Source organism: Eubalaena glacialis, chromosome 4 (genome assembly GCF_028564815.1).
Source record: "Eubalaena glacialis isolate mEubGla1 chromosome 4, mEubGla1.1.hap2.+ XY, whole genome shotgun sequence".
NCBI classification, from domain to species: domain Eukaryota; kingdom Metazoa; phylum Chordata; class Mammalia; order Artiodactyla; family Balaenidae; genus Eubalaena; species Eubalaena glacialis.
The window spans coordinates 55,563,439-55,671,280 of record NC_083719.1 but is presented as its reverse complement, the minus strand read 5'-3'; the positions used below and the strand labels follow the sequence as shown (position 1 = coordinate 55,671,280).

The following is a 107,842-nucleotide window of genomic DNA, read 5'->3' as shown; positions in this document are numbered from 1 at the left end:
TTCTATCTGCAACCAGAAGGCTATGGAGGGTTTTAGGCATTTTATAGTGATGAATTTATGTTTTGAATTTCGTGGGATTTTGTGTCAACCTCAGCATTTTCCTGTTCTTTTAAAATAATTTTTGGTAACTCTTGAGTATTTATCTTTAAAGTTTGTAGCTTCTAAGTAGAAAGGATTAAACCTGAGAAAGGGAGCCAGGGTGATCTGAAACCCAATTGATACTATCTTTGAGAAATGTAAACCACTCCTATTCATCTTCCTACATGAATCTTAATTAGAAAGGTTGGCCTCTGTGCCTAAGAGGTACCAGATGCAGAGGGACTAGAAAAGGAGAGGGTAAGAGAAGCTCTACCATAATCACATAATTATTTATTTTTCTTGCTTTTTCTATATTTTTCTAAAATTTCTCATTGAACAAGCCTGTATTATTTTTTAAAATTAGGAAAAAGATATTTAATTTTCCCCTAATTTACTATGTTGGAAAATTTAAACCTGTAGGATAGTTGAGAAAATAGCACAATGAATTATGTTCTTCACTTAAATTCCAGATTGTTAACATTGTCCACATCTGCTTGCTTGCCCTCTCTCTCTCTCTCTCTCACACACACACCGCATACATACACGAAATGTATACATAATGTATTTTTTTTGCTCAAACATTTATACCCAAACCCATTTATACTTTTTTTTGGTTCAACCATTTAAAAGTAATTTGCAGATATGATGACACTTCACCCCTGCATACTTCAGCACATATCTCCTAAGAACCAAGCCGTTTTCCAATTCAACCACTGTCTTAGTTTGTGATGCTTTAACAGAATACCATAGACTAGGTGGTTAATAAACAACAGAAATTTATTTCTCACAATTCTGGAGGATAGAAGTCTGAGATCAGGGTACCAGCATGGTCAGGTTCTGGTGAGAACCCTCTTCGGGCTTGCAGATGGCTGTTTCCTCCTTATATGGTGGAGAGGGCAAGAGGGCTCTCTGGGATGTCTTTTATAAGGGTGCTTTTCCCATTCATGAGGGCTCCACCCTCATGACCTTATCACCTCCCCAAAGGCTCCACCTCCTAATACAATCACATTGGAGGTTTGGATTTCAACATATGAATATGGGGGAGACACAAACATTCACTCCATAACAACTATCATACTATTAACATATGCCCACAAATGAACATTAATACATAATCTTATCTAATATGCAGGACATATTCACATTGTTCCAATTGTACCAAAAATGTCGTTTACTGTTTGCTGTTTTATTTTTAATCCAGAAGCTAGTTAAGGATCATTCCTTGCATTTCATTGTCATGTCTCTTTAATCTCCTTAATTCCTCAACAGTCCCAATGCCATTTTTATCTATCATGACATTGTCTTTTCTAAAAGAATATGGTCTAGTTGTTCTGTTGAATGTCTCACAGTCTGGATTTGTATGTCCCCATCCCCACAACTATTAGATTTGGAGGAAACACTGTTGGTAAGAATACCATCTCGGTGATGTTGTGGACTTCATACTCCATCATGTCCAGAGGCTGACACTATCAAGTTGTCCCAGGGTGAGTGATGGTCAGTTTGAATCAGGTGGTACCTTCCAGAACTCCCTTTTCCCTTTATAATTAATATGTATTCTGGTGGGGTGGGGGGAATACTTTGATTCTTTGTGACTATCTTATTCCCCAACAACCTTTTATCCAGTGAAAGCTTTTTAGTGCCCATTGCTGATTCTTGCCTCACTCAAGTATTGCATCAGTTGGTGCACAATGTTTTTTTCTAATACTATCAAATATTAGTATCAACACTAACTAGGGAATTCCCTGGCGGTCCAGTGGTTAGAACCCCACGCTTCCACTGTTGGGGCATGGGATCGATCCTTGGTTGGGAACTAAGATCCCGCGTGCCGTGCAGTGTGGCTAAAAAACAAACAAACAAACAAACACTATCTAGTACTCTGAAGGAAAAAAACCCAAGAATTTAAAAGTGTGATTAAAAGAAGGTGGAAAATATTTTAATTCATTAAAATATTGACCTTACATGAAAAAACAATTCTTAGTGATGCAATTTCTTTCTGTTTTGCCTTTAAGGAGTCAACCAACCTCCTCACCTGCATAATATATGTATTGCTTGTTTATTTACTAAGGAGGGTAGGTGATGTGGGGAGAAATCAAAGCATACTGTTGTATAGCACTCTTCCCTCACGTAGTCTAGGAGATGAAGTGTACACTCATACAAACAAAAAATAATAAAAGGACAGCTAAGTGCAGGATGAGTGGTAGAGATAACAAACTTTCTCAGTGGAACTGCTCACCTGGCTGCCCATGTGCTCCTCCCACCCCTGTCTCTGTGACTTGCCCTTTGCTCACACTAATTTTTCTACCTGGAATGTTCCCCGTCCACACTGGTGTCTGCAGGTTCGTGTACTAAAATATTGCCAAGTGCTTCAAGACTGAGCTACCACCTCTTCTATTAAACAATAACAAAACCTTCTTTAACTTCTCTTCTTCTCTAAGAAATGGCTTCTCCCAATTCTCCACGTATTCCAAAAACAACTTACCTCAATCTTTTGACTGTCCAATGTTAAATCACTGTCTAACTTGGGTTATGTAAGTATGTGGGCCCTTCTCTTAGACTGTATGCTCTCTGAGGGTGAGCTCTCCTTGCCTGGGTGCCCTGGAGACCCCTCCTTCTTGTACTTTGCACTTCAGTTACTTTGAGTAAATGAACAATAGTCAATGCCTCAATAAACTATCCCTAAGTATACCTGGGTTGAATTATGCCGGTAATAATCTTGATGAGAAACTCTACTCTTGCCCTCTGTGCTTATTTTTTTCAAACATGTCCCTTACAGTAGTAGGTTAACAAGGAAGTTTCCTTTACTCCTTCCTCTAGACAGAGGGGAAAAAATAACAGGAAACCAACCCACCGCAAACAATGAAGATGAATATCAAATATTTGTTCCTTTCCATACAAGAGGAGTTATGCATGATATTAGGTCATCACAGTTGCACTTGAAAGAATCAAAGTTGCTTTGAGCTTTAAGAATTTCCAGTAGAGCAATTTGGCTGTTTTTATCTAAAGGAAGTAGTTAAAATACAGCCTTTTAACAGAAATAAGTAGATATTATTTCAAATATCCATAATCATCATCTGAAAGCTGCATTCATTATCAAACTTGTGATCCAGGAACCTGGTCTGATGCAGCAGGCAGATAACTTGCTTCCCTTCTGTGTTCCCATACACTTTGTGCATTGTTAAAAAAAGAAATAGAACATACAATTTGTTGAGTAACTTCTCTGTGTCACTAAAATATCACATGTTAAAGATTATGAACATTTTATAGTTAGGAAAACTGGGTTTCATAGATGATAAAAAAAAAAAACTGTCTTCAAATACACAGCTAGAAGAGCATAAAGCTGGGATTTTAAAACATATGTGTTTCTGACCCCAAATCCATGCCATCATCATAGGACTGTGCTTATTCAGATACCTGCCCCCTACATCAAACTGTGAGGTCCTATGTCCACATTACGCACCCCAATCCTTGGTGCATGAATTCGGAACACAACTGAATCTCTCCCAGTTGCCATTACCACTTTCTTCCTATCATACCGAATCTCAATTTTATTCTTATATTCACCCTCCCCATGCAGTGAGGGGCTGAGAGGCTGACCCTATCCTAGCTCCAGGGGAGGGGCATATTGGCTAAAGATAATTCTAGTCTAAAGAACTCATACAACTCAACAGCAAAAAAACAAATAATCCAATTCTAAAAATGGGCAAATGACTTGAATAGACATTTCTCTAAAGAAGATATATGAAAGGTCAACAGGTACATGAGAAGGTGCTCAACATTACTAGTCATTAGGAAAATGCAAATTAAAACCACAATGAGGTATCACCTCATGCCTGTTAGAATGGCCATCAACAAAAGACAAGAGATAACAAATGCCGCACTGTTGGTGGGCTTGTAAACTGGTAAAACCACTATAGAAGACGGTGTGGAGGATCCTCAGAAAATTAAAAATAGAACTACCATATGATCTAGCAATTCCACTTCTGGGAATATATCCAAAAGAAACAAAACACTAACTTAAGTAGATATCTGCACCTCCATGCTTATAGCAGCATTATTTACAATAGCCAAGACGTAGAAACAACGTAAGTGTCCGTCGATGGATGAATGGATAAAGAAAATGTGGTGTACATACAATAGAATATATGGATGGACCTTGAAGGCATTATGCTAAGTGAAATAAGTCAGACAGAGAAAGACAAATACTGTATGATCTCACTTATTTGTAGAATCTAAAGAAAAGAAACAAAAACAAAACACCTCATAGAAAAAGAGATCAGACTTGTGGTTACCAGTGGTGGAGAGGAAGAGGAGGGGGGCACTGGAGGAAGACAGACAAAAGGTACAAACTTCCAGGTATAAGATAAATAAGTACTAGGGATGAAATGAACAACATGTGACTATAGCAAGCACTGCCGTATGATATATGGGAAAGGTGTTAAGAGAGTCAATTCTAGGAACTCTCATCACAAGGAGAACATTTTTTTCCTTTCTTCTCCCTTTTCTTTTTATTTTCTCTGTATGAGAAGGTGGATGTCAGCTGAACCCATTGTGATAACAATTTAACAATACACATAAATCAAACCATTATGCCATATGCCTCAGACTTATTCAGTGATGAATGTCAATTATTTCTCAATAAAACTGGAAAAAAACATTTTAAAAAATGAAACGTGAAAACCATTAAAAAAAACCAAGAAAGACACCTAGACCCCTTGCCAGTGATTGGCTCAGGAACTCACACCCAAACCTAATCAGCGCTGTGCGTAGCTGGACACGTTGCTCTAGCACTGTTGGCAGCCATCTTACAACCACAAGGGGAACCAGCCCAGGGATCAAGTCCACGCCCAGAGGAGGCAGAGCCAAGAGAACTAAGGAAAACCAGAGACTGGAGCCCACTCTGGACTTCCAGTTATGTGAGATAATACATTGCCATATTATGTAAGCTACTTTAAACTTGGGGTTTTTTGCTGCATTGAGCTAAAATAATCCTGATATAGAAGGTACAGTCATTTAGTAAATATCCATTGAATAATAGTGCTTTAGTGCCAGGAAAAAGGCTAGTCACTTTACAAATAACCCTTCCAAGGTGGGAATGATCATCACCCCCATTTTATAGATAAGGAAATTAAGCCCAGCTGGTTAAGTGATTTGCTTAAAGTCACAGAGCTGGTCAATACTGAATTTGGGAATCAAACTAGGATCTTTTGACACCGTGGCTCCATTGCCTTCTATACCAGTGAAGGGATGAAGGTCCTCACTTTCGCTTAAGGAAGAACTCATTCACAAGAAGTTATAAAACCATTACTTGGCAAGATTCACTTCTTCCACCTCTTTTACTAAAGAGACATTGCCACAAACCTTCAGTGACATAAACGAAAACATCCATGTCCAAAATGTCCCAGCCAATCTTGAGGATTCAGCTGAGATGGGCTAGGTTATGCTGACATAACAAAAACCTCAAAAAACTGTGGTGTCTTTAGAACAACAAAGGTTTGTTTTTGCTCATGCTGCATGTCTAAAGAGAGTTGGCTAGGGGTTTGGTTTCACAATTTTCTTACTCTAGGACCCAGGTGTCAGAGAAATCACCATTTCTCATATTACTAGACATAGTAAAGGAAAAGAAAGTTCTGGAGGGTCTCACTCTGGCAATTGAATGCTCTGACTCGGAAGTGATCAGGTCACTTTCGTTAACAACATATTGCCAGAACTAGACATACGGCTTCACCCAGCCAGTTTCCCATGTGCCTAGAAGGAGAAGAAAACTGGGTATCTTTTCTGTGACCACAGTTGATTATACAGATAGGAGAGAATGCCTGTTATTAATGTTTGTTCTTAAAATAAGACATAATAATGTAAAATCAATAGCTTATAAATTTCATGGAACCCTTCAGGACACTTTACTGAGGTACTTTTACAAATATGACCTTATTTCTTCTTCACCACAACCCAGTGGAGTAGGTATAGTAGACAGATGTTAATATCACCCTATTCTGTAGGAGACTAAGGCTCATGGAGGTTACCCAGTTTGCCCAGAGTTACAAGTAACAGAGCTGAGATTCAAACACAGTTTGCCTCTACATCCTACATTACCTGTAGTACACTACACTACCTTTAAGTACCATCTTCATGACTGAGTGTTAGCACTTTAAAGTATTGTCAAACACACGGGCAAATATTAGCCTTAGAAACAAAATAAAATTAGCCTGGCAGATTCCATAACTCAATGAATTAATAGTCCAAATAGTGATGACAGCCATCTGTTACATACACCTATAATTAGTCTGAAAGAGGCAACCTACCTGTTACCTACCACCATCATGGCCTTCTAGGGACAAAACCCTATCAAGCCTTCTGAGAAGTACTAAAAATATGACCAAAATGTCTCTCTCTTCTTTCCTTCCACTTTGACATCAGTTCTGGCAGCAAGAGAGAAGAAAAGAGGAAGACTTCCTAAGGGAACTTGACTAGAAACCGGGAGATGCAGTTATAAACTCAGCTCTATCAGAAATCAGCTGTGTAACTTTAAGCAAGTTATTTAATCTGCTGTTACTGTTGACAATAAAATAATGTCTGTGGAAATGCTTTGAAAGTGTAAAGTGCCATCAATAGTTACTCATTCGATATTTAAAGCTAAGCTTCTTCTGTGTGCTTGGTCTTAAGGAGAGTACCGAATAATTAAGGCATGGTCTATGCTGTGGGCATCTGTTGCTTTTGCATGTCTGGATTCTATTAAGAGCACACAGCTTTTCCTTTGAGGACTTGTCCCTTCCCTGACTTCATGAGATCTGATGGGGTTGTCAGTCACAATGCCCCCCCAACAAAAGTGGGGATGAGATCCAGGCTGGCTGGTTAGATGTGGTGACTGGTCCAGCAATGGACACACGACCCAAATCAAGGCCTATCAGAGGCTTCTCAGACATGTATGTGATAGAGGGTTGCTGGAGGAGCACCTCTTCGTGTGTTCCCTAGAGACAACCATGCTGCATGCTGGAGCTGAGCCATCTTCCTCAGTTACCCAGAGGAAGTGCAAGTATGAGAACATGAGACTAATATGCTGTGAGAAGCAGAGGAGACAGGAGAGATGGGCTGAGAAGAAACCCTGAGGCCAAGTCAACTCCTGGACTCCAGTTCTCTAAATCACTAGATTCCCTTTTATGCATAAGCTGGTTTGAGTTCAGTTTCTGTCACTTGCAGCCAAAGAAGTTCTGACTGATGCAGTCTCAGTCCTCAAATAACTCATATCTTATAAACCATATAATTACTTACTTGATAAAGAACAGAGACCATTTAAAAAAACATACCAGCTATTTCTATAACATACCAGCTGAGTTTAAGTACTTTGTGATGCCCTCAGCACCCTGGAATCTCACAGTTGGAAGGCAAGTTTCTAGTGAACTGTCCTAACTCTCCTCCCAACAGTGGAATTGGTGGTAGCAACCTTTGTGCTTTACCCAAATGTGATATTGCCACTTGTACTTGTTATTCTATACACACACACACACACACACACACACACACACACACACAAATTAATTAAATATTATATAAACTGATGAAATACAACAGACCCCCAAAAGAAAGATGTTCCTATGAAAAACAAGTTAATTGTTAAAAGACTCAATAAAGATGTTGTTAGAACATTTGTTGTCAAGTTAGACATGGTAGAGACAACTGTAAAAGACTGGAACGAAAAAATACAAAAACTCAGAAGGCTTCAGTACTCAGATTGCTTCCCAAGTACCTTTAATTTCTCACTCAACTTTAAGGAAACCGAAACTAAAAATCATAGTTTATGAAAATGATGAGAAAGTTGAAAATGAGAAAAGGAGGAAAAAGTCCATATGCAAAGGAAAAGTCTTGATCCTACATCAAACTAATAGCAAATGAATGCACATTGTATAGTTCAAATTAAATGGAACTGTTTAAGGTATCTATGTGTCACTCTTTGATCCTCAGTTTTAATCTACTTTTTGCAGTTGACATTCAAATTTCTGGTCCTGACTATGTCAGGTAAGGGAGCAAAAATCTGTTGACTTCAAAACTGCCCTACCTGAACAATAGGAGGTACAAACTTACTTATGGGTTGGAATATTCATTTCAATCATTAAAAATCCATGTAAGCTTCTGAAATTTTTTAATTTATTTTCAGACAAAACTTCAAGATGATTCATGTATTAGGTGACAGAGTCCACTTAATATGAAATGTTTAACTACCTTTATGTTTAATACCATTTGGCCTGTAAGTCATATAATTTTGATGTTGTATACATCTTCGTATTTCCATGGTTGAGCAGAATGCCTGGCACCTAAGAGGTGAATGCATTAGAATATTGAAAGAAACTTAGCTAGGGTATAAAAGGGGCATTCTAGAAACAAGTAAGAACATATGCAAAAGTCTGCCTCCCTGAAGTGAACAGCCTCTCACACCACCCCACTCTTACACCATTGGGATGATGTGCAAAGCAGACCATGGAGTGTGCTGTATATGCTGGAATTTTCGATTTCATGGTGTAGGCAAGGAGAGGGAGCTTTTTTTTTTTTTTTAAACACTTTGGCAGTTTCTTTTTTTTTTTTTTAATTAATTAATTTATTTATTTATTTTTGGCTGTGTTGGGTCTTCGTTTCTGTGCGAGGGCTTTCTCTAGTTGTGGCAAGCGGGGGCCACTCTTCATCGCGGTGCGCGGGCCTCTCACTATCGCGGCCTCTCTTGTTGCGGAGCACAGGCTCCAGACGCGCAGGCTCAGTAGTTGTGGCTCATGGGCCTAGTTGCTCCGCGGCATGTGGGATCTTCCCAGACCAGGGCTCGAACCCGTGTCCCCTGCATTGGCAGGCAGATTCTCAACCACCGCGCCACCAGGGAAGCCCGGAGAAGGAGCTTTTGAAGGAAGTTACACAAATGAAACTGTGTTAACACAAAGACTGCTTGGGACTGTGGGGAGAATGGATGGGAGGAGACTGAGGTTTGAGACTGATGATTGCTAATGCGTGGTCTTTCCAAAATCTGGCACTTTCCTGACCTCCCAAACCCTCCAGGGTTCTGAGTTCTGAGTAACCTAAAGTTGAACTTGTCATACCCTCTTCTACCTGCGTCTGTGCATTCTTTGGGACTCACCTCCAATTCAGTCAATCTCACCTTCTCAGAGCCTCTTAACACATCCTATTTTGGAAAACCCAGCTCAGGGCTCAACTCCAACCTTACTTCTTTATCCAAACACTTTCTGGCCACTCCAGCCTACTGTAGTCTCTCCAGAACTCCCTCTCTCCAGAATTCCTAACACTGTTGGGGGCTGTCAATCCTAAAATAAACTATGTAAAAGGGCTTAAGAATAAAGGTCATATAAATGTAAAAGTAGAGTATCACTTGAATTGCTATTTAAACATAAACATATCCCCTCATCCTCAGCTCTGTGGAAAATTCCTAAAGGGCCAAAAATGCTTTTCAGGCTTCTCTGAATTCGAAAAAGCACAGTACTTACTAACACAGAGCACTTCATAATTCTCAACTGCACCTAGCCTTCACATTCTTTCCAGCTTAGCTCCAGAGAGCTCTGCTTTTACTGTGAAATCTAGGCCACTTTTATCTTTCTCCAAGGGTCTCTGGAGTCAACCCTCTTCTTTGGTCCTCCACTCCCTCACCTCACCCCATATCACACACCCTTCTCAGGGTTAGCTTTTTTTCTCCAAGTGCACCTCCTAAGGGGCCGTCCACTAACCCAAAACTTGAAAGTCCTTTCCCTGGTTCCTACATACAAAAAATGCAGGAGTTCTTTTTTTTCTTTTTAAGGGGTAAATTTTTTTTTTGGCCACACCCTGGGGCATGTGGGATCTTCCCTGACCAGGGAACAAACCCATGCCCCCTGCAGTGGAAACATGGAGTCTTAACCACTGGACCACCAGGGAAGTCCCTAAAGGGTAAATTTTTATATAACTCTAAAGACTACTAATAACCTACAGAAGTCATTAAAGGTAACTCATCTTTGCTATTCATAAACCAGAGTATTGACCCTTAACTCCAGTTTACACAGGAATTGATTCAGCATTGTACTGAGAAGTTGAGTTGTCAACAACTTTGCAAGGATCCCACAATGTAAACACCCAGATAGCTGGAATTCCTCTGTTTTCCAGCTAGAAGGCTTTGTTAAGTGTGTACTGGCAATGTTGACTCAGGTTGGTCTTTAGGTATTAAGTTGGCTTAGTCTTTCCTTTAAATGTCAATTATTGTTCGTTTAGCTTTATTATTGTCAATTTAGTGTTTTACTTTGTTCATTGTATGGTTTTTGTGATTCTCGTTTGCATCAGTAAGATTTTTGGACCATAATTTTCAAGGAACTAGACTTTAAGATGGGTATGGGTTGATATTCTAATAGAAGTCTTTTATACTTCTATTGCTAAATCAGATATTTTTATAATTCCCTAGAAATATCCTTGCACTGGTACTTCATTGGTTATGTGTTTCTCATGAATTTGTGCTATTTATATAGCTTATAACATGGAATCCAGGTTAAGTGTAATGAAACAATGGGTTATTTTTAAATGTATAAGGCATTGCTTCATAATATAAGATACTGTGGGCAAGCTCATATTCTTCTGTTATCAAGTAAATACCAAGTGATTTTATATTATGTATCCAGCAGTAAATCTATCTCAATTTGTTTATGAGGAAAAACATATTAATGATATTCTATACTGCGCTATCACATTGTGATATGATATTGACAACATGTTTGTTGTTTTGTTTAAAATATATTGCTATTTTAGACAAAAGTGCCAAGACCATTCAATGAGGAAAGAACAGTCTCTTCAAAAAGTGGCGCTGGGAAAACTAGATATCCATAATATGCAAGAAAATGAAGGCAGACCCTTACCTTACACCACATAATAAAACTGACTCAAACAGATCAAAGACCCAAAATAAGAGCTAAAACAATAAAACAGAAGAAATATAGAGAAAAGTTTTTACCACGTTGGATTTGGCAATGATTTCTTAGATATGACACCAAAGACATAGGCAACAAAAGAAAAAATAGATAAGTTGGACTTCATCAAAATTGAGAACCTGGGCTTTCCTGGTGGCACAGTGGTTGAAAATCCACCTGCCAATGCAGGGGACACGGGTTTGAGCTCTGGTCCGGGAAGATCCCACATGCCGCAAAGCAGCTAAGCCCATGTGCCACAACTACTGAGCCTGCGCTCTAGAGCCTGTGAACCACAACTACTGAGCCCACTGAAGACCACACGCCTAGAGCCTGTGCTCCACAATAAGAGAAGCCACTGCAATGAGAAGCCTGCGCACAACGAAAAAGAGTAGCACCAGCTCACTGCAACTAAAGAAAGCCCGCGTGCAGCAACGAAGACTCAACACAGTCAAAAATAAAATTAATTTATTAATTTTAAAAAAATTGAAAACCAGTGTGCATCAAAGGACACTATCAATAGAGTGAAAAGGCAAACCAAGGAATGGGAGAAAATATTTGGAAATCATATATCTAATAAAAGATTGATACCCAGAATACATAAAGAATTCCTAAAACTCAACAACAAAAATACCAAACAACTGAATTAAAAAGGGGCAAAGGACTTGAGTGGACATTTCCCTAAAGAAGATACATAAATGGTCAATAAGCACATAAAAAGATGCTCAATATCTCTAATCATTAGGGAAATGCAAATCAAATCTACTGTGAGATACCTCCTCACACCCATTTAGCTTGGCTATAATTAAAAAAATAGAAAATAAAGATTGGCAAAGATGTGGAGAAACGGAACTGTTGTGCACTGTTGGTGGGAATGTAAAATGATGCAGCCACCGTGGTAAACTTAAACATAGAATTACCATATGACCCAGCTAGGGAAAGAAAAACTTTTCTTCTACCCTCCTAGGTTCTGTTACTAGGCCCTGTGAATTACATTGACAAAAGACAGATTAATAGGAGAAAAGCATACAGATTTTTTTTTTTTTTTTTATATTTATTTTTGGCTGTGTTGGGTCTTCGTTTCTGTGCGAGGGCTTTCTCTAGTTGCGGCGAGCGGGGGCCACTCTTCATCGCGGTGCGCGGGCCTCTCACTATCGCAGCCTCTCTTGTTGCGGAGCACAGGCTCCAGACGCGCAGGCTCAGTAGTTGTGGCACACGGGCTTAGTTGCTCCGCGGCATGTGGGATCTTCCCAGACCAGGGCTTGAACCTGTGTCCCCTGCATTGGCAGGCAGATTTCCAACCACTGCGCCACCAGGGAAGCCCCAGATTTTTTTTGATGTTAATATTTTTATGTGGCATCTGGAGCTTCATGGAAAAGAAATGAAAAACTCAAAGAAGTGATTAGACTTGGGGGCTTATATATAATTTTAACAAAGGGCCAAAAAATGTGGAGAAATGACTAGGAAAAAAAGGAAAAGGAGGGGGGGTACTTCCCTGGTGGTGCAGTGGTTAAGAATCCGCCTGCCAATGCAGGGGACACGGGTTTGAGCCCTGGTCCAGGAATATCCCACATGCCGGGGAGCAAATAAGCCTGTGTGCCACGACTACTGAGTCTGCGCTCTAGAGTGTACGAGCCACAACTACTGAGCCTGCATGCCACAACTACTGAAGCCCGCATGCTTGGAGCCCATGCTCCACAACAAGAGAAGCCACCGCAATGAGAAGCCCGTGCACCGCAATGAAGAGTAGCCCCCGCTCGCCGCAAATAGAGAAAGCCCGCATGCAGCAACGAAGACCCAATGCAGCCAAAAATAAATAAATAAATAAATAAATTTATCAAAAAAAAAAAGGAAAAGGGGGGTTGGGTTTTTAAGGGTGGTAAATTTTGGAAAAGTGGCTAGGAAATATACAGGGGCAAATAACGGAAGATAAGGATTACTTCAGTAAGGTTTGTTTGTGCAGACTTATCTTGGCATCAACTCCCCAGCTCCAGTAATAAAAATGTTCTCTCCTTCCTGGTACCAGGAGGGCATCTTTCTCCTAGAAGTGAGAGTATTCCAAAGGATGTGTTCATTTTAAATTTTCATAGATATTGCCAAATTGCCCTCTATAGAGGATGCACCAATTTACACACCTACTGGTAATATATGTACATGACCGTTTCCCAAACTCTGGTCAACAGTGGGTTATCAAATCTTTGGCACTTTGATAGATGACCAAAAAATGGTATTTTGGTATAATTTCAATTTGCAATGAATGAGATGAGCAACTTTTCATACGTTTAAGAGCCATTTGTATTCCTTTCAGTGAACTGTCTTAATCCTGTGCCATTTTCTATTGGATTATTCATCTTTATCGATTTACAGGGACTTTTCATATATTAATGAAATTGGCCCTTTGCACTGTAACAGATTTTTTTTTTTTGCCAGTTTGTCATCTGTCTTTTTGTTTGTTTTGGGGTGGGGGGTGGGGGACATGGGGCATTGCCACGAAGACATATGATGAAATACTGTACACTAATATAAATTTCAGATGGATCACAGAATTACTCACCAATAATGAAATGATAAGCATCTATAAGAAACTATGGGAGAATATTTTTAGTCTCAGAGTGGGGAAGGCCTTTCTAAGGATGACTTAAACCCTCACAAAAACTGATAAATTTGACCATATGAAAATTTAAAAAGTCTTCATGCAACTTATGAAAGACTAACCCCCAGCACCTCAGAATGTGACCTTATTTGGCAATAGGGTCCTTGAAGATATAATTAGTTAAGTTAAAATGAGGTCTTACTGCAAAACTATAATCAAAAACATACATGCACCCTTGTGTTCATAGCAGCACTATTTACAATAGCCAAGATATAGAAACAACATAAATGTCCATTGACAGATGAATGGATAAAGAAGATGTGGCACATATATACAATGGAATATTACTCAGCCATAAAAAAGAATGAAACAATGCCATTTACAGCAACATGGATGGACCTAGAGATTATCATACTAATGAAGTAAGTCAGATAGAGAAAGACAAATATCATATGATATCACTTATATGTGGAATCTAAAATATGACACAAATGAATATCTCTGTGAAACAGAAACAGACTCACAGACATAGAGAACAGACTTGTGGTTGCCAAGGGGGAGGGGGATGGGGGAGGGATGGATCGGGAGTTTGGGATTAGCAGATGCAAACTATTATATAGAGAACGGATAAACAACAAGGTCCTACTGTATAGCACAGGGAACTATATTCAATATCCTGTGATAAACCATAATGAAAAAGAATATATATATGTATAAGTGACTTTGCTGTACAGCAGAAATTAACACAACATTGTAGATCAACTATACTTCAATAAAATTAAAAAAAAAATTTTTTTTTAAATGAGGTCATACTGGAGAAGGATGGGCCCTTAATCCAACATGACTGGTGTCCTTATAAGAAGAGGAAACACAGAGACAGACGCAGGGCAAACGCCGTGTAACAACGGAGGCAGAGATTGCAGCTGTAAGCTAAGGGCTGCCAAGGATCACCACAAGCCACCAGAAGCTAGGAGTGAGGCAAGAAAAGATTCTCCCCTGAGGTTTCAGAAGGAACATGGCCCTGCTGACAGCTTAATTTCAGACTTCTAGCCTCCAGAACCGTGAGACATACATTTCTGTTGTTTTAAGCCACCCAGTTTTGTGGTACTTTGTTACAGGAGCCCTAGGAAACAAATATACCCAGCTTCCTCTCTTCCCTGTTCTAAAAACTAGTCTGACCCTCCTAAAGATTTTACTTTTTTACCACTCTGGGAAAATGGACAGAGGTATAAAACATAAAGTATATCTGTAGAGGTTACAGAGACTTTAAAAGTTGCCTTCCCAGGCTTCCCTGGTGGTGCAATGGTTAAGAATCCACCTGCCAATGCAGGGGTCACAGGTTCGAGCCCTGGTCCGGGAAGATCCCACATGTCGCAAGGCAACTCAGCTCGTGCTCCACAACTACTGAGCCTGCGCTCTAGAGCCTGCAAGCCACAACTACTGAGACCACAAGCCACAACTACTGAAGCCCGTGCGCCTAGAGCCCGCGCACTGCAACAAAGAGTAGCTCCCACTCACCGCAACTAGAGAAAGCCCGAAAGCAGCAACGAAGACCCAATGCAGCCAAAAAAAAAAAAAAAAAAGTTGCCTTCCATGACCACCCAGAGTAAAGTAGCCATCCAGCTACTCTGACATAATTCCTGTTTTCTTATTTACTATTTGTCTCCTTCACTAGAATATAAACTGCATGACATCAGGGACCTATTCTTTTCTGTTCACCACTATATCCTGAGGACATGCCTGACACATGGTGAATGATCAATACTTTTTGGATGATGAACGAATAAGATTCTTAGAGAATTCTAGCCGATTACCAAGTGTGACCTAGGGCATGTTACGTAATGGTCCCAGCCCTCAGTGTTTTCATCTGTGAAATGGGGAGAAGTGTATGTGCCAAGAGTTAGGAGGGAAAAGTGACCACTGCTATGGGGAGCTGGCCTAGTTTTTTGGTTTGGTTTGGCTTAGTTGGGGAGCAATCAACCAGACTGTGAGCTCTACTGGGTTCTCCACTAGAGTTGTTTTACTCTTGTATCCCCAGTAGCTAGCACAGCCTGACACACAGTAGGTGGTCAATAAATTTGTTGAATAAATGAATGGAAGACAAGGGTTTTGAGAGATATTTCTCATGTAAAACCTGGTAATGAATTGGATATTGGGGAGAGTAAGAATGTGCACAGGTTTCAGAGAGGAAAATGAATATTTCACACATGTGGGTGGGGCTCCTTTGACCTGGCCTGCATACTTTAAAAGCTTTTCACTGGGAGGACAATTCTAAAGTCTAGAGCAGGGACTTCCTTGGTGGTCCAGTGGGTAAGACCCTTTGATCCCAATGCAGGGGACCCGGGTTTGATCCCTGGTCAGGGAACCAGATCCCACATGCATGCCACAACAAAGATCCCGTGTGCCGCAACTAAGACCTGGAGCAGCCAAAACAAATAAATAAATATTTTTTAAAAAATAAAAAAAAAAAAATAAAGTCTAGAACAAGCTTCTAGAAGAAGAGCAATAGATCTGACCCCAGTCCAGTTCTTTAATTTAAGGGAGCAATTAGCTTCTCTGAGACCAATGCCCTCTCCTCTTTCAGTATTCCTTTGGGATTAAGACTGAGTCATTTCCTGGTAAGGGGCATCTCAAGAGTGGGCAGGGAAGAGAGAAGGTGAAGTCAGTTACTGTAAGCCAGTCGAAAATAAAACAAAGACTTCATGAGGGAAGATAGAGGATGGTGGCTCCGTTGGTAGGTCATGTCCTTAGAAATTGAGAGTCACAAATCAGAGCCACAGATTCTTCACCTTCCCTGCTCTCAGATTAAAAATGTTAATGAACTTAATCTAGGACTTCCAATGGATGTGGTCCTGCTGCCAAAGTTACCAAGAGGAGTGACGCCACATCCTCTCCCCACCCTTGGGGACTGGCCTTAGGCGTCCACAGCTTTTAAACTTGTGAAGAAAAGGAAGCAACACCCCTCTGGGTCTTTTGAACTGGTGGGCCATACCCTCCGATTTGCACCACGCCCCCAGTCCCTCAAAGAAAAGGCAGACTTTCAAAGCTGGCAAAATAACAAAGTTTGGTTTTTTAAATGGAAACAAAAACAAACACTTACAACCCATTTTCCACTTCTCAGCCTCCTCCAGGCAAAGATTTAAGATGAAAATATTTACCCTCTGTCCTCTCCCACTTTTTAACAAGAAAATAACCCACACCACTTTTTTCTCAATTAAATTGTATGTTTAAATTAAATTAAATGTATACTTTATACATACACACAAATATATGATTTTTAAATATATGATATGATTTAGGTCCTTCTTTAAACCTTTTTTTAAATAGATTAATAAAACCCAGAAATTTTATTTATTCATTCATATTATTTAAAGAGCTTTTTAACTGGTTTGAGAATTTTAAAATAGTTTTCCTTCCTCTTGTTTGGAATATATGTTGAATAATTATAATGAAATAACAAGATAAAAATAGTTTTCTGTAAATTAGATATAACCAATTTTGTGTTGCTAATTTGAAAAGGTCAATTTTTGTTGGCATGGTGCTTCAATTATTTATAATATTCATGTAATTATCTCAAAACTTAAATCCTTTTATCCTTTTGTCTTCAGTCTGAAGGCTTAAACTCAACTACAAACAAGGCAAAGGTTATAGCATGAAAGTAAATATTTAAATTGCCTCTTAAAATAACTCTTGTTGGCTGCCTCTTAAAATAACTTTAATTCCCATAGAATAGTGTTTCTGAAACCACTTATGGGGGTGAAAAGCATAATTAGGTGGTTTGTTGTGACTTTAAAATCTTGGTCCCAAACACTTACTTCTGAATAACTACTTTCATATTCTCTCATTCAATATTTCTATCTAAATGCCCATTCTCTCAATGTCTCTGAAACTGCTTCCCCTTAATGCACTCCTCATTTCATTCCTATGTCTCATACTATGTTCACCAAGTGTATACTCCATTTTCTTCAGAATCTTTTGACATAGAAGATCCCGAATGATTCACTGGAGCACTTCTTCCCCCACTACAAGCCAAAAACACCTCAGAAATGTGTCCCCTCCATCTCCCATCAGTTTATGGACACCCAGGCTGGAGTAGAAGGCTACAGCAGGCTCGGGTACCAAGGGACACAGCAAACACAGGAATGAAAGGAGTCTTGGCTTTTGTTGCTTGACATTCACTTTTTGGTGACCTATTGTCCTTAAGTAATCTGGCCAGCCCAGCCAACAGTCCAGAAGTAACGTTTGACCAATTTCTGTGTTGTTATGTACCCTCCACCACCATTAAGCCCCATCAGATTATACTATTTTATATATTTTTGCTTCTAAAGATAAGCTAGGCTTCCCTGGTGGCACAGTGGTTAAGAATCCGCCTGCCAATGCAGGGGACACGGGTTTGATCCCTGGTCCAGGAAGATCCCACATGCCGCAGAGCAACTAAGCCCGTGCGCCACAACTACTGAGCCTGTGCTCTAGAGCCTACGAGCCACAGCTGCTGAGCCCGTGTGCCACAGCTACTGAAGCCCACCAGCCTAGAGCCTGTGCTCTGCAACAAGAGAAGCCACCGCAATGAGAAGCCTGCGCACCGCAACAAGGAGTAGCCCCTGCTCACTGCAACTAGAGAAAGCCCGCGCGCAGCAATGAAGACCCAACGCAGCCAAAAAATAAATTAATTAATTTTAAAAAAATTAAATTAAATTAAATTAAAAAATAAAGATAATCTAGTTGAGAATATTTTCTGGAGTCTATGTTTATAAGTCTTCTGATGAGCTGATGGATTTAGTCCAATTCAAAACTAAATCAAATCCAGAGTATATAAAGAAATCTTACAATTCAACAACAACAAAAAACACCCAACTAAAAAATGGTCAAAGGACTTGAACAGATATTTCTGTACAGAAGATACACACATCAAAAGATGATCAACATCACTAATCATTAGGAAAACAAATGAAAACCATAATGAGATATCACTTCACACCCATTCAGATGGCCATTCTAAAAAAAGAGAGAAAATAACAAGAGTTGGTGAGAAAGTGGAGAAATTGGAACCCTCATGCATTGCTGGTAGGAATGTAAAATGGTGCAGTTGCTGTTGAAACTAGTATAGTGGTTCCTCAAGAAGTATAGAATTACCACATGATCCAGCAATTTCCATCCTAGGTATATATCCCAAACAACTGAAAGTGGGGATTCAAATAAACATCAATATTCATAGCAGCATTATTCACAATAGCCAGAAGATGGAAACAACCCATGTCCATCAACAGATGAATAGATAAGAACAATGTAATATATACACACAGTGGACTATTATTCAGCCAAAAAAAAGGAATGACGTTCTGACACATGTTACAACATGGGTAAATCTTGAAACATTATGTTAAGTGAAATAAACCAGACACAAGAGGACAAATATTGTATGATTCCACTTATATTAGGTATCTAGAATAGGCAAATTCATATATTGGACACAGAGAGTAGAAGAGAGGCTACCAGGGACTGTGGGGAGGTAAGAATGAGGAGTTATAGTTTAATGGGCACAGAGTTTCTGTTCTGGATGATGAAAAAATTCTGTAAATGGATAGTTGTGGCAGTTGCACAACATTATGACTGTACTTAATGCCACTGAATTGCACACTTAAGAATTGTGTATTTTAAAATAAGAATCTAGGAGTAAAATCTCTGAGGGGGAAATGAAACAGGAGGGAAGGGGGCAGGGCACAACCTTTAAAAGAATGACATAGCCATAGGACATGACAAAAACTGGTTAGAACCAACTAGGTCTGAGACGGCGGCGGTCGGAAGATTCGACTTCCAGTAGACCTTGAGCCTCATTATACGCTCATTGTAATACATCAGCATCTAAATGACACACCCACAGGTGCCATGACAGTTCTGAGGCTGACCATAAAAGGTCAAAAAGTGGGCAGTGGCCCAATTCCTGGATATCTTCCCCCCACTTCCCCAAAATAGTTGGAATAATTCTCCCACTCATTAACCTATGAAATTACCCAGCCCATAAAAACTAACCACCCCATATTCCGGGGCCTCTTGCCTTCTGAGGTGGCCTATACTCTGTCTGTGGAATGTGTTTCTCTCTAAATAAATCCACTTCTTATATATTAAAAAAAAAAAAAAAAGGTTAAAATGGTAAATTTTATGTATATTTTACCACAATAAAAAAAGAACCATGGGGGCTTCCCTGGTGGGAAGTGGAAACTATATATATATATAAGCAAAGTATAACTGTATATAGATCATACTATAACTATGTTTCCTTTTTTTCACCCAAAATTACTTCAGGAGCATTTACCATTGACTTTTCTTCAAAAACCTTGATTTTTACTCACTGTATAATATTCTGCCATATAGATACACCATTTTCTATTGTCAGATGCTTTGGGTTGTTTCCAGTTGTGGAAATAAAGGAAGACCACCCAAATGAGAACGAGTAGGCTATTTATTCAGAGCTTGCTATAGCTAGGAAGTCAGCCACCATCGCATGCATATGGCAGAGACTCAAAGGCAGGCAGGCAGGCAGAGGAGTTGACAGGCTTTATTGAAAGAAGTTGAGGGACTTCCCTGGTGGTCCAGTGGCTAAGAATCCACCTTCCAATACAGGGGATGCGGGTTCGATCCCTGGTCGGGGAACTAAGATCCCACATGCCGTGGGGCAACTAAGCCCATGCGCTATAGAGCCCACAGGCCACAACTAGAGTGCCCGTGTGCTGCAACTACTGAGCATGCATGCCCTGGAGCCCGCACACCGCAACTAGAGAGAAGCCCGCACACCACAATGAAAGATCCCAAATGCTGCAGCAAAAGATCCCGCCTGCTGCAACTAAGACCCGATGCAGAGAAAAATAAAGAAGGAGAGAGAGAGAAGAGAGAAAGAGAGAAAGAAAGGGGACTTCCCTGGTAGCGCAGTGGTTAAGAATCCGCCTGCCAATGTAGGGGACGTGCGTTCGATCCCTGGTCCGGGAAGATCCCACATGCCATGGAGCAACTAAGCCCATGTGCCACAACTACTGAGCTTGTGCTCTAGAGCCCACGTGCCTAGAGCCCATGCTCCGCAACAAGAGAAGCCACCGCAATGAGAAGCCCACACACGGCAACGAATAGCCCCCGCTCGCCGCAACTAGAGAAAGCCTGCGCAAAGCTATGAAGACCCAATGCAGCCAAAAAATAAATTAATTAAAAAAAAATGTTTAAGAGAAAGAAAGGAAGAAAGGAAGAAAGAAAAAGAAAGTTGAAAGAAAAGAAAGGCTTCAGGCATGTCCTGATTGGACGTTGTTGCCAAGGGAAGCTAGAGGTGGGCTAATGAGAAACAGGCATCATGTACTTGGTTAGGAGAGCATATTTGGCTTTTTCTGGTTGATCCTAAATTGGAAGGGGGGAAGGGGGGCAAAAATTAGGGAAGCTGGCAATTATTGATCAAGTCCTTGCTGTTTGGTGCTGATTGATACAGAGGTTGTGGTTTATGTTCCTGGACTCCTTGCTGCCAGGTTGTGGGCCAGAATTCTCTTTTTATATACGGTTTGATCATTGCCTGTATCAGTCTCTCACGATCTATGTGTGTTCGTATGTGTAGTTATACTCAACACCGAGATGAACATATGTGTCCATAAATCTGCATGTATCTATGAATTTATCTTTGGGTTGAACTCCTAGAAGTGAGATTGCCAAGTCAGAAGGTACAGCTTTTTTAAAGGATTGCATTATATTTGACATTTTGGCAATGGACATTTGGATGGTTTAACAATTTCTACTCTCAACAGCTGTGAATGAGGATGTTTGTTTCTCTCTCACCTTCAGGCTAAAATAGCTCATCTGCTATTTAACTAAAAATATTAGCCAACCAAACCAATCAACATGAATTTGTTGAGTATCAGCAATGCGTTCGTTACACTCTGATAAGACGGTGGAAGATAGAGATGATATAAAAGACTTGACTTCTGCCCTCCTGCGGCTTACAGTCTAGTCAGGGAATGGAAAATGAATACATGAACTGGATCTTGGGCTGCCAAATTATTGTATAAAATAAGAGAGCTGGGGACTTCCCTGGTGGTCCAGTGGTTAAGACTCCATGTTCCCAATGCAGGGGGCCCGGGTTTGATCTCTGGTCAGGGAACTAGATCCTGCATGTCTCAACTAAGCCCCTGTGCAGACAGATAAATAAATAAATATTAAATAAAGAAAGAAATGAGTTGGATGACACCTCCTTGAACTCCCTGATTCCAACAGTCTATATGTAAATGGAACCAGGACAGTAATGAATTGTGGCCTCTGCAGCTCTGACCACAAATGGTGCAGTAGAACAAAGGAGGATGAGAAAGGTGAGGCGTTAAATAAGCTGGGTATTCAATGAGAGGTATCTAGGCCATATGAGCTTCAATACAAATCCTGTTAAGATTAATGCCTTGTAGGTAGAACTGAGCATTGCTTGTGTGGGAAACTTGAGTGTCTGCCTCTGGGCCCCAGTTACCTCAGTTGTAAAATAGTATAACGATAGCACGCATATCATGGAGTTGACGATGGTTGGGATTTGGTGAGGTAACACGGATGCTGGATGTCTTCCTCCAGACCCACTTTCCACCCTTCTCCATGCTGACCCCAGGGGCTGACCTGGGTAGACCACATCATCAGCCTCCTTGTCTCTGCCTTCTGGTTGGGTTATTGGGAGGTACCAGCAGGACATGGAAGGAGGAGGAGAAAAAGGTGGGAGTTTTTGTTCCCTGGGTCTCTTCCCTGGGTCTCTCTCATAAAACATAATAAACACAAATACATAACAAATACAAATCCTGGACCCCACTCCAAACAGGTCAGAAAATCCCAGGGAGGGAACTAGGAACCTAAACTAATAACAGCATCCCAGGTGATTCTGATAATCAGACCAACCACTTCAAGGGCCTAAGCAGAGGCACAAAAATGATGGAGTCATGGTCCCTACTCTCTGAGAGATGAAGTAACTTGCCTAAGGTTACACAGCTAATAAGTGGCATTGCCAGGATTTGGACCCAGGCAGTCTGGTCCCAGAGCCAGTACTCTTAACCACTCTACAGCTTCTAACATAGTTCATGGGCATATGGTACACCAGTGACTTCTATGAAAGCAAAAACCATGGTTAAGTCTCATGAGAAGCACTATAAGAAAAGCATCTGCTTTGTATACGTGAGAAGCTCAATTCCTGTTCAACTAACATCACAAAGCGGAGCTGGGAAGAGCAGGTAGGTGGCTATTCCAGCCTCACTGTGAGCTGCTGAGGATCTGAATGTCACAAAGATAAAGAAGAATTTCTACAGTCCTATTGTTCGGTACCAGTTTCTCATCATGAGAACGGGGGAAAATCAAGGAGCAGCCTGTAGGGAAACAGTGAAACTCTGAAAGTGACTCATGAAGAATTACTCACTGACACATGGCATGCTGACATCAGACACCTACAATAACATTCTTGCAGTATGTAATCTCTCTATAGTCTCTGATTTCAAACGCTTAATCCTGAGGGTTTCTAAGAAAATCCTGGATATCACCGCTAATTATATGAAGAGCAACAGACCGTTTCCACCACCCTGTTGCATCTGGGCAGCTGAATCACATGGCAGGCACCTCCAAATACTTGGATGGTAGTTGAGCATAACTTTGTCCCACGGTTTAACTTGAGTTTGCCCTTTGGCAAAAACAATCCCCAGAGTACCCTTGAATATTAACAACATTGGCAGCCTTCCTGATCACAAACAAGATTTAAATAGGGAAGGGCTGCTGTGTTTCACACGTTACTAACAAACAGTATTTTCCTCACCTGTCATATATCTGTCAGTCTCCTGCCCCATGCACAAAAAGAATCAATAGCCACGAATTCAACGGTGTGAGAATAAAAGCATTTAAACAGGTATAAATAATCTTCAGGGTCATTCATGTGTAGACCATCTGTTTTTGGACAGTTCATGGAGGAAAAGAGGAAGAAAATGGTTATAATCTGCCCTCTCTGATATGGGGGTCGGTTCCCAGTCACAAATACGTACAACTTTGGGTTTCAAATATAACTCACTGAATCAGCAGTTGTAAGACTGTTGTGCTGCCCCAGCTATAACTTCGCAGATGTTCTCCAAAGACCACCTGAACACTAGGCAGTCCTCAATTTATGAACGGATTGTGTTCCCAAATTCACATTGATTGTTTTAAATTGGGAATATACTTTTCTTCAAACATACAGATGATTGTTAAAAATTGAGGTATTACATATATGCAGTAAAAGGCACTAATTTTAAGTCTTCAGCTTGATGAACTTTTACCTATCTATATACCCAGGTAACCAACCAGATCAAGGTATAGCACCCCAAAGGCTCCCACATGCCCCATCCCAGCCAATAACCATCTCTCAGAGGTAACCTCTATTCTGAATTCTATCACCAGAGATTAGATTTTTATAATACAGTAGCTTTTTTATTGATATAGAACAGACATATGTTAAGTGTATAAAATGAACCCAACAGCACAGTGAAATAAATATTTAAATATTTATATAGCCATGTAACTACCATCCAGAGCAATGTATGGAACATTTTCATACCCTAGAAGGCTCCCTCATACCCCTTCCCAGTTAATAACTGGCTTTCCGAAGTTAATCCCTATTCTTAGATCACCATTGTTTAATCTTGCCTGATTTGGGGCTTTGTATAAATAGAATTGTGCAGTATGTGCTCTGGTCTAGCTTTTGTTCAACATTGTGTTGTGTTTTGCATGTAACAGCAATTCACTCTTCTTTAAAATTGCTCTGTAGTATTCTATGACTATACCACAATTTCTCATTTCAACTACTCTACTGTTGATGGACATCTGAGTTATTGCTAGGTCGGGGCTATTATGAGTAAAGCTGCTATGAACATTCTTGTACACGCCTTTTGGTAAACACTTGTACTCATTTCAATAAGAGGTACAAGTGTAGAAGAGCATATAGTAGGAGGATTTGACCTAATCTGGAAAGGCCAGGAAATTACTGCACTGCCATGCTTTCTGGGTGATAATGTTTTTCTGAATCTCAAACCTGGAGGCCAGGGACACATTCCTACATCTTAGGACCTTAGTGGGGACCCTTCCTGTCTTTCCTCTCAGCTCTGGAAGCATTAAGGTTAAAGGTGTTCTGGCACTGGCTGTCATGTGTGTATCTGGCCTGTTCGTAAATGAGTAAGCTAAATCCCTGACTACACTCACAATTAGGACAACTACTAATCTGTAGGTGATATTTGTTTTCTCTTTGGCTGTCAGCATCCAAATCCCTTCATACTTTGGGGAATTCCCCAAGTGATGAATCTCAGTAGGAAGCCGGGTCTGCCTGCTGAAGCTCAAAAGGCCCTTCCCATCCCAGTCTCCTTTGCAATTAGAGCATGGCAAGGGACCTAGCTTCCACCAATCCATCTCTCACTCTGAATCATCTGAATCTGAGTCACGCTTCCAAGGATGCCAGGGTTGGTAGTGCATTTGGCACACAGAGGGCAGCAGGAGCAAGAGAGCTGTTTTCACCAGATTGGATTTTAGGTGTGATTTGGGGCATTTTTCCTGCTGCATAGCCTCCAATTCAGTTTTCCAGGTCTCCCAGCAATTCTGTAAGCTAGACAGTAGATAGTAATAAATCCCTCTTCTTAAGTCAACCAGCTTTGGTTTCTGTGGCTTATGACTGAGAACACTGACTGCTAAATCCTCCTACTAAAATTCCCCCATAAATAATGATTACAAATATTTATTGTTTTTTTTTTTTATTTACTGAAATGAACTTTTTTTTTTTTTTAAACATCTTTATTGAAGTATAATTGCTTTACAATGGTGTGTTAGCTTCTGCTTTATAACAAAGTGAATCAGTTATACATATACATATGTTCCCATATCTCTTCCCTCTTGCATCTCCCTCCCTCCCACCCTCCCTATCCCACCCCTCTAGGTGGTCACAAAGCACCGAGCTGATCTCCCTATGCTATGCGGCTGCTTCCCACTAGCTATCTATTTTACATTTGGTAGTGTATATATGTCCATGACACTCTCTCACCCTGTCACATCTCACCCCTCCCCCTCCCCATATCCTCAAGTCCATTCTCTAGTAGGTCTGTGTCTTTATTCCCATCTTGCCACTAGGTTCTTCATGACCTTTTTTTTTTTTCCTTAGATTCCATATATATGTGTTAGCATACTGTATTTCTTTTTCTCTTTCTGACTTACTTCACTCTGTATGACAGACTCTAACTCCATCCACCTCATTACAAACACCTCCATTTCATTTCTTTTTATGGCTGAGTAATATTCCATTGTATATATGTGCCACATCTTCTTTATCCATTCATCTGATGATGGACACCTAGGTTGCTTCCATGTCCTGGCTATCGTAAACAGAGCTGCAATGAATATTTTGGTACATGACTCTTTCTGAATTATGGTTTTCTCAGGGTATATGCCCAGTAGTGGGATTGCTGGGTCGTATGGTAGTTCTAGTTTTAGTTCTTTAAGGAACCTCCATACTGTTCTCCATAGTGGCTGTATCAATTTACATTCCCACCAACAGTGCAAGAGTGTTCCCTTTTCTCCACACCCTCTCCAGCATTTATTGTTTCTAGATTTTTGGATGATGGCCATTCTGACCGGTGTGAGATGATACCTCATTGTAGTTTTGATTTGCATTTCTCTAATGATTAATGATGTTGAGCATTCTTTCATGTGTCTGTTGGCAATCTGTATATCTTCTTTGGAGAAATGTCTATTTAGGTCTTCTGCCCATTTTTGGATTGGGTTGTTCGTTTTTTTGTTATTGAGCTGCATGAGCTGCTTGTAAATCTTGGAGATTAATCCTTTGTCAGTTGCTTCATTTGCAAATATTTTCTCCCATTCTGAGGGTTGTCTTTTGGTCTTGTTTATGGTTTCCTTTGCTGTGCAAAAGCTTTTAAGTTTCATTAGGTCCCATTTGTTTATTTGTGTTTTTATTTCCATTTCTCTAGGAGCTGGGTCAAAAAGGATCTTGCTGTGATGTATGTCATAGAGTGTTCTGCCTATGTTTTCCTCTAAGAGTTTGATATTGTCTGGCCTTACACTTAGGCCTTTAATCCATTTTGAGTTTATTTTTGTTATTTATTGTTTTAATTGGTAGCACAAAATGGTGTTTTGTGTAAAAAGAGCAACCTTGTACACTGCTTACAATTCAAACGGTCTTGATAAACGCCTATTCTGGGTCTAATATCTTGCAATAACTTTAGTTTCTCCAAAGCAATTAAGTGGTAGGGTTAGCCATTAAACAAATTACGAGGCAAACAGAATTGTCATTAAATACATACCTGGAGGTGGGGTGCGTGATGAAGTTCTTATATCTTGGGGCCTTTTTTCTACTTTATAAAGAAGAAAGGAAGGTGCCAAATCTGTGCTCTATTAATTGGAAAATTCCTCCCCTGTTCCCCAGTGGCCTGCTCTTTCCTCCTTTCACACTGGCACACGCTGTGGCTTCCAAGTCAATCAGCTGAAATGGAAATATTCTTTGTATGTGTCAAGGCCATTCTGGCTGTACCAGAATATACAGACCTCCAAAGAAGCCCTGATTATATAGTAAATATGCTTATTAATAGCTCAAGTTATTAATAATGAACTAAAGAAAATTTCTTATTGATAACATTATCAGAATAAAAATATAAAAATAAATGTAAGGATTTTTCAGAGATTTATGGTTTACGAAAGTATTTCAGGTAATTTTTTTTTTTTTTTTTTTTTTTTTTTTTGCCGTGCCACACGCCTGTGGGATCTTAGTTCCCCCACCAGGGACTGAAGCACTGGAAGCTCGGAGTCTTAACCACTGGAGGGCCAGGGAAGTTCCCACCTTACGTACTTTTATCTCATCTAATCCCATTGCTCAAAGGAGTTAAGTGACTTGCCTGAGGCCACACAGCTTGAATCTAGACCTAACTCCCATTCCTTGCTTTTTCCGACATACAATAAGAACATCAGTAACTAAAACAATGATAATATAACTGCATTAAAATGAAATAAATAGAAAACATAAAAACTCTAAATTCAGAAAAATTACATGGTCTAGTTTTATTAATTAAAACACAAAACACAACGTACTATATAGTAAACTCATTTTGTAAATACCAAAACTTTCTGTATATAATATGCTTATACAAATACATACCTGTGTAAGATGAGAATGGAAGGATATGATCTCAAATGTTAATGGTGACTATCTCCAAGGGGCAGAATTAATGGGCAATTTTATTTGTGTGAGCTTGGAAGAGTTCATTTTCTAAATTTTTCTACAATAAATGCATTACCTATACACTTTCAAAAACAGCCCTTTATTATTATTATTAAAGTCATTTTGATATTCTACCTTTAAAACAGCCAATTCATTATCTAACTTAGTGAAAAGTACAGTTTGAATTGAATATCTAGCCACCACTAATTGAGCAAGCATCTTCCTGATATTTTACAAACATTATTCTATTTAATTTTGATAACAGTTTCATCAGGTAGTAATATTATCCCGTCACAGATAAGGAGGCTGATGCTTAGGTTCAAGATCACACAGGAAATAATGGAGTCTTTGTTGTGGTGAGCTTGAAGTCCACCTTGCCCTTCTGCTGGGCTCCTCCTACCTTCCTTCTAAGCCTGGCTTGTCTAATTTAGGAGAGCTGCTCTACCACATGCTGGTGCAGCCTGCCAGATACTCTTCTTTGAAAACACTTAGGGTGTTAAAGTAGACCATTTAAAAATGATTACATGTATTATAAAAAGACTGGAAGGGACTTCCCTGGTGGCGCAGTGGATAAGAATCCGCCTACCAGTGCAGGGGACACGGGTTCGAGCCCTGGTCCGGGAAGATCCTACATGCCGCTGAGCAACTAAGCCCGTGAGCCACAACTACTGAGCCCACGTGCCACAACTACTGAAGCCCGCATGCCTAGAGCCTGTGCTCCGCAACAAGAGAAGCCACTGCAATGAGAAGCCCGCGCACCGCAACGAAGAGTAGCCCCCGCTCACCGCAACTAGAGAAAGCCCGTGTGCTGCAACGAAGACCCAACGCAGTCAAAAATAAACAAATACATAAAATAAAATAAAAATAAATAAATAAAAAGACTGGAAGGATATGCTCCGAACAGTATATATCACCAGGGTGGCGGGACTTCCATTTTCTATGCTTTTGTATCTATTTGGTTTTTTTCTTTTAAAAATTTTTCTCTAATAGTTTCTTAAAAAAAATTGAGTCAGAAAAAATTATAGATTTTTCCTATATTGTCTATCTTTTTTTTTTTTTTTTTTTTTTTCCAGGAGATGGTGAGTTTTATTTTGTCTTGTCTGGATAGAGGTGTGATTTGCTCTCGAATGTTCCCAGGGTGGTGAGAGACTAGGAGAAAGCACAGAATGCAGAGGTCTATTCGGTGTAATCTTCTCCCTCATTTTCATCTTCACCATCAACGGCAAGAGCAGCGTACTTGCTTGCAGAACTGAACTTAGAGGCTGGATTTTCTTCAGCTTTCTTTGGCTCAGGTGCAGATCTGGAGTCTTGATCCTTTTTGCCATCTTTCCTATCTGACTCCTTCCAGTGGTCTTTGTTCCCTCCATCTCCTGGACCACGGCTGGAATTTCCACTTTGGCCTTTTGGGGCACTCACCCCATCTACTTTATTTTCATCTGCTTTCCTTACTGGTCCTTCCTCAGATGGTTGAGCTGGAACTACTTTCCCTCCACCACTTGTAGGGGACTGCTGCTCTGTGTCTGAGCTCTGAGATCGAGCAGGAGGGTTAGAACTTCGCTTCACCCAAGCATTCTCCTTTGGTGGAGGGGCTGGCATTACCTTTAGAGGCTGTTCAGGTTTGGGAGGCTTAGAAGTTGGAGACTGACAGTCTTCCTCTTTATTGGGTGTTTCATTTTCTAGAGACTTCTCACTCTCTCTCCTTCGTGCATCCTGGTCTGACTTACTTCTGCCAGATGTGGCTGAGGTCCCCGTTTGTGATGACTCACTTCCTGTCCTCGATCGTTCCCGTTCCTGAGTTTCTTCACTTCGCCAGCTTGGGTGTCTCTCCCGAGGCCGTCGTTCTAGTTTTGGCTCATCCAGCTGGCGCTGCAGTTTCTCCTGTTCCTTCTGTAGCCGCTCTTCTACTTCTCGTTCTCTAGCAGCTGTGTCAACAGGCTTTGCTCCTCCAAAGACAGAGGCTGCTCGACTGGACTGGGATGTGCTAGCAGAGGAATCATCTTCCTTAGGAGTACTCCGAGGCTTTAGGTTCAGTTTGGGTCTTTGGGGGGGACCTCTATCATCACGCCTATAATCATCCCGAGAGTAATCATCTCTGGAGCTCCATGACCGGTCATCTCGTCTGTCATATCTGTCTTCATAGCGGTCCCCACCTCCTCTGAAGTCGTCATCCCTACGGTACCCACTACCAAATGCTCTTCTGCCACTGCCTATCCTGGAATCATAGCCTCTATCATAGTCTCTGCTGCCTCGGTCATCATAGCGATCTCGGCCCCCGTATCGATCCATGTCCCGGCGTGGGCCATCACGGTAACTGTCCCGATACCCATCACGATATCGGTCTGAATCATAACGATCTCGAAACTTGTCTCCAAAGCTATCATCACCTCTTCTAGGTGGGTAGTCATCAAAGCTGTCTGTAGCAGGACGGGCCCTCCAGTCTGTATCTGTTTTGTCAGAATCCCGATTTCTATCTCGGCCAAAAGAACGATCATCCCTGTCTTTATCCTGTGCTTGATCAGCAACGTCCACTCGAATTCTCCTGTTACCTAGAGACTCTTCATTGAGGCTCAGGGCACTGAGCAAGGAATCCAGGTCCTCAAACTCAGCGTAACCAAAACCTTTCAACCTCTCAGGATTGCTGGGTTCACGTGGTAAACGCACTGCACTGATATTTAATCCTCTAAAGAATCCCTTAATGGAGTCTTCTGTCACATCATAGGGCAGGTTCCCTAGAAAAGCAGTGTAGGGTGGTGATTTGGGAAGACGGCTCCGGTCGATATTGGGTTCCCGAGCAGCCCGTGGAGCAGTGGGCAGGATGGAACGGTCAATTGGAGGTGCCCTATACACGTCATCATCATTACTATGCCAAGTGGTTGAAACATCTCCTTCTAGGTCATCTGTTTCATCAGCCCAGCTGACTGGTTTGGGGACATAGGTGCTTCCTCCACCAGTCCCTCCATCCTCAGCCAGGAAGTCTGTTAGGGAGATAGTCTTCCCCTTCTTATTCTTCTTTTTTGCTGAGGCCGCCATGTTGGGAGAGGGAGAGAGAACGCAAAAGTATATTGTCTATCTTTTGAACATTGGTGCATCTCAGTATCAGGGTCTCTACACAAACCATTTATAGAAAAGCACATAAGAAAAATGCATACTTCATCACCAACCCTTTATCTTCTCATTCAGATCTCCTGTTAGACAGTAACCTCAGGGTCTCTACCTGTTTTACTGACTACCATATCTTCAGTGCTAGAACATCTGGCCAATGAAAGCATTTGGCACATAACTGACAAATGAATGAGTGAAGGATATATACTTTTCTCTTTTCAAGTTTTAGATATGCTGATATCTTCTCCTATTAAGTTTCAAAATAGAATACATGCTAAAAGTCAGGTGAGAAAAAAAATGTACAGGGAACTATCATTTTCTGAATCTCACAACTTGCTAAAGGTGGCTGTTATGGGTTGAACTGTGTCCTCTCCAAAGAAGATGGGTTGAAGTCCTAACCTCTGGGACCTCAGAATGTGACATTATTTGGACATAGGGTCTTTGCAGGTGTAATTAGTTAAGGTGAGGTCATACTAGAGAGGGTGGGTCCCTGATCCAATACGACTGGTGTCCTTATAAGAACATAGCCTTGTTAAGACAGAGGCACAGGGAGAAGGCCACGTGAAGACGGAGGATTGGGGCGATACGTACACAAGCCAAGGAATGTCAAAGACTGCCAGCCCAAACCACCAGAAGCTGGGAAGGATTCCCCTACAGGCTTCAAGGGAGCTTGGCCCTGCTGACACCTTGATTTCAGACTTCAAGCCTGCAGAACTGTGAGACAATACATTTCTGTTGTTTTAAGCTTGTGGTACTTGGTTACAGCAGGCAGCCCGAGGAAACCAACAGTGGCCTTGACTTTGAATTCTTGCAAATAATGGGGGAGGAGGAAATAGTCACCTGAGCATCATGATCCACAAGTTTTCAATGACTTTCCAGTTTATTTTCTGATAACGGAGAATATGCCCAGTCAACTCAGGAACGCTAGAAAAGTAAACAATAAAGGATACACACAAAACAACAGGTGACTGAAATTTTAATATGCCTAGGTATTCACATAAAAACTGTAAAAATCAGCATTACAACATTGGTTTTCAAAGATTAACATTTACAACTGTAGTAAAATAAAGTTTCACAACGTCAAATTTCCTTAACACTTCATTTCAATATTAATCTCTTTACAGTTCACCAAAATGGTATTATTTCATCTTTCTTTTTTTTTTAAAAGCATGGGTGCTCTTCTTAAGCGAAATGTTAACATGGGGTCCCAATATGTAGAACAGAAAGTGCAGCTGTTCTAGTTTGGGGGGCGGTCCAGAGGGAGCCTAGCCTCACACTTTCCTCGGTATCACCTCTTAAGACTCTTAGCACCCTAAACATAGTCTGAGAACCATGGATTGAAAACAGTAACAATATACACTAAATAAGATATCATTGACAAAGAAGAACTAGGAAGTTTATTCAGTAACCAATACTTCGTAAGCCTTTGCTTTTCCAAATTCTTTTCTTTGGTTTCATCACTTACAAAATTCCTCCAGTATTAATTGTTTGAATGGCAACTATATGGAGCAGAAATTGTATTTCTACACCTGGGAAATTATCTACAAGATAGATGCTGCTGCATAGGAACCAATAACAATGATTTTTTAAAACATTTTTAAAGCAGTCTCTTGTTCACATTAATAAAAATAAAACATTTCTCATGAATAAAGCCTCAAAGCCAAGATAATTCTTGGGACAATGAAGCATTCCAATAAATCAAAGGGAGATTCTAAGCAGATGCAACATCATGGGGCCTTAGGATGGACATCTAAACAGGATAGAAACGGCAACAATAGTCACACAATCCTTGTTTTCGAGGTTTACAGGAAGGGCTGGGCTGTGGGGACGTTGAGAGATGTGCACAGTGATGCTGATTAAAGATAAGAAGGCTGCACTGGACCCCAGTAGGCACAGGGCCACAGGGAAGCATCTGCTCAAGGCGACGTGCGTAAGATTTATTTACAGCATAAAAAAAAGAAAGTCATGAGGCCATGGCCTGGGGTTAGCTGGCTGAACTTGCTCGTTAAGGTCCTTTCCTTGAGACTTATTCTATGTAGTTTATTCATTCCACAAACACGTCTATATAGTTCACAAACACGTCTATATAGTTCACAAACACTAATGCAGCGCTTACAAATGTGCCAGGCTCTGTTCTAAGTGCTTTACGAATATTACCTCATTTAATCCTCATAACAACCCTAGGAGGTAGGCCTATGATTAGCCCCATTTTACAGATGAGGAAATAGGCACAGGCAGATTAAGCAACTTGCCCAAGATCATAAGGCTTCAAAATGTTGAATTCAAACCCCTTTCAAGGGCAGAAATGACATCTTTGGCTAGGAAGAGAAATTTGTCCTAAAAGAATCCCAGGAACTGGCCTAAGTAAAAAAGGAAAAAGCAGCACCAGAATTGATACTCCACTTGATCATCACACCACAAGGACACAATGCTTAAATCAATTTTAACAAGATAAATATAAATTGTACACAGATGAATCCAGAATTTCTTCCACTCTTAGTAAAGGCCCTTAGTAAATTTGAATTTGTTTTGAAATGTCTGAAATGCAATCACATACTGTTTTAACTTGACATACCAGCTAAACCAACTACAAGCTGATTCAGGAGGCATTTGCTTCTCTATCACAGAGACGAGCATAAAAAAAGACAGTAAATAAATATGAAGCTTGATATAAAAAAGTGGTTTCAAATAAGTTTTAAGAATAACCCTGTACATCCCAATTCATTACTTTATCATATTCTTGAATCCTTTGCTTTATGTGAGAAAGTTTATTCTTCAGATAATCACAGCGTTCTTTTTTTTCCAGAAATGTAGGATCCTAGAAAAGAAACATAGCTATTATCTCAGCCTCTGGCTTCCTCAGCGAAAAACACAGAAACACACATTACCACCCAGAAAATGACCTTTCATAGTAGATTTTCCTGCAGCAGATTTCAAAATCTGCCTAACAAGAATAACAGGTAAGCTCTCTACATTTTTTTCAGTGGATTTTATTTTTTAGAAGCTTTTGGTTCACAGCGAAATTGAGTCGAAGTAGAGAGCTGAGGCACCCTTAAGTATTAAAATACATTGAAAAGTAATTAATGGATTAATAAAAGCTCTCTTCATCCTCTACTAATTTGTGCAATTAAGTTAAGGATGGAATTAGAAACCTGTAAAAGAACTTAATCTTTGTGAATGAAATGTGGGTGAAGAGCTCTATATGGGTGCTCATTTCCCTGGGTTCCTAAATCAGGACACAGCAGAATGTATTCAGGACAGAGATGAGAAGAAAAGGCACCCAAGGGCTTCCCTGGTGGCTCAGTGTTTAAGAATCCGCCTGCCAATGCAGAGGACACGGGTTCGGCCCTGGTCTGGGAAGATCCCACATGCCGTGGAGCAACTAAGCCCATGCGCCACAACTACTGAGCCCACACGCCGCAACTACTGAAACCTGTGCGCTCTAGGGCCCACGTGTCATAACTACTGAGCCCGTGTGCTGCAACTACTGAAGCCTGCACTCTGCAACAAGAAAAGCCACCGCAATGAGAAGCCCGTGCACCGCAACAAAGAGTAGACCCCACTCGCTGCAACTACTGAAACCTGCACTCTGCAACAAGAAAAGCCACCGAAATGAGAAGCCCGTGCACCGCAACGAAGAGTAGACCCCACTCGCTGCAACTAGAGAAAGCCTGCGCACAGAGCAACGAACACCCAACGCAGCCAAAAGGTAAATTAAAAAAAAAAAAGGCACCCAGCAGCCACCCATGGTCCCTAACAAGTAGCATCTTAAGAAATACAAAAAAACAACTACTTTAGCTGCAAGAATCTAAAATCTGTCAGTTGTCACCACTGTACCTGGATAAGAATACACTTTAAAGAAGAAAATGGTTTTACTCACATTCCTTTTTTTCTTAAACTCTTCATGGATTCTTGAAATTCTCTCATGTTCCTAAAAATAATATACTGTATATGTGAATGAAAATACTTGCAGTTACTCAAATCATATCTCAAGAATGTCTCAAGAGTACAGTGGGCATAAGAACAGAAAACAATTTTTACCTAAGACTATAATGAAAATATTCATACACGAACAAATTCAACTCACTGGATAAATATTTGAGGGCTTACTCTTGGCCAGGCCCTGGGATCCAGGGATGAACAGTAGGGCGAGGCCCCTGCTCGTGTAAAACCTGGACCGAGTCCCAGGGCCACTGCTTGCTGGCGGTGTGACTTGGGCAAGCTCTTTACCGTAAGACTTGGTTTCCTTATCAGTAAAATGGGAATAATAACCATAACTATCTCATAGTGTTGTGAGAAGGTTCACTTATTTGAAATGATCCTTCTAAAGTGCTTGGCACATAATAACCACATTAGCTATAATTAGGTAGCATTTTCATCCCCTTTGGCAAGTTGAGACTATTCAACTTTTGAAAATAGCTAATATGAGGTTCCTTCCAACTTTATTCTAAGTTTAATAATAAATATGAAATTTGTTAAAGGGTTGAATAGTCTATCCAAAGGAAATAGGTTACTAGAGCAATGCCCTCATTTATCCAGGTAAACCTATGCTTTGGAGATTGTGAAACACTGTAAACCTAATAAATACAAAATAAAATGTAATAATTTATAGTTCTAAAAGCTTCCTCTGAGAACATTTTCCATCACAAATCCACACCCTTTTCCCAATATATTTTAACTCTTCAATGTTTTTTACATACTAAGATCATGAGTATTGTTTGTGTTTTGACTGCTTGCCATCAGTGAGATGAACCTGGTTATTCAGTTGTCATCTACATTAACAGGTCCTGGCCTGGGACTGAACTAGCTGCCTGGGGGCAGGGGTGCTGTGCTGGAGACGCAGGCAGAGATGAGAGTTGTAAAATCTATCCTAGAGTCGGTCAGAGAGACTGAATTAGGAGGGTGAGGACCGGAGAGATTATTTTGAGCAAAACTCCTATTTGATGGGCTTAGAAAAGTCATGTGATGGTTTAATTTTTCACGGGTGCATGAGCAGGTGTGTGTGAGAACCCATGCCCCCAGCAGGCCCGCTGGGCACAGAGACACCTCCCTGGGGACGCGCTAGGGGACGAGTGAGCCTGGCCAGCAGACTCTTGCCCACGGCAAAGCTCAGCCTGTGGCTGAGAAGAAGTTCACTTTTGTGATACAATTGATATCTCCACTTTAGATAAGGCCTGGAGGAGACACCGAGACTAACTGCAGCCCTGTCATTTGGCTACTTACTTGCCAAGCCATGCTGAAAACCAAAGGAAATGACTATTGTCGAGACTGTGTGCGAGTACTGTGGGAGGACTCAGTTTCTCACCACCTGCTGTAATCAGGACCCTCCCACCCCCAATCGCACACCCACAAGCCTGAGCCCTTGCCCACGCATACACAGCCTACACACCCGACGCCACTGGGCCTGGGCTCAAAGGCCACATGTCACATTCAGGTTTCTCAGAGTTATGTCTGTTAACCAGCTTGCTCTTCCCGACCTGCGGTGATCCAGACGCTTGGTGCCTGCTCCTTCCTTCCTGCACTCCCTTCAGGGCATCTAAACCTGGTCACCCTTCTTGGACCTGTGGACCCTGCTTGTTCTCCAAATGGTACTAACTGACCCTGAACCTGCAGTATGTGCTGGATTTCTCCTGCTTCCTGGTACTGGCATCTCTTAGCCAACACCCTTCCATCACTCCAAGACTGGGAAAATGTCACTACTCTATACATTTGGCTTAGAGGACTTGTAATTACAACTCATTTAAATGTACACTTGAAGGTCTGGTCAAAACAAAGATGCCCAACTAATGCAGGTCTCAGGAGAAGAATATATCTATCTAATCTATATAAAAAATGTGTGTATATATTATATATACATACACTTGACATTTACTAAAAAATGCTGTATGCTTTTAAAATTTCAATTACACAAATAGATTAGATTAATATATTCTCTTTAAAAAGGACAGGATATTACACACAAATGTTCATAGCAGCATTATTTATAATAGCCAAAAAGTGGAAACAACCCACTGTCCATCATCTGATAAATGGATAAAGAAAATGTGGTATATTCACACAATGGAATATTATTAGTCCACCACAAAAAATAATGAAATATTGATTCTTGACACACAGATGAACCTTGAAAACATGATGCTAAGCAAAAGAAGCCAGACGTGAGGCCACATATTATATCACTGCATTTACCCATACAGACAGAAAGTACATTAGTAGTTGTCAGTGGTTGGAGAGAGGGGAAATGGGGAAAAAGTGCTAATGGGTACGGGTTATTTCTTGGGGGGTGATGAAAATGTTCTGGAATTACAGTGGTAATGGTTATACCCCTTTGTGAAAATACTAAAACCCACTGAATTGTACACTTAAAAGCAGTGAATTTTATGGTATGTGAATTATTTCTCAATGAAAAAATACATGTCAGGTAAAAAATGCCATTGATTATGAGGGCATCCTGATTTCCCAGATAGCAAGATGTGAAGAAAAAAAAAAAGACAGAACATTAGAGAAAACACTTCCATCCCCTATGACTGCCATCTCCACCCTGGTTTTCCTCTCTGCCATAATCACGGTTATTGGTCTGAAGCATGAGCCTGTAGCTCATGTATGCAGCTTCAGATCCCCTCTCCATCCCTACCCACTGTGCTCCCTGGGCTTGGGGTGCTAGCTGCTCGGCTGTGACTTACCCTGGAGAATGCATGGCCACCGGCAGCTCCTCTACACCCCCGGCCACCGTTTGTGAATAAACCTTCCTCAAATTACCTTACAGTGTGCTATCTGTCTCCTCTGGGACCCTGATTGACCCAGTGTGTATCTTAGGCAAATTTATATTTTACTTAAGTAAGAAAATAAAATACTGTTTAATAATTGAAGGCAAAAGACATTAAATTACATATTTTGAACTGTCACCCTGAAGATCTCAAGTGAGCTTCCTAGACAGCAGATGCAGACGGTTATGCCTTCTCTACACTTCACACGAGGTCGGAGTTCATCCTTCCACTACCAGAACCCCTCCCCGGCAGCTGCAGGCACGCACCTGCTGGTTTTCTGAACGATGCGGCAATCTGCTCATCACTGCATCCAGCTCATCAAACTTCTTTAAGACGGCCTGAACTTCTGCAGAGAGCTCTTTGTACTCTGAAAACTGGTCCTGGAACACAGCTTTATAGCGTTCTCGTTCATCATCCGTCTGAATCATAGGGTATTTCCTGAGGAAAAAAAATAAACCAAAGTTGAGGTGTGGCCAAGATGGCGGAGGAGGAAGACTCCTCCCACGGGCATGCCTAAGTTACAACTATTTACAGAGCAACTACTGATGAGAAAGACTGGACGACTAGCAGAAGATATCTTCTACAATTAAAGATATAAAGTAGGCACCACCAGATGGATAGGAGGGTAGAGACATGGTATAGTCAGGACCCATACCCTTGGGTGGGTGACCCACAAACGGGAGGATAATTGCAAGTGCAGAGGGTCTCCCCAATGAGTGAGGTGTCTAAGCCCCACATTGGGCTCCCCAGCACTGGGAAGACAAGCCCCGAGAATGTCTGGTTTTGAAGGTCATCAGGGCTGACTTTCGGGACTCTGAGGGCTGTGGGAAATAGAGACTCCACCCTTACAGGGCACGCACAAAATCTCACACGCTTCAGGACCCAAAGCAGAAGCAGTGATCTGAAAGGAGCCTGGGTCAGACTCACCTGCTGATCCTGGAGAGCCTCCCGCAGAGGCAGGAGGCCACTGGAGCTCACCCTGGGGACACAGACACTGACAGCAGCTATGCTGGGGAGCTCATTCTACCACGAGGACACTGGTGCTGGCAGGTGCCATTCTGTAATCCTCCCCCTAGCTTGTTAGCAAAGGGACTGGGCCCTGCCCACCAGCCTGTCAGCACCAGGACTGGGATGCCTCAGGCCAAGCAGCTAGCCAGGTGGGAACACAGTGCCACCCACCAACAGGCCAGCTGTCTTAAGATCCCCTGATCCCCCTGGTGGATGGGGCCAGGATCCCCAGCTCTGCCCACCAGTGGGCCAGCACTAGCCCCAGGACCCCAGGACCTGGCCCCATCGACCAGCAGGCTGGTACTAGCCCCAGGATCCCCTGGGTCCCAGCCCTGTCTACCAGCAGGCTGAAGTCATGGGACCCCCCAGACCCCAGCAAACCCACCAGAAGGCCAGCATCAGCGCTGAGACACTCTGGGTCCCTAAGCCAGCTGCCCTGGGATCTGACACCAGCTTTGAGACACCCTGGACCCCACACAGCCAGCCATGTCAGGAACCGGTCTCACTCAAGCAGGCTGACACTAGATATGGGACTCCCAGGCCTGCAACCACCAACCCTGGAAACCAGCTCTGCCCATCCATGGACCAGCACTAGCCCTGGGACCCCTCAGGACTCCACAGACAACAACCTTATGACCCAGCTCCACCCACCAGTGGCCGGCAGCCTCCACACAAGGCAGGGCCTGGCAACCAACAGGACTGGGGGCTGGCCATGCCTATCAGACCACCCACAGTAGTCAGCCTGCCACAACAGAAGGACCCACGCAGCCCACATAGGGGACACCCTTAGAGCATATAGCCCTGGTGACCAGAAGGGAGTGCACTGCTGGGACACACAGGACGTCTTCTACAAAAGGTCACTTCTCCAAGGTTGAGAAACAAAACCAACCTACCAAATACACAGAAATAAAACAGCAAATTAGGCAAAATTAGGCTACAGGCAATTATGTTCCAAATGAAGCAACACGATAAAACTCCAGAAAAACCAAGTAAAGTAGAAATAGGCAAACTACCCAATAATACTCGTAAAGATGTTCAAAGAACTTGGGAGAAGAATGGATGAACAGAGTGAGAAGTTAGAAGTTTCAAACAAAGAGTGAAAAACTAAAAAGACATATTAAGCACAGCTGAAGAATACAGTAACTAAAATGAAAAATATACTAAAAGGAATCAACAGTAGATTAGATGATACAGAGCAACGGATCAGCTAACTGGAAGACAGAGCAGTGGAAATGACTCAAGCTGAACGGAAAAAAGAAAAGAAAAAAAAAAAAGGAGAACAGTTTAAGAGACCTTTGGGACAACATCATGCATACTAACATTCACATTATAGGGGTCCCAGAAGGCGAATAGAGAGAGAAAGGGGCAGAGAACATATGTGGAGACATAATAGCTGAAAACTTCCCTAACCTGGGCAGCAAGGGAAAAGCAACAATTTACTACAAGGGAACTGGCATAAGGCTATCACATGACTTTTCAGTAGAAACTCTGCAGGCCAGAAAGGAGTGACATAATATATTTAAAGTGATGATAAGGAAACACCTACAACCAAGAATACTCCACCTCAGCGGTCCCCACCCTTTTTGGCACTAGGGACCAGTTTCATGGAAGACAATTTTTCCATGGACGGGGTGGGGGTGTGGGATGGGTCAGGTGGTAATGCGAGTGATGGGGAGCGATGGAGAGCAGCAGATGAAGCTTCGCTCGCTTGCCTACCCCTCACCTCCTGCTGTGCGGCCCAGTTCCTAACAGGGACTGGTACCGGTCCGCGGCCCGGGGGTTGGGGACCCCTGCTCTACCTGGCAAGGCTTTCGTTCAGATTTGTTGGAGAGATCAAAAGTTTTACAGACAAGCAAAAGATAAAAGAGTCAGCACCACCAAACCAGCTTTACAAGAAATGTTAAAGGAACTTCTCTAAGTAGAAAAGAAAAGGCCACAGCTAGAAATCTGAAAATTGCAAAAGGAAAAAATCTTACTGGCAAAGGCAAATATACAGTAAAGGTAGTAAATCAGCCCTGTTATAAAGCCAGTAGGAATGTTAAAAGACGAAAGTCATAAAGTCATCTATATCCCCAATAAGTAGTTAAGGGAGACACAAAACAAAAAGATGTAATATTTGACGTCAAAAACAGTAAACGCTGGGGATGGAGAGCAAAATATAGGGTTGTTAAAATGTGTTCAAACTTAAGAGATCAGCAACTTAAAATAATCACAGATATATATATATATATATATATATATATATACAGTTTGCTATATATAAACCTCATGGTAACGCAAACCAAAAATCTATAATAGAGGGGACTTCCCTGGTGGTCTAGTAGCTAAGACTCCACGCTCCCAATGCAGGAGGGCCAGGTTCAATCTCTGGTCAGGGAACTAGATCCCACATGCATGCCGCAACTAAGAGTTCACATGTGGCAACTAAAGATCCCGCATGCCACAATGAAGATACCACATGCCGCAACTAAGACCTGGTGTGGCCAAATAAATAAAAAAATATTTTTAAAAAATCTATAATAGATACACACACAAAAAAGAGCAAGAAATCCAAACATAACACTAATGATAGTCATCAAATCATAAGGAAAGAGAGCAAAAGAAGAAGAAAGGAACAAAAAAGAACCATAAAAACAACTCCCAAACAATTAACAAAATGGCAATATGTACACACCTATGAATAATTATTTTAAATGTAAATGGACTAAATGCTCCAATCAAAAGACACAGAATGTTTGAAAGGAATATTACTGAGCCATAAAAAAGAATGAATCTTATGTGGCAGCCTGGATGGGAGGGGAGTTTGGGGGAGAATGGATACATGCATATGTATGGCTGAGTCCCTTTGCTGTGCACCTGAAACTATCACAACATTGTTAATCGGCTATACTCCAATATAAAATAAAAAGTTAAAAAAAAAAAAGGAATGAAATCTTGCCATTTGCAACAACATGGATGGATCTAGAGGGTATCATGCTTACTGAAATAAGTCAAACAGAGAAAGACAAATACTGTATGATTTCACTTACATGAGGAATCTAGAAAACAAAACAACTGAACAAACATAACCAAACAGAAACAGACTCATAGGTACAGAGAACAAACAGGTGGTTGCCAGAGGGGAGGGGGATGGGGGAAGTGAAGAAAAAGGTGAAGGAGATTAAGAGGTAAAAACTTTCAGATGCAAAATAAATGAGTCACAGGTACAACATGTACAGTATGGGGAATACAGTCAATAACTATGTAATATCTTTGTATGGTGACAGATAATAACCAGAGTTATCCTGGGGATGATTTTGAAATGTATAGAAATATACATTTCACTATGTTGTGCACCAGGAACTAACAGTGCTGTAGGTCAATTATACTTCAAAAACAAACAGACAAACTCATAGAAAAAGAGATCAGATTTGTGGTTACCAGAGGCGGGGGGAGGAAGTAGGAGGAGAGGGAATTGGATGAAGGTAGTCAAAACCTATAAACTTCCAGTTATAAGATAAATAAGTATTAGTGATGTAATGTACAACATGATAAATATAATTAACACTGCTGTATGTTACATATGAAAGTTAAGAGAGTAAATCCTAAGAGTCCTCATCACAAGGAAAAAATTTTTTTCTATTTGTTTAATTTTGTATCTATATGAGATGACGGATGCTCACTAAACCTACTGTGATAATCATTTCAGGATGCATGTAAATCAAACCATTACGCTGCACACTTCAAACTTATGCAGTGCTATAGGTCAATTATATCTCAATAAAACTGGAAGAAAAAAAATAAGGTGAAGTGACAACTTTTTCACTAAAACAAGAGGAATAGGAAATCAGCTTATTAGCTTATTCTTCAACGACCATACTGTACCTTCAATTCAATATACTACCTCTCAGGAAACAAACAACTGTTCAAATATAATTGACTTTAAGCAGAGTATTAACTTGTAGACAAACAGAAGAGAGAAAACCCAAATGGAACCTCTCTATTTTTACCTTGAAGAAGGACTTAGGTAGATACTCACGCCACATAGTCTGGCATCACGATCGGTTTCGGGATGTGGCCAGGGGGGATATGTCCACTCAGTCGCTCAGGTTTCATTTTTGTTGCTCTCAGTTCTTTAAAATTAACTTCTTGGTCTCTCTGTCTGTCACAACCGGTGGCCATGTCACACTACAGTTAGAGAGAAAAAGAGGATTTATTTATAAATGAAGGCAGAAGAAAAAAAAAAATCCCAACTTTATTCTTAGAAGAAGACTCGGGGGTGGGAGCAGGAGGAAGAAAAGTAGAGACAACAATCAACAATTTCCCTTCAGAATTACGTGTTTTATAGTCACATAGTTGTTCTGAATACTTTTGTAACAGTTAAGGGAAACACAGTGAGCTATGAGAGTATATAATAGATAAAACACCCTCCAATCCCAATCGTGGGATCATCAAAGGTGGATGATGAAATGGTAAATGTGTCTTAAGTACTTTTAAGATTAATACCCCAACTAACTGTAAAAGAACAGAAAATGTAGTTCAAAATAAGAAATTCAGCGATAAAAATGGAACAAGTCGACTTAAATGGAAAGAGAAAAAAATGACACCAGCAACTTGAAATGAATCAATTACAAGTAGCCACTGAGTAGGTCAGAATGGGGGACGAGTCACTTTGCTTCATCATCTGAAAAGGAGAGCAAGCAAAACCAAGGGAAGGGCGGTGGATGTCTTTACTTTCCCAGGTGTTCTTAACCTGCGGTTCCTTGAAGAGGTCCATGAGAATGCTGGAGATAGTGGTTTAAGTCACCTGGCTTCTACACTGGAGAGCTCCTAGAGGTCTCTGTAGGAAAAGGATCCATTTAAAGAGGGGGAAAGAACATGAGACAGAAATGCCCAAGGAGGAAGCATGGGGACAGACCTTAAGAGCTAAAATAGGGCTTCCCTGGTGGTACAGTGGTTAATAAGAGTCCACCTGCCAATGCAGGGGACACGGGTTTGAGCCCTGGTCCGGGAAGATCCCACACGTGTGGAGCAACTGGGCCTGTGCGTCACAACTACTGAGCCTGCGCCCTAGAGCCCACGAGCCACAACTACTGAGCCTGCGTGCCGCAACTACTGAAGCCCACGCTCTAGAGCCCACGTGCCACAACTGCTGAGCCCGTGTGTCTAGAGCCTGTGCTCCACAGCAAGAGAAGCCACTGCAATGAGAAGCCTGTGCACGACAAAGAAGAATAGCCCCCGCTCGCTGCAACTAGAGAAAGCCGGCGCACAGCAATGAAGACCCAATGCGGCCAAAAATAAAAATAAATAAATAAATAAATTTATTAAAAAAAAAAAAAAGAGCTAAAATAGCTAACAGGAGGGATGCAGAAGTGGAAGACCCAGGGGAGCCCACTCCAGAATGGGCAGGGTGAGGTGGATGTGTAGCTTTGGGGTTAGGAAAAGAGTGCTAGGGGGCCCCACTGGGCAGCGCCCAGAACACCAACCAAATTGGTGAGGCTGGTGGATGCCAGGAGAGGGGTTTCCGTGTTACACATAAAGGAGCAAGGTTCAGAGAGGTTCAGTAAATTCTCCAAGGTCTCAAGGCTCTGAGTGGAAAAGCCGCAATGAAAACCCAGCACTCTTCCGGGAATTCCCTGGCAGTCCAGCGGTTACAACTCCTCGCTCTTACGGCCGAGGGCCTGGGTCCTATAAGCTGCATGGCACGGCCAAAAAACAAAACACCTAAAAACCAAAACCCAACCAACCAACCAAACAAGCCAGCACTTTTTTGGCAAGTTGATTCTTTAAATGAGCAACACGAGGAAACAGGTTTACTTAAATGTATATCGCTCAATCCTAAAGCTAGAAATGAGTTTGTGATGGGGAGGGGGGCGGGCAAAGCCATACTGCTTGAGCATGTTGATCCCATGACACAGAAGAAAGCTCCCTCCACTCACCCCTTGGGGCTTCAGTCCATGCTTGCTGAATTAAATTCGCTGAACTAACCGAGAGTTGCTCAGGAGGGACCTGACTCCATTGAAAACAAAATATAAAACAAGATTTTAAAAAACCTTGCTCTTTACCTTGTCAGGCAGCTTTTAAAATCCTTTGTTTCCTGATTTCTCTATCTCTGAGGCTGCCTTTGAGGTCTGGTTTAACATTAGCTCATTCTAGAAACTACCAGCTGTTAACTCACCAAATAGCGCAGCCCACGGATTAGTGGGTTAGTCGGATTAGACGTGGAGGCTGCTGACCTGCCCTGGGGTAGGGCTACCAAGAGGGGAAGCTTGCACCCGAGGCGCTGGGTGGAAGGGGAACCAGGTCCCCTCGGCCAGAAAGGACGGCCAGCCATTGGCCCCAGACAGCAAGAACATGAGTGGGGAGCAGAAAACCCAGAGAAAAGGAGATCAAACAAGAGTATTTTAGGAAACATATTCTGAGGTCAGTATCTATCCCACTTTGTTCCTCGCTGGTCGGGATGTCATTTCTTCATCCTAATGAATTCTTTTATGTTTAATCTTGAAAATCCATCATGGTATTAAAATTAAGGGAAACTTTTTTGGCTTAAATAAGTGGATTTCCATTTCATGGCATCCCTTTTTAGCTTCTAAGTATTTAACCATCTGTTTCTCCCACGGCTGCCTGAGGAGTGGCCAGAGAGCACACTGACTCCCTAGTCAGCAGCCCCAGGCGTCAGGCTCGGTTTTCCGGGTCAAAATCACGAATTCTACCCAGGTAGTCACGTTGGGGAGGAGAGTCCATATGAGTTTTCTCCCCTCTCAGGTAAAGTTTTTTCAAGTAGAAACTATTCATTTTCCTTACTTGCCCATCTCTAATTCCAAGATTCACCTTTTAATATAAAAAGGGAGTTCTAAGAAGTCAGAATATTTCCACACAGACTATTTCACCTGCTTTACTTTTTTTTTTTTTCTGTTTTTATGCTCTTAAAATTTTCTTTCACTGTTTTTGGGTGAACCTCACTGATCATCAGTGCAGAAAACCCTACTGGGGAAAAAATATCTAGAACTAGATATGACTCAAAAAATTAAAATCTCTTCGGTCTTTCACGGGAAGGAGGTAGTTGGGCTCCAGCCCTGGGACACACCACTTTCAAACAGTACTCCTGATTACAAACACACAGCCCCAGATTTCATATGACCTTTCTTTGTATCTAGCAAAAACTAGCCTTGTCAGCACATATAAGAAAAGCTTTACTATGAAGCAAGAGAAAGTAATTAAGCCATGGGGTAAGTAATGCTATGGATATAATTACTAAGGTTTTCAAATTAAAAATGGGCTGAATGGGACTTCCCTGGTGGCGCAGTGGTTAAGAATCCGCCTGTCAATGCAGGGGACACGGGTTCAAGCTCTGGTCCAGGAAGATCCCACATGCCGCAGAGCAACTAAGCCCGTGCGCCACAACTACTGAGCCTGTGCCCTAGAGCCTGTGTGCCACAACTACTGAGCCTATGTGCCACAACTACTGAGCCCATGTGCCACAACTACTGAAGCCTACACGCCTAGAGCCCATGCTCTGCAACAAGAGAAGCCACTGCAATGAGAAGCCCGCGCACTGCAAGGAAGAGTAGCCCCTGCTCGCTGCAACTAGAGAAAGCCTGCGCGCAGCAACGAAGACCCTACGCAGCCAAAAATAAAATAAATTAATTAATTTAAAAAAATGGGCTGAATGAACACGCTGTCAAGTTAGAAATAGGGAGAGCCAGACATGTGTTTCAGGGTGCTTTTGTCCAATTTCTGATTCTCCCTCCCTTTGAGCGTATGATGTAATGATGCATAGACCCCAATCCCAAACCCACACTATTACTTTTGATACCCAGATTAGATTTTGACTTTTCTAGTTTAGAAAAGCAATCTACTCAACACGTAGGGACTTATTAGAATTTGTTTCTGTCTCTGTTTGATCTTACTTTATATAAATTATTTATTTTTTAAATGATCTTGCTTGCCTTTTAAAAATTGTGTTTGTGAAAATAGAAAACAAGAAGGGACAGCCTAGCTGATAGTTCCAAACAAGGGACAGGAAACTAAGTTCAGGGAGGGTAAGTAATTTCCCCAGAATCACAGAGCTAGTAGTACTCAAATTCAAATTTGCCTGATTCCAAAGTTTATTTTCTCTTCACCACACTACACTGCCTCTCCTGTGGTCATCTGCCAATTCTTCCCTACCAAGAACTGGGAAGGAAGCAGGGGAAAATCATACCCAGTGAGAAGCTGGAGATTCAACCTTTCCTATAAGGTTCCCATTGGTAAGTCCAACAGAGATTCCTCAATTAAGTCATGAGATTCCCTCTGTCTCTGAATACATTTAAATATGTTGATCCACAGTGACCCATCTCCCAGGAAAAGAGGCCTTTGAAAGGACGCTCTTTGCATTCTGCTCCCACATCTTGAGCGAGTAGAAGTTAACCGGACTGATAGGATTCTCCAAGAGTCTTAGGAATGGGGATTCTAACTCCGCTAAGGTTATTCCCGATTATTCCAGGACCTCTCAGGATCTGAGATGCTGCAACACACCCTGGACATACTGGGCACCAGCCTTCCAGGACAGCTGAAAAGGCCTACCTAGAACTCTCCAGCAGATCTTCTAATCCCGTACCACCTGTAGAAGCTGCATCAGACTACCCCATCATTTGGGGCAACTTCCTCCAGGCTCAGCCAAGCCTTTCAGGTTGACTCTACCCTGCACTTAATCTCCTTGGTAAGTCCCAGCACCTCAGGGACTGATCAGAAGGCCCATAAGTTCCACCAAGACCAAGAATGACCACCATTGCTGTGTCACTGCCACGCTGCAGCTTAGTGAGACAGTCCCATCCAGCCTGGTGCTGTGCAGTCAACATCTGCAAAAGGCATACCACCTTAAACCCCCACCAAGCAAAGAGATTCTTCTCTTGTGCCCCTGGAGATGTTCTGAAACATACTTCCTGATGTTAACATTCTGACTTCAGATTTTGATATCACCTGTTAACAAGAGTGTCAACTTTTAGAAAGTGAGTCTCCTTATATATTTTTTCTTATATATTTTTAGGCCTCTTTTCCATTCTGAGCAATACTTCTAATCCAGATCCATCTTCTAAACCAAAGTCTGATTAAGCTTGATCTTTTCCCTGCAGTGAATTTTATTTTAGAACTCTTACTGGGCTGTGATGTAGCAAAGGCTATCATTCCCGGTCAGGCTAAAATTTATAAGTTTCCTAGTCAGTCCCTCTGAGGGAGTAGGATTTACCAATGGGTTATAGCAATATGGCAATCTTGAATGAGAGTACTGGCAATGATCTGCCAAAGCCATTCTTATGATGACTCCGAGTTTGGAAGACTGCCCTCTCCATTTGGTCAAACTCACTTACATCTCTGTACTAACACTGGAAGTCAGCCATAGGTTAGGGAATTTGCACTTAAATCTCAAACAAAGGGCAGTGTTATTAATTATTTAAATATCAGCCTTATATTGCTTATCTCAATATTTGAAATGAGCATTTACTAACTTAACTTTTTTAAAACTTAAAAAAATTTGAATAGGTAATGTATAGACATAACGTATAATTCAAAAGGTCCAAAAGGATACATAATGGAAAGTAAGTCTCCCTCTTTACTTGTCCCCCCACAGTTAGCCAGTTACCCTCCTAAAGGCAACTACTATTTATCAGTTTCAAGTATATCTGATTTGTTTGTTTATTTATTTATTTATGGCTGCCTTGGGTCTTCGTTGCTGCACGCGGGCTTTCTCTAGTTGTGGCGAGCGGGGGCTACTCTTCATTGCGGTGCACGGGCTTCTCCTTGTGGTGGCTTCTCTTGTTGCGGAGCACGGGCTCTAGGTGCGCGGGCTTCAGTAGTTGTGGCACGTGGGCTCTCGAATGCGGGCTCAGTAGTTGTGGCGCATGGGCTTAGCTGCTCTGTAGCATGTGGCGCATGGGCTTAGCTGCTCTGTAGCATGTGGGATCTTCCCGGACCAGGGCTCGAACCCGTGTCCCCTGCATTGGCAGGCAGATTCTTAACCACTGCGCCACCAGGGAAGTCCCCTGATATGTATATTTCAGACAGCTTAAAACTGATGATCTATTTAGCTTACTGATCGTTAGTGTCACTGAGTCTAATTGAAATGTGTATCTTGACACAATAAATGTTGAATAAATAAATGAACATTTAAAACAAATTAAACACAAGGGAATCAGGAAGTTAAAACAAAGTACAATAAAAAAACAAACAAGGGCTTCCTTGGCAGTCCAGTGGTTAAGACGCTTCCTTGGCAGTCCAGTGGTTAAGACTCCGTGCTTCCACTGCAGGGGCTCGGATTTGACCCCTGCTCAGGGAAGCTCCACATGACACAAGGTGCAGCCAAAAAAACCCACAAACAAACAAACAAAATGCCACACACACACACACAAAGCAGTATTGCTCTAATTCTATGAACAATGTGTAAGTTGTAGAGGTTTGTAACATTAGGTCCACACTGCAGTGTGAGAGAGAAACTCTTCAGTATTCTGCAGACCAGCTAATTCCAGCCTGACTCATCCCACGCCTGGTCAGTCAGAAGTGGTCAGATATCTCTTGATTTCTAACGATTTATGGATATCCAAGAAAACCACAGTAGAGCTCAACTGTAATTCAGATGACTTCACATACGTGTCAGAAATCATTTAAGGACTTCCCTGGTGGCACAGGGGTTAAGAATCTGCTTGCCAATGCAGGAGACATGGGTTCAAGCCCTGGTCCGGGAAAATCCCACATGCCGCGGAGCAACTAATCCTGTGTGTCTGTGTCTGTGTGGGCTCTAGAGCGCCCATGAGCCACAATTACTGAGCCTGTGTGCCACAACTACTGAAGCCTGTGTGCCCAGAGCCCATGCTCCGCAACAAGAGAAGCCACTGCAATGAGAAGCCCGTGCACTGCTAAACCCCTGCTCGCCGCAACTGGAGAAAGCCCGAGCACAGCAATGAAGACCCAACACAGCCAAAAAAGAAAAAAAAAAAAAAAGTTGACTATAATTGGTTTCATTAAAAAAAAAAAAAAAAGTAATCATTTAATGCAACTGACCCTTTAAAAACCATGGCTAGGGACTTCCCTGGTGGCACACTGGCTAAGACTCTGTGCTCCCAATGCAGGGGGCCTGGGTTCGATCCCTGGTCAGGGAACTAGATCCCACATGCATGCCGCAACTAAGAGTTCACATGCCACAACTAAGGAGCCAGTGAGCCACAGCTAAGATCTGGTGCAACCAAATAAATTTTTTAATGAATCTTAAAAAAAAAAAAAAAAACCACTGTTAAATTCAGCATTTAACAATGCTGAATTTGAGACATTATCATTCATAAATTGATTTCCTGAGATGTCATAGAAACACAAATCTCTAAGCAAGTTAATTTTGTACTTCTTGCTGGCTTGCTCTCTCTCTCACACTCACACTCTACTAATCTTTCAACTGTGTTTTTCTTTTTCACCAGATTTGTAAGCCCCTGGAAAATGGAGATAATGCCATTGCTGTATCCATATCACTGGCCCACAGCCTGTCACATGTTTGTTCAATGAATTAATTAATGATGACAGCAATGTATTAATTATGATCGCTTGGAGAGGCTGTCGTTCATCCACTTAATAAATTCCATATTTCAGCATGAACAAAACATTTTCAAGTAATATCTGTATGTTACAACATAGAGAATAAAGTTAAAAAGAACCTCATCAAACGTATTTTCAAAACGAATGCACTTAACCAAGAACTTATACAAATTAGCAACCCAATAAAAAATCTGGACAGGATATGAACAGACAGTTAATAGGGAAGAAAATGCAAACATAACATATGAAGAATGCTCAACCTCACTCCTGATAAGAGACATGCAAATTATAACTACATTAGTACCGTTTTCACCTATCAGGTTGATAGATGCTAACAAATTTCCTGACACTGTGTTGGTCAGGGTGTGAGGAAGCCTGTAGTGCTGTTGGGGGTGGGAATTGGTAGAACTTCTATTGGGCAATCTAGCAGTCAAAACAAAAATGTACGCTGCTTTTCATCCAGAAATTCACTTCTCAGAATTTACATTTCCGGTGTACTTGTACTGGGTTGGTGAAAAAGTTCGTTCGTGTTTTTCTGTATCATCTTACGGAAAAACCCAAACAAACTTTTTGGCCAACCCAATACATATATGGAAGGAAGTATTTACTTATATGTATAAGGTTATTCACTGTGGCACTGTTTTTAATAGTGAGAGATTGGAAACGTTAATATACGATAAATTATTGTACATCCATAAAACGCAACACTACGTAGCTGTAAACCAAGAATGCAGAAATTTTCTGTGTACTACCTTAGAAATATATTAAGTGAAAAAAAGAAGGGACATAACAGCATGTGTGGCATGCTACCATTTGTGTAAAATACGAAGTAAAGCAAATATATATATATGTGTATGTGTATATATGTGTGTATATGTATATATCTCTCACACAGGATACTGGTAACACTGGTTGCCTCCACAGGAGAACTGGAAAGCCATGGTACAGGGTGAGAGAAGACTTTGTGTGAGAGACCCTTTTGAATTTTGATCCAAGGGAATATACTCCGTTTTCAGATAAACAAACAAACCCAAAGGTTGGATTCTTAACTTCTTGCTTAGAAATAATGCCCAGTATCTTAAAAAAGAACTTTTCAATGAGGTAAAATTATGATTATTAAAATACATTAAATTATTACATATATGTAAATAATTATAACAACAGCATCTTAGTTAATCTTCTCAAGCAATCTTGTGAGGTAGAAATTATTATTATTCCAGTTTTACAGATGAAGGAACCAAGGCCTGGGAAGGTTAAGTACCTTGTCTACTGTCACGCAGTTAAGTAAATGGTGGAACAGGGATTTCTTTCCCGACACAACAAAATTTGGCATCTGAAAGCAAGGTGAGAAGAATAGGAAAGAATGGGGAAGAACTTTAAAGAGACTGAAGAAAATTTGGGAGAATCACCTTCATTAAAAAAAAAAAAAAAAAAAAAAAAATTAGGGAGTTCCTTGGTGGCGCAGTGGTTTAGAATCTGCCTGCCAATGCAGGCGACACGGGTTCGATCCCTGGTCTGGGAAGATCCCACATGCTGCGGAGCAACTAAGCCCGTGCACCACAACTACTGAGTCTGTGCTCTAGACCCATGTGCCACAACTACTGAAGTCTGTGTGCCTAGAGCCTGTGCTCTGCAACAAGAGAAGCCACCGTAATGAGAAGCCTGTGCACCACAATGAAGAGTAGCCCCTGCTCACCGCAACTAGAGAAAGCCCGCGTGCAGCAACGAAGACCCAACGCAGCCAAAAATAAATAAATAAATAATAAAATTTTTAAAAAATTAAATTTAAATATGTAAGGAGAACCAACTAGGTTCACTTGTAGAAGCTTCATCTAACAAAATTAAAAGATGCTACAAATAACCTTGTCTGATCTGCTCCTCTTAGTATTAGGAAAAAGCTGAGGGACTTCCCTGGTGGTGCAGTGGTTAAGAATCCGCCTACCAATGCAGGGGACACGGGTTCGATCCCCGGGCCGGGAAGATCCCACATGCCGTGGAGCAACTAAGCCCGTGCGCCACAACTACTGAGCCTGCGCTCTAGAGCCCACGAGCCAGAACTACTGAGCCCGTGCGCCACAACTACTGAAGCCGGCATGCCTAGAGCCCGTGCTGCACAACAAGAGAAGCCACCGCAATGAGAAGCCCGCGCACCGCAACGAAGAGTAGCCCCCACTCGCCACAACTAGAGGTAGCCCACGCAAGCAACGAAGACCCAACGCAGCCAAAATGTAAATAAATAAAATTTTTAAAAGAATAAAAAAAAAAAAGGAAAGGAAAAAGCTGAAAGTCCTATTATGAACTTAATGCAATAGATACACTTTTACAGACAGATGATCTACTGTATAGATAAACAGGTAAGAGAGAAAATTGTTTAACAAATCTAGAGATAAAATATAATGTGAACTTTATTCTTACCATTTTCCTTTTCGATGGCAAGGATGGCTCACTTATCTGGAACAAAAAGAGTTAAAATGACTTTTCAGAGGTGTGTGAAGCTACCTTGCAAATATTTTTGTCCATTTGCATCTATAGCCCAATCTCAATTTTACAGATGTTGAGTCTCTACTGTACAGATGATCCTCCTACTCTTTTGGCCACGTTTTGATGGGCCAGTGGAGAACCAGAGGAGCAGGGATAACTGTGATTCCCTGTCAATCAGGAGCAGAGAGCAGAGTTGGAAATACGGAGATGGTGGTGACTCTTATGTGAGTTGCTTTGAATTACCTAGAGATTTTATTTATTCTTGGTTCCTATTACCTTGCACGATTAAAGAGTTTGGGATGGTTAAATTATAAAATTAATAGAAAAAAGCTATATGCCATTATGTCTTTTTTTTTTTTTTTTTAAATTTATTTATTTATTTATTTATGGCTGTGCTGGGTCTTCGTTTCTGTGCGAGGGCCCTCTCCAGTTGCAGCAAGTGTGGGCCACTCCTCATCGCGGTGCGCGGGCCTCTCATTATCGCGGCCTCTTCTGTTGCGGAGCACAGGCTCCAGACGCGCAGGCTCAGCAATTGTGGCTCACGGGTCCAGCTGCTCCGCGGCACGCGGGATCCTCCCAGACCAGGGCTCTAACCCGTGTCCCCTGCATTGGCAGGCAGACTCTCAACCACTGCGCCACCAGGGAAGCCCGCCATTATGTCTTTTAACATTTAGGAAGTTATAGCAACACACAAACAGGAATCATAGGTGACTCAAGTTTAATTAACCGTTATGCGAAGTCTTATAAAAACAAATTTTTGTTGAGAAAAGGAAAAGAAATAAAAGTACTGTTGATAACAGTCATATTCATGTAGAATTTGAAATGATATTAAGAACTCCGTTGTTATTAAACTTACATAAAATTATAAGGAAGTGTGTGCTTCACTATCTGGATTTCACACTGATTAGAATTTAAAGTTCCTTACTTTGTATACACAGATGTAAATTTAAAAAATAGGTGGCTCAGTGGTTAAGAATCCGCCTGCCAATGCAGGGGACATGGCTTTGAGCCCTGGTCCAGGAAGATCCCACATGCCGTGGAGCAACTAAGCCCGTGCACCACAACTACTGAGCCTGCGCTCTAGAGCCCATGAGCCACAACTAGTGAGCCTGCGCTCCACAACAAGAGAAGCCACCGCAGTGAGAAGCCCACGTACCGCAACAAAGAGTAGCCCCCGCTCAACTCAACTAGAGAAAGCCTGCGCGCAGCAACGAAGACCCAATGCAGCCAAAAATAAATAAATTAAATAAATAAATTTAAAAAAAATATGCTTACAGTGCTGAGATAAATTTTTAGAAACAACTTGAATCTATGTCAAGTTCTAGTAAGATAAATATATTTTATGACACTAGAGTATGGGGTTCCGTGTAGAACACATAAGGTACCTATTATAAAGTTAGTCAAGTTTTTTGCTGTTGTTATGAATAAGATTAAAAAAAAATACATAGGTCAGTGAGTAAATACATAGGTTATTGAGTATATAAGGAAGGATTTTATTTTTAGCTATAGTTTTGCCCAATATACACCATGTGCCATTGTACCTAGGAAGTCTTTGGAAAAGTGGGGAAAAAAATGCACTGTACAGTTGACTTAAAATTAAGAAAATATTTAAGGTAATACTGACATTTTCAGAGGCATAGGAAATTCTACTATACACTCCTCCTTAGAAGAAGAAAGCAAAACATCAACTTATTTCAGGGAATAATGAAGTTAGCAGAACATACTCTAACATTTTTGCTACCATTCCAAAAAAAATATTTTTAATAGGGCTTTTATATAATCTTATGCAGGTATTATCATCATTTCTTCTTTGTAGAAATTCAGTAGTTGTTTTCCCCTTAAGTATCGGACAGACAATACTGCAACCGACAAACTATATATTGTATTACACATCTGGGGTCTACCTGCAACATTCTACAAATGACACACCAGAGTGCGTTATCCTGGTCAGAGCATGTCAGATGCTGAGTGGGGCCTTTTGAACTTCAGACCTTTAAAAACAACAACAGCTTTGTTTTGAGAACTATACATATTTAAGGAGGGAGTAAACAGAAAGAAAGAGCAAAGATCATGAAATCCCTTACCTCCTGTTGCTCCATGTATTCCCTATGTCTCCGAGCCGCCTCGTGCCTCCATAACTTCAGGCAAACCAAAGCTCCAATGAGATAAACAATCATGGTGACAAAGAGGAAGATCATCGCTGCTATCTGTCCTCCTTCCACCCGGCAGAACGCTGCATTCACTGGCGTGTTAAATAATGGATAGTAGCAGAGTCCACCTCGGTTGGTATCGTTCACATAGACTATGGCTGCAGCCATGTACAAGATAAACAAGGAGACGTTAATCCCAAATTCAGTTAGGGGCCACCAATTTGAGTCCAAAAGAATGGTCCGATAATACATGGACATGCCAAGCACCAGAATAATAATGGTGGTGATCCAAGCCAATCCAGCAACCACAAGCACAAAAGGGGTTTTGGGGCCACTATAGTAATAGCCCCCATACATACTGCCCAGGCCGCCAACGCCTCCCATGCCATAGGGCTGTGAATATCCGAACAGGTTATACCACTCGCTGTCCTTGTGAATGTACGCCGTGACACAAGCGAAGACACCGGCCCCCAGCAGCAGCTCCACCACACCCAGAATCCGCAGCAGGCCTGCCCATGACTTCATGTAGGAATACCTCAGGTGATACTCCTCCACCTTCTCACTATAGGTTCGGGCTGTGTGTGTGCGTCGGCCTAGGGATCCGTAGGGATCATGGGGAAACACTGCCTGGGCCTCTTTCCGGGAACGACAGCTGCCTTCTGACCCACCCTGAGGATCTTCGCAGGAGTTGGGGGGTGAACAGTGGTTTGGTCTTGCGGGAGAGGCTGGAGGTGAACACTCCACTCCATCGGAGATGTATCTGATGTCTGACACCGGCTTATCCCACTCTGGGTCCTTTTTCTTCCCTCTGAAGAAGTTCTTCCAGGACTCAGGGACAAAGCGCCTTACAGGCTTGAGATCTGGCGCTACGGCCGGTTCCTCTGTGTCACTTGAGTAGAATTCTGGGCCAAATGGTGGCTGTAATGGGAGAGGGGGTGGTGGCAACGGATCAGCGCTCACAGCCAGCTCACTGTCGTGAAGAGTCTGGAAGGTTCTTACGGTGCCATCTTGATAGTCTGAGTCCCTTGGGACCTCATCGTAGCGCCTGTCCCGATTCCTGGATCTTCCGTCATTTGACAACATTTGTGATGTTCACACCTGGGGCCAAGATTAAAGTTATCACTTATGCTTATTTATCCTTTCAGTGATGCCGGTTTCATTCACTTAGTAGCAAATGATCATATTCAGGAAACCAACATGATCATATCTAATTATTATGATATATAAAAATGACAACATAAATTGTGTACACTTTAAACATGTGTAACAATTATGTTAGCCAGGGATCTACTAATCATTCTATGAGATTTTAAGGGCAATCAAAATTTTAAATCTTAGCTCTTGATTAAAACATAAGTTGAATTTACCTATGAGCCCTATAAACAACAAAATGCAAAAAACCAAAAATGAGACTAAAATTTAATAATACAGGATGCTAACACATTCCAAGTAGAGTCCTTTCCTCAAATATCTAAATCAACATATTTAAGAGTTTGAACATACCAAAATGTGATGGGTCAGCAAATACTCTTCACTTTCATTAACTGAAGTCTGCTTTGGAATGGCCCAGGAGAAGCAGTCTGATAAACACAGGGAGTGGAGAGTCCCTTTCTTTTCTAACTCGGGAAGTCACGTTACAGGAGTTGCTTCTTCCACTCTAATAGTATAACACTTGATGCTAGATATAAAAAATTGAATTCTCAGAAAAAAAAAATCACCAAAGGCTAAGATTCCCTGAAAGTACAGCACAGAGCGGCAGCAATGGCCATGGACATCACTCTTTCCAGAGCAATTATTTAAAGGTGACTTGCTGTTGCCATGGAAAGACTCAAAAAGTATCTTACAGGGTATTCAATCCACCTGAAAAATAAAGCATAGAAAAAGCACTTTTTATCAAACCTGTTGATTTCCTTCATGAAATCAATGACCTGGACATGTATGTAAAAAGGAAACTATTTGCTAATATAACTACTAGGTTTAAGGCACAATGATTTTCTCCCTCAAATTGCTCATGAGTATTTACTGAAGACTCGCTGGACACATGGTATTGTACTTGGCACTGTAAAGGTCTCAAAATTAAAGCTGGTAATCCCACCTTTACGGTGTTGAACAATTTAGAAATTCCTAAGGCTTTGTTGTGTTTTACTTTGTAAAATGGAGATCTATCACTCAACAAGTATTTACCGAGTGCCTGCCATGCACCAGGCTTGCTGAAGATGTATCAGTGAACAAAGCCAATGGAAATCCTTGCCTTCATGGAGCTTAAATTCCAGTGGTGGGGCGGGGGTGACAGATGATAGATAAAGCAAGTGAAATGTATCGGATGCCTAGGAACAAAGTTAATAAAGAGGATAAGAAGTGCAGTGTGCACAGGGTGTTATAATTTTAAACAGAGTGACGAGGGAAGTCTTCAGAGAGAACGTGACATCTGAATATAGAAATGAAGGAGATGAGGGAGGAAGCCAGGCAGGTATAAGGGGTAAGTGTTCCACACAGATGGAACAGCTAGTGTAAAAGCCTTAAAGTGGGAGTGCCTGGCATGTTCGAGCACTGTTAAGGAATGGAGGCAGCAGCAGGGTGAGTGAGAGGGTGAGTAGCAGAATTGAGGCCATCTGAATCGTTAGGGCTTAAAAATCATTAGAGGGACTTCCCTGGTGGTGCAGTGGTTAAGAATCCGCCTGCCAACGCAGGGGACATGGGTTTGAGCCCTGGTCTGGGAAGATACCACATGCGCGGAGCAACTAAGCCCCTGCGCCACAACTACTGAGCCTGTGCTCTAGAGCCCTTGAGCCACAACTCCTGAGCCTACGTGCCACAACTACTGAAGCCCACACACCTAGAGCCCGTGGTCCGCAACAAGGGAAGACACCACAATAAGAAGCCCGCGCACCGCAACGAAGAGTAGCTCCTGCTTGCCACAACTAGAGAAAGCCTGCGCGCAGCAATGAAGACCCAATGCAGCCAAAAATAAACAAATAAATAAAATAAATTTTAAAAATAAATAATTAAATAAAAATCATTAGAAAGATTAAGGCTTCTATTGGGAGTGAGAAGCCATTGGAAAATTTTCAGTAGAGGTCTGACATGATATGACTTATTTTAACCGGATCACCCTGGGTGCTCTGTTAAGAGTACATTCCAGGAGAAAAGGGTGAAAAGAGGGAGACTGGCTAGGAGGCCACTGAAATACAGTTGACCCTTGACCAACATAGGGGTTAGGGGCACCAACTCTCTTCGCAGTCAAAAACCCAAGTGTAACTTTATAGTCGGTAATATGTAGTTGTGGTCCCGAATCCACGGATTCAACCAATTGCAGACCACGCAGCACTGCAGTACATATTTATTGAAAAAAAAAAAACGCATATAAGTGGACCCCTGCAATTCAAACCTGTGTTGTCCAACTGTAATCCAATGGACCATGGTGGTAGCAACGAAGATAGCAAGAAGAGGTTAAACTCTATGTTCAGGGAATTAAAAATTTTTATTTTAGAAATTTCCAAACACAATAAAAAGTGGAAAGAACAGTATTATGAGCCCTTATGTGCCCATCAACCACTTTCAATAATTATCAATTTATGACCAATCTTGTTTCGTCTATACCCTCTACCTTATTCCTTTTGTCAATAGATTACTTTAAAGCAAATCCCAGACACCAGATCATTTCATCTGCAACATTTCTCCAACCCTCCAGCTTAGTCCTAGGAGAAGCAGCCTGAAGAGAGCCTGAGATACCTGTTAGAAGTCCAGGTAAAGATATCAAGTAGGCAGTCTACCCACAGAAGGGTATATACTACCACAGACTAAACGCAAGCACCTGGGTACTGGGTGGAGATGGAGAAGAGGTCTAAATTCTAGGGTCTTCTAATGGGCCACTCCAATTTTAGAGAATTAACTGTGAGTCCCAGCATGGTGCCCAGTGCAAAGTAGGAGAAAAAATTTAGTATAGAAAAAAATTTCTACAATGATAGCAATTAGTAGTTATTTTTTTGTCTTTCATCGCTTTATCTGTTGTCTAAAAACATTTAAATTCTAGGAATGCATAGTACTAGTATAATTCTTGAAATACATTTTCCTAAAAATAGTAGAGGCAAAAGCACAACAAATAACTTTAGCAAGTTTTACATATCCTTCAATATCTTTGATATACAGGCATTTAAAGGATACCGGTTGCTTAATTTAACTCACTGGCAAAAGTATGCTTCACTATAATGGATTTAATTCATGCTCACCTGTGAAATGTGGCTTATTTGAATTAGATCACCTTATCAGTGTTTAAATAAAAAGCCAAAATTACAAATTTGAAGAATTGTGGAATAGCAAATTATGTAATTTTGGAAGGGAATAATAGTCAGTTGTAGTTTACCACATTTCAATGTCTGGATACCCCTAGCATCTCTCAGGGTGTCACTGAGAGTCCACTTAGAATCAGCACGCTGAGGCAGAGAGAGTCTTTGTTTTGTTCCAGCCCCCGGGGCCCTACTCCATTCTGTTGGCACACAAATCTCCGAAAGTCAAAGCGGTGGGAGGAGAAATGGTTCTCCCCAGCCAAGTGTTATAGGAATCCAGTTGGTCACCTTTACACCAACAGAATCACCACTAACCTGGCTTTAAAGTTTTGCTGGCCCCGAGAAAGGGGCCGATTTCAGACGTTTCTGGGTTTCCAGGGGGATGGGAAATCCCCTGCGCTCTGAACTGAACCCTCGAGCGAGTGCCCGGGAATACAGAGCATCCTCGTCGGGGGTCCCTCCCCAGGCCGCGGCTCGGCGCTACGCCCCCGACCCACCAACCTCGCTCAGTCCTCAGCTCTGCCCACCCAGGTGCGCGTCTCCGCGTCAGAGGGAAAATACACTCTTCATCTCCCGAGACTGTCCCCAAAGTGGCCGGAACTAAGTCGGGCCGGACGTGCCCAGGTCTGGATAACCCCGCGCCCGGAAGGACCGCGGCTTCGCGACTTGGGATGGGCGCGTCTCGCCCGGCACCTGTGTCCGCCGAATGAAACCTGGCTGGTCAAGGGGCCCTCCGGCCTCCCAGGCCCCCGTTCTCCCCGGGGCCCCGCACCCCTTACCGCGCCGGCGCCCGGCCTCGGGCGCACGTAGTAGCCGGCCGCGCAGCGAGCGCGCCGCTCCTAGGGACCGAGGGACGCCGAGGGCTCCCTCCCCGCCGCGCGCCTGCCTGGGGTCAAGCGGCCCCTCCCCGGGGTCCGACGGCCCCTCCCCGCCCACGTCCCGGTCACGTGGGCCCCACCCCTGGCGCTCCGCTCACCTGCGCAGCCGCCGGGAAGTGCGCGCCCGCCGCCCGCGGCTCTGAAACCGGGATTGGGCGCCGGGGGCGGGGCCGGGGCGAGATGAACTTCGCCCTGTCCGGCTTTGTCAGGCCCGGACTCCCGCCTGGGGCCCGGGCGGGTCGGTGCCCTCACCCCCACCCCCACCCCCACCGCACCTCAGGGCAACAGCTAGGAGAGCTCTGGAAAGGTCGTTAAGGGTGAGAGCAAACCCTCCGGAAAGTTTTCTTCGCAAGGTTGCAATCCCCTTCCTTTCTATTTTTGAAAAAGTTTGGCACTGGATGAAGGAGACTTGCATACTATGCCCAGTGACACATGGAAGACCGTGCGTGTTAAGAATCATTGAAAGACAGGAGAAACAAAACAAAACAAAACAAATTCAACATTTTAATTTTGATATAAATTATGTAAATAGTTTCCAGAAAGTATCTAAAATATTCCACTGTACAACATATAAAAATGGTATCTGAAGAAGCTAGAGACCAGAGAGAAATTGTGAATAAGGCACAAAGTTTATTTACACTCTTAATTGCATCCTAAACTGTTTTATAATTCTTATTTACAACCCACAGAGTTTCTGTATTCTGAATTATTCCTTCACATTTTCTGATATTTGGCATAATGTTCAAACACATTTCATACACACTGACCTCTCCCAACACCACTCACAAGACTAAATAAATACTAGAGAAAAAGATTAAGAGATTATTTGAAGGTTTGATCTTCTATTTACTTCAACATGACAGAAATCAGTTCTCTGTGCTGAAATACTACAAGAGTGAAGAATTAACAAACTAATTCACCTGAAAAGTCTATTATCTCTGTTCAAGTACCACTGAATAAAACGAATATGAATCTGTCAAGTAACAATCTCATGGGCAGGCTGCTTTCTATGTCTCATCACTCTCATAGTCTTCTATTATCATGTCTTCTTCTTCCATGTCTCTCTGGGCTGAAAAGGGCTGAGGCTGGCTGGCAGGCAGTTCACTCCCACTATCCTGACTCAAAGGAAGAGACCAGGTTTCAGGTTCAGCTGTTTGAGTGCGTTCACCCAGCGCTTCCTCTGCAGGCTGCCCTCCACTAGGCTGGGCTTCATCTCCACTGTCCAGGTCTATCATTCCATGCTCCCTGTCAGTCAGGGCTTCCATTTTCAATCTGCCAGATTCGTAACACAGGCATTAATAATAATCAAAGGAGGGGATTCCTTTAAGTTACACCATGAGTGTGGTGTTTATGAAGCCCTCTCCTGTAGTCTCTCAGTTACCTTCCTTGTGCTGTTTAGCCAGGTGGTCCGGTTTATTTAACAATATAAACAAAACTAAAAAGTAAATGACAAACTGAATAAATCATTACAACTTATAATACAACCAAGTTAATTAATATCTTTAGTAAAGAGTTCTTAAAAAAAGAAAGAATTAAATGGAATAGGAAAACAGACATAAAACATGTACAGATAGCTTACAGAAGAATGGTTACTAAATAAATTGCTCAACCTAATTTGTAATTTTAAAATGGAAATTAAAATAATATTGTCATCTTTCAAACTGGTAAAGACCTTTTAAAATAATAAAACCCAGTGGTGGTAAGAGGAGAAAAGAACATGCTGAAACACTGTTAAGTGGGCATAAGATTGGCAAAATATTCTTGGAAGCAATCTGGCAATACAGAGGAAAGGTGTATATCCATTGATCCAGCAATTTTATTTCTAGGAATTCATCCTACATAAATAGTATTTGATATGCATGATGATTTAGCTTCAAGGAAGGCTGTGACAACAAAAGCTGGAAACAAGCTAAATGTACAAAACCAAGGTGTAGGAGGACTTCCCTTGTGGTCCAGTGGTTAAGAATCAGCCTTCCAACACAGGGGATGCGGGTTTGAACCCTGGTCGGGGAACTAAGATGCCACGGGGCAACTAAGCCTGTGCGCCACAACTAGAGAGAAGCCCACGTGCCACAACTAGAGAGAAGCCCTCGCGCTGTAACGAAAGATCCTATGTGCCACAACTAAGACCCAATGCAGCCAAAAATAATAAATAAACAAAACAAAACAAGGTGTAGGTTCAATTATAGGAAATTATGCAGCTATTAAATAGCAATATTAAATGTTAAGTTTAAGTATTAATATTCAATATTATCAATATAAATCAAAGATAATGTTAAAATGGTCACTAATGTTAAAATGGTCACTATAAATGAAAGACAACAGTACTAGTCATTGTCATAAGTAGCACTGACAAATCCTGCCTCCCAATTCAGATCAAGTAGCTGAACCAATAATAAAACAGTGACTCCCATTCTTTTAATTACATCTTAGGAGAAAAAAGACAATAGAAGACAATGGTCTTCCCTTGATTTTGATGTCATAATCTTGTGGGGAAAGGAGCCAGTGAAAACAGCTGGTCCTCCTTTGATTTAGAGGGAAGTGAGGAGAAAAGGGAAGTTTATAAAAGGTCTGAGCCCTGATCACATCCCAGTGGGACGATGCTGTAAGATCCATCCATCACTGTATTTCTGTAAAAGGAAAGATGGGCTCCCAATAGCTAAGACATTATAAGGAAGAAACCATTAACACTACAAAGGCCTTTCCTGAATCTATGAAGGCAGAGGAAAAAAAAGCCCAGATAAGCAAGTTTTCCATTTGGGACCAGGAATAGGAGAACTAGTAGAAGGGGTAATAGATGCCATTTCTATCATTTACTTTTATCCTTGCAACCAGGAAGCAAGCACTTTTTAACCTTTTTTAGAATACCTGAGTGCATAATTTGACCTTACAAATAAGCCAAGTAGAAATGAACTACAAGCACTGTGTTAATCACTGATATTAGGCCAGAAGCCATTTTGCAATGGAATGAACAGTACAGACGTAGATTTATCTCTCTATATCTATATATTTTTTTATTTGTCTGAATTTTCTGTGATAAAGAAATAAAAAAGACAGTGCTCTTTTGAGGTAGTTCCTGATTACTGCAGTCTCCAAATATAGGCTAAGAACACCTCTTGGCATGAAAGCTGAAAAGGGGTTTTCATCTATGCAAAATTTGAACTCAAGGATTTTAAAGATTCCTCTGCCTCTGTGATTCAATGATTCTATTTAGCCTAACAGTCCATTCTGAGATGGTGAAAATAGCTGTTACATGTAATATATATAATAGATGGGTCTACAATGCAATCACATGGTCTCTGATCACTGGTACAACATGTATTTCTTGGTCTTTACAGATAACATTTATTGACTGTATAATGAATAAATACATAAGGTATTTGGTGGTTATTTCAGTAACAGCTCTTCGAAAATTAAAATGATCAGCTTACCTTCCAAAGTGTCGCTTCAGAGGAAGTCTTCCAATATCTTGGATAAAAGAAATCTGAGCTAAAAGAGATTTTTAAAAAGCTTTAAATAGACATTTCTCCAAAGAAGAATGGCCAAAAAGCACATGAAAAGATGCTTAAAGTCACAAATTGTTAGGAAAATGCAAACCAAAACCATGAGATACTATTCCATACCCCTAAGATGGCTATTATCAAAACACCCCATAAAACAACAAGGTTTGACAAGGACGTGGAGAAAGCTGTAGAAATATAAAATGGTGTAGCTGCTGTGGAAAATCGTAAGGTAGTTCCTCAAAAAATTAAAAACAGAATTACTATATGATCTAGCAATTCCACTTCTGGGTATACACCCAAAAGAATTGAAAGCAAGATCTTGAAGAAACATCTGTATATCCATATTTATAACAACATTATTCATAACAGTCAAAAAATGGAAGCATATATGTATACGTATAGCTGATTCACTTTGTTATACAGCAGAAACTAACACACCATTGTAAAGCAATTATACTCCAATAATGGTGTTTAAAAAAAAAAAAAAGTGGAAGAAACTTAAGTGTCCAAAAACAGATGAATGGATAAACAAAATGTGGTAAATATATACAATGTAATATTATCCAGCCTTAAAAAGGAAGGAAATTCTGACACATGCTATAACATGGATAAACCCTGATGACATGCTAAATGAAATAAGCCAGTCACAAAAAGACAAATATTGTATGGTTGCACTTAAGTGGGTACCTAGGGTGGTCAAATTCATAGACAGAAAGCAGGTAGTGTTGGACTTCCCTGGTGGCACAGTGGTTAAGAATCCATCTGCCAATGCAGAGGACACAGGTTCAAGCCCTGGTCTGGGAAGTTCCCACATGCCACAGAGCAACTAAGCCCGTGTGCCACAACTACTGAGCCTGTGCTCTAGAGCCCGCAAGCCACAACTACTGAGCCCACGTGCCACAACTACTGAAGTCCATGCGCCTAGAGCCCGTGCTCCACAACAAGAGAAGCCACCACAATGAGAAGCCCACGCATCACAACAAAGAGTAGCCCCTGCTCGCCGCAACTAGAGAAAGCCCGTGTGCAGCAATGAAGACCAAACACAGTCAAAAATAAATAAATGAAATAAATAAATTTAAAAAATAAAATAAAATAAAAGAAGTAAAGGGAGCTATAATGACAATGACTCATCAAATAGGGAATATCAGTAAAGAGAAGGAAATTGCAAAAAAGAACCAAATGGAAATTCTGGACTTGATAAGTACAATAACCAAAATGAAAAGTCCACTACAGGGGCTCAACAGTAGATATGAACTGGGAGAAGAAATAATCAGTAACCTGGAACACAGACTGATAGAGATTATGCAATCAAAGAGAAAACAGAATGAAACGTGAGATACCTGTAAGCATTCCAACAAACACTAATGGAGGACTAGAAAAGAGGACAGAGAGAAATGAGCAGAAGAAACATAAAGAGAAAATGTCTGAAATGACATAGTAAAGTGAAAGAAATGGGATAAAAATTGATGAATAAAAAGAAAAGCCAAGGGCTTCCCTGGTGGCGCAGTGGTTAAGAATCCGCCTGCTAATGCAGGGGACACAGGTTTGAGCCCTGGTGAGGGAAGATCCCACATGCCTCGGAGCAACCAAGCCCATGTGCCACAACTACTAAGCCTGTGCTCTAGAGCCCGCAAGCCACAACTACTGAGCCCACGTGCCACAACTACTGAAGCCCGCATGCCTAGAGCCCATGCTCCACAACAAGAGAAGCCACCGCAATGAGAAGCCCGCACACCACAAGGAAGAGTAGCCACTGCTCACCACAACTAGAGAAAGCCCGCGCGCAGCAAAGACCCAACACAGCCAAAAATAAATAAATTAAAAAAAAAATAAAAGTCAGACCACAAGACTTAAAAAAAAAAAGCCAAAACATCCTATTTTTGACTAAATTTTATAAACCTTCTAAAGTTTGCAAATCAAACACTACCTTACCTTTTTAAAAATCCACTACACAATACAATTAGGATTTTTAAAAAACAGCTTTTTGATATGGAAAACTTAAAGAGTTGTGATCCTGGAATCTGAACTTTCTAGTGGATATAATGATTCTCTAGATGATTCCAATGTGAGTAATCCAAACCAATACTTCTCAAACTCCTCAAACATCTCCTGCATAAGAATCACCTGGAGAATCTTGCTAATTGATCTTGCAGATCAATTCAGTAGGTCTTGGTTGAGGCTGAGATTCTGCATTTTTCTCAAGCTTCCAGGTGATGCTGATGATTCTGGTCCAAGGAGACTCTTACTAATCAAACTGATTCATTGTCCCACAGCTAGGAGTGGGACAAAGAATGTGAATGGCTGTGCCAATGTAAGTTGGTGGCAGTAGGGCTGGGACTGAAGGAGCAGCCTGCATTGTCAGGAGATAGGTTATAGACATAGGGATTAAGTAAACAAGTAAATATATTTGGCAAAGTGGGAGATGGGTCCATATCCACTAAAAGGAACCAGGACTCATTGAGATTTCTAAGTCCATGTAGGGAGAGTATGAAATAATCCGGGAACACTTTGTATCGGAAAGAAAGTACTCTAAGAGTAAAGGCACAGAGTTACCTTAAAGCAGCTTGCACTGGCCAAATCTGGAGAATTTAAGTCCAAAATAAATAATGATAGAAACAACAGCTGAAAAAGCTCCAGGGTCCATACTAATATAAACAAACAAACAAACAAACAAATGGGGAAGAAGGCGAAGCAATACCTTACAGCAGAATTTATTAACACAAATACAGAAGGAATAATGCCATTAGAAAATCACTTGCCAACCATGACGGATTCAGGAAATAATTATCAAAAGATGCTATAACTAGTGGGTGAAATTTTAATGGGAAATAGGATATTTACATAGTCTCAAAGTGTCTCCCCACACAACACTTAATAACTTTACATTGGAGAACCTGAGAGATGTTATCTTACCAAATAATAAAAGTTAACTTCACCCGCATGGTATAAATAGACATCATATTCCCCTGATGTGATGCACTGAGAAGAACACAGCATCACTTCTGTGGTATTCCTGCCCAAAATATATATCCTGAATCCACTCATGAGGAATCCTCAGATAAACCCAAATTGAGGGGCAGTCCATGTTATAACAATCTGCTTCAAAAATGTAATGGATGAAGAAAGACCACAGTACTATTCTAAATCAAAGGAGACTAAAGAGATAGCAACTAAGTAACTAAATGTATCATGTGATCTTGCATTGGATTTCTAGACAAGAGAACAAGTTTTTATTGTTATTTCACAAAGGGCATTATTAGGACAATTGGCAAAATTTGAATGGAGTCTATAAATTACAAATGGAGTCTAATAATTAAACTATAAATTAACATTAATATATCAATGTTGATTTCCTGATTTTGATGTATATACTGTGGTTATGTAGGAGAATGTCCTTGTTTTCAGGAAGTACATGCTGAAGTGTTTAAGAATAATGGGCATAATGTCTGCACTTTACTCACACATGGTTCAGAAAAAAATACATATATTTGTGTACATGTGTGTATAAAGAAAAAGAATAAAAGGCAAATATGGTAAAAAACGAAACACTGAGGAATCTTGGTGAAGGATATACAAGAACTTCTTTGTCCATTCTTCTAATTTCTAAGTTTGAAATTACTTCAAAATAAAGTTTAAAAACTAGTATAACCTGGGAGTTCCCTGGTGGTCCAGTGGTTAGGACTCCATACCTTCACTGCTGAGGGCCCGGGTTCAATCCCTGGTCGGGGAACTAAGATCCCACAAGCCATGCAGCACAGCCAAAACGATAAATAAATAAAAACTAGTATAATCTAAAAATAATAGTCAAGGATAAGGAACTCTCTGGATTCTGACTCACAGATTAATCATTCCCATTGCTCAAAAGTCATCTCACTTCTGCCTGTAAATACAGAATATTTTAAATCTTTAAGTATCAATATTCTCAAAAGATGAGACTCTCATTGTATGAAGGCAGACATTTACTCTATAATCCTCTCTTCTGATAATTCATAAGGCAAACCCTATCTTCAAAATTTGAGAAGTTTTGGACTTTCCTCGTGGCGCAGTGGTTAAGAATCCACCTACCAGTGCAGGGGACATGGGTCTGAGCCCTGGTCTGGGAAGATCCCACATGCCGTGGAGCAACTAAGCCCGTGAGCCACAACTACTGAGCCAGCGTGCCACAACTACAGAAGCCCGCACACCTAGGGCCCGTGCTCCGCAACAAGAGAAGCCACCGCAATGAGAAGCCTGCCCACAGCAACGAAGAGTAGCCTCTGCTCGCCGCAACTAGAGAAAGCCCGTGTGCAGCAACAAAGACCCAACACAGCCAAAAATAATTAAAAAAAAAAAAAAAACTGAAAGTTTAAAAAAACTTGAGAAGTTTGATGAGTTATGTAGTAGATTAGCAATATTTTCGATGTTACACAAATTCTCTGTTCTACCTTGAAGATCAGCACCACAGACATGTGACCTAGGACTGTTAATGAAATGTGGCCCTTAAGACACACATTAAAAAAGAGAAACAACTGATGGAAAAATTGGTAAAGTTCAAAAAAAGGCAAACCTCAGTAGACATAAACTAGGCAAATGTGTATTGCCAAAGGCATACTAATTTTTTTTAGCATTATTTATAATTTCAAAACTTGGAAAGACAATGTAAATATACTATTAATGAATACTGATTGTAATATTGAAATCAACCAAAATACCTGTCAATAAGGTTGAATAAAATCATTATAAATTTTGAAAAAATATGAGTTAGATTTGAATATACTTTTGCATTGTTGCTGTTATAGACTAAATGCTTCTGTCACCCCAAATTCATATTTTGAAATCCTAACCCCTGAAGTGATGTTATTAGGAGATGGAGCCTTGGGAGGTGCTTAGGTCATGAGGGTAGAGCCCTCATGAATGGGATCAGTGCCTTTATATAACAGAACCCAGAGAGAGCTCTCTTTTACTCTGCTCTTTACCATGTGAGAATACAATGAGAAGATGGCCATCTGAAAACTAGGAAGCAGGCCCTCACGAGACACTGGATCTGATGGCACCTTGATTTTGGACTTCCCAGCCTCTAGAGCTCCTTTGCGTGAATTATAAAATATGGAGCACTATGCATGATAAGTGACAAAAAAAATTAAAGCTTACATCTAACATTTGTATACGCACAGGAAAAAGTCTAGAAGAATTTACACCAATCTGTCAAAAGGAATTACGCATGGTTATAAGGGACTTTCAATTTTTACTTTATGTACTTCTTTATTATTTAATTTCTTTCTTTTTTAATCAAAAAGCATGTATTAATTCTGATTCAAAAAATAAAGGGGAAAAAAACTTAGTGTCACTGGTACATAGGAATAAGTTGATCCACAAAAACATAATGTTACAAAACACTACTTCTTGGGGATAAGGAAAACCCATGTTATTACCTTGATTTCTCATTGGAATGGTTAGCAAAGCAAGGTATGGCAACAGCTGAGTTTGGAGGCATAAAGCTGGTAAGCAGAAGTCAGAAAAAAGTGCTTTTGCTGCCAGGCAATTTTCCCGATACTGCAGAGAAAGAAAAAAATGGTGAAATGAAAAATAAAAATTTAAATATGGATATTTATTCCTAGACTAAGTTTATTATATCACAAAGTATGTGGGTTTATATGCTACAAATATACTCTAAGAGTTTATCTGATCAGTCCCTTTTTTTTTTTTTTGGCCACGCTGGGCAGCTTGATTAGTCCTTTATAACTGTCCTAGCATTATCTAACAAAGCATTTTATCTACACAACTATTTCACACTTGATATAACAGCAATAAGAACAAGACTTAAGGTAGAAGAAAAACAAACTTAAAAATTAAAGGACTTCTGTTTATGAGCATACACATATCACAAATTATGTGAGGATACTGTTTCTCAATGAAAGAAGGTATTTTCTTCAGTTAAGAGAGGCACTATGCTACAGTGATGATAAGAGAAGTACGATCTCTGCCTTTCGGGTGCTCACAGTCTTAGATCATTTATATGTAACAAATGCAAAATTCATATACATGCTATACAGTGCAAAGCAAGTCAATAAGGGACATAAATTGCTTAAAACTAATGAAATTCTCCAAGAAATCCAATGAAAATTTTCTTAGGTAATGAATGATAGGTTCATATGTAGCCATATGAATTTAAAACTGGAAGACATCTTAGAGATGACCTAGTCCGGGGGTCACAAATTCAGATGCTATAGGAGTCAGGCAGTTAATAGAAATCAGTGCAGTGGAACAGCTGGGGGAGGTGGTACTGACCACTCCCATCACCAAGGAGCAGATCATACTTGGCTTGAGCAGACCGCTGCCATGTGAAATATGGACCAGTGTTGCCTTACTTCCAATTTTTATTTTCAGGAGATCGCAGAAATTCTGAAGCCAGAAATCCTTATCTGAGTTTTAACTATTATACTAGTTTTTAAAGATTGGCAATTCATTTAAAAAAATCTGTGTGTGGGTTGTATTCAACTTGTGAGCCACCTGTTTTTGACCTCTAAATAATTCAATCCTCCATATTTATAGCTGTGGAAACTAATGGCATATTAAGTGAAATAACTTGTGCAGATGGTTAGAGGTAAAGCCAGGATTTATTTTCAACTGAAACGAAAATATAATTATAACTACAGGCATACCTCAGAGATACTGTGGGTTTAGTTCCAGACCACTACAATAAAGTGAATATCACAATAAAGCAAGTCACACAAATTTTGTGGTTTCCCAGTGCATATAAAAGTTATGCTTGGGACTTCCCTGGTGGTCCAGTGGTTAAGACTGCGCTCCCACTGCAGGGGGGCACGGGTTCAATCTCCGGTCGGGGAACTAAGATCCTGCATGCCATTCGGTGTGGCCAAAAAAAAAAAAAGGTATGCTCACACTAGACTATAGTCTCCTAAGTGTGCAATAGCATTATGTCTAAAAAACAGTGTACATACTTTAATTAAAAAATACTTCATTGCTAAAAAATGCTAACTATCACCTGAGCCGTCATCCAGTCATACTCTTTTTGCTGGTAGAGGGTTTGAAATATTGCTAGAATTATCAAAATGTGACACAGAGACACGAGGTGAGCAAATGCGGTTGGAAAAATGGTGCTGATAGACTTGCTTGATGCAGGATTGCCACAAACCTTCAATTTATAAAAAACGCATTATCTGTGAAATGCTTTAAAAGTGCTATAAAACGAGGTAGGCCTGTATACTTTGATGCCAATAAAATAGGTATATGCTTTCAATTTTTGAGTGCTTTTTCCTTAAAAAAATGACTAAGCATTTAAGAAGACTGTCCTTTTTATGTTTTATCATAATTCTAAGAAAACTGTGGGCCTTAGCAACTATTTCTCATTAAGAATGAAAGATCATTTTTCTTTTTCAATTAAAAGAAAAAACCAACTTTATTGAGATATAATTCACATACCATAAATAGTTCACTCTTTGAAAATGTACAATTCTTTTTTTTTACCTTTTTATTTATTAGAAACCATTGGGGTTTATGCAAGGGTCGAAAACTTGATCCTCCTCCTTGGCAATGAGCAAATCCTCGGGCTTTGTTGGAATGTATCACACCTCTCGTAGCTATAGATGTACTATATTCCCTGAGTAAAGAGCGCGTCTAGAGAAGGAGACAAGATGTGAAATAAAGAAAATAAGAGATTTATAAAACAGTACTTATTGGTACTACTGACCCCCAAAAAAGGCTAATCATATTTAGTTACTGTATGTTCATTTTTTTTCAACCTCACCACAGCCCTAAAAATAATAGTGCTACAAAATTTTGAAGAAAATTCAACTGTGACATAATAATCAAACGCTATGCGTGAATATTAACTGGATGTTGGATGGAGGTGGTGGAAATAACTTTAAATACATTTTTGAGATAACTGGGGAAACAGGAATAAGGACAGTATATTACTGAATTTATGTTTATTTTCTTAGGTATGACAATGGTATTGCGGTTGTAATAAAGCAATGTCCTTATGCATGCTTAAGTGTTAAGTGTTGTGATGCTACAATTACTTTCCAATTATTCAGCCAAAACAAGTGTGTCAATACAGATTAAGCAAATGTGGAAAAATGTGAAAAACTGGTGAACAAAAGTTAAAGGTATTCAGGTATTCACTGTGTATTCTTTCTATTTGTCAACAGGTTGGAAAATTTCAAAATAAAAAAGAAGCAATATAAAAAAATTAAGCAAATGCAACCGCTGAATAATGAAACTCTAAATATATAACAGAAACTGTATCATAACTGTTTAAATGATGGAAATATGGCTAGTGTGACCAGGGAACTGATTTTTTTTTTTTAATTTTTATTTTGGCTGTGCTGGGTCTTAGTTGCGGCATGTGGGATCTTTAGTTGCAGCATGCGGGCTTCTTAGTTGCGGCATACATGTGGGATCTAGTTCCCCAACCAGGGATCGAACCTGGGGCCCCCTGTATTGGGAGCACAGGGTCTTACCCACTGGACCACCAGGGAAATCCCTGAATTTTTAATTTAATTTAAATAGCCACAAGTGTCTAGTAACTACTATACCGGTCAGAGCAGAGTTAAACTGTTAAGAAAAAATACAAACTTTAGAGTGAATAATTTCAAATGTGCAAATAAATAAATAAATAAATTTCAAAACCATCAGAAAGTATAGCAAGAAGCACAAGGGACTTCCCTGGAGGTTCAGTTATTAAGATTCCACACTTCCACTGGAAGGAGCATGGGTTCGATCCCTGGTCGGGGAACTAAGAGCACATGCCACGCAGCGTGGCCAAAAAAAAAAAAAAGAAGAAAAGATAGAGGCACAGTTCCTTTCCTTCTGTCTACTTTTCAATGGTTGTCAAGTTTTCCGACTATGTATTAGTTTTATAATCAGAAAATAACTTTAGAAAAAATTAGTGTATATTATCATAGAAAAATCAGATTCACTGCTGAAGTTTCACTGGGTTGGATGAATTAATTTTGTCATAGTTATTAAGAAGTTACTTAAAATCATGTCAAATCAGTATGAATAAAAGTAAACTTTATTTCTCAATTCTGAGGAAATAGTCATAAACAAAAACATTTAAGTCAAATGGTCTTACATTCCAGTCACCACTGAGGATATCTGCAAAACTCAGAAATTCACTGGCTCTCACAAGATCATCCACTTCCGTGAAGAAATCTACGTAGTTCTGGTGAAGATATAAATTAAATAATTCTCCTGGCATGTGTGACATTTCTACTACTTCCTATAAAAAGAAGTATATATAATTTTGGTAAAAATTCAGTGGTCAAATTTATATGGACACACATTTAATATTAATAGTATACAGCCTGTAAATAGTACTAAGTGTTATTAAAGACTTTACCTCAGGTTGAACAAGCAATGTATCCCGCTCATACTCTGATAAATGAGAAGGCAATCGAGGTGAGTCTAATTCTTTTACAGATGCTCCTATTAAAAAAAATGTCTGGAGTTATTAAAAATAACACCACCTTTATAATTATATAGCACCTCTCATTTGAAGATTTTTCAACAGTTGGTTTTAATGTTTAATCCCACTCATAATCCAAAAATACTCTATCTAAATACATTTTTCTGCTATGCCTTTCTTAGGCCCTGCCAAAGAGTATCTGACCTAGTCCTAGCTCTTTCTTGTAACTGAACCAAATATATGACATTTAAAAAAAAGTATTTTATTTCAATTGTAAGATAATAACAGATTTTTAAAAAATGTATAAGGTTTTCTTACGTTTACAATATAGTATTTTCCCCAAAGCTCTGAAGAGAAAAAGAGAAACATCTTTGCCACCAATAGCTTGGACCTCTTGATTTTCAAATATCCTATCAGGTTTTTGTCTTCCTTTTGATTTTGACAGCACAGCATCTGATTTTAATGAAGACATTCGTTTTTTCCTTGGCCATAAATTGTTCTTTCCTAAATAGTATACACCCAAGAAACAACATTTAAAATAAAATTAAAATATGAAAATTAAAACTGAGAACATTTCAGATATAGTTACACTAAGTATTCTAATTTAAATGTTTTTCTAATAAATAATTATGAAGTATACAGAGTCCTCTTTCAGTTACTAAACTATTAAAACGAAATAAAATGTCATCTAAAAGTATGTCATGACACAGATTTCAAATTTTCACATACACAATGACATACTCTAACATAGTCATATCACCTTGGTTTCTCATGGTGTTAATGGCAAGGTACTATTCTTGGTGCATGGTATGTACTAACTAATTTAGTCCTCATAACAACCCTATCAGAGGAGAACTATTATTATACAGAGTAAAGAAATGAGACATAAAGAGGTTAAGTAACTGGCTAAAGGTCAGCAGCTAGTAAGTGATTTGAATCCAGACAGTCTGGTTCTGCAATCCATGCTTAACAATGATGCTATATTACTTCTTTACTGATTTGGGCAGTCTCCAATTTATGAATAGGCCCATGTTCAAATTTCACTGGGAAATCTACTTTTTAAAACTCAGGGACTCCCTGGTGGTGCAGTGGCTAAGAATCTGCCTGCCAATGCACGGGTTCGATCCCTGGTCCGGGAAGACCTCATATGCTGTGGAGGAACTGAGCCCGTGTGCCACAACTACTGAAGCCCGGGTGCCTAGAGCCCATGCTCCGCAACAAGAGAAGCCACCGCAATAAGAAGCCTGCGCACCGCAATGAAGAGTAGCCCCTGCTCGCCGCAACTAGAGAAAGCCCGCGCGCAGCAACAAAGACCCAACGCAGCCAGAAATAAATAAATAAATAAATTTATAACAAAACAAAAACAACTCAGAATGCATGACTTCAGAAAACCAGCCTGGAGTATTAGAAAAACACAGGATCTAGGTTTGAATCCTACTATTGTCTATCTCATTAGGCTGGTCTGAGAATTAAATGAAAAAACATAATTGCTAATACAGTTCCTGACCCACTATTATTTTCTTCCCTCTGAAATTTCTGAGCTCAGAGCAATAACGTTATAAATGGTAGTTAGGATCCCAAACTGACCCATCCCTAATTCTAGTAGTGAACCTAAGCACAATTTACATTTATGTTTCTACAGCAAGAAGCAGAATTCTGGTTTCAGTTGTGTTAGGATGTCTATTTCTGCAGAGTTATTTGGAAAAACAAAGATGTAACTAAATGAACAGGTTACATTTGTGGGTAGAAACTAGGATTTCAGGTGGATTTTGAGATCTCCAAAGAGCTTTTAATTCTTTAAGGTCAATTCTTCAATGTTAAGCATCAAGTAGGTCACTTGTTAAATGTTTTCTGATGAAGACTGTATGCAGTAAACTATGATCATTAAGTGCAAAAATTAACTCATTGCTATTAGTGGGGCTATCTCTTTACTATAGCATGGCTAGGGACCCCTTTTATATATTAACAAGTGTAAATGCATTTGTTAAACATATCATATATGAACTATTATTAAATTCATTAACAGCTGGCCATTTGAGCACTGAATGTGTGTCAAGCACTGGAATAAACACTCTACAAGAATTACCTCACTCTTCACACATCTCGATCAGACAGGTTCTCATATAAAAGGTGAAAAAATAAAGGCATGGAAAGATTAAGTAACTTGCAAGATTCAGTCACTGAGAAGTGGCAGAGCCAGGATTTTCTCCCAGGAAGTCTCATTCCAAATTAACTTTGAAAGGTAAAGTGGCAAACCACGTAAATAAATCAGCTTTTGTCTCAGATATATAAATATATATGGTGACACATTCATAGTGGTGTGTGTATGCATGTGTACATACGTAATTTTATTACACTTTCTCAATAAAAAAATAGTAAGTGGAGATAGGTATATACCAATTTTAAGTTAAAATGTTTAATTTCATTTCATGAACAATTAAGAAAAAGTTAGTCACCTATATAATACCATAAGAGTGTATCTTTCCCAGTTACCTGTTGAAGAAGAAAACTGGAGGCTGTTTATTGCACTTCTGATATCACCAGAACATCCTTGACAGAGCAACTCTAGAGAAGTTTTATCAGGGACAACAATCTTTCCTCCATCCTAAAATGAAAAAATTAAAATTAAAAAAGCTATTTTCTAAGCAAGAAACAAACAAAACCACCTATTTTCTAAACTCAATGGAAGTATAATAGAATCTTTCCAATTTGAATGCTAAAAAGCCTACATGTTAAACAACAGTCTGCTTATGAAGGTACAAGTGTCAATGACATCACAGTTTAAGGTAAAATTTCAAGGTTATAAAATATCGTTTTACTTTTTTACTTGGACTAGGTTATATTTTGAAGTTCTCTCTCTTCCACTATATACATACATATATACAAATATATATAGATAAATACACACACACACTCACACACAAATGCATAAATACGTGAATACGATATATCACCTATCACACCCTTGGTAGATCAAGTATAAGACAAGAAAAACTTATCCTCTCTTCCCCCTCAGAAACTCTTAATAGTTACTGACAACATAACTTAAGCTGAATTCATGTGATTGTTCATAGATGATCCCATTTCAGCTCTTGACAGAAAAATAGTACTGTGCTACGATCTTCAATATATTTTTAACTTTATTAACCAAAGCTGTTTCAAAAGTTCTTTATGAAAGTTATCCTTTTGCTCCACAGATCCCAACTTTGTAACATTTGTTACCACTTTAGGAGGAGCCTTTCCAGACCACTTTTTGTGCACACATATCTGTAAGTAAATATAGTATCTGTAAGTATATATAGTATCTGTAAGTATATATAGTATCTGTAAGTATATTCAGAGTTAATTTTTTAAACGTAAGTGGGATTATATCATATGTATTATTCTATGAATTAATACCATTCTTTGTGATCTTTCTATGTTAGTACCTTTAAGTCTATATAATTTTAAAAAAATATTATGGGTAGACAGTAATTTAACTAATATTTCCCCAAATGAAGGGACATTTACATTGTTTCCACTTTTTTACTATTCCAGACCTATATATATACTATATATACAGCTGACCCTTGAATAATGTGGGGTTAGGGACGCCAGCCCTCCTCACAGTCGAAAATCCAAGTGTAACTTATAGTTTGCCCTCTGTAGCCGTGGTTCTGCATCCTCGGATTCAACCAATCATGGATCAGTAGTACTGCAGCATTCACTACTGAAAGAAATGCACATATATGTGGCCCATGCAGTTCAAACCCATGTTGCTCAAGGGTCAACTGTATACCTTTGCCAACATGCATGAACATTTCTGTAGAAGCAGAGTGCCCTTCAAAGTGTCTGTAACATTTACCAGTTTTATTTTTCCTAGCAATGGTAGATGAGAGTGTTCATTTTTCCGTACCTTTGGCAACCCTGTATATAAATCTTAAATTTTTTGTACTCTGATATGTGAAAAATGTTACCTGGTTTAAATATGAATTTCTCTCATTACTACGTAGGGCTGAACACCTCTCATGTTTACTATCCATTTGTATTTCTTTGTGTACTGGCTTCTATTCTTAGCCTTTTTTTTTTGTAGGCATATTTTTATGTATTCAGGTATTAGTGGGGTTTCCCTGGCGGCGCATTGGTTAAGAATCCGTCTGCCAGTGCAAGGGACACGGGTTCAAGCCTTGGTCTGGGAAGATCCCACATGCCATGGAACAGCTAAGCCCGTGCGCCGCAGCTACTGAGCCTGCGCTCTAGAGCCTGCAAGCCACAACTACTGAAGCCTGTGCTCTAGAACCCGTGCTCCGCAACAAGAGAAGCCACCGCAACAAGAGAAGCCACCGCAATAAGTCCGCGCACCGCAATGAAGAGTAGCTCCCACTCGCCGCAAGTAGAGAAAGCCCACACACGGCAACGAAGACCCAACACAGCCAAAAATAAAATAAATAAAAAATAAAAAAATATATTCAGGTATTAATGCTTTTCTGTTAAAAAACTGCAAATATTTTCTTTCATTCTCATGCTTGTTTTTTATCTTTGTTTACCATGCCTTCTGTCATTTCCTAAGTTTTCCATTTTTTCTGAAGTAAATCCATGGCTTTCAGGTTTTTGTTTCTTGCTTAGAAGACTTTCCCCCAACCCAAAGTCAGTATTTTTTCCTAATACTCTTCTAATTTTTGTATTTAAATCTTTAATCAAGGTTTAAATTATTTTTGTGCATAGTATGAACTAAAGAGGCAACCTTATGTTTTTCTAGATGAATATCCAATTGTTCCAACACCAGTTGTTAACCATAATAGTCTACTTTCCTTCCCCAGTGATGTAAAATGCCACTTCCATTATATAAAAAATTCCCATTTACACATACTGATCTATTTCTGTGCTGTCTTCTCATTTTATTCTTCCATTTGTCTATTACTGTGCTAATACCACACTGCTGTACTTCCTATAGTTTCATCATATTATGTTCCAATACCTAGACAGCAAGTCTCTCTTCATCACTCTTTTACAAAATTTTCTTGCTCATGCCTTCTCTTCCAGATTAACTTTACTTTTATTGGGAATACATTTACCTTAAAAATCGTTTTGAGAGGAGTACTTGTTTTTGAAAAATTCTAGATATGGATTACTTGCCAGTAAGGAAATATAATTTCAAATTATAATCCTTGGTAGCTGAAGAAAATACTATGGATGTTAATTACTGTGAACATGGCAAATATGGCTAAGATGTATGATCAGCAGTTCCTTCCACACTTTATATACCTAATGATATCAGAAAAGACTAAAGATCTTTCTTCCTATGAATACAGAGAAACATTTATTTAAACTTAAAGAAAAACACTTAAGATATTCAACACTCTTTATTATAACTCATTCACTTAAGATGTCAACACTCTTCCCTAATATAATTAACTAAGCTACAGAATACCAGAGATTAAACTCTCCTTTAAATCTTCTTATACTATCATTATCATCCTTGGACACTCCAGACAGTATCATAACATTTGATTTTATATTTGATTTATATTTATATGTAAATATTGTGCTTGTTGCTGCTCCTTTTATGTAACATATCAATGATGATATCAAAAGTATACTAGTTCTAAAATTCTTGCAGGTCAACTATTTAGGTAAAGCACATTAACCACATAACAAAGAAGTTATGGTATCTCCTTTTACTAACTTGCTAGAGTAAATGCCATTTGCAATTTAATGACTTAGTCTTAAAAGAAGTTGTGAGTAATGTGATACAGTAGTATGATGCTGACTATTTTTATTTCTTCAATGTTTAATAAATATTTAAATATAGTTTATAATTATCATGCTTATAGTAGAAAACATAGATTTTTTTTCAAAACGACAATAAAAAAATCACAAGTAATCCTACCATCCAGAATCACACTTAGCATTTTTATGTATTTCTTCTAGTATGTATAGGTTTATGTATATATGTGCACTGTGTTGTCATTGACAACTGTATGTTTTGTTTTAGCACAGTGAATTGGAGTCAGAACAAAACTTAAACTCATCTGATACTTAATAGTCATGGAATATTATTCGAGTTATTTCCCTCGAAAGTTCAGCTTCCTTACCTATAAAATGGGGATAATTCTGTATGGTTGTGGTGAGGGTTTAATAAGATCAGGTATGTAAAAATACTTTGCATAGGGCTTGACAGATATATCAAGGGCTGGAAACACCATTTCTATTGTTAGAATTATCATATAACTTCGCATCTTGTTATTTTTAACTTGACATTAAATTGTATTTCCCCATGTCACTGAATATTTTCAAAACGCTAATTAATGACATAATAGTTCACCACAGTAACTGCTCCCTCTATTACTGGACTCAGGGTGTTCCTAATATTTCACTATTAATACTTGTACTTATTCAGCTAAGTGCTCTACATACATACATTATTTTGTTTAATCCTCAAAATAACCTCTCCCTTGGAGAATTCCCTCAGTTCCTGTGATCCAGCACTCCAAATATATTATGATATAAGATCCAGTTGATTTATAGCAGTAGGGCCCCCTAGAACCATGCTGCTGGGAGTAGAAGTTTCATCAATTTATTTTAACATCATCTTGATTTGAAAGATAGAAAAAAATGATGCGTTAAAAGTAACAGCTATGGGACTTCTCTGTGGCGCAGTGGTTAAGAATCCGCCTGCCAATGCAGGGGACACGGGTTCAAGCCCTGGTCTGGGAAGATCCCACACGCCGCAGAGCAACTAAGCCCATGCACCACAACTACTGAGCCTGTGCTCTAGAGCCCGCAAGCCACAACTACTGAGCCCGCGTGCCACAACTACTGAAGCCCGCGCTCCTGGAGCCCGTGCTCTGCAACAGGAGAGGCCACTGCAACGAGAGGTCTATGCACGCAACGAAGAGTAGCCCCTGCTGGCCGCAACTAGAGAAAGCCCCCATGCAGCAATGAAGACCCAAAGCAGCCAAATAAATAAATAAATAAAAAAAATAAATTTATGGGGGGAAAAGGTAACAGCTATTTCAGGGACTTCACTGATGGCGCAGTGGATAAGACTCTGTGCTCCCAATGCAGGGGGCCCGGATTCAATCCCTGGTCAGGGAACTAGATTCCACATGCATGCCGCAACTAAGATTTCGCATGCCACAACTAAGGAGCCTACCTGCCACAACTAAGACTCCGCGCAACCAAATTAAAAAAAAAAAAAAAAAAGTAACAGCTATTTCAGAACAATGTTAGTATACTTAACACTATTGAACTGGATGGTTAAAAATGGTTAAGATATTTCTAATACATAATATAGCTAATAATACTGTATTACATATTTGAAAATTGCTAAGAGAAAAAAATCTTAAATGTTCTCACCACAAAAAAGAAATGGTAATTACATGACATGATGGAGGTGTTAGATAACCCTATGGTGGTAATCATTTTTCATTACATAAGTTTATCAAATCAATGTGTCATACACCTTAAACTTACATGATGTTATATGTCAGTTATATTTCAATAAAGCTGGAATAAAATGGTTAAGATGGTAAATTTTATAATATGTTTTTTTATCAAAATAAAAAATATATTAAATCTTTAAAAAGTGACAACAGGACAAAAGTAGAATTGGACTGTTGCTGACTAATGGACCTAGATGCCAGAAAACAGCTTCTTGATAACAGATACAATTTAGAACACTAAGCCAAGCAAAGGGAAATTTACCTCAATGTGAAAAAGAAAATTAAGTTTAGAAGTAGAAAAAGGTTAAGGATTTTTAAAATTAGTATTTCCTACATTTTCTAAAATGACGTGCTTTATGAGTGTAATTAAAATTTTTTAATTTTAAAAACTGAAATAGTTTGTATCTCTAACGCCTCAAGTTTATATAATACTACTTAAGTTTGGCTTTCTATAATTACAATGTAAGATTCAAATTAATCAGTTCTTAAAAGACTTACCTTATTAGCTTCTTTTGTCACTATTCGATTAAGAAATTTCATCATAATTGTTGGTGCCACAGGGTTGAAACTGTCAAAGTTTTATAAAGAAAGATAGTGGTTACGTGATTAATTAAAAAATACAGTATGTATATGAAATTTTAAGCAGAAATTTCATTCTTACCTAATATTTGATATAGCACACTCTTCCTGAATTTCTTTGGGAAACAGTAACCTTTGATTATTACCTCCACTGAGACTGTCAGAGATTATAAATATTAGAGGACATCGACCAATCTGCACGTACTTCCTAAAATAACAAAAGATAGCAAGCAAATAAACAAATGGGACCTAATGAAACTTAAAAGCTTTTGCACAGCAAAGGAAACCATAAACAAGACGAAAAGACAACCCTCAGAATGGGAGAAAATATTTGCAAATGAAGCAACTGACAAAGGACTAATCTCCAAACTTTACAAGCAGCTCATGCAGCTCAATATCAAAAAAACAAACAACCCAATCCAAAAATGGGCAGAAGACCTAAATAGACATTTCTCCAAAGGAGGTATACAGATTGCCAAAAACACATGAAAGAATGCTCAACATCATTAATCATTAGAGAAATGCAAATCAAAACTACAATGAGATATCATCTCACACCGGTCAGAATGGCCATCATCAAAAAATCTACAAACAATAAATGCTGGAGAGGGTGTGGAGAAAAGGGAACCCTCTTGCACTGTTGGTGGGAATGTAAATTGATACAGCCACTATGGAAAACAGTATGGAGGTTCCTTAAAAAACTAAAAATAGAACTACCATACGTGGGAATGTAAATTGATACAGCCACTATGGAAAACAGTATGGAGGTTCCTTAAAAAACTAAAAATAGAACTACCAGATGACCCAGCAATCCCACTACTGGGCATATACCCTGAGAAAACCATAATTCAAAAAGAGTCATGTACCAAAATGTTCATTGCAGCTCTATTTACAATAGCCAGGACATGGAAGCAACCTAAGTGCCCATCAACAGATGAATGGATAAAGAAGATGTGGCACATATATACAATGGAATATTACTCAGCCATAAAAAGAAACGAAATGGAGGTATTTGTAGTGAGGTGGATGGACCTAGAGTCTGTCATACAGAGTGAAGTAAGTCAGAAAGAGAGAAACAAATACCATATGCTAACACATATATATGGAATCTAAGGAAAAAAAAAAAAAAAGGTCATGAAGAACCTAGGGGCAAGATGGGAAGACACAGACCTACTAGAGAATGGACTTGAGGATATGGGGAGGGGGAAGGGTAAGCTGTGACCAAGTGAGAGAGTGGCATGGACATATATATACTACCAAATATAAAATAGATAGCTAGTGGGAAGCAGCCGCATAGCACAGGGAGATCAGCTCGGTGCTTTGTGACCACCTAGAGGGGTGGGATAGGGAGGGTGGGATGGAGGGAGATGCAAGAGGGAAGAGATATGGGAACATATGTATATGTATAACTGATTCACTTTGTTATAAAGCAGAAACTAACACACGATTGTAAAGCAATTATACTCCAATAAAGATGTTAAAAAAAGAAAAAAGATAGCAAGCAAGGTTGAAATTTAAACCACCTGCCATTTAATCTGGAGTTTTAGAAAAGTTCACTGAAACTCACCTCAGAACTTCATGTAAAGTATGAGAATCTCGATAAAATTGGTTAGGTAAATCCTACCAAAAACAAAGGAGAAATATTAGCTCAGTTTTATTCCCATGTAAATTTATTTTCAGATTTATATTTACCAAAACAGGAAAAATGTTATCTATTCAATGTACTGTAACCAGAACTTTTGTAGAAATTAAGGGAGACATCAGATAGCTGATATCCTAAATAGTAATGCACATCAATGGGATTTTGATAGCAAATTCCTTAGGGTCACTACAGATTATAATATTTTTACTAAGACGTCACTTTCCAAATGTGTTTTGCCTTTCTATACTTAGGCCATTAAATTCTTAAAGTTCATTAACCTGTAGCTACTCTATCCAAGTTTACTGCAAAAAACTTTAGGTTTCTTCTATTACACAAAGCCTTTATGTTATATTTTACCAGTACTAATACTATGGAGAGAGTAAATGTCATTATCACATAAAATATATCTTACAATTGTTTACTCAATAGTTATAGCAGAATTTCAAAAGCTGTCCTTACTTCAACTAGAATTATCTTCTTATCAGTTCTCAGATCATCTCCAAGCATTTGTAGTTTGTTATATTTTGTCGCTCTTAGTAGAAACTCTTTAAAAACTGCTATCTGAGACTGATAAGGAAATACATGGAAGCTTGATTCTGAAAGGAAACATATTTAACACTTTTATTTTCAACCAAATATACACACCAATATTATACATATGTACGTAATATACATATACATTAATGAATACATTTACATATACATGAAGGAGCACATAATATTGTAGACTGCTTTTTAATTAGGCAAAACTGTTCAAATTTAAAATAGAATATTCATTTCAAAAGACAAAAGTCACTATGAACAACAGTAACTTTTCTGTACCAATGAAGGTAATATGGAGTTAACTGATTTCAGAACACAGCTGTTAGTATAAAAGTCATACAATTGGTAAAAATATTTATGACTCTGCCTACTCATTGAAGCTTCTCCCAATTAGTGCATGACTATAAATGAGCTGTTTTCAATAACAGTAAGTTTTAATTTAATTTAATAATAAGTTTTGGGCTTCCCTGGTGGCGCAGTGGTTAAGAATCCGTCTGCCAATGCAGGGGACACGGGTTCAAGCCCTGGTCTGGGAAGATCCCACATGCCGCGGAGCAACTAAGCCCATGCGCCACAACTACTGAGCCTGTGCTCTAGAGCCCGCGAGCCACAACTACTGAGCCCATGTGCCACAGCTACTGAAGCCCGCGTGCCTAGAGCCCGTGCTCTGCAACAAGAGAAGCCACCGCAATGAGAAGCCCGTGCACGGCAACGAAGAGTAGCCCCTGCTTGCTGCAACTAGAGAAAGCCCGCGCACAGCAACGAAGACCCAATGCAGCCAAAAATAAATAAATAAATTTTAAAAATAAACAAACAAACAAAAAAACCCATATACCCAATAGGGTCTTAGAAATCTTTAAGATATAGATGGGGGGGCTTGTTACAAACCTCCTGTAAAGCAGACTTTCCCCACTATTTCCACTACCTTCAGAGCAAACCTTACCAGGATTAAATATCTCCTTGAAATCATCATTTTGGAATTGTGGTAAAACTGGATTAATCCACTCTTGTACTTGAATACCATGCTCCTTTGATAGTATTTTTATAGTTGTTGTTTTTCCACATCCAGGGGGTCCTGTTATTAATAAAATAGATCCACCCTAAAACCAAATATAAACATGAATAAAAAATCAAAATCATTGGAATGCTAGAATATTATGTTTGAATATTCTTTCTAAATATTAATTACCTCTACAGATATTTACTGAATGTCGGGTATAAGCAGACTAAATTTCACGATGCTAGCTGGAATAAACCAGCTTTAGATAAGAGAATCTTATTTCCTGAACTTCTAAGCATAGCTTCTGATAATTCCTCAATTCTTGCATTATGTTCCTCCCAAGGACTACTCAGTAGCCAAATTAAAACAACTTCAGCTAGATTAAAGAGGTAATGTCTGAAACAAGTATTTTTAGGGGTTACCTGAACTCATAAAATTCAATCTTAATACAGACCTCTCTTTGGATTATATACTTCAATATTATATAAGTATAATATTCTTATGGAAAAACCTCAGTTTAGATATCAGATTCTTTAAGAAATGTATATTAAGAAATATATTACCAGAGACAGGACTCTAAAGACAGACCAGAGGATGCAGCTACCAGTAACATTCCCTCATTCAGTAAATCTGATAAAAAAGTTAAAACTGAAAAATTATCAGGGGAAGATGTCCTACATATAATGGTGGGCTGTAATCCTTGCTCATTTGTTTACCTTTATTAACTACAGTAAATAAGGGCCTGTATACCTGGACCCAGAGAAGAGCCAGTTACACTTTAATTTTATTATTTATTTATTTATTTTTTGGTCATGCTGTGCGGCTTGTGGAAAGAGAAGGTGAAGGCAACTGTTCTAGATTTTAAAAGCCCTAAGAGATAGAACAATCAAATGTAATGGGTGGTCCTTGATTAGATTCTGGTTGTAACAAACCAGATATAAAAGAAAACTGGAAAAATGTGAGTGTGAACTGAGCATTAGATAACATTAGAGAATTAAATGCCAAACATTTATAATTTACGTTAAAATACTCATGGGAGAAAATGATGGGTATTTTTACAGGTACATGAATATTCACTTACTATTCTATTTTTACTATTCTATTTTTTCTTTATGTTTCAAGAATCTCAAAATTAAAAAAGTTTAAAAAGAGAGAGAGAGAATATTCTAGCTTGGGGGCCAAGGGTAATTATGGAATTAGGAAGTGAAAGAAAAAACATAAGCGTAAGATGAATGACTATTTTAGGCTATATTTAATACAAAAACTAATATGTAATTTGCCTACTTGCTTTAGTGTGAGATAATCTGATATGCTAAATATATTAGCACCCTAATGGTTTACTATGCTTTATATATAAGAGGGAAAAAGAGGTACAAGTCAAGGGGGAAACGCAAAGTCTCTTGAGTGTTTTAATGAGGAAGAAGTAGTAAGGTCAGACAGCTTTCTACTGCAGGTGATCTGGACTTACGAGAACAAAGTCAACATGAAAGTTTTTAACTTCTTATAACCAACTATAAGCCAGAGAAACATCTGAGGCCAAATATTTTTAAACACATTTCTTATTTAGTTACCTGCTTTGGCTGCCTTTCTAAGACTTCAGCTTTTAACCAGGTTTCAACTTCTTCAATTTTCTTTTTATGCACAGCAAGTTCATGCTAAAATTTTCAAGTTTAAAATAAAACATTTTAACTCAAAAATTTTTGATACATCAGCACAGGTTAATCTACACATTTTTAATAAAAAAAACTAGAAACAAGTAACATGATATAGTAATAAAAAGGTCCTTTTGATTATACTTAATTCAATTCTTTATATTGATATGGAAAAATTCTATTCTTAAACTGACCCCAGTATATGAAAATTTGAGGCACATATGCAATTATAAAATATTTTAAAATCCTGTAATACATTTGGGAAGAGGATTAATAGGGAGGGGTATTACATTTAGCAAAAAATTAAATGGATCAAGTCTATGTTGGGGGTTAAATTAAATCGAAGACAAATAACCAATGGTATACCGTCTGAATAACTGTTGGGAAAATTTGAGCCTTGGAATATAAAAAACCTAGAAATTATTATTATTTTTCTAATTCATTTAGGCAGAAAGATTTTTATGAATAATATCTGAAAATGCACATCCCTCTCCTTCCTGAAACGAAATTACGTAGACTTGTTTGTATGCCATTTATTACCTGCGTTTCTGGTTTGTATTTATCCACCCATGGTTCATTTTCTGACAGATATTCTTTTGAATTTTCTAGACCATAAATCTGCTTTGAGGAAGATAGGTTTCCTCTTTTTCTAGCTGGAAATTTGCTACTTTCTAGTGTGGAAGACACCTTTTTTCTTCTAAGACTTGAGTTATTCACACCTAATGATGTGGCAGTAATAGTAGAGATGCTTGTAGTCTCCGAAAAATCATCAAATGATGAGTCTACCCAGTTTGTTATCTGAAAAAAAGAAACCATGTAAACACTATTATATTTTTTTTTCATCTATTCCCTATATAACTAAACTACTCTATTAAAAAAATTCTTATACTTGTAACATTTAAAATAAAAATCTCACAAATTAACTCTTTAAATAAAATTGACTCTGTATTAGTCATTTTTGTACTTTACAATAAGCATAAATGTATACTTATCTACTTGACCATGGTAATGATGGATGTCATATAAATGAATAGAGAATACAAACTTAATTCCTTTTATTAATTATAATCTTCCCAGAATACAGATTAGACTGATACTTTAAAAACTCATTTGTAGCCCTGAAACACAAATATTAAAATTACCTACCAAAAAAGAAGTAAAACAGAATAAAGAAAAAAAGGCATTATTTTAACCATGTAGAGCAGTAAGAAAAGTAACACTTCTGCCTTGACCAGGTTAATACACAAACTAAGAACCATTTTATACATTCAAATAATCCCTACTGGCTTTAAGATATGTGAAGATAGGTCTAAGAATACTGAAGCTATGAATAGTTTGTAATTATGACTTGATTATATTTTTCTTCAGCTCATGAAGCAACTAACATGTTTATGAAAGGGAGGCAGGCTTTTCAGGGAGGGTGATTTGTCAGATTTGTTTAGGAAAAAGAGTACTGGTTTAATAGAGCAGGAAAATCAGTGAGTTCTATTTCATGGTCTTCTGGTCTATAGAAACTATTAACCCCTCTACGTTTCCCTCCAACATTTCCTTTTCTTTAAAATCCTCTGTAAGAATACATAGAGAAAAATGCTAAGTTAAGCAATTTTAACCTAAAAATATTTAGGAGTATTAAAAAGCGTTCTTTTTTTAATAATTAGAATTTTAAAAGTGGACTTTTTCTTAACATTCCAACAGTATAAATCTAAAAAAATCTAGCTTAGTACCTGACTTTTGTAATTCCCTGCCTGACTAACAAGATTATATTTTCCTTAAAGAATACTCAGCCATAGTTGTGAACGATTTATTTGACAGTGTTGCTTTCTGGGAGACAAACAAAACAAAAAACAAAGGTTGGAGCTGAAAGTAGGCTCGGGAGAAGCAATACTTACAAGTATTTTATGAATGTGAAATTAAACTTCATTCCTCTTATAAACAGAATCTAGGATTATGATCAGCAGTGGGTAAAGAAATGAAGACTTTTTGGAAAAAAAATTTTAGTCATAGCTACCCAATTCATTTCCTCCTCTTTAAAAAGACTATTACTAGTATTACAATTTTGGCTCCTTTCCTCTATTTTTAAGAGTACATAAAAATAGTAGTAGTAGTAAAACTCTTGATAGCAATTCTGATCTAGCGATTCCAATCTCCATGTTACTTATACATTTTACAGTTTTATTTCTTATGTAAATGTGGATTTCCATTTACTTCAAAAAAAAAAGAGGAAGAGGAAGAGAAACAGCAAAGTTAAATAATTCACTTAGAGTAAGAGAAAAATCAGATCCACCACTAGGAAAACAGCTAACTTTCAGTATACTGTCTGATACCCATCCTACCCACCCGCTAGCCTTGTTGAGAACTGGCACACTGAACCACATAATTTCTAAGAAGCAGGGCTTGTTGTTAAGCTATAACACCAACTACAGCTCATGTATTTTTCTTCTATTGCTCTTTCATTCAAGAGTTTTCCGCCTTTTCTTTGTGACCAGGATTGTAAATAAACATTTTTTCAAAATTAAGGTTGTGTTTTCAGTGTACAGTTGTTTCACAATTTATTATTGAACGTTTTAGATCACTAATTACAACAAATACTGGGCACCATTACTCTCACAGCAGTAATAAGTCATTGGGAACACATATAAAAATTTATAACTCCTTTTGGCAGTTATCACATGGCCATTTTAGTGTATCATACCTTTGTGGAAGACACCTTTGGTCTAAGAAAAGTTTTTGACATTATAAACTTTAATAGTTCCCATCCATAGCATACAACCTGTAGTACATTAAAGTATAATTCACCTAGGGGAAAAAAAGACAAAAAAAATTCTCAAATTAAGAAAAACTGTAAAACAGAAGTAATTAATATATATTGATAAAAATCAACGACATAATAAAGTTAAGGCTCAAGAACTAGTGAAAGAGAACACAGCAAACATACATGCAGCAAGAAATCAAAATGCTAAAATAAATTTTACTTTTAATGACTATAACTGTCAAATTATCTGTGGTGATGTAACGTTTTTCCTACGAACTCAATAATGTATTAGAGAAAACAGAAAAACTACACATTTGTGTACCTACCTTTTGTCATTAAGAAAAATTAAACAATTTTATTTGTGTAGTTTTCATACTGAAAATTAAAATTCCCCACATTTCAAATTATAAAATTTCAAAAAATTTTCCAAAATTTCAAAAATAATAACAAAAAAAAGCACCATACAATGAATTCAGACTTATCACTTACTTTGGACAAAGACTTTATATCTTACTGTAAACTTTTTCTATAACTGTTGTTATTTGAATACGTTATTACGAAATTTTTTGGCAACAGTGTTTTCTGACTTTCATAGTTCTTCAATGTTTATACAAACTAGTGAACTCACCAATTTTAAGTTAGCCAGAAAGAAAGTTTTTTAAGGTCTACAAACCTGTAAACTGAGCTTTATAGTTTGGATTCACACATAATTTATGTGTAAATACTTCCACACACTAGAAAACAAATCATACACACACACATAGAAATTGTTCACGACTAGGGAAGTTTTTGCTTTGCGGTTTCAAAGAGGTACATAGGTGGAAAACACAGTTGGCAGGTCGAAATAAAAGACGCAGACTGTTGTTATAGTCAGGATTCTAGTCGCTCTTTGAAAGCAAGACTGACAGTTACCTCCTTTAAAAAGCAGGCAACTGTCCTTGATGGTACCAGGTTCCTGAAATGAGACGTCAGAGATAGAAGAGAACCTGAAGAGTATTTCTAGCAAACCCACCACCATCCTACACACTGCACTGGGGATACTAAGCTCACACATTTGTCCAACGTTAATACTGCTAGTCAAGGGAAAGCCGAGATGAGCTCGCGTGCCCCGGCTCCAGGCCAGAGCTCTGCACCCCGACCCGTCTCATCCCCAGATGGGATGGGCAGGTCGGGAGGAGGAGCCATGAGAGTCTGGGAAGGCGTGAAGGCAGCGATGGACTCGCGTCTCCAGGACATATATACACCGCAGCCGCAGCCGCGGCAGCCTTACCTTCCGGTAGCTGCATCCCCTCGTGGGCCGAGAGGAGCGGTGGAGCCCAGGCTCAGCTCCAGGTACAAGGGAAACCACCCAGCCCTACCCGGGCTCAGCGCGGAACCCTCTTGGAGGTCCCGCCTCCCGGGGACCTTCCAGGTAGGTGGGCGCTTCCGCGACACAGCCCGAAAGGCGGGGCCTCCTAAGGAGCTACTGTCTTAGGCATCCAGCGCATTGCCTGACCCGAAGTGCCGACCCGACCTGTGCTCGTACTTCGGACCCTGCGATGGAAGCGTGTCATAGAAAGCCAGGTAACCCAATGGTGGGTGACGAGGCGGCGGAGGTGGGTCGCGAGCGCCACTCCTAGGCCTCGAGTACCCCGGCGCCACTGGCGCTTGCTGTTACCCTCCCCTTCCGGCCCCTCCCTGTCGCGTGTAGGGCGCCTGTGCTGAGGCGTCGGGAGCCAGCGCGGCGAAGACCATGTTGCTTCCGAACATCCTGCTCACCGGTCAGGGGGCGCGCTGGGGGTGGTGGTGGGCGGCGGGGCTGGCGCGGGGCTTGGAGTGCTCTGGGGCCTGGAAAGCCCGAAGTGGGGTCGCTTAGTGTTCTGTTGCGAGGCTCGGCGAGGGTTGCGTGGCGTTGTAGTTGTCAGGGCCTGTACTCCCGGCCCTCGCGACGGTTTTGCAGGAGGCGGGGGGAGGGGACGACGGACGTTAATTCTTTTGCTCAGAGGTTGGCTACTCGGTGAGGCGGAGAGAGGTAGATAATATCCAGCTCCCTTTTTTGGCAAGCTGCCTAATCTTTCGTAATCGGCTTTTTGTCTGTAAAATGGCTGTTGCTTCTTTACTTGGCAGAGCTGTCTTTGGGTTGTTAGCGAGATAAGGTAAGGCAGTATTTGGCCCTTAGTAGATCCGTTAATGGTGGATGTTTTAGTCCTTAGGCCTCTAGGGCCGTCTCTTATTTTCTCTTTGTATCTGAGAGTCAGGTTTCGATGAAGGGGTTCGGATGTTTGCGGTGTGGGGTGATGAATTTGCTGTATACGCTCGCGGAGTTAGCATCAGGGGTTTTTTCTTTGTGTTTTAAGAAGCAAAGGCATCTATTGAGTATCTCTGGTCGTTTCTCGTAGAGATGCTGTAAAATACCCGGGCTGTTCGTGGGGTTTTTTCTGGGTCTTTGGATCCATACTCAGGGCGCTTGTTACATGTGAGGGGTAGTAAAATGCCGCATACCGACTTTAAAAAATATTATTTCTGGTCGTTTAACTCTGAAAATGTTTACTAAATTGTAGCATTTAATAGCATCATAGGGCATTCCTGGAAAAATCTAATGGGTGTAGATGCTGTTGCAGCACAATAAAATTTGAGGCGCTATTTGTGGAACAAAGCCGAGTTTTATCCTTTAACAAAACGTAAGCATATTGGCAGCGCACAAGTCCTGTCTGTTTCTGAGAGCAGCAGATTAACCTCAACAGATTAATGTTTAGCCTTTAAGCGTCCTTAAGGGGAAGATTTTACAACATCTGATTTGTTTGGGTCAGACAGTGTCTTGGTTTTTTAATATTAAGCCATATCGTCAAAAGTCTACATGTGAGCGTTTTATTGAGAACATGGTGAGTTGAGGATTCAGACTTGGTGTATTATAGTGGACTGGAGGTAAAAATGTTATTGCCCTTATAGGTAGAGTTAACTTATTCCTTTTATCTTTAATTATAATGATCAGGTTTTATAATTTCAGTGGCATTAGTTCAAGCTGAAAATTAAGTGTTTGATTATTTATCTTGAAACAATAAATATAAAAAAGGGAAGGTGACGAACAATGTATAGTATGGCCATTTATGTAGAAGGAAATATATGGTGTGTGTATGTATGTATGCACGCAATGTGTGTATATGTACACATATGTACTATGCTACCATATGTATGCATATATATGGATGTATACAGAAACATATGTATATGACTTCTTTGGAGAGATACATAAGAAAGTGGTTTACACTGGTTGACTCTAAGGAAGAGTATAGTGGATATTCTTTCATACTGCTTAACTTTTTTCCATGAACAATTTAATTTTTTTTAATTAAAGCAAATAAATGATGGCAGTTTATTTGAGGTGGCTAGTTTTATTCTGGGAATTTCCATGGTGGTGGCAGACAGTCTGTAGTTGTCATCAGATTCTCCCAAGCACCACTCCTGGTAAAATCAGATACACTGGGTGAAATTCTGATATTCAGCAGACTTTGGGTAGTTTTGATTAGATTATGGTGTGTGTAATTTTATATAGGATTGCTAATTAGGAAACTTTTCAGTTGTTAAGAACCTTAAGGGCACATTGGTGGCTAAAGTCTAATTAGTATTTCATGAACAGTATTTTTCTGTGGCTTGTCTTGCAGGTACACCAGGGGTTGGAAAAACCACGCTAGGCAAAGAACTTGCATCAAGATCAGGACTGAAATACGTTAATGTGGGTGATTTAGCTCGAGAAGGTAAGGGGCACTTTGGTGTTAGATTTGTTTAAAAAAGTGAGAGAAATAATGGAGTATTAGTACTGTACTTGTGAGAAGGTACAAAAAGCAGAGAAAAATTGCCATGAAGGAATTTATGCTCTGTTGGGGACCCATAGAAATAGAACATATTGTCTCATGCTGTGTCCTAGTTATTTTGACCACTATATCCCCTCTGCAGTTGGCTAGTAGTTCTTGTGGACGGTAATAAGTGGGATAGCTTCCACGAAGATTGGACTTCGGACAGTTTGAATATGAGGAAGAGGGAGAGTATTTTGGGCGAACACGTAAAGGTCAGGGTGGTGCTAAGCATATATACCTATGGAGACAGTGAGTATATGAGCTCACTGGAAGGACATGATTTTGAACTCAGGCTGTAGGATGTGGCTGTCCTATGGTCTTTTCTTAGATTAGTTTATAGGTGCATGCCTGTAAGCAACTGCACATATTTTAAAGTGATGTATGTTTTTGGTTATTTTACCCTGTTTTTCCCCAATCTTTTATCACTCCCTTATTTGTGTCTTCATCTTTTTATATTCTCTAATGGGTAGAAACTCAATAAATTTAAGTGAAGGGAACTTTAAATGTGCCTCATTAAAATTAAAAAGATTTAACGTATTTTTTTAATTCATATTTTTAAAAATTTAACATGTATTTTAAAATTTTAAAGTTCCTGACAGTTGCTACTAAAGTAACTATTTCAGGTTTGATCTAATGTACATATTTTTTTCAAATGATCTAAAGTCTGATCACCGGATATCATGGAGTCTGGCAAGATGGCTTCTCCCAAGAGCATGCCGAAAGATGCACAGATGATGGCACAAATCCTGAAGGATATGGGGATTACAGAATATGAACCAAGAGTTATAAATCAGATGTTGGAGTTTGCCTTCCGATATGTGACCACAATTCTAGATGATGCAAAAATTTATTCAAGTCATGCTAAGAAGGCTACTGTTGATGCAGATGATGTGCGATTGGCAATCCAGTGTCGTGCTGACCAGTCTTTTACCTCTCCTCCCCCAAGAGATTTTTTATTAGATATTGCAAGGCAAAGGAATCAAACCCCTTTGCCATTAATCAAGCCATATTCAGGTCCTAGATTGCCACCTGATAGATATTGCTTGACTGCTCCAAATTATAGACTTAAATCCTTACAAAAAAAGGCATCTACTTCTGCGGGAAGAATAACAGTTCCACGGTTAAGTGTTGGTTCAGTTACTAGCAGACCAAGTACTCCCACGCTTGGCACACCAACCCCACAAACCATGTCTGTTTCAACTAAAGTAGGGACTCCAGTGTCCCTCACAGGGCAAAGGTTCACAGTACAGATGCCCACTTCACAATCCCCAGCTGTAAAAGCATCAATTCCTGTAACATCAGCAGTTCAGAATGTTCTAATTAATCCATCACTAATTGGGTCCAAAAATATTCTTATTACCACTAACATGGTGTCATCACAGAATACTGCCAATGAAGCATCAAATGCATTGAAAAGAAAACGTGAAGATGATGATGATGATGATGACGATGATGATGATGACTATGATAATTTGTAATTTAGCCTTGATGCATGTAACATGTATGCTTGGTTTTGAATCCATTGTACTGAGATTAAACATGCATGCTAGATGTTTCCATGTTGTGTTTTAGAAAAATAGTATTTAATGAGTAAATATGGTTACCATACTTTTCAATTGAGATGTTGTATTGGATTTTCTTTAATAGGATTAGTAATCGTTTTTCATCAGCCTTTAAGTGTAAAAAATAAAGTTGTAATTCATCCATTTGATTGTTGGTCCTTTGGCGATAATGTTTATACATTTTTAGATGCAATTTTCTGCCTCATTATCACCAACAGAAATAACAGTTGCAAAAGCTTGAAGTTGTTGCAGTCTGTTCCTTACCAATAGAGTCACTTCTGGTGTCTTCAGATATTTAGGTCATACTATGATCTCTGGTGTATAAGTCACTCTCACTGGCCATTCTTTCAGTTTGCTGAAGTATACCATGTCTGTTTTTTAGAGAGACCACTTGGTCAGGATTTTTATTTATAGCGAATCCTCAGCCATTTAGATTTATCTTTCTCAATTGCCAGACTTCTTCCTAGGTCCCATTTTTCTATGCCTTTGGATATATTTAAGGACCCTTGGTGTGGCTCCCAGTATCTTACCACTTAAAAATTTTTGAAGTTTTTTTCCCATTATCCCTTTTAGCAGATCAATTTTTGTGCATCTTTGCTTGTCATATTCTTGATACTATAAGCTAGTATCATGCTTATATTTTTAATCCAGGTTTGGCATTCAAATTATAGTTAATAAAACTTAGGTCTTTATTTGCTACTGTGCATAGCTTGTCATTCTCCGTTTTATACCTATATGAAATCTGGTTTTGTTCCTTTGCCTGTTGAACTTTACTATTTTTGACAAGTGATTTCAGAGTCACATACATTAGTCAATTTCAGTCATGTCTTCCAGTTCTCATCTCACCCACTCAATATTTCTAAACTTAATGAAATTACTATATAATCTGTCATGAATAGCACTGAGAGCAACAGTAACACCAGACCAAGGGTAATCCACGGTGAGACACTCCTCTTCCTCTTCACCGAGTCTCTACTTGTATTCAAACCATGTGTGTACACTTGATGGTGTATGGTCCTGACCATCCTCTTTGTATTTTATTGATGAGATTATTTCATGAGAATCTGCCTTAAGGGAAAAGTGGAGCTTTTTTCCCTCCCATTATGCCAGATAAAGGATTTCTGATCTGATTTGACATGTGTTAGATGAGGTGCTTTATAGTGTTTTTCAAAATGTACCAGATTTTTTTCCCCCAGATGCCATCTGAGTGTATCTGAAAATCTTACTAGGAAATAGTCTGAGACATTCAGCCTCCTCATTTTTTCCAAATGGTAATGTGTTTTAAGGGAAACCATGCAATCTTCTATAAAGCAGTGGTTTTCAACAGGGGGTGATTTTGCCCTCCAGGGGACATATGGCACCTTCTGAGACATTTTGGTAGTCATAACTGGGGTGGGGGGGTTGCTACTGATCTCTAATGGGTAGAGTCTAGGGATTCTGCTGAACATCCTGCAACTCACAGGACAGCCCTCCACTCCCATAACAATTATCAAGCTCAAAAGGTCAGTAGTATTTCAGGTTTAGAAACCCTGCTGTAAGTAATGAGACAAAAAACAAAACTGGTTTTAAACAACTGTGTCTAAATGGAGTTTATTGCCATCCTAGTAGTCAGGTTGAATGGCTGTATTTGTAAGAGACCTTCTTTATGACATTTAGAACTAAAGCAGGAAAAATTAGGTGGGGAATTAAGCTTAATAAAACTATGGAGACTCCTGAATGTGGAGTGACTAAGAATGCTTTTCTTATCCCTGTTCTTCCAGTCTCGCATTCCTCACTTGATGTCCTTTCCCATATGCAATCATTTAATTAAACTTTTACCAGCATCCTTAATTTTCCTGCCACCAGTTTTATCAGTCTACAGCCTCTGTGCCTAACCCCAGGATGCTCATACGTCTAGACATTGGATGCATTTCAAATGGTCCTCAACACTTAAAATCTTGATGTGTTTCTAATGCAGGGGTTGGCAAGCTGCAGCTGTTTTTGTAGGAGCCACTAGCTAAAGACTAGGCTGCAAATCCTGAAGTATTTATTGTCTGGCCCTTTACAGAAGTTTGCCATTCCCGCTCTAACCTATGTGTATCGCATTTTTTTCCCTCACCTGAATCAACTACCACTGGAAGCCTTTGAAACTAACTTCTCCGTTGTCCTCTCTCCAACACTGCTCTCCCAATCTTTTCATCTGATTCTCTCCTTCCCACCATATACCTCTTTCCCCTGTGAACTCATTGCAGCCATCTTGTAATCCTGCCCCTCCCTCTGGTAATTTCATTGACTCAGGACTAGTTGGTCCTTTTTGCTTATAACTCTTAAATTTATAATTAAAACTTAGCCCAATATCTAGACATCTACTAGATTTAAGAATTTGGATAGTTCCCAGATATTTCCAAATTAATGTTTAAAAAGCACATGTTCTGAAATCATCCCTGACTCTGCTTGCCCATTCCTGATTCCTGTCACCCACACATTACAAACGCATTTACACACTACACAGATGCACGTGTCTCCTAATCTTGATAGTTTAAAAAATCCCTTTGATACCCCTATCCCATTCCTGAGACCATTAACGCTGTGTCCCTTTGGTACTGCTATACCATTCTCAAGACCATTCGTGCTGAATCTCTTCTTCAGTATCTCTTCCCTCCCTCTTCTGTACACCATCATTATGTCCTTTAAAAAGGGGGCGGGCAGGGAGAGGGGATGAAATTACTTGAACTTTTTAATTATAAAGGCCATCCACCTTAATGAAGTAATGAACTGGCCACAGTTTACCTTCAGCCTTCCCTGCAGCCACTATGCCCTATGTCCCCTTAAGTCTACCCACAGTGCACTATTGTTCTTCAAACGCATGGGGAGTCTTCCATCTCCATGTCCTTATACATGCTATTCCCTTTACTTGTACATGCCCTTCCTCCTCTGTCTTATAAACAGTTCCTTAAAAGGCCCTACTCGAATGCCACATCTTTTGGTGCTAACTTCTCTTGGCAGAATTCATTGCTCTCTTCTCTGCATAAAAGGCCAGGTATCAAAGCTCCCAATCCTTCTAAACCAATTAACTTCTTATACTAATTGCATTACAGTTATAAGCTTCTTGTTGGATTGAGATAAATATGTTTCCAAAGGAGGAAATCTTGAAAATGTTTTTAAGTACTGGCAGCAGCATCAAAATAGATGACTAGCATCCCTATATCGTTAGCTTTAAAGAACGGCTTTCACGTAAGTGTATAAATGATAGGATGGCAGTTAAAGGAAAGGTCATGTTTTTATAGCTTGACTAACGACAGCTGGGAAGGTCTTTTTAAGGTAAGAAGGTCTTTTAAGCCTTTTAACCGGCTCCACAATCGATTTTTTTCTGCAAGTAATTTATCTAAGTAAATCATAAAACTTTGTTTAGGAAACTGATTTAATTTTCTAAGTTTCGATAGTTTGATGAAATCAAGCTTTTTTTCCCTCTTTGCCATATGAAGATCCACTGTATAGACAATTATAAATGTGACTACCAGTTGAAGTTTCTAAAGTAGCACAAATTTTTCCTCTTTTTGGAAATTCGAAACAAAGTTTAGAATTCATCTCTCTCCGTTCCCTGTAGTACAGGTTATAATTATCACTCACCTAAAATTCTGCAGTAGCTTTTATATGGTATCCATGCTTTTTCTGGACTTGCTTCCTTCCAACTCCACACAGAAATCAAAATGATTTTTAAAAATTTGAAATTAATCATGTCATTTCATGCTTAAAATGCTTTAATGATTTTCCTTTGCTTTGGGATACAGTCTAAACTCAGTGCAGCCTTCAAGGTCTTTTTTTTTTTTTTAATTTATTTATTTTTTTTGGCTGTGTTGGGTCTTCGTTGCTGCGTGGGAGCTTTCTCTAGCAGCGGTGAGCGGGGGCTAGTCTTCGTTGCGGTGCGCGGTCTTCTCATTGCGGTGGCTTCTCTTTGTTGTGGAGCGCGGGCTGTAGGCGCGCGGGCTTCAGTAGTTGTGGCACTCAGGCTCAGTAATTGTGGCTCGCGGGCTCTAGAGCGCAGGCTCAGTAGTTGTGGCGCACGGGCTTAGTTGCTCCGCGGCATGTGGGATCTTCCCGGACCAGGGCTCAAACCCGTGTGCCCTGCATTGGCGCCACCAGGGAAGTCCCTCAAGGTATTTTTTAATCTGGCCTTAATCCCCCTGACCCCTTATCACTTATTTTCTAACTATTCTGAAAGACTTTTCCTCCCTTGAAAGGCTTGCCCTCCTTAGTCTCTCTGCCTTTGAATATCTTGTTTTCTCTGTTAAGAATCGTCTTACCGGGCTTCCCTGGTGGCGCAGTGGTTGAGGGTCTGTCTGCCAATGCTAGGGGACACGGGTTCGAGGCCTGGTCTGGGCAGATCCCACATGCCGCGGAGCAACTAGGCCCGTGAGCCACAACTACTGAGCCTGCGCGTCTGGAGCCTGTGCTCTGCAACGGGAGAGGCTGCGATAATGGGAGGCCCGCGCACCGCGATGAGGGGTGGCCCCCGCTTGCTGCAACTAGAGAAGGCCCTCGCGCAGAAATGAGGACCCGACACAGCCATAAATAAATAAATAAATAAATAAAAATTTAAAAAAAAAAGAAAAGAATAAAGATGTTAATCTGAGATCACAAAACGATCTTTTTAAAAAAAAAAAAAGAATCGTCTTACCTACCTTTTTTTCCTGAACTAACTGCTTCAAGTTTCCACTTAGAAGTTACCTGCTTCAGGAAGCCTCCCCTAATATCCCAAGTTTATGTTCCTAACCTAAAAGGTCCCCATGTTATTGCTCCCAGAGCACCATGATCCACAGCATTAAATATTACAATTTCCAGGTTACTTGTCTGTCATCTCCCATTTTATTGTGAACTCTTCGAGGGAAGGACTGAGTCGGTCTTCTTGTTCAATTTGTTCACTATTATATATTCCTTACCTCTGTAATTACTGGTACATGGTGTTTGATAAATGTTTTTTGAAATGAATGTTGGAAAGCTTGGATTACACTATTTTTTTAATATGTATTAACATGACTTAAGAAATCCTGCATTTCAGCATTGCAGTATATAAAGACTTTAATTCTAAAAGTTAATACTGCTATAGTTGTCTGTGTTTTAGACAGCATATATTTTTAAAGATTTAACTAGTCTGGATTTAAAATATGAAGGAACATTTATCTACTCCAGATTCCCACATAGTACAAAATCAGCTGTAGGTATTCTTAGATTTTGTGTCATTGTAAAAAAAAAAAAAAAAATATATATATATATAGTATTGTAAAAATAACAGAAATTTAACAACCTAATATTTTACTGAAGTTTAATTACATAATATTTTAGCAAGTTAGTAAACAAGATTTAACTAATTTGCTATTGTTGAACATTTTAAAGCATCTTTTTAAATTTTTTTCTGGTTAGAAATTCAGTGGTCAAAAGAAATCTTTGAACGGGTATGATGTTTTTCTATTAAAAATTATACGTTTCCAGAGTCAGTTTACTAAATGCATGTATAACTAATATAACAGGTATAAAAAGCCTCATTTAAATTTTCATCTCTTTAGTAGCTGGGAAAGTACAGTATTTTTTCATGTATTGTTTACTAATTATCTTTTCCATCCTGTGTGAATGTTTTTCTTATTCTTTGTTAAGCTACTTATTGTTATTTTGAATTTCAGGTATTTATATAATCTACATTTCAGTCCTTTGTCCTAGTATTTCTCCCTGCCATTTTTCATTTTTTAAAAATTATATTATTTTTTATCGAACAGAGATTTAACATTTTATATGTTTCAATCAATTATTTTATTTTTTTCACAAACTCAAATGTATCATACCTTTGTAGGTTTAATTTTCCATTAGTTATCTTTGGAATTAAGAAATTAGCTCTTTAATTCACCTAGGGTTTGTGGTGTAAAGTAAGGGTTTAGATTATTTTCTATATTGTTAACCAATTTTCCCCATACCAAGACAGTTTAACTTTTTAGCTGGTAAGAGTTTCTGGTAACTGAACTGTAACCCAAGAAGTCAGAGGCCACACTAGGATGCTAGAGAAGTGGTTCATGTGCCCAGAATCAGCCCACAGACCCTCCAGGAAGACAGTTAAAACTGCCTCTGTGCCTTCCACTAACCCTCAGGACCACCCCTTCGTCACTTCAGAACTCATGCTCCTTTGAAGCTCATTTCAACCTGTGCCAAAATATTAAGGGGAAAGAGGTGGGAAGACTATAGCATGCTCTTCGAGATGGCTGAAAGAATGATCTAAGCCTGCCTTAGAGTATATACCTCCTAGGGATTCAGGGTGAGGGTGGGATTGGTATGTCTCACCTCCTTAAGACACACTTCCTTTGAAAGGAAGCTTTAATTTGTTGAAAAGTTCTTATATTAGATTTAAATCTGCCTTCTTTATGCCTGCCCCCATCATTCTTGTTTTACATTCTGAAATAAGATATTCAACCCTTGGCTTTTGGGGATGCTGGAATTCTAGAAGTAAAGGAGCATCTGGGTACTGACGCTTCTTCCCCAAACCCCATGAAGATGTGACCTCAGTGACAAAGGGTTCATTTCTGGAATCAAGAACCTGCTGTTCCTTTTAATAAGTTTCATATCCTTGGCCTAATAAATTTGGAACTTAATCTCCTGTTAGTGTGTGTATGAGTGTTTGTATCCATGTGTCTCCTCTTCGCACCAATCTGTAGCTCAATGAAACTAGTTCTCTTCTACTAATAGCCCCACAAATTCTGAAGTTGGCTATTATTCATTCTTTTTCAGGTATTTTGTTATCCAGGTTTCCTTCTAGACAAAATTCTAATTTATCAATACTGCTCTTTATATTTGCTGTCCATGTGACATCTATTGTATTAGTGCCCTCCCTTGTCTCTAAGAGTAAATGAAAATTACTGAAAGTTACTTAGGAAATACTACTTTAATATGCCAATGTAAATCTCTTTTAGGGCAGTTATATGATGGCTATGATGAAGAGTATGATTGTCCCATTTTAGATGAAGACAGAGTAAGTACAATCTTTTTTATACAGTATACATTAAAAAAAATTTTATAGGAAAGTTGACCTCAGTTTTTTTAAAGAGTATTCATCTTTTTTTTTTCCCTCCCCTTTCTTACAGGTAGTTGATGAGTTAGAAAACCAAATGAGTGAAGGTGGAGTTATTGTTGATTACCATGGTTGTGATTTCTTCCCTGAACGCTGGTTTCATATAGTATTTGTGCTGAAAACAGATAACAGTGTTTTGTACAAAAGACTTGAAACTAGGTAAGGAAGGAAGAACACTGAATCCTTAAAGTATTATATAAACTTTTACTCAGATTCCTGAAGTTGGCCAACATGAACATCATAAAAGGTTCTATTTGAAAACGTGACTACTTTATTTTGGTCTTATTATAAACCAAGTCTGTATGGTACCAACATTCTGAACCTAACGGAAAAAGGTGCATTCGTAAAACACAAGCAGTAGTTTCTGAGTAAATGAATACCTCAACTGACAGTCTGATTCAGTAAAATGTACTATATATCAACCCTTAGTCATGCTTTTTCCTTAAGGTAAAACTTTTATAGGAAAACAGCCAAGCCAATAACATACTCTTTGCTATGGAATGAACATTACCCACTCAAATCATCCTCACAACAGAAATGGGAAAGCTTATGAAAAACTAAAGATAAATGAACATTTTACAACCTTTAACAAGATAAATTAACATTTCACAATGTATTTGAGTTCATCCCTTCAAGAGAGCATCAGACTTAATCCAGAATAACCAGAAAAGCAAAATTTTACGGAAGACATTTTCTCACTGTCTTTTGACTCAAGCTGTGGAAAAAAGGGGATTTTACAGGAATTTAGAAAGCAGTCTCCAGAAGGAAAACTCCAGAAGTTTGCCTAACTTCAGGTTCAGAATTTGTGGTTCTCATTGACTATAGTCAGCTCTGACTAAGCACCATTGGATGGGATACTCGCAAATTCTTGCACAAATAAGTATAGCGGCAAATATATAGGGAAAGTTAGGTTGGAGCTATACCTAAAACTTTCATCATCTTTCTTTAGTCAGGGAAAAGCCATTAAAAATATTTGAACAGAGCAGTAATAGAGATAATACGGTACATATGTGTTTTCTCAAAGACCATTTAACACTTTTATTAAAAATTACTATTTTATGTAAGTAACTAAAGACTAAAGTATGAAAAAACTATGAGAAAGTAGTCTTGTTTTAACCGTTGAAAAAACTTACAAAGTTAATCACCTTCTTAAAGCTTTATTGAGATAAATTCACATACCATGTGAATTGTACACCCATTTGAAGTGTACAATTAAGTGGTTTTGAGTATATTCACAGAGTTATACATCCATTACTATAACCAATTTTTAAAAATATTCATCACCCCTCCCCCACCAAAAAACCCATACCCATTGGCAGTCACTCCCCATTTCCCCTCAGTCCCCAGTCCTAAGCAACCAGTAATTTACCTTCTATCTCTGTGGATTTGCCTGTTCTGGACTTTTTATATAAATGAAATCATACAAAATGTGATCTTTTGTGTCTGGCTTCTTTTACTTAGCATAACGTTTTCAAGTTTCATCTGTGTTATGGAATGTACCAGTACTTCATTTCTTTTTATTGCCAAATAACATTCCATTATATGGATATACCATATTTTATTTATCCATTTATCAGATTATAGACATTTGGATTGTTTGCAATTTTTGGCAATTACGAATAATGCTGCCATAAACATTCATACACGTTTTTGTGTGAACATTACATGTTCATTCATTTATCTTGGGTATTGAATTTCTTTAGGAATAGGATTGCTAGATCATATGTTAACTACGTAACCTTTTGGGGAACTGTCAGACCATTTTCCAGAGTGGCTGCACCACTTTACATTCCCAAGAGTAGTGTATGGAGCCGCCAGTATTTTCACATCCTTGTTATCTTTTTGATTGTAGCCATCCTAGTGGATGTGAAGTAGTATCGCATTGTGGTTTTCATTTGCATTTCCTTGATGGCTAATGATACTGAGCATCTTTTCATGTGCTTATTGGCCATTTGTATATCTTTTTTGGAGAAATATCTATTCAGATCTTTTGCCCAATTTTTAATTTGGTTATTTGTCCTTTTTTATTAAGTTACAAGAGTTCTTTATGTATTTTAGATGTAAGTCCCTTATCAGATATAAGATTTGCAGAAATTTTCTCCCATTCTGTGGGTTTTTTCATAAAGTTAATCATCTTTTAAGTACTTCAGTTAATTTTTAAGTATTTGTTTATTTATTTATTTATGACTGTGTTGGGCCTTCGTTTCTGTGCGAGGGCTTTCTCTAGTTGTGGCAAGCGGGGGCCACTCTTCATCGCGGTGCGCTGGTCTCTCACTATCGCGGCCTCTCTTGCTGCGGAGCACAGGCTCCAGACGCGCAGGCTCAGTAATTGTGGCTCACGGGCCCAGCTGCTCCGCGGCACGTGGGATCTTCCCAGACCAGGGCTCGAACCCATGTCCCCTGCATTGGCAGGCAGATTCTCAACCACTGCGCCCCCAGGGAAGCCCTTCAATTTAATTTTGATTGTTACAAAGTTTAACTAATTTGAGTTTGAATTGTCCTTATCTTTTTTTACTAGCTAATTAGTTGGCTAATTTACAACTGCATAAAGATTATATAATTTTTTCAATGTCTTTGGAATTGGTAAAGTACAGATACATCTGTGTGATCAAATACCCAATCAGTATATGCTATTCCTTATCATACGCATTTTATTTTATTATATGCCATCTATTTGTTTTATGTGTTTATATCTTAACTCCTTAACTCTTTTGAAATTTAGGAACACAGCTATAGACTATTTATCTCATAGCTTGGCATCTGGCTTGAGGTAGGTAGATGTTTGCTAATTGAATGGCTGACAGGTTGTAGGGAAAAGTCGCAGACAAAGGTAAACTTTGGTCCTTAGTTTAACCCTCTCTCTTGTCAAAGAAGTCTCTCACATTCACAGATGCCAATCTGTTTTCTCTAGGTAAAGAGCCTACAAGAAGTATTTTTGCGTGATTTTTCATGTGTTCAAAAGTGTCCAGTTTCTAGTTTGTTCCTAAAACTCCAGTTAATGCCATTCAGTTTGTTTATCTTCTCTTTGCCTTCTAGGGGTTATAATCAGAAGAAACTAAAAGACAATATTCAGTGTGAAATTTTTCAAGTTCTTTATGAAGAAGCCTTGGGATCCTACAAGGAAGAAATAGTGCATCAGCTGCCAAGCAATAAACCAGAAGATCTAGAAGATAATATCAATCAGATATTGAAATGGATAGAGCAGTGGGTCAAAGATCATAGCTCTTGACTTAACAAGAATGCCACTTTACAATCACTCTTGATACCTCTCTGCTGACATGATATAAATTGTTCAATTATCAGTATCAGTACAACTTCCTTATTGAAATTGTGCTGTTGGACTCATAGGTGGATAGTATAAAGGTTTATGTTTAGTCTTTTTTCTCCATGAGAAAGCTAAACAATCTCAAATATAATGAATAGTATTATTAAGGATTGAGAGTTAAAACTGTAATTGTTTAATGCTTCAGTTGCTAAAGAATAAATAAATCTGATCAAATGGTTGGATATCTTTTATTACAGAAGAAATTGTGAAGATGATCTCTTAAAATAAAACTTAGACTAAAGATAAAGCATCAGTCTCCTATTTTTATTTCTTTCTTTAAATTAAAAAAAATGGAAGTGGTAATACTTGCACTCTGTATAAAATTCAAAAGGTACAAAAGCGTATACAGACGGTGCCCGACTTACAATGGTTCAACTTAGGATTTTTCGACTTCACTATGGTGCCAAAGCGATATGTGTTCACTAGAAACCATACTTTGAATTTTGATTTTTCCTGGGCTAGCAACATGCAGCACAATACCTGTGACGCTGCGCAGCAGCAGGGAGCCGCAGCTCCCAGCCAGCCAGGTGATCGTGAGAGTAAACAACTGATAAACACAACCATTCTGTACCCATGCAACCATTCTGTTTTTCACTTTCAGTACAGTAGTCAATAAATTACAAGAGATAGTTAATACTTTATTATAAAATAGGCTTTATGTTAAGATGATTTTGCCCAGTTGTAAGTTAATGAAAGTATTCTGAGCATGTTTAAGGTAGGCTAGGCTGGGGACTTCCCTGGTGGTCCAGTCGTTAGGACTCCACGCTTCCACTGCAGGAGGTGCAGGTTCCATCCCTGGTCTCGGAACTAAGATCCCACGTGCTGCGCGGTGCAGCCAAAAAAAAATTTTTTTAAAGTAGGCTACGCTAAGCTGTGATGTTTGGCAGGTCAGGTGTATTGAACGCATTTTTGACTTAGGATATTTTCAACTTATAATGCGTTTATCGGGAAGTAACCCCATCGTAAGTCAAGGAAGATGTGTACCGGAAAGGTAGGTTTCCCTTCCAGGCCACCCTGTTCTTCAGTCACCACTAGATTCCCTCCCTTTAGGAAATAATGTTACTTGTTTCCTGTGTATCCTTTCAGAGATTTTATGCCTGCAAAGCATGTGTGTGTGCGTACTTTTTTTTTTTAAGCATATGGTAGCATACCATGCAAACTTCTGTAATTTCTTTTTCATTTAATATATTTTGGATATTATACCATCTTAGAACATACAGACCTTCCAATTCTTCATTCACTTTATTAAGGTATAATTCACATAAAATTCACCATTTTAAAGTGTACAATCCATTTTTAAAATCGTATTCACAAGATTGTGCAACTATCCCATTCTGTAACACTTTCATCACCCCACCCAAAAAACATCCCATACCTATTAGCAGTCGCTTCCCATTCTTCCCTTCTAGCCCCTTGCTATCACTAATCTACTTTGTTGCTATAGATTTGCATATTCTGGACATTTATATAAATGGAATCATACAATATGTGGTCTTTTGTGTCTAGCTTCTTTCAATTAGCATAGTGTTTTCAAGATCATCCATGTTGAAGCTTTACGAATACCTCATTCCTTTATATGGCTGAATAATATTCCACTGTATGGCTATTCCACATTTTGTTTATCCATTCCATCAGTGGCAGAGTTGGGTTGCATCCACTTTGGGTATTATGAATTATGAACATTTGTGTTCAAGTTTTTGTGTGGATGTATGTTTTCAACTCTTGGATATAGCTAAGAAGGAAACTGCTGGGTCATATTGCAACTGAGTTTAACATTTTGAGGAAATGCCAAACTTTTCCAGAGTGGTTGCACTACTTTATATTCTTACCATCCATGTATTAGGGATCTAATTTCTCCATATCCTTGCCAACACTTGCTACTGTTCATCTAATAGCCATCCTGTAGATGTACAGTCGCTTCCCATTCTTCTTCATATTCTTCATATTTCATTTTGGTTTTGATTTACATTTCTCTAATGATTAATGATGTTGAGCATCTTTGCATTGTTTGAGTCCCCTATTGATGGACATTTGGGTTGTTTCCAGCTTTTTACTATTACAAATGGTGCAAAAATAATAAAGAATAGCATAGGGAACTATATTCAATATCTTGTGATGAACCATAATGGAAAAGAATACAAAAAAGAATGTATATATATGTATAACTGAATCACTTTGCTGTACAGCAAAAATTAACATTGTAAATCAACTATACTTCAATAAAAAAATACAAAAAAAGAGAGAATAGCACATATATTACTATGTGGCAGGCACTGTTTTAAACACATTTCAAAAGTGAACTCTTAATTCACATGACTACTGCCTGAGGTGTAGGTATTATTATTATTGCCATTACAGGTGATGGAACCAAGGCACGGAAGGATTAAGTGACTTAACTCAAGATCACAGCAAAGTTATCAGAGTTAGGATTCCATCTTAGGCTCTTACCCACTGAGTTGTGCTGCCTAATGCGTATGTAACTTTGCACATGAGCAGGTTTATCAAGTAAATTCCTGGAAGATAAATTGTATGCAAGTATAACATTTAAAAGGTTCATTTTAATAAACACAGATTACCTATAATGTAGACTCCATGCAAATCACTGTGGTGCGGAAGTCCTCCTAAGATAAATTCTTGACCTCCAGATGATCTTAATCTAGTACACAAAGAAGATAAACACTCAAATGGGCACTTTAAACAAACAGTAGATTGTGATACGTGCCCTTCTGGAGGTTCTAACATAATAAGAGAATAAAAGAAAAAAATTAAGGATACATGACGTAGGATGCAGGTCCTTGAAGGATGGGTATGGAGAAGAAAGCTTACCCAGACTACTAGTTACTATCACAAAGGTTTTACCAGTACTACGTGGGATCAAATCATATATAGAATGAGGACAACTACTACTTCAGAGGACTACTATAAGGACAAAATAAACAGCGTTTTGCACATACTAAGCACCATATATGTGTTTGTTGTTATTTTTAGTTGTACTAGGCTGCTTTTTTTTTTTTTTTTTTTTTGGCCACGTGGCTTGTGGGATCTTAGTTCCCTGACAAGGGATCAAACCCACCCACTCTGCAGTGGAAGCATGGAGTCCTAACCAATGGACCGCCAGGGAATTCCCACTAACGGCTGTTTTGAAAAGACAATATTCTTTTCACTACTGGGATTCACTAAATTCTCTTGCTTGTCAACTGATTGCTAATAATTATCCATCCTAACACTAACATTGGCTCATAATAATAAAGATTTTCCTTCAACAGAAAGGAAATAATGGAATCTAATACATTATGAGAATCTTAAAAATATTAATATACTTATTAATTTCAGCCCTAGGTTTTCATGTGAAACTAGTGACAATGCTTTAATGTCTTATAGTTGCTTGAAAAAGGTCTTAAAAATAATCCTATTTACTGTTTGTCTCTGGTTTTATCCAAACCTACTTGTTAACTTTTTGTTTAAATAGGCTGATTTAAACCAAACTTAAGGAGATAAAAGTGTGGCAAATTT

At 39.4% G+C, this 107,842-nt stretch overlaps 5 protein-coding genes across 9 annotated transcripts; 2 read left to right on the top strand and 3 right to left on the bottom strand.

Moving 5' to 3' along the window:
- Window positions 1–28,871: 28,871 nt before the first annotated feature.
- On the bottom strand, window positions 28,872–30,850 carry LOC133090828 (eukaryotic translation initiation factor 4B-like). The gene has a single exon (XM_061189327.1). It carries the CDS (start codon window positions 30,836–30,838, stop codon window positions 28,985–28,987), a length of 1,854 nt encoding a protein of 617 aa, XP_061045310.1. The 5' UTR covers window positions 30,839–30,850; the 3' UTR covers window positions 28,872–28,984.
- Window positions 30,851–31,880: 1,030 nt separating this feature from the next.
- MARVELD2 (MARVEL domain containing 2) lies at window positions 31,881–60,060 on the bottom strand. 3 transcript variants are annotated; one of them, XM_061187880.1, is made up of 8 exons: window positions 59,917–60,060; window positions 56,355–56,711; window positions 54,786–55,949; window positions 52,636–52,671; window positions 42,704–42,852; window positions 37,944–38,115; window positions 34,791–34,841; window positions 31,881–33,728 (listed from the first exon to the last, which is right to left on the bottom strand). In XM_061187880.1, exons 3-8 carry the CDS (start codon window positions 55,932–55,934, stop codon window positions 33,606–33,608), a joined length of 1,680 nt encoding a protein of 559 aa, XP_061043863.1. In that variant the 5' UTR covers window positions 55,935–55,949; window positions 56,355–56,711; window positions 59,917–60,060; the 3' UTR covers window positions 31,881–33,605. The 3 variants fall into 3 exon arrangements, with proteins under 3 accessions (XP_061043863.1, XP_061043865.1, XP_061043864.1); XM_061187882.1 differs by lacking the exon at window positions 52,636–52,671; XM_061187881.1 differs by lacking the exon at window positions 56,355–56,711.
- Window positions 60,061–60,576: 516 nt separating this feature from the next.
- On the bottom strand, window positions 60,577–89,912 carry RAD17 (RAD17 checkpoint clamp loader component). Of its 2 annotated transcripts, none has more exons than XM_061187878.1 (17): window positions 89,790–89,912; window positions 88,460–88,563; window positions 86,308–86,565; window positions 85,687–85,770; window positions 84,059–84,215; window positions 83,032–83,168; window positions 82,498–82,550; window positions 81,013–81,138; window positions 80,850–80,919; window positions 75,421–75,532; window positions 73,246–73,431; window positions 72,862–72,947; window positions 72,595–72,741; window positions 70,986–71,135; window positions 68,930–69,050; window positions 63,447–63,504; window positions 60,577–61,287 (listed from the first exon to the last, which is right to left on the bottom strand). In XM_061187878.1, exons 1-17 carry the CDS (start codon window positions 89,803–89,805, stop codon window positions 61,023–61,025), a joined length of 2,130 nt encoding a protein of 709 aa, XP_061043861.1. In that variant the 5' UTR covers window positions 89,806–89,912; the 3' UTR covers window positions 60,577–61,022. The 2 variants fall into 2 exon arrangements, with proteins under 2 accessions (XP_061043861.1, XP_061043862.1); XM_061187879.1 differs by having other exon boundaries at window positions 72,595–72,684.
- Window positions 89,913–90,019: 107 nt separating this feature from the next.
- AK6 (adenylate kinase 6) lies at window positions 90,020–104,558 on the top strand. 2 transcript variants are annotated; one of them, XM_061187877.1, is made up of 5 exons: window positions 90,020–90,082; window positions 92,161–92,253; window positions 100,847–100,905; window positions 101,018–101,163; window positions 104,041–104,558. In XM_061187877.1, exons 1-5 carry the CDS (start codon window positions 90,058–90,060, stop codon window positions 104,231–104,233), a joined length of 516 nt encoding a protein of 171 aa, XP_061043860.1. In that variant the 5' UTR covers window positions 90,020–90,057; the 3' UTR covers window positions 104,234–104,558. The 2 variants fall into 2 exon arrangements, with proteins under 2 accessions (XP_061043860.1, XP_061043859.1); XM_061187876.1 differs by lacking the exon at window positions 90,020–90,082 and adding an exon at window positions 90,173–90,279 and having other exon boundaries at window positions 104,041–104,552.
- TAF9 (TATA-box binding protein associated factor 9) lies at window positions 92,167–94,049 on the top strand. The gene is made up of 2 exons (XM_061187874.1): window positions 92,167–92,253; window positions 93,016–94,049. The coding sequence occupies exon 2, from the start codon at window positions 93,033–93,035 to the stop codon at window positions 93,828–93,830; it is 798 nt and encodes a 265-aa protein (XP_061043857.1). The 5' UTR covers window positions 92,167–92,253; window positions 93,016–93,032; the 3' UTR covers window positions 93,831–94,049.
- Window positions 104,559–107,842: the final 3,284 nt, after the last annotated feature.

Coding starts and splice junctions, on each gene's coding strand:
- LOC133090828 (XM_061189327.1), bottom strand. CDS start 30,838: ATGGCGGCCTCAGCAAAAAAGAAGAATAAGAAGGGGAAGACTATCTCC.
- AK6 (XM_061187876.1), top strand. CDS start 90,252: ATGTTGCTTCCGAACATCCTGCTCACCG. Junction 90,280..92,160: donor TCCGAACATCCTGCTCACCG/GTCAGGGGGCGC, acceptor CTTGTCTTGCAG/GTACACCAGGGGTTGGAAAA. Junction 101,164..104,040: donor TACAAAAGACTTGAAACTAG/GTAAGGAAGGAA, acceptor TTTGCCTTCTAG/GGGTTATAATCAGAAGAAAC.
- MARVELD2 (XM_061187880.1), bottom strand. CDS start 55,934: ATGTTGTCAAATGACGGAAGATCCAGGAATCGGGACAGGCGCTACGAT. Junction 42,853..52,635: donor TGCCATCGAAAAGGAAAATG/GTAAGAATAAAG, acceptor CTCTAACTGTAG/TGTGACATGGCCACCGGTTG. Junction 34,842..37,943: donor ATCGTTCAGAAAACCAGCAG/GTGCGTGCCTGC, acceptor TATTATTTTTAG/GAACATGAGAGAATTTCAAG.
- TAF9 (XM_061187874.1), top strand. CDS start 93,033: ATGGAGTCTGGCAAGATGGCTTCTCCCAAGAGCATGCCGAAAGATGCA.
- RAD17 (XM_061187878.1), bottom strand. Junction 75,533..80,849: donor TGACAAAAGAAGCTAATAAG/GTAAGTCTTTTA, acceptor TTTTCATTTTAG/GATGGAGGAAAGATTGTTGT. Junction 72,742..72,861: donor CATTGCTTGTTCAACCTGAG/GTAAAGTCTTTA, acceptor TTCTTTTTATAG/GAAGTAGTAGAAATGTCACA.